The sequence below is a fragment of the Loxodonta africana genome, chromosome 24, assembly GCF_030014295.1.
Source record: "Loxodonta africana isolate mLoxAfr1 chromosome 24, mLoxAfr1.hap2, whole genome shotgun sequence".
NCBI classification, from domain to species: Eukaryota; Metazoa; Chordata; class Mammalia; order Proboscidea; family Elephantidae; genus Loxodonta; species Loxodonta africana.
The window spans coordinates 29,508,612-29,652,790 of record NC_087365.1 but is presented as its reverse complement, the minus strand read 5'-3'; the positions used below and the strand labels follow the sequence as shown (position 1 = coordinate 29,652,790).

Here is a 144,179-nt window from a genome sequence, read left to right as displayed (position 1 = left end):
TGTTTTCATTCTCATTGGATTCTATGAATTTCTTTATTCCATTCTTAATGTCTTCTATAATCCAGTCTTTTTTGAGCAGGGTATTGTTCAGTTTCCAAGTGTTTGATTTCTTTTTCCTGTTATTGATTTCCACTTTTATGGCCTTGTGGTCAGAGAAGATGCTTTGTAATATTTCAATGTTTTGGATTCTGCTAAGGCTTGCTTTATGACCTAATATGTGGTCTATTCTAGAGAATGTTCCATGTGCACTAGAAAAGAAAGTATAGTTGGTTGCTGTTGGGTGGAGTGTTCTGTATATGTCTATGAGGTCAGGTTGGTTGATTGTGGCATTTAGATCTTCCGTGTCTTTATTGAGCTTCTTTCTGGATGTCTTGTCCTTCACTGAAAGTGCTGTGTTGAAGTCTCCTACTATTATTGTGGAGCTGTCTATCTCACTTTTCAATGCCGATAGAGTTTGTTTTATGTATCTTGCAGCCCTGTCATTGGGTGCATAAATATTTAATATGGTTATATCTTCTTGGTGTATTGTCCCTTTAATCATTATATAGTGTCCTTCCTTATCCTTTCTGATGGATTTCACTTTAAAGTCTATTTTGTCAGAAATTAATATTGCCACTCCTGCTCTTTTTTGATTGTTGTTTGCTTGATATATTTTTTTCCATCCTTTGAGTTTTAGTTTTTTTTTTTTTTTTTTAAGTCTAAGGTGTGTCTCTTGAAGGCAGCATATAGACGAATCTTGTTTTTTAATCCATTCTGCCACTCTCTTTACTGGTGCATTTAGTCCATTTACATTCAGGGTAATTATGGATAGGTATGAATTTAGTGCTATCATTTTGATGTCTTTTTTTGTGTGTTGACAGTTTCTTTTTCCCACTTGATTTTATGTCCTGAGTAGATTTTCTTTATGTGTTGTCCTTTCGTCATATTTGTTGTTGTTGATTTTGTTTCTGCTGAGTCTGTATTTTTCCCATGTATTTTATTTTGATGAGTAGGATAGTTTGTCTCCTTTGTGGTTACCTTATTATTTACCCCTATTTTTCTAAATTTAAAACTAACTTTTATTTCTTTGTATCACCGTATCATCCTCTCCATATGGAAGATGTAGGATTACATTTCTTAGTCCCTCTTTATTATTTTAATGTTGTCTTCTTTTATATAATAACATCTCTGTTACCCTGTATTGGGCTTTTTTTTTTTTTTAATCTTGCTTTGTTTTTTTGGATTTCCTTGTCTGGGTTGACTTCTGGTTGCTCTGCCTAGTGTTCTAGTCTTGGGTTGATACCTGATATTATTGATTTTCTAACCAAAGAACTCCCTTTAGTATTTCTTGTAGTTTTGGTTTGGTTTTTATGAATTCCCTCAACTTGTGTTTATTTGGAAATGTCTTAATTTCACCTTCATATTTAAGAGGCAGTTTTGATGGATATATGCTTCTTGGCAGGCAATTCTTTTCCTTCACTTTTTTAAATATGTCATTCCATTGCCTTCTTGCCTGCATGGTTTCTGCCGAGTAGTCCGAGCTTATTCATATTGGCTCTCCCTTGTAGGTGACTTTTCTTTTATCACTCGTTGCTCTTATAATTGTCTCTTTATCTTTGGTTTTGGCAAGCTTGATTATAACATGTCTTGGTGACTTCCTTTTAAGATCTATGTTATGTGGAGTTCAATGAGCATCTTGGATAGATACCTTCTCATCTTTCACGATATCAGGGAAGTTTTCTGCCAACAAATCCTCAACAGTTTTCTCTGTATTTTCTCTTATCCCTCCCTGTTCTGGTACTCCAGTCCCACGTAGGTTATTTCTCTTGATACAGTCCCACATGATTCTTAAGGTTTCTTCATTTTTTTAAATTCTTTTATCTGATTTTTCTTCAAATATATTAGTGCCAAGTGATTTATCTTCAAGTTCAGAAATTCTAGCTTCTACTTGCTCAATTCTGCTCCTCTGACTTCCTATTGAGTTATCTAATTCTGTAATTTTATTGTTAATCTTCTGAATTCCTGATTGCTGCCTGTCTATGGATTTTTCCAGCTTATTAAACTTTTCATTATGTTCCTGAATAATCTTTCTAATTCATCAGTTTCTTTATCTGTGTGTTCCTTGGCTTGTTCTGTGTATTGCTTCATTTCCTTCCTGATGTCTTGAAGGGTTCTGTATATTAAACTTTTGTATTCTGCATCTGGTAATTCCAGGAATGGACTTTCATCTAAAAGATCCCTGGATTCTTTGTTTTGAGAGCCTGTTGAGGTGATCATGGCCTGTTTCTTTATGTGACTTGATATTGACTGTTGTCTCCGAGCCATCTATAAGTTACTGTATTAGTTTATGCTTGCTTACTGTGTCATAGCTGCTTGCTTTGTTTTGTTTTGGTATACCCCTATGGGTTGCTTGAGTGAGATAGCTTGATTATTTTTGCCTTTGGAGCTCTGCTGTCCTGTCCCCAGCTGGCTAGAGCTGTTATCAGGTATATCAGTCTAGGAGTCCATTCAGTTTTCTTGTATGAATTCAGCTCAGGTTTTCAGGTAGCTGATATCAAGTGTGTGGTGCAGGCTCTGTCCTACAGCCTTAGAGGGGCAGGGGTGATTGGTGTACATCTGATTGCAGTATCTGATTGCAGCAGGGGGTCACATTCTGAACAAGGCAGGGGTCTGAGAACCGACCCCCAAGTGTCTCTGAGGAAAACGCGTCTCTGTTCCCTAGAGCGTGCTGGTGGGTGGGTTCTGCAGAGGGACCATGGGCACCCAAAGTTTTTGTTGTAAGGACTGGGAGGTACCAGTTATCTTTGGACCCCTGTTGTAGGTGGCCGGGTGACCTAAGTGGAGCTACCAGTCCTTAGGTCCCTGTTGTGGGTAGGTGAGGACCTTGTTTAATAGGCAAAGCAATGTCAAACATCAAACACCTACCTCTCCACCACACAGCTGAAATGGTTGGCGTTTGTCAACAAGGGCCTATTCTCCTGAAATAGGCCCACACAGGTCCATGCAGAAGGGAAAGGTGCTCAAGGTCCACAGACAGTTTATGCCTGGACAGGAGCCGCTTCTGTCCTGAGCTCCCCCAGTTAATGGAGCTAGCAAATTATCTTTTCCCCCCAGTTGGAAATTTTTTCCTTCCCCAAGGCCGGGAGGAAGGCTCCAGGTGCTCACCAGGGTCTATCTCAGGCCCAGGGATTCAGCCACTGAAGCCGGCTTGGGGGTGAAGGTGGGGGTGCGGTAAAATATACACAAGTACTTAGCTCTTGCTGAGAGCGCTGTTTTCCTCAGGTTCCGGAGGTGTGAGTGGGCTGTGTGGCTGGCTGCTTCCCCCTGAGGAAACTGCGGCTGAACACTAGTACTAGCCCTCTGCCGCTGCCACCGCTGCTCCAGGAATGGTGCCTGAGGGCTCCCCACGATTCAGGTCTGGTAACTCCTCTCTGCTTCTGAAAGGCCTCTTCCTCCCTGTGCCCCTCAGTTCGTTGTCTAAGCTTGCCTTTGATGCTCAGGGCTCCCAGGTTCTCACAGATATACTCGTTTCACTTGTTTTTTTGGGTCTTTGTTGTAAAGAGGGCTCGACAGAAGCGTCTGTCTCTTCCGCCATCTCTGCTCTGCCTCCTTAATATGCATTTTCAGTGTGTAATTTCATTTGTTTTTTATTTCAGGAAAGTTTACTTGAACTATACTTTTTAGTATTATGCTGTTCCTTTGCCTTGATTATCTCTTCGTATGACTCTAATTATCCATATGATGCATCTTCTTTGCCTACAACTATTCATCACTGTCTCACAAATTCTTTTTTTTACTTCTTTTCATTGTTTATTTTTTTTCCTCTTTCCACCTTCTCTTTCTCTTAAAGTATTATTGCTGTGATTATTCACTCTGTTCCTTTTAGTTTAGATTGTTTTCTTAAGTGGTGATTCTTTTATTTCTAAATCTAATTTCTAATTTTTTTCAAATTTTTCACCTAATTTCTGGGCTTTTCTTAGTGTCTTTTAGTTTGCTTTAAAATAGTACATTGCCATTCTATTCTGCTTTATGGACATGTCTCTCCAGAGTTCTTTCATTACCTGTAGAGATGTTATTCTCCTTATTTCTTATAATAATTTTGTATGTGATTTGACCCTGATACTTTTTTTGAGGCTCATTACCTGAAAATTTAAAAGGAGGATGTTTAGAATGAACCTGTATTTCAGAGGAGTATTTCTAAATTCTTAGGGATGCCTCTTTTGTTGTTTTTGTATTGTTAAAAAAAATATGGTGACTTGCTCTCTGTGATATTCTGACCTATTCCCATTTCCCACTTTAATCAGAACCTTCTTTTTCTTTCATATTTATTGTACCTATCCTGCCAAGTTTTTAATATATTTTGGTTGTTTGGGTTTTATCCTATTTTCTGGTCTGCCAGACATGGATTGCTTACCTCTGCTTCTTCAGGCACAGACTTGATATGACAAATTTTGTTTGGCCATCGATGATTTTCCCCACAACTAAATGACAAAACCAAACCCATTGCCGTCCAGTCAATTTTAACCTATAGTGACTCTATAGGACAGAGCAGAGCCACCCCAAATGGTTTCCAAGGAGCAGCTGGTAGTTTTGAACTGCTGACCTTTTGGTTAGCAGCCAGATGGTTAACCACTGTGCCACCAGGGCCCCCACAACTAAATGACAAGGTATCTACTTTAAAGGATACCTTGGTTGTACCATAAATGTTGTCTGTTTTGGTTTTCTATCTATCTGCTCTTTTTTTTTTTTTTTTTAATGTGGGGGTTTAGGAAGATCCAAAAACTGTGCTTCCACCACTGCTGCCATCTTCCCAGAATTTCCCCAAGAAATTTGTAATTTATACTGGGTCAAATTCCAATTTGAGTCTCTAACACTAGGCTATAAGGTAGATGCAGAAATTTGTTGTGGTGGTTGTTGTTGCTGCTGCTGTTATTGTTTTTCGGACAACAGAACATTTAAAATATTTTCAGTTAGTTGTCAACACTTAAAACTAGCAAGGTTTCACATACAAATTCAGATTTTAGACCTTTCTGGTAAAACTGAAAGTTCTGGGTATGCTGGGCCTACATTCCAACACGGCAATGGTAAGCTGGAGCTGCATATCAGTCACTCATTCAGAGGGTGTGTGTGGTCTTCAGCTCACCACAGCCTCCTCCCAGCTGGCCTTACACATTTGTGTTAACTGTCTGACTCTATAGGCTTTTGAGTTTGCAACTGCTGGTCTGTGAGAACTCTGTGTTTCCCTAGTTTCTCTTTGGGAGAGAACCTATAGACCCCATGGGTCTTTGAGGCCCCAGAACAGACTCAAACCCAAGTCCAGATGTCTCCAATCTTTTCCAGGAGAAACATATTCCTATATTATCTGAGTTTCTCTGAGGCAGTTTTGAGGGTATTTAATCATTCTGTTGCTAAATTAGATGAGTAAAAATCTCCAAATGAAACTGTGATTTATTTTCACTTCCTTTTCTCATCCTAATTAAATATTCACATTCATGCCTAAATGTATGTTCATAATTTTCTTTTTTTTAGAGAACATAAACCAAAAAAAACTAAACCTGTTGCTGTTGAGTTGATTCCAACTCATAGCGACCCTATACGGCAGAGTAGAACTGCCCCATAGAGTTACCAAGGAGTGGCTGGTAGAATTGAACTGCCGGCCTTTTGGTTAGCAGCCAAGCTCTAAACCACTTCACCACTAGATTCCTGTATAAGCTTTAGGCCCCACAAAAACTAGACCCAGCCCTGATTTCAGCCTCCACCTTCATCCTGCCATCCCCCCAAGGGAATTTTAGAGTGAAAACAAACAAGGCAGAGGCTGAGTCCCAGCCAGGTCCCTCCTTTCAACACAGTATGGGAACTGAAGAATTCCACAGGAGGCACCTAGGCAGACTCCCACAGGTCAGAGAATACAGGACCTGACCCGAGGGTGGCAGGGATGAAGCATCAAAGCCAACAGTCCTGGCTGGCAGTCAGTGTGAGGAGGGCACAGTATGGATGGATGATGACATGTAGGGCTAGATGCTCCCTCCTATGCTGGGATTATTAAACCCCTCAGGATTCAGACACAACCTGAAGAATCTTAAACTGGTGAGATTTCAAGCTGAATCTCTACTCCTCTGTCTTAGTTATCTAGTGCTGCTATAACAGAAATTCCACAAATGGGTGGCTTTAACAAGCAGAATTTTATTTTCTCACAGCTTAGAAGGCTAGAAGTCCAAATTCAGGGTACTGGATCGGGGGAAACACTTTCTCTCTCTGTTGGTTCTAGGGGAAGGTACTTGTCTCTTCAGGCTCTGTTTCCTGGTTCCTTGGAGATCTCCATGTGGCTTGATATTGATCCTCCCCGCCCCCCCCCCCCAATTTCTGCTGGCTTGTTTAATCTGTTATATCTGAATAGAGAATGACTCAAGAACACCCTACATTGATCCTGCCTCATTAACATAACATGGACAACCCATTCCAAAATGGGATTATAAATACCCACAGGCATAGAGGTTAGGATTTACAACACATATTTTGGTGGTACACAATTTAATCTATAACATCCTCCTCTTCTCTCCCTCCTTTGTCCAACCATATGAGCCTTTCTTCTCTTTCTCCCCTAACGGCCAAGTACTCTTGCCTCAGGGCCTTTGCACTTCCTATTTTTTCACCTAGGTGGATGCTTTTTTCCTGGGTCTTCTCATCTCTGGGTCTTCCAGGTCTCTGCATAAAGGTCACTTCATTGGGACACTTCTTCTGACCAGCCTGTATAAAATAGCACCCCTTTTCCACTGCTACCTCATGTCTCCCCCTGCTTGATTTTTCTTCAGAGCACTTATCATAACTTACGACATCCTATCATACAGTTCCATCACCTGCCTGTCAGTTTGTCATACTGTGGTGGCTTGCATATTGCTATGATGCTGGAAGATATGCCACCAGTATTTCAAATACCAGCAGGATCATCCATGGTAGACTGGCTTCAGTGGAGCTTCCAGACTAAGACAGACTAGGGATTTGCTAATTTTCATAAGAAAGGCCTGAGGATCCACTTCTGAAAACTGTTGTGTCGTTATTAGGTGCCATCCAGTCCGTTCCAACTTATAGCAACGCTATCTATGTGCAACAGAACAAACTACTGCCTGGTCCTGCACCACCCTCATGATCACTGCTATGCTTGAGCCTATTGTTGCGGCCACTGTGTCAACCCATCTCATCGAGGGTCGTCTTCTTTTTCATTGACCCTCTACCAAGCATGATGTCCTTCTCTGGGGACTGATTCCTCCTGATAACACGTCCAAATTATGTGAGATGAAGCACTCTGGCTATACTTCTCCCTAGACAGATTTTTTCATTCTTCTGGCAGTCCATGGCATATACGATATTCTTTGCCAACACCATAATTCAAAGGTATAAATTCTTCTTCAGTCTTCCTTATTCATTGCTCAGCTTTCTCATGCATATGTGGTGATTGAAAACACCATGGCTTGGGTCAGGTGCACCTTAGTCCTCAAAGTGACATCTTTGCTTTGTAACACTTTAAAGAGGTCTTTTGCAGCAGATTTACACAATGCAATGCGTCATTTGATTTCTTGACTACTATTTCCATGGTTGTTGATTGTAGATCCAAATAAATTGAAATCCTTGACAACTTCAATATTTTCTGTTTATCATAATGTTGCTTATTGGCCCAGTTGTGAGGATTTTTGTTTTCTTTATGCTGAGGTGTAATCCATACTGAAGGCTTTAGTCTTTGATCTTCATCAGTAAGTGCTTCAAAATCCTCTTCACTTTCAGCAAAGTGAGTATCACTCAAAAGTGGTTGCAGCAGTACCTCGACAGGGAATTGCCAGAAATTCAAGCCAGATTCAGAAGAGGACACGAAATGAGGAATATCACTGCTGATGTCAGATAGATCCTGGCTGAAAGCAGAGAATATCAGAAAGATGTTTACCTGTGTTTTATTGACTATGCAAAGGCATTCAACTGTGTGGATCATAACAAATTATGGATAACATTGCAAAGAATGGGAATTCCCAAACAATTGTGCTCATGAGGAAACTACATAGATCAAGGGGCAATTGACTGAAAAGAACAAAGGGATACTGAGTGGCTTAAAGTCAGGAATGGTGGGTGTCAAGGGTGTGTGAAGGTATCCTTTCACCATACTTATTCAATCTGTATGCTGAGCAAATAATCTGAGGAGCTGGACTATATAAGAAGAAGGGGGCATCAGGATTGGAGGAAGACTCATTAACAATCTGCATTATGCAGATGACACAATTAAAAAATTAGCTAATAAAAATTCTATGGATCACAACCAATGGCACATTAACCAGTAAATACGGTATGTACTGGCTTACAGTAAACCCAGGTGAAATTGTGCACTATAAATTAGTAAGTAAACACAATTAACCTGGTGGGTAACTTCTGTTGGGTAATCCGTCCCTGACTTCACAACAGAACATTGTTCAACTTGCTTGCTTTGGAGGGATCAATTGCTGGAGGAAGACATCATGTTTTGTAAAGTGAGGGCCAACAAGGGTGTGGAAGACCCTGGGTGAGATGGAATGATACCGTAGCTGCAAAGTGAATTCAAACACGCTGGCGATTGTGAGGATGATGTGGGACCAGGCAACATTTCACTCTTTCATACACAAAGTTGCCATGATTTAGAGTGTCTTCCACCAGAATGCAAATTAAACTTATAGCAGCAGAGATTTTTATCTGACATTTCTATGGTTATATCCCTAACCTCCAAAAAAAAAAAAAAAAAAGCTTGGTATATAGAGGCCCTTGGTAAACATTTGCTGAATTAATAAACTAGTTAATTAGATCTCTGTCATCTGTTAATAAAAAAAAAAATAGAAGCTTATAAAAGTTTGTGTAAGGAGTGTACTAACTGTTTAATGAGAAGCTAGTTTGTTCTATAAACCTTCATCTAAAGTACAATTAAAAAAAAAGTTTGTGTTAGGAAAAATAAAGTTGTATTTACTGGAATTTGTACATTGGTGCTAAGGTGGACTGATTAAGAGTCTTGCCATCTCTAAAATCTGCCCGTGTTTATTTCTAGGTTTCTACAGTATTGCAATTCTCTGTATCTGTGTCAAGGAGCCTGGAAATCCTGGCCTCGGTTCCTCTGGACAGCTCACCCTGAAATCTAAAGCCCATCTTAATGAGTCCAAGATGTACAGGATAAGCCAAGGGCACCCAGCTTGATTTCACACAGCAGTTCCAGCTTAGAAAGATAATTGAAAAGATTATCACCAGGAAATTGTTTACAGGACGAGCAAGCTCCAGACACAGCACTCACCACCCCCAGCCCCCACCTGGTTTTTATTTCACACAAGCAGTTTTCTGAGCCGGGAGAAGGGCGGAACCCCACCTAATCTGGTGGGTTTATGTAGCTCCAGGGACAAAAGGGGGTACTCACAGAGGTCAGGGATGCTGGGGCTGTCAAGGGAAAACAAAAAGTCTTGGGTGATGGGATGGGATGATTCTGCCCAGGGCCAGCACACCCACAGGGGCCAGGCAGGTGGTCCAAACAAGCCAAGAGGCCAGATGGGCCCAAGGCAGAGGGACATCCATTTCCCTCTCAAGGAGACAGCTCTAGCCAATTATTGCCAAATGTGATGGGGGCCCAGGGTGGCCAGATCTTCTGATTTCTCATAAAAGCCAGAAATCCAAATTTATATGTGAAATCTCTCAATTTTAAATGTTAGCAACAGAGTCAAAAATTTTAGAAGCACTATCTTCCAGCTAATATTTCTGTGTAACAAACCACCCCAGATTTCATGACGTAAAACAACAGTTTTATTGTATTCCCGGATTCTCTGGGTCAGAAGTTTAGACAGGGCACAGTGGGCATGGCTTGACTCTGCTCCACCACGTCTGGGACTTCAGCTGGAAAGACTCAGATGATTGGGGTAGAATCATCTGGAGGCTTCTCCACTCCCATATCTGGGGTCTGGGCTGGGATGACTCAAAGGCTGAGCTCAGCTAGACTGTCCACTGGAGCACCTACACATGGCTTCTCCATGTGGCCTGGGCTTCTCACAGTGTGACAGCTGGGTTTTGAGATGGAGTGTCCTGAGAAGCAAATCCAAAAAGTGGACGTGGCAAAAGAACAGGGTGGAAGCTGCATGGCCTTTTGTGGCCTATTGGTCAAAGCAGCAATAAACCCACCCAGATTTAAGGAAAGGGGTTCACAGACCCTACCTCTCAATGGGAAGAGTGTCAAAGAATTTGTAGCCTTTCTAAAAATACCACACACAGTGGGGGCCATACCAAATGGTCTGCAGGCCCGGTTTGGCCAGAACATTGCCAACAGCATCTCTGCAGCACTGATGTGGACAAAGATGCAGACCACACAGTGAGGTGAAGACTAGCAGTGACATCCCCAGAGGACAGATGTGGGTGTGGAGCCAAGAGCAGAGGGCAGGCCTTCCCCTGGAGTACCCGGCCACATGGGCCTCTGATCTAGACCCCATGCCAGGCACCAGCATAATACCTGCTTACAGCTGCCCTGTCCCCTGTCCAGACTTGGATCCAAGCCATAGCCTGACCCCAGAACACATCCTCAGAATGGCTGGGGCATCCCCTTTGTCATAGAGCCCCAACCATGTTCCCTTTCTCTTTTGAAAGATTCTTGCATGGCACAAATGGTTTGTGCTTGAACCCACCCAGCACCATGAAAGAAAGGCCTGGTTATCTGCTTCCATAAAGATTACAGTCCAGAAAACCCTGTGGAGCAGTTCTACTCTGACACACATGGGGTTGCTGTGACTAGGAACCAACTCCATGGCAATAGGTTTGGTTTGGTTTTTCCTTTCTAGGGGGATCTTTCTTTAAGTCCTTGGACATAAAAGGCTGATCCAGTCTTTTTCTAGGTAATCTGGCCAAAGTTCCTCTGGAGGGCCCAAGCACTCTCAAGGGGGAAATGCCTTCCTTACTGACCACTCTCTCAAAGGCGATCCCTGGGGGGCTGTAGAGGTAAGGGTGTGGAGGGGGAAACAAGCACAGCTTATGTGTAGGGAGGAGTGAAAATCGACTTGGTGCCAGACATTGTGCTGGGCTATTTCATATAATACTCACAAGGACCCCATGAAGCAATCATTCCCATTTAAGAGATGAGTGAACTGAGTGGCACAGACAGTATATAACTTCCCCAGGGTCACCCGGGCTGAAAGGAGTGGGACCATGAGATTGACTTTGAAGCACAGCTTTGCAGGACATTGAGAAGACCATCCTGCTTGGAGGGGAGGAGGTGGCTTATGGAGGCATGAAGCGGGCCAGGTGGGCTCATGCAAGCCCCACAAAGAATACTGAACTTGATGAGTCAGGCAGTGGGGGGCCATTCAAGGTTCTTGAGCTGAGGGATGACCCCGCTAATTAAGGCCAGTGATGATGAAAACAATTCCTTACAGAGTGTTTTATTTTGCAGATTTTTTCTCATACATTTTCTTATTTGATTTTCACCGGTGCAGTTAGGCTCTCCATTTGCCGTATAAGCAAAGTAAGAGTTCCAGAAGTTACAATATGCAAAAATTACTAGCGGCAAAACCAAAACTGGGATGCAGTTCTTCTGAATCCACACCCCAATCAGTGAGGGACAGGGAGACTGTGTGATACAGTGGATATCTACTGTTCTGGCCACTTACTATCACTCTCCCATCCTTTCTTTTCCATTTGGGAACTTTGCTTCTTGCCCCTGACTCCAAATGACTCTGGTGGGGCTGTCACTTATGTGGTCCTTTACAGATGTGAGCCCAAGGCCAGGCTGACCAGTCAGAGTCCTTCTCAGGAACTGACATGGATGCTTGGGGTGACAGTCTCAGTTTTTTCTGTAGGGTTGTCAAAGGTAAGAACCATGTAAGACTAGAGCCTCTGGCAGCCATCTTGACTGTCATGTGGGGCACACCTGCTTGAGAATGAAGCCAACAAAGAGGACAGCTGGACTGAGAGATGAAGGGAGGGAGACTGCCCCAATGACGCTGACGAGACCCCAGATCAGCCAAGCCTGGGCTTCTCAGTTTTGAGAGCCACTTTGATTTCATTCTTTATCATTTGCATCTGAAGCAGCCCTAACACAGAGATTTGGGAGTGAGGCAGAGTTGGGTTTTCTCTGAGCCTCAATTTCTTCATCTGTAAAATGAGGGTAATTAAAGTAACAAATTCACCACGTTTCTACAAAATTAAATATATGTCATAAGCTGTAAGATAGCCAGGAAAAGAAAAGTATAAGGAATGGAAAGGAATAAAAATTCCTAGCATTTGCAAATGATACAACTTTTTTCACAGAAATTTTGACTACAGACAATTAGATACTCTTAAGAGAGTTCAGCAAAATTACTGGATGGACAATCAACATTCAGAAATCAAGAGTGTTTCTATATACCAACAATGACAAATTAGAAAATATAATTTTTAAAAACAGACACCCATTCATCCTAACCACAAATCTCTAAGATTCCCAAGAATAAATCCAATAGATCTACAAAACTTCTATGGTGAAACTATAAATCTGTATTGAGGGACATAAAAGAAAGCCTAAATAGATAGGAAGATATACCAAGTCCATGGATGGGAAGCCTCAATATTACAAATGGAGCAATTCTCCTTCCTCCTATCCCAATTTAATCTATAAATATACGCAATTTCAGTAAAAATTCCAACAGGGCTTTTGGTTGAACTTGACATTTTGATCCTAAAATTCACTTTTAAGGATAAAGTATCAGAAATACCAAGTCTAAAGAAGAAGGACTCATTCTACAAATTCTACTCTCTTTAAGGCTGTAGTAATTAAACCACAAAATACCAAGTACAGATTTCTAGTCATGCTCCACTCTAAAGGAATGCCATTCTGAATTAGTGAACAATCCAAATTAGGCAGTGTTTTAAAACAGGGTGGCTACTTTGAAAATGACAGAGTGACCTGTATTTTTTATTCCCAAAGCTCTCTTTCCAGGTACCATTGACATCAGGCCTGGCCATGTGACCAACTTACATAGCTCACATGGATTGAATTGTGTCCCCACAAAATATCTGTCCACTTGGCTAGGTCATGATTCCCTTGTATGATTGTCTACCATTTTATCTTCTGATGTGATTTCCCTATGTGTTGTAAATCCTATCACTATGATGTAATAAGATGGATTGGTGGCAGCTATATTGATGAGGTCTACAAGATTAGATAGTGTCTTAAGCCAATCTCTTTTGAGATATAAAAGACAGAAGTGAACAGAGAGACGTACGGACCTCAAAACCACCATGAAAGCAGCGCCAGGAGCAGAGCATGTCCTTTGGACTTGAGGTTCCTGCACTGAGATGCTTTCAGACCAAGGGAAGACTGATGACAAGGACCTTCCTCTACAGCCGACAGAGAAAGCCTTCCCATGGAGCTAGCACCCTAAATTCAGACCTCTAGCCTACTGGACTGTGAGAGAATAAACTTCTCTTTATTAAAGCCCTCCACTTGTGGTATTTCTGTTATAGCAGCATTAGATGACTAAGACACCATGTAATGCCACTTCTAGGCAGAAGTTTCAAGAGCCATCACGCATTTCCATCGTGGCTTTGATTTCCCTTCCACCAGAGCAGCATAGCCTGGAAAGATCGCTCCTTCAGTTAGAAGTGAGGATGTGGCTACAGCTGCAGCCAGTCCTTGGAGTAGCATGAGCAAGAAATAAACATTTGTTGTTGCAAGCCAGTGAGATTTGGCAGTTGTTTTTTACTTCAGCTTTACTTACGGAAGTTAACTAATACAGAAATATGACCCACGGAATTGATAAAATGCTGCCAATAGATGTCTTTCACTAAAGCTTAAAAGCAATTAAAAAAAAATAGTACATTGATGCTTTACATTGGTATCATTATTCTGTTAAACATGAGCATTCTGCAAGGATTTATATTTTTGTAAAAGCATTTTGTGAGCAAAAGCAAGTCTGGGGAAATCCTGCGTACTATGTCTTCCTCACTAAGATACACATGCTCCTATTACCATATTAAAGACCCTACAAAGCCTTGCAGTAAATAAAACTTTATTAACCCAGTTCTTTTCAAACTCATTTAGTGATGGATCCTTTAGCCTGCTTATTAACATACCGTGAGAGTTTTTTTTCTTTCTTTGCTCTCATGTGTTTGGCACTGGGTGCTTTACATGCATTAGATTATTTAAATCCTGTAAGAGAGGTACTGTTATTCTCATTTAACAGCTAAGAAAATGAAGTCTTGGAGAGAAAAATTGACTTGCTCATAGAAACCATGGGGCGGGGGGGAAAAAAAGTGGAGCCAGAGCTTGAATCCAAGTCTGTCTGGCAACAAAGACTGAACTTTTAACCTACCTGCATTCTTCTTGTCTCCAATATCAACTCCCAGCTTCTGGAGCTAATGTTGAAGGTCCTTTGTCAGCTGATGCCCCAGTATCTAATCAATCCAGTCCTCTCCATCTTATCCCTGACTACACCCCCTCATGCTCCACATACTTTCTTCCTGACTGTTCCTCTCTCACTCAGTGCCTTCCTTCCTGCTACCATCCTTATGCCTCTACTCCATCCTTAAGCCTTTTCTTAAGGTTTAGCTAATGGCCCCTCCTCCAAGAAGCCTTCCTTGGGTTCTCATCCAGAAAAAACTTTCTCTGACTATACACATATAGATAGTGGAGCAGAACATTCCCCAGGAGGGGGTGAGGCATGTGGAGGTGAGAGTAGTCTTAAACCGCCCTTAAAATGAAAATTACTTTCAAAGCCCTTTAAATTGCTCATAAAGTATACTTATTTTTGTATATACTGATAATTGAAACCATCTACACAGCTTACTGTCTACATTAGCCTGATTTCACTATTCTACTGTCTTCATCGACATAATTTGATTATCCCAGAAAATTCTTGCCCAGGAAGATAAAAGTTGCAAATGCTTTTATTGTTCATTTTAGGAACTTTCTGAAGGACCCATCAATTCTTCAATAGAAGCCATCAAACAACAGTTTACACTCCAAAACAAAATCCTGGCCTTGCTGAGTCTACCAATACTGAACTATTATAGTGTGGTCTTTACCCAGTCTTAATCAAGCCACTGCCTGGAAAGATTCATCTTTAATAAGACTTCATAGTCTCAAAAATATCCAAAATTTGCCCTTCCTCCCTTGAGACATTAGTAAGACTCCTTGGATATAGTGTTTTTCTTTACTCAGTAAATCATTAAATCAACTTTACCTAATCAACACGTTGTTAGGTAGTATTTTGGGAGCCAGATTTTGACAACATTATGCACCCTAAAGTTCAGCATCTACTGAGCTAGCCCAAAAGAAAGAGCAAAATAAGATACCCAACAAATCTTAAAAAGAGAAATGTGTGGGAAACTTTTACTTGTTCCATCCTCACTATCAGGGTCTGATTTAGAGTTAAGCATCTTTAACTTTAAAACATGCGTAGCAGACTCCTTGCTTCCCTATTATCATCCACCTCTTCTTCCTTTCTTCCTTGATAGGATCAACAATGGTGGGTCCTTTTTGGCCTAAGCTAGTGGTTCTCAAAATGTGTTCTCCAGACCAGCATCATCAGCATCACCTGCGAATTCGTTACAAATGCGAATTCTTAGACCTAACGTCAGACCTACTGAATCAATAACTCTGAGGATAGGGTCCAGCAATCTTTTAACAAGCGAGCCCTCCAGGTAATATACTGATGCACTTCAACTTTGAGGACCACTGGTCTATGCTGACTATGTTGGTTCTCTTCCTCTGGCCAGGAACTAGCTTAGGAAGAGACACTGGACAAATTTCTGGACAGAGATGTGAGCGGAGTCTGTAGGGAGGAGGGGCTTCTGGAAACGTCCTCACGTTTAATTAGAGACATAGGGAGAAAGGCTTTGTCTGTTAAGATGCTTTTGGTTTCGAGCAATAGAAAATAAAGCTAAAAGGGGCTTAAATGAATACGGGTTTTACTCTTCTCACTTTCAAAAAATCTTACTAGCATTGGTTCAGCAACGTCTGTGGTTCCCTCGGCCCTTCCCTCTGAACACCGGAGGGCTGCCACAGTTCAGGTATCACATTACGTTCCAAGCAGGAGGAGGCAATGAGGAAAGCTGCTGCCAGCAATGTCTGTCCCTCTTATCAGGAAAGTAGAGGTTTACCAGAGGCCCCCAGGAGACTTCCTCTTAAGTCTCATTGGACAGAATAGATCACATGGGCACCTCTGGCAGCAAAGGAGGCTGGGAAAGTGAGTATGTTTCGCTTTTCCAGCCCTCACCATGGAAGAAGGGAAAGGAGAAGAGTTGAGGAGGTGTGACGATAAAATTAGTTCAACGACCTTAAGCAGCGAGCTCAGTGCCTGGCACTGAGGTAGGCGATCCGTGAACCCGTGCCTGTTATAGTCGTTATTATCATTATTTTAGCACAAGTCTGTTGTTGTGGAGATGAGACTACTGACCATTAGCAGGAGAGTTTCTTACTACACCTCCTGAGAGGGATGCTTTAATGAAAGACAAAACTAAATTCTCATTAGCACGTCAGTCACTTCCATGTTAATGAGCGTCATCGTCACCCTGAAAGTGGTACCCATGAGAGGAAGGGTTAGAAAATGGCTTCCCTCTCAACCCGTTTATCAGAAGATGAAGCCAAGTCGGGACAGGGGGAGGTGGGGCGGCGATGCCCTCCTCACCAGGACGGAGGTGGCCAGCATTCCGACCTGCCTTCCGAACTTCCTGACATTTGTGGTTTAATCATTTCCCATTAGTCCCTCCCAGTTTCAAAGCCCAGCATAGGAACCACAAACTCCCACGGCCTCTGATGGGAATTGTGTGGCTGAAGCCAAGGCAAACTCTTTCAAAGGTAATTAGTGTTCTTTTAATCCAGGGCTCTTTGATTTTGTTTCCTGGCTTTAAATGGTCACAGGAGGTTTTGCAGAAAGGGGGAAAAACAAAAGACGGCAGCAAGAGCCCCTTCTTCTGGGCCTTCGGCTCCCTCTCAATTAAGTTGTAGCCTAAGAGAAGATGCTTGGGAAGATGGTCAAGGTGGGTGAGTTGTTGAGGTGTACCAGGGTCCATTCATTCATTCGGGCTCACACACTGTGTGCCAGGCACCACACTAGGCACTGGATGTGCAGTTTGCATTGATTGATTCATTCAATCAATCAATCATTCATTAGTATCTGTGCATCAGACAGGGAGCTAGGCCCCACGGCTATAAACTTATAGTTTCATGAGAGGTAGACAATAAACAAATAAAAATAATTGCTACAAATATTAAAGTACTAGAGAAAAGAGGAGAAAGCTCCTTTACAAAGCATAGCTGCGGAAGCCCTCTCTGAGGAAGGGGCAGTTAGGCTGAGCCCTAAGAGCTTCTACCCCTCTGGGCACTGTTCTTGTCCCTAAAAGTTCATTACTAATTCAAACCGAAGGAAGCTACCTCTAATTCAGTATTTCCCCGAGTAGAAGACATTTCGCGATGATTTGGGATGAGTATATGAATATGTGTATGAGTCCCCAAATCTGATTGGTATTATGGCACCCAAACCAAACCCCGTGCCATCGGGTCAATTCCGACTCATAGCGACCCTATAGGACAGTGTAGAACTGCCCCATAGAGTTTCCTAGGAGTGCCTGGAGGATTCGAACTGCCGACCCTTTGGTTGGCAGCTGTAGCACTTAACCACTACGCCACCAGGGTTTCCGGTATTACGGCATGTTGGTATATTTTGATTCAACAACCAGGCTCTGATTACCTTCAAATAACATGGATAAAGATTTCTGATGATAATAATGAACATTTACCGAGACCTTTATATATATATATATATTTTATATTTGCCAAGTCCCATATAATCACTTTACCTGCTTAATATCATTTTTAATATCATTTAAATCCTACAATTACCCGGCAAGGTAGGGGGTAGTTATTATTCTTCAGTTCATCTTACTCAAGGTCACGTAGCTCATAAGAAGCAGAGTCGCACCAGCTAGCCAAAGGCTGTCCAGTTCCAAAATCCATGCTCCTCACCAGCACACCTTGCTGCCAAGTGCAGTGCTAGGGGCTCAAGATGTAAAGATGAATGATCACGATTCCAGTGGGCACCATGAAGCCAGTTTTAATACAGTGCATTATATATTCATAGAGATGTGCACTGGTTGCCATGACAACCTGTGGCACATGATTAGCTCTGTTTGGGAGGATTAAGGATAGCTACAGGAGAGATGGAAACTCTGGTGGCGTAATGATTAAGTGCTATGGCTGTGAACCAAAAGATTGGCAGTTTGAATCCGCCAGGCGCTCCTTGGAAACTCTATGGGGCAGTTCTACTCTGTCCTATAGGGTTGCTCTCAGTCAGAATCAACTCGACAGCACTGAATTTGGTTTTTGGTTTCCAAGAGAGATATGGCAGTCAGTTCAAGCTAGGTAATGTTGTAACAATAACACTGAAGTTTTAAACCACAAAGATGTATTTTTTCCTCAGCACATCTGATTGGTGTCAGCTGTGGCTCTGCTCACACCATCATCATCCTCACTCCAGGAACAAGTCATTGTGGTAGAAGGAAGAGAGAATTCTGGAGGGTCTCAAACCTGCTGTTAAATGTTCCAGCCTGGAAAGAAACACATTACTTGTACCCACAACTTATTGGCCAGATCTTGTCACATGGCCCCAACTCAACCACAAGGGGACCAAGAAGTACCACCCCACTCATGGCCAGGAGAACCAGACATGTTTGGTGAACAGCGTTAAGGACAGTCTCAATGGGTAACTGTGGACGGAGCCTTAAAATAGAGAAGCAGGAGATATGAATTGCCACCGGAAGGAATAGAATGTGCAAAGGTGCAGAGGAGTGTTGAGGTAGTTAGACTACTGGCAGGGCTGGAAACAGAGCCCGCAGAATAGGACCAACCTCTGTGAGGTGAGTAATATTATTATACACATTTTCAAGATGAGGAAACTGAGGACATAACTGGTGAGTGGTGGTGCTGGTATTTGAACCCATGTGGTCTGATTCTAGTGTCTAAACTCTTAATCTCTATGCCATATTGTCTTTTAGTTAGGCAGGGGCCAGATTATAGAAGCTCTTCAATGCCAGGTTGATGAAGTTGGCCCCCACAGACCAGGCAGTGACATTTACAAAATGAGGTTGTAGTTGTTTAAAATATACAAGCTTTATGTCCTTATTAAATGCACAGGAATATCCTTCCCTCCTAAAAAAAAAAAAGGGTTTCCAGTTGCCATCGAGTCCGTCAAGATTCATGGCAACCCCATGTGTATCAGAGTAGGACTGTGCTCCATAACGTTCTCAATGGCTGATTTTTCAGAAGTAGATTGCCAGGCCTTTCTTCTGAGATGTCTCTGGGTGGGCTTGAACTGCCAGCCTTTCAGTGAGCAGCCTATCACTTAATTGTTTGTACCATCTGAGGACTCCACTTAAAAAAAAAAAAGTTGCCGTTTGCTGTCAAGTCAATTCCAACTCATAATAACCTCATAGACAGAGTAGAACTACCCCATGGGGTTTCCTAGGCTGTAATATTTACAGGGGCAGTTCACCAGATTTTTTCTCCCATGTCAGATTTTTTGGTGGACTCAGACCGCCAACCAGGGCTCCTTAAAAAAAAGTAGTCCCCCTGATTCTTCTTGAAACAAGAGGTCCTCTTAGTATATCTTTTTTTCTTCTTTCTTTTTTGCCCTTTCTTGATATAGATAAGGTTATGGAGAAGTATTGCCTACAGTAAGTAAACAACTCAAAGATTAATGGCCACAGAAGCTTAGTTTCCCTGTCAGGGATGCAATAGGGAATGGTGGGGACTGTGGTAAACTAGAAAAAATCACGTCCCCTGCAAAGAAAGTAGCCGTTGTTCACCTTCATCCTGTTGTTGCATATGGACGTGATAATGTGGATATTTTGTGAAATTTCCTAATTTGAAAACATTAACTTAAAGCATGATGCACACCTAAGAAAAGACATCGGTGGGCCAAAATGCCCATGGGGTCTATGAGTTGCATCCTCCATATTGTAGCCAGCCTCTAAGATGGTCCCCAATGATCCTACCGCCTGGTATTCATGCCCTTGTGTTATCCTTTCTTAGACTGAATCATGGCTGGCCTATGTGACCGATAGAATACAGCAGAAGTGACCATCTAGCTCACAGAAGCATTGAGCCTTGTTCTCTTGAATCGCTCCCTTTGGAGATACCAGCCACCAAGCCATGAGGACACTCAAGCTGTCCTGTGTAGAAGCCCATGTAAAGAGGAACTGAGACCCTCAGCCTACAGCCAGCACCAACCTGCCAGTCACGTAAGTGAGACACCTTAGATGTGGATCCTCCAGCCCCAAGTCATCTGAAGATGACTGCAGCCCAGGCCAACTTCTGACTGCAAACTTATAAAAGACCCTGAGCCAAACCACCCAGCCAAGCTGCTCCCAAATTTCTGATGCATAAAAACTGTGAGAGATAATAAACGATTAGTGTTGTTTTAAGCCAGAGGCCTATAAAGGGCCTGATAGTAAATATTTTAGGCTTTGTGGGCAATACGGTCTGTCATAACTATTCAAATAGACTATACAAAAACAAATTGGCATGGCTCTGTTTCAGTACAACTTTATTTACAAAAACAGGTTGGCAAGCCAGGTTGGCCTGAGGGCTATAGTTTGCCAATCTCTAGTCTAAGCCACACCTTTTTATGATTTGTTATGTAGCAATAGATAGATAACCCACTTCCTGAATTTTTGAGGTGGCCCAAAGAAATCACGTGTCTGACAAAGCACACTGTCAGTGATTCGGAGGCCAGATAAGAAGCTGATGGTAGGATGAGCATCAATGAGCAATGGTCTCAGGAAGAGATGATGGGCCCAGGCTTGGACAAGGAGATATATGGGCCCGGGTGATGGATAAGAATGTTTTTTGTGCTTCCTGCCAATCAACATCACAAGAATGGTGTTCAGGCTGTAATGGAAACGGTTTCCTTTAATTCTCCCTGTACTGTCTGGTGCTGACCTTGAACAATAGTGGTAATGAGTAAACTAGGCAGACAGGGAGAAAGCCTCTCCCACAACTATACTGGAAGAATGCAAAGAGTCAGCATGGGGCAAGCTCCTTCTAAGCTGGTAGGTAGCAAGACCATTGATACCAACTGAGCCATGAGTCCAGAATAAAGAAAGTTCCAGTGCCCAGAAACACTCTCTGTCTCCAAGTCACTTGGCCCCTCTGAGAACCTAGCTTACCCTCCTGCTGTAATTGAAGGAGCACCTGGGCCAGTACACAAGCTGGGACAGACCTGGGCCTGAGACATCTGCACATATGGGGGGTAAGGTAGCAGAGGGAGCAAGATGCTGAGGAGAGGGGGAGGGAGAGAAATAGACAGGAAAGAGAGCCAGAGGAAGGAGAAATAAAGGAGAAGAGGAGAAAAAGGAGGAGAGCAGAGGGAGGAGAGAACATTAGAGTCCAGGAGACAATGGATACAAGGATTCAAACAGTGCCACCAGAATCTGCCCTCTCTCTTGGTTTGTTCCATGTGTGTAGACCCTGTTCTCCAGTAACTTCTCGTGACTGACTACAGCTTTCTAGATTCCAAAGGTACACAAAGCAGTGACAGTCTTCCAGCAATTCTAACATCAGTTTTGAGATTCACTCTGACTGGCTCCCAGGTCACATGCCCATATGCCTGAACCAATCACTGTGGCCCAGGGAATACCTATGTCTGATTGGCTTAAGTCCAATGCTCCATCCCAGCCCTCCTGGACTGACAGACAAAACCAAACCAAACCTGTTGCTTTTGGGTCATTCCAAGGACAGAGTAGGACTGTCATAAGGTTTCCAAGGCTGTAAATCTTTATGGAAGCAGACTGCCACATCTTTCTTCTGCATAGTGGCTGGTGGGTTCAAACCATCAACACTTCAGTTAGCAGCTCAGCACTTTAGCACAGACAGAAAACAGAAGGGAGGGCTTAATCCCCCAAAGAAAACCAGGGCTTTTGCCAGAAAAAAAAAGAAGAATGGGTACTGGGCAGGATGGAGTCGTAAGCCACAGATGCCCTCTTTAGAGCTTACTGGGCTCTGCGCTCCCTGCTAGAACCTCTGGGGGAATGGTTTGTCAAGCAGCTTTGGGCCTGGCTCAACTATTTCAAGCTGTGAATGATTATTGGTCACCCACTGTGAGAGCTGGAATGGCTGATCGAAATTTCCTTTCCAATCTTTTCCTTGTGAAAAAGGGAATGCCACACCCAGAGAAAAGAAGGCTGTGTCTGCAATCGCACAGCTTGCAAGTGGCAGAGCCCAGGTTCGATGCCAGGCTTCTGGATACCAAGTTCAGTACTATGTCACATTTTTCCTCCTCAGGAGCAAGGCTCCAAGGGAGAAGATGGGGTTCTCAGGTTCCCAGAGAATATTAGGGGGACAGCCTTTGAATGAGAGTTTGAAAGGTGGTCAGAGTTTGTACGCATGGAGAGGAGAGAGGAGGACAGGGCTTTCCTCAAAGGGAGCTCTCTCTCTCTCTCTGTCTTTGAGGATCCGTCTGGTGGAAGAATAAGCCAGGTAAACAAACAGCTACCATCATTGCTGAGTGTGATCAAGGCATTATAGAGGGAAACATTATACAGAGGACCTAAGCACAGGCTCCTGTCCAGCTGGGGGAGGTCAAGGAGACTTCCCGATGGCAGTGATGCTTGAGCTGAATTTTGAAAGATGAGCATGAGTTAGCTAGACAGAGGGTAAAGGCCCTCCCAGTGATGGGAACAACATGTACAAAAGCACAGAAGAAAAAAAAGGTCACAATGTGGTTGTAGAACAGTAAATGGCTCCTCATGGCTAGAAGCACCATTGAGAAGTTGGTGATGAGGCTGGGGTGTCAGCAGACCCTGATGACACACCCCTGTGTCTGCAGCTGAGCAGACTCATGACTTTATTCTCCTAGCTCTGAAGGAAGGGGAGGGGACATGGGAAGATTTTAAGATGGGGAGTGACCATTTGTAAATATGCAAGTGGCTTTGATCGTGGAAGGGCTGGAGGTGTGCAGGTATACAGGTGTATGAATCAGGACTCGTGGTTGTAGGGTACAGACACCAACTCAAACCACCTTGGCCCAATGAGAAGTTTGAGAAGGATCCCGGGGTGGCTTACATAATCAGTTGTATGGTTGTGTGACCAGTGGTGTGGAAGAACCAGCCTGTGGAAAAGGGACAATATAATTTAGTATATTCTTTCTGGAAGACCATTGGTCAATATGAGCTAAAGCCTAAAATGTGCATCTTCTTCAATTTAGACATTCCATTTCTAGGAATTTATCCTAGAAAATCAGTACAGATTAGGAGAAGGATTCAGCTTCAACTGCAACATTGTTTGTATAGGAAATAATTGGAAATGATCTGAACATCCAGCAATAGGAGATTGGTCTATCTAATAACTAGAAGTCCTATGACGGACTTGAATCTGCTGCTGTCATAAAGATCAACAATTCCCAGACATTTATCTGTGGACCAAGGCTGGTCTGTGGAAAAGAGTTTTACTAGTGAATAACAAAATCAGAAAAATAAAGTTAATATCAAGATTTTTAAAAACTTGTCTTTTTTTCCCTGTAACATTATCTTTGCCCTACTTCTTTTGCTTGATGACAATAATGATTGCTAATTTTTTTTTCTTTTTGCCAAGCAGCAGATAACAAAAAATCCCGTTAACAGTGGCTTAAACAAATAGAAGGAGCCCTGGTGGTATAGTGGTTAAAGCACTTGGCTGCTAACCGAAAGGTCAGTGGTTTGAACCCACTACCGGCTCTGTAGAAGAAAGATGTGGCAGTCAGCTTCCACAAAAATTTACAGCCTTGGAAACCCTATGGGGCTGTTTCTACTCTGTCCTACAGGGTCTCTGTGAGTCAAAATCAATTTGACAGCAATGGGTCTTGGCTTTTAGAGAAGTAGGGGCTTATTTTTTCACGTAAAAAGAAGTCTGGAGGTTGTGACCGCTGGGGAACTTTCAGCGCTCACCCATGCTGGGGACGTAGGCGTCTCTACAGTTCTCTTGCCCTGTCCCCCATGGTCCCATGATGGTTGCTGCTGCTTTTGGCATCATATTCATGTTCAGGGTAGGATGAAGGGAGGATGAGAGGATCCCAATGACATTTTCCCTTTTACAGGAAAGCAAAAGCTTTTCTGGAAGCACCCAACATACTTTCTCTTTTGTCTCGTTGGATAAATTAGGTCACAGGGCCACCCATTGCTCCAAGGAGGTCTAGGAAACAAAAAATCTAGCAAAACGGAGTGGGATTACCACGTTGGGTTTACTAATCATGACTAATTTCCTGAGACATGATACATGGCCCCCTCAAACGAAAGGAAGAAAGAAGGGAGAAGTGTAGTAGAGAAAATGGCTAACCATCCCTGCCACCTTTGATGGAAAAAAAGTTAGCAACCTTAGATCATTCCCACAAATTTTTTGAAGGTAAAATTTATTGGTTCATAAAATGCTAAAGCCTGGAACCACTGGAATAGATTATTGGTTTTTAAACCAGATTTCTGTGTTGCCCCAGAGTTACATAGGGCTGCTGTTAGGATGAGAAGGCAGGAGGTACTAGCTCCCCATCTTCCTTCAACCCAAGTACCTCCATTTTTATCTGACTATTATATTGGACATCCACATAAAATTCCATTTGACTTGTGTATATGTGTGTGCATGTATGTATATATGTGTGTCTACCTTTACAGATGAATGGACGGATGGATGGACAGACGGGCAGATGGATGGACGGATAGACAGACAGCTAGATAGCTAGATCTAGAAGAATACGTAGCAGGAGTTTCAAACTGGTGACCACTGGAGCTTAAATCAGTATTTAAAATCTTTGAGTTTTGAATGCCTTTACTCCGCAGATTCAGACATTTCTTATATTTATTTTTTTGAATATCACAATATTAATTTTAATAGAAATTAATTCACCCTACTCACACATTTATATTAATTTTAACACCACTCAATTCACACATTAACATTAATTTTAATACCACCCAATTTACCCTAACTGTCTGGCCCCGGTGGGCATTTTGAGTTTGCGACCACTGTTAATACACCCCATGTTAACAATGGCCCTCTCTGGGTCATGGATTGTTTTAAATTTTTTCTGTTTCTTGGTCTTTCCTGTCTAATTTTGCTGAAATAAACAGACATGGCTTTTGTAATAAGGGGAAAAGACGCCATTTTAATTAAAAAAATAATAACAATGTGGTCTGTGATCCTGTGGGCTGTTTGGGCCACGCTCCATCAGCCCCCACTGAGCCTGGCTCTTCTGGGATGCTGCTCCTCCTGCCTTCCCATCCTGCCTCAAATGTGTCTCTGAGGTGTGAGGGAGATGGAGATACCCTGGCGAAAGGGTCCTTCCTGGAAGAGTTTGGAAACTCAGTGGAGTCTGAGGCCCTTTCAAATGCTGAACTCAAGCATGGGGGTCACAGTTCCTGCAAATGCCTAGTGCTTTGCTGTGACTGGGGCTGTCGATAGACATTGCTTCATGCCAGTGTGGTAGTATCACAACATAGCTCTGCTCTGCTACTGCGAGTCCCTAGGACAACATCTGGATTGAATCTTTTCTCATTATGACCTAAAAAAATAAAAGCTGAAATCCAAGCCACTCCTTTTACACTCTCTCTCTTTCTCCTTTTTTCCTCTCGCTTTCTTTTCCCCTTGCACTCCAGAAACTTAAAACCACATGGAAGAGTTTAGAAATTGTCCAGTCTAACTGCTCTTCTCCCTCTTTTACAGATGGGGACACTGAGGCCCAGAGAGGAGCAATAACTTAGTATATCACAAACCTTCTTACTGACCTGTTAGGTAACTCGTCACAAGCACCTTGAATACCTCAGTGTCCTTATCTGCAAGACAGGATGACACTCACCCACCACCTCCCAGGTCCCCTTTTGAGGAGCAGATAGGATAACGGGCAGGAGAGGGCCTGATGATCAATCAATAAGTAGCCCAGGCAAGCATCAGCTATTGTCACTGTCACTCAAGGACATCTAGTTAGTTGATGGCAGAATTAGATCTTCCTAGAAATTGAGTTCCCTGGTTTCTAATTGTAGCATCTTCTACAATCAATGACGTTAACTATTATATCACTATCATCATCACTATTCTCATATAATCCCCACAACAGTAGGTGTTACCATTATACCTGTTTTTGAAAGTAAAATACTTTATTCAAGCATTATATAGAGAAAGGTGCCCAAACCCTAATGTACAGCTTAACATCACAAAGTGAATACAGCATATCACTGCTCTGTCCCAGCCGCTCCCCCTTCCCTCCTACCCAGGGGAACCCCTATCATGACTTCTAACACCATGGATTAGGGTTGCCTGTTTTTCAACTTTACATGCATAGATACATGTCAAATGGATATCAAATGGGTTTTCATTTGTCATGTATCTGCTGTGTTTTGCTTCTTTCACACAAAATTATGACAATGGGATTCATCCATGTCGTTGCATGAAGGAGAAGCTCACTTATTCTCATTGCTCTTTAACATTCTATTGTATGAATACACCACAATTTACTCATCAATTTCACTGGTGATGAGCACTTGAGTTGTTCCAAGTTTGGGGCTATTACAGATCATACTTCTAGGATAATAATTCTCTGTGTAGTATTTTATGTAAAATAATCCTGTGATAATAATAATAATCATACATAATTATTGGACTAATTTCTGTTGGGTATGAACTTAGGAGTGGAGCTGCTGGCCCATAGGGTGTGCATATGTTTGGCTTTAGTAGACACTATCAGTTTTCCAAAGTGGTTGTGCCAATTTAAACCAGAATGTATAAAATTTTCCGTTGTTCCACATCTTCATCTACACATGATATTGTCAGACTTTTTCTTTTTGACCATTCTGGTGAGGGCGTAGTGGTATCTCATCGAGGCTTAAATTTTCATTTTCCTGATAACCAGTGAGGCTGAGTGCTTTTTCATGTGCTTACTGGCCATTTGCATGTTCTTTTTGGTTATATGCTTCCATGTGTTTTGCCCAGTTTTAAGTTATCTTGTTCTTAATGACTGGAGGTGCTCTTTGCATGTTCAGATTACAAGTCCATACATTAAACATCTTCTCTCATGCTATGGCTCACCTTTTCACTCTCCTAGTAGTGTCTTTTGATGAACACAAAGTTCTTAATTTTAATGAAATCCAATTTATCAAACTTTTCCTTTATGGTTAGTGTTTACATGCGCTGTTTAAGAAATCTTTGCCTAAGCCAAGTCATGAAGATATTTACTTATTGTTTTAATTTTCACATATAGATTCATAAACCACTTGGAATTAATTTTTGTGTATGGTGTAAGGTAGGGAATCAAGATTTATTCTTCCCACATGGATATACAATTGGCCTACCACTATTTATTGAAAAGTTTGTTATTTGCTCACTGTGCTCCACTTTCAATTTTGTCATAAATCAAATATCACACATGCATAGGTCTGTTATGGACTGTCCGTCCATTCCATTGGTCTCTTCATCTCTCTTTGTGCCGATACTACATTGTCTAAGTTTCAGGTTTTATGATACATCCTAATACCTGTAAGTCCTCCCAACTTTGTTCTTCTTCAAGATTTTATTGGCTGTTCTTGGATGTTTGAATTTTCAAGTAAATTTTAGAATCAGCTTGTATTTTTCACCCCTCCCCCCATGAAAATTTTCATAGGATTTCGACTGAGATTGCATTGAATTTGTAGGTCAAATCAGCTAGAAGTGATACTATTGCAATATTGGGCAAACATAAACATGGATTATACCCATTTTAAAGATGAGAAAACAGAATTTTGGGTGACCCAGGTGCAACTGAAATAGGACCTGATGGATACACTGTCAGGGTTAGCTCTTCAGAAATCCCTGGAGGGGCTGGGAGCTTGGCAAGATTAGTCCTACACTCAGTCCGTTTGGGAAAAGATACAGAGGAAGGACCAGAGGAAGGACCTCGGAAGGCAGAGGTTCACAGACTTATGTTTCTATGTATCCACAGAGGAGGAACAAGGGGCTCATCACCTGCCCTCACTGAGCCTCAGTTTCCTACTCTGTGGAGGAAATAAACCCAGTCTAACCTCACAGGCTGCCAGCTTTCCGTCAGTTTGTTGTACCGTGGTGGCTTGTGTGTTGCTATTATGTTTGAATTCTCTTGGTTATATACCTAGGTTTGGAATTGCTGGGTCATATGGTAATTCTATGTTTAACTTTTTGAGGAAAAGCCAAACAGTTTTCCGAAGGAGCTGCATCATTTTACATTCCCACCAGCAATCTCTGAAGTTTCCAATTTCTCCACATTCTCACCAACACTTGTTATTGTCTGTCTTTTTGACTACACACATCCTAGTGGGTGTGAAGTGGTATCTCAGTAAGGTTTTAATTTTCACTTCCTTAGTGACTAATGACTTTAAGCATCTTTTCATGTGCTTTGTGGACATTTGTGTATTTTCTTTGGAAAAATGTTGCGATGATTAAGGTTGTGTGTCAACTTGGCTGGGCCGTGATTCTCAGTGGTTTGACAGTTATGATGTAGTGTGGCAGTTATGTAATGATGTAATCTCCTCCATGATGAGATCTACTATGAGCAGCCAATCAGATGAAAGGGATTTTCCTTGAAGTTATGGCCTATATCCAATATATATGGACTTTGTAGTAAAGCTTGCTGGCTCTTGCTCTGTTCTGGATCCTGCATTTGACTCAACATCATCTGAACTTTGGTTCTTAGGACTTCAGACAGCAGCCTGCCATGTGACCTGCCAATCTTGGGTTCATCAGCCCCTGCAACTATGTGAGTCTGGAGAAGCCTCCAGCCTAATGCCTGACCCACGGACTTGGGACTTTCCAGCCTCTACAACTGAGTGAGCCTTTTCTCAATGTGTGTGTGTATATATATATGTACGCACACACACAAATCTCTGTATGTGTGTGTGTATATATATATACATACATATATAGAGAGAAAGATAGGCAAATGTAGATGTGTATATATACATCCTTTTCACTGGTTTTGCTCCTCTAGAGAACCTAGTCTATTCAAATCCTTTGTTCATTTTTTAATCGGGTTATTTGTCTTTCATTGCTGAGTTGTAAAAAGTCTGTATATATTATGGATCCAAGCCCCAAATCAGATAGATGATGATTTGCAAACATTTTCTCCAATCCTGTGGGTTGTCTTTTCATTTTCTGGATAGTGTCCCTTAAAGTACAAAAGTTTTTAATTTTGATGAAATGCAGTTTATCTATTTTTTCTTTGGTTGTTTGTGCTTTTGGTGTCATTTCTAAGAAGCCATTGCCAAATCCAAGGTAAATGAAAATTTACTTCTATGTTTTCTCCTAAGAGTTTTATAGTTTTAACTCATTGTAGGTCTCTGATCCATTTTGAACTAATTTTTGGATACAATGTGAGTTAAGGGTCAACTTCATTTTTTTTTCCCTGTAAATATTCAATTTTCCCAGCACCATTTTCTCAAGAGACTATTCTTTCCCCATTGAATGGAGTTGGCAACCTTGTCAAGAATAATTGACCATAAACGTGAGGATTTATTTCTGCGCTTTCAATTCTATTCCATTGGTCTATATGTCTATCCTTATGCTAATACCACACTGTTTTGATTACTGTAGCTTTTTAGTAAGCTTTAAAATCAGGAAATGTGAGTCCTCCAGTTGTCCTATTTTTCAAGATTACGTTCGTTATTCTACATCCCTTGTATTTACATATGAGTTTTAGATCAGCTTATCTGTTTCTGCAGAAATGACAACCGGGATTTTGATAGGGGTTGCGCTGAATCTTTAGATCAATTTGGGGGATATTGCCCATAGTAAGTCTTACAATTCATGAACACAGAATGTCTTTCCATTTATTTATGTATTCTTTCAATGACGTTTTGTAGTTTTCACTGTGTAAGTCTTGTACTTCTTTTGTTAAATTTATTCCTAGGTATTTTATATTTTTGATGCTATTATAAATGGAATTATTTTCTTAATTTCATCTTCAGATTGTTCATTTCTGATGTATAGAATTACAAGTGATTTTTGTATATTGCACTTGTATCTTGCAACTTGCTCAACTTGTTTTTTACCTCTAATAGTTTTTCTGTGGAATCTTTAGTATTTTCTGTATACAAGATTATATCATCTTATATGTAATATATAGAGATAATTTTACTTTTTCCTTCCTAATTTGGACACCTTTTATTTCCTTATCTTGCCTAACTGCCCTGGCCAGAACTTCCAATACAATGTTGAATAGAAGTAGCAAAAGCAAACTTCTTTATTTCTGATTTTAGGGGGAAAGTTTTCAGTCTTCCACCATAAGTATAACGTTGGCTGTGAGTTTTTCATAGATAAACCCTTTATCAGGTTTTAGGAAGTTCCATTCTCATCCTAGTTTACTGAGTTTTTTTTTATCATGAAAGAGTGTTGAATTTGTCAAATGCTTTTTCTCTGTTGAGAGGATCATGCATTTTTTCCAAGCTTTTATTCTGTTAATATGGTGTATTACATTGATTGATTTTTTGTATGTTGAACTATCCTTGCATTCCTAGGGTAAATCTCTCTTGGTCATGGTATGTAACTTTTTAATATGTTGCTGACTTTTTAGTATTTTGCTGAGGATTTTTACATCAATATAAGGGTTACGGGCCTGTGGTTTTCTCTTCTGTGATGTCTTTATCTGGTTTTGGTATCACTATAAGACTGGCCTCATGATATGAGTTGGGAAGCATTTCTTCTTCTATTTTTTGGAAGAGTTTGTGTTAATTCTTCTTTAAATACCTGGTAGAACTTACCAGTAAAGCCATTGAGCTTTATTTTGTGGGAAGTTTTTATTATTATTACTTCAATCTCTTTACTTGTTATGGGTATATTCATATTTTCTATTTCTTCTTGAGTTGGTTTTGGTAGTTTGTGTCCTTCTAGAAATTTGCCCAATACAAACTAGGTTATCTAGGTTTTGGGGATACAATTGTTTATGGCATTCCTTTATCATCCTTTTTTATTTCTGTAAGGTTGGTAGTAATGTCCCCTTTTTTGTTTTTGCTTTTAGTAATTTGAGTTGTCTCTGTTTATTTTGGTCAGTTAGCTAAACCCATTGCCGTCGAGTCAATTCCGACTCATAGCAACCCCATAGGACAGAGTAGAACTGGGCCATAGGGTTTCCAAGGAGCGGCTAGTAGATTCGAACTGCTGACTTTTTGGTTAGCAGCCAAGCTCTTAACCACTTTGCCTTCAGGGCTCCCAGTTAGCTAAAGTTTTGTCAATTTTGCTGACCTTATCAAAAAAACCAATTTTTGGTTTCACTGATTTTGTCTATTGTTTTTCTATTCTCTATTTCATTGACTTCTGCTCTAATATTTCTTCTGCTTGCTTTGAGTTTAGTTTGTTCTTCTTTTTCAAGTTTCTTAAGGGGTCAGGTTATTGATTTGGTATCTTCTTTTTTTAATTTAGGCATTTACAGCTATGAATTTCTCTCTAAACACTGCTTTCACTGTGTCCCATAAGTTTTGATATGTTGTGCTTTCATTTTTACTCACTTTGAATTATTTTCTAATTTCTATTGTGATTTCTTTTTTAATCTATTGGTTATTTAGCAGTGTGTTGTTTATTTTCCACGTATTTGTGAATTTCCCAAATTTCCTTCTGTTATTGATTTCTAATTTTATTCTGTGTGGTCAGAGAATATATTTGTTTTATACTAAACCTATTCTTTTTAAAGATTTCAAACTAGTTGTATGGCTTAACATATGGTCTATCCTGGAGAGTGCTCCATGTGAACTTGAGAAAAATATCTATTCTACTGTTGGATGGGGTGTTCTATAGATGTCTGTTAGGTATACACGGTTTATAAAATAGTTTTGTTTAAATCTTTTGTTTCCTTTTGATCTTATGTCTAACTGTTCCATCCATTATTGAACATGGGGTATTAAAGCTTACAACTATTATTGTTGAATTGTCTATTTCTTCCTTTAATTCTGACAGTTTTTGTTACTTGCATTTTGGTGCTTTGTTGTTAGGTGCATATACATTTAAAAGTGTTATATCTTCTTGATGAATTGACCCTTTATCAATATAAATGTCCTTCTTAATTCAACATTCAGCCAGGCAGTTGATAACTCTGCCTTAGCCATCACTTCCTACTTGTGAAGAGCCTCAAGGTCAGCCAGAAGTGAGAACATAGGGTATTCTCAAGTCTTTCCTGAGCATGCACATATCCTTGGTCATGCACACAGCTCTACATGTGTGTGCATAGCCTTCTAAATTCCCATAAATATGTTGGAGCTTTGCAAAGCCCCTATGGATATCTAGTTTTTCCTTTTAAGCTTTCTTTTGTTAGGCTACTGTTCACCCTGAAGGTCTCTAGATGGCACAGATGGTTTGCACTCAACTACTGAACTCAAGGTTGGTTTGTTCAAACCCATCCAGTCGCAATGTAGAAGAAAAGTCTGGCAGTTTGCTTCCATAAAGATCACAGCCAAGAAATCCCTATGGAACTCGGTTCTACTCTGCATCACATGGGGTCACCATGAGTCGGAACCAACTGGCAACAGGTATCGTATGCACCAATTGTTATCTATCACCTCAGATAGTCCAGAGTTTAAACAATTTCTTCTAAATGTTTTAACAAATGCCCCCAGGGAACAGGCTTTTCACACTGGGTGAGCTCAGAGTCAGGTCAAATAAAGACAGCTTACAAGTGGGGTCCCCAGAGAACCACGATGCAGATCAAAAAAATGACAATTCTCTTGAAATGAGAATTGAAGGAGCTTCAACCCTGTTCTGCCCCCCCTCTGGTGGCTGCCAGGCTGCTGGTTTTTACTGGGAATGTGAGCTGTTGGTTTTCAAGGCTACCGCAGAGTTGGAGAAACAAGGATGGGGATGAGGCAAGTTAAAATGCTATAAAAAATCACTGTTCTTACTGAAATTTGGCTGCTTTTTTTTTTTTTTTTTTAATACAAACTCTCCTTATTCAACAGAGAATCCCTGATGGAGCAAGAGAACAGCGGAATGCAGACCTCAAATTCTCATAAAAAGACCAGATTTAATGACCTGACTGAAACCAGAGGGACCCCAGAGGTCATGGCCCCCGGACCCTCTGTAAGCCCAAGATTAGAACCATTCCCGAAGCCAACTCTTCAGATAGGGATTGGACTGGACTATTAGACAGAAAATGATACTGGTGAGGAGTGAGCTTCTTGGCTTAAGTGGACACATGAGACTATGTGGGCAGCTCCTGTCTGGAGGCGAGATGAGAAGGCAGAGGGGGACAGGAGCTGTTGAATGGACACTGGGAATACAGGGTGGAGAGGAGGAGTGTGCTGTCACATTAGGGGGAGAGCACCTAGGGCTACATAGCAAGGTGTGTATAAGTTTTTATATGACAGACTGACTTGATTTGTAAACTTTCGTTTAAAGCACAATAAATTAAAAAAATTCTCCTTATGGCTGCAAGCCTTTGGTTAATTTCCAGAATTCAAGATTCTGACAATTTTTGCCAGTTTTCTCATTGTTTTTATGAAGGAGAGAATTTTTGGAAATCCTTATTCCATCATTTCCTCTGACATCCCCTCTATTCTAAACCTTTTACGGATATCACCTTATTTAATCTTCACCACAATTCTATGAGGCAGGCATTATTATTATCATTATCTTGATTTTACAGATGAGGAATCTGAGGCACAGATGGGTGAAGCGACTTGCCCAAGAGCATGCAGCCAGTAAGGGGTGCAGCCATGTTTCAAATGCAGTTTAATTTTTGGACTGTTGTGCTCACTGAGATCTTTTATCTCCACAAGATTGAAGAAGATGCATTGGTTTTGGGGTAAGGAGGTCTGAATTCCAGCTCCAGCTCTGCTGTTGTCTCATCATGTAACCCTGGGCAAACCACTTCCTCTCTCTCTGCCTCAGTTTCCCTGTATATAAAATAAAGCAGTTGGTTGCTATCAAGGGCCCTCCTATTCTCTCACAAGATTCTGGGTTTCCACATTCATAGCTCTTCCTGTGCAGACAGAAGTGGCTGTCCCAAACCACACTGGCCCAGTCCAGTTGCTTGGGGGCATTAGGTGGCTCCAGAGGACGCTGTTTCCTGATGGGGCTGTCGCTGGTGCTGAAGTTCCTTATCATCTGCATCACAAAGCCCAGATTACCAATTCCCCTCTTGGGTCTCTTTTGTCTAGGCCTCCTAACGCCAAGGAGGGCCAGGTTGGAAAGAGGAAACTCTTGCTTCATCTCCCTCTCTCTCTACTCCTCCAGCCACCTCAATTCCCCTTCCATCAAGGTCTTCAGGAACCTGACTCTGTTAGGCCACAAGATAAAGAGCTTTCTTTAAAATATTTATTTTCCAAGTTCTTTGCTTGACCTCTAAGGCCCTAATCATTTGGTTTCCCAGTTACCCCTCTGACCTCATCTTCCACTCCTCTCCTTCTTCCCTGGGATCCGACATACATGCCAGGCACAGTTCACCTCAGGGCCTTTGCACTTGGTCTTCCATCTGCCTAGGACATTCACCTGGCTCACTCCCTCAATTAATCAGGTCTTTTCTCAAATCCTTCTTGTCAGAAGACACCCCCTGGCTTCCCTACTTAAAATGTGCCTGCCTCACTCTTGCCCTTTTTAGCCCTAGTGGCACAGTGGTTAAGTGCTCAGCTGCTTACTGAAAGATCACCAGTTCAACCTTGCCAGGTGCTCTGCGGGAGAAAAAGACCGCTTCCATAAAAATTACAGCCTTGGAAACCCTGTAGGGCAGCTCTACTCTGTCCTATAGGGTCACTATGAAATCAGAATTGACTTGATGGCAATGGGTTTGGTTTTTGTTTGTTTTGTCTTAGGATGGACCATTTAGTTACATACAACAATAAATTGCCTTTTTTGTTCCAATCAGTTTAAGTTACATTTTCCTTCCTTTTCAAACGAAGCATTCCTAACTGGTACAGCCGTTGATGAAGTTTACATAAAGTTGGCTCCACCAAAGGACTTGGTATGGAGCTGGGTGCACTGTGGGCCTTACCAACAGCAGGACAACTTGTCTTGCTGCTGCAGTTGGCACAGGGATGCTCTAAGATGGCAGCTGTGGGCCAGAGGGAGGCTGGACCATGGGGAAGGCAAAGGGAAACACTGATTCAGGTGGACCTGGCCTCTGCCCTATCCTTCTTAACCTTGCTAACTCAGTCAGAGTTTAACCCAACAATTGGGAAACGTGTTTTCATTTCCCCTTGTTAAAGTCCAGCCAGGGCTAGCCCTTTCCACCAGGCCATGTGAACAAGGTAGAAAGTATGGCAGTTCTTGGCAGGCTGAGTTTTGCATGCCAGAGGCTGAACCCTATCCCTGCCACATCTCTGGTAACCAATCGCCCTGACCCTCTATACCCACGTCACCTGCCCACCAGGTCATTCCCAGAGTTGTTCTGGTCTGGCCAGCTCAGCAGCCATAGAGTGTACTACAGAGCAAAGGGAGTCAGAGAAGATGACATCCAGGAAGTCAGCTGATCCAACCAGGCTGCAGAGATGGGGAGACTGAGGCCCAGCCAGGGGAGGAGATGTCCCTAAGGTCACGCAGGAAGCCAATGAAATCACATGGGCTTGAGAAACCAGAGTGGCTTAATCCAGTTTGCACTTACTGCCAGAGTGGCCTTGGATAAGTCTCACCACTGTTGTGAGCCTCAGTTCCTTAATCAAAGGTTATGACAGTCTCCTATATCTGGTTAGAAAAGCGATAAAATGAGGCAACACATACAAACTAGGCACCTGACCCACACCATCCCCAGTACATGATGTCTCCTGTGATTAGTTCTGAAGCCCTAAAAAGACAGAATAGCTTATTATACGCAAATCCCCATTCTAAGCAGTCTACATGTACTAGCTCATTTCATCTTCATAACAACCCAGGAAGGTAATACAATTAGTAACCTCATATGACAGACAAGGAAACTAAACCCAGAAAAATCAAGAAGCTTATCCAAGGACATTCAGTTAGAAATAGCCCCAGGCAGCATGGCTCCAGAGACTGATCTCCTAAGCAATGTGCTACACTTCCCCAGGATGAGAAGCCTGGAATTTCAGGACTGCGATGGGATATAAACCAAAAAAAAAAAAACCAAACCCGTTGCCATCAAGTCAATTCCGACCCTATAGGACAGAGTAGAACTGCCTTGTAGAGTTTTCAAGGAGCACTTGGTGGATTTGAACTGCTGACCTTTTGGTTAGCAGCCATAGCTCTTAACCACTACGCACCAGGGTTTCTGAAAAGGAGTGTAAGAAAAAAAAAAAAAACTGTGTGTATCAGTGGAAAACTATATAGCACACTCTTCCAGGCTGTCTGATTCCAGCCCTGTTCATTGTCTTGGGGCTGTTTTACATCTCTTTGTAAATTGTAGGTAATTGGCAGGTATGCAAACTCTGTCTTGTCAGGTAAAATTGACTCCCCTCCCTGTTGTGAGAAAACCAGGTTTCCCTCCATTTATAGTCCAATTCCTTTATTCCATATAAATTCGTGCTTTTTTGACTTTTCCTTGGAACCAGTTATAATACCTGTCTGGTTCTCTCACTGTTCAGCAAGTAAAATATAATTGCTAACACATTTTTATACCTATATGAAAGTCATGATTTTACCTTTTTTGAAAATTATCTTTTAACAAAGCCTTAGAAAATCAATGCCTGATAGTGCAATAGTCCTGGAAACCACTCCTTCCTGTTCCCCTTGCTCACCTCCAGTGCTCAGGACTCAGCCCTTGCATATGTATTTTCAAGACAATACTCACACAGGATGCTAATTAGCACCCTTCAGCTTACAAATCAGAAAATTAAGGATCAGAGAGGCAATGCAACTTGCACAGCAGGTGGGAACATAAGCATGCACGGCTGCCTTCTGTGGGCATTTGGGTGTGCGCGGGCTCCCTCTTGTGGCGTCCTTCGGTTCTGTATGGACCCTCCAAGTGTCCCTGGGGATAGAGGCTGCCAAGCGTAGACCGTTTCTCTGTCCTCAGCCTGGAACCTGTGCCCTATTCCCAGCCTTTCCTGCCCCCAGCTGCGGCCTGAAGAATTATCCTTAGCCCTACTCTCTCGCCTTTTCCTCCACAGACCTCAGAATACGCACATAGTGGTGAAGGGTGTAGACTCTCAAAGCATAACCATCTCGGTTCAGATCCTGGTTCCATCTCTCAGGAGTAATTGTACAACTCGCTATGCTTCTTTTCTCATTTTTAAAACAAAGAGCATAAGAGTATCTACCTTAAAGAGTTGCGAGAATTAAATGAGATGATACACATTGGCCAATTTGTCGATTGACATTTCAGTACCACCGCTTCTATCCCCTCCAACCACCACCACCCCTGCCACACACGCCCTCTGCGCTCCTCCCCGGTATTCAGGGGTCCCGAAGGCTGAAAACTATATTTCCCAGAATGCTTTGCCAGCAGGGCTCAGGTTGGATTCCGCCAATAGAAGGTAGAGGGAAGTTTCAGGATAGACCAATCCGATACAGCCTCTGCACGTTTTTTCCGCAACCTGCCTTTGGCCAGGGTACAGGTGTACTCATTGCTGGTGCCATGGTGAAACTTCCAGGTTCTCTAAAAGCTGGTGGCCGCTTCTCCTAATCTTTGCATTCCAACACATCCAGTGGTTTTGTAAACACCAAATATTTTAACGTTAAAATCTCTTCTTGCTGATGTGGAACAACCAGGACTCCCATTCCTTGCTGGTGGGTGTGTAAAATGGTCCAATCACTTTAGAAAACAGTTTGGCAGTTGCTTATAAACACACTACTATCATACAACAACCTGGAGCCCTGGTGGCATAGTGGTTAAGATGGTTGGCAGTGGTTGGCAATTCAAATCCACCAGCTGCTCCTTGGAAACCCTATGGGGTAGTTCTACTCTGTCCAATAGGGTCACTATCAGTTAGGATTGACTTGAGGCAATGGGTTTGGATCATACTACCCAGGAATCCCATTCCTAAAACTTTACCCAAGACTAATGAAAATACTGGGCTAGTAATTCACCACTCTGTGCCTCAGTTTCCTCATCTTAAAGTGGAGTAATAATAGCATCTACATGTTAAGATAAGGAACCCTGGTGGTGCAATGGTTAAGCAATAGGCTGCTAACTGAAAGGCCAGTGATTTGAATCCATGCAGCAGCTCCATGGGAGGAAGAGTTGGAAATCTGTTCCTATAAAGATTAAAGCCCAGGAAACCCTATGGGGCAGCTCTACTCTGTCCTACAGGGTTGCTATGAATTGGAATCAACTCAACAGCACATAACACAACAATGAAAACATGTCCACACCAAGATCTCTACATGCATGTTTTAAGTAGCTTTATTCATCATTAGCCTAAACTGGAAACCAAATATCCACCAATAGAGGAAAGGATAAACTGTGGTACATCTGTACAATAAATATTACTCAGAAATTAAGAACGAATACACACAACGTGGTTGAATCTCAGACAAAATGATGAATGAAAAAAGCCAAACACAAAAGAGCACATACTGTATGTGTAAGCCATGGAGAGGTGATGCGAATCCCTCTTCAAGAAAGAACTTGCTGATCAGCTGTGAGGAGTAGTTACCTAAGTCTCCAGCTGTACCACCTTTGGGATAATGCTGAAGACATGCTCTTCATGGGCAGCCTGCCCCATGACTGAGCACAGAGGGAGTACCAAGGCCTGGCCAGGTCTGTGCAGCCAGGGACTCTCTGCAGGAAATCTTTGTAGTGGAGCTTCCATAGGGCTGGGAAGATTTTCTCAGAACTGTGCTGAAGCCCAAGACTCCTCCTGTCCAACCCTTCTTTCTTCTCCTTCTTCTTTCACTGGTGTCAGACCTGCATAGTAGCCTGAAGTTTCTCCTTGCCTACTCCTGCTCCCTCTCCTTGTTTCTTTCACAATCTTTATCTCAATAAATCTCCAGCACCCCACTCTGTTTCCTAGGGCCCCTACCAACATATATATTTATATGAAATTCTGAGAGGCAAAATCAATTCATAGGGACAGAAAGCAGATCAGTGGTTACCTGGGCCAGAGATCAAAGAGATTGACTGCAAAGGGGCATGAGGAAACTTTATGGAGGAACGCAAATGTTCTATCTCTTGATTGTCACAGTGGTTATATGGATTTATACATTTGCCAAAAGTCATTGAAGTATACAATTAAAATTGGTTCATTTTACTGTATGTAAATTATACCTCAATAAAGATGATTTTTTAAAAAATCCCTTCCTTCCGGACATACCTAGAAGGTATGGTGTTGTCTAAGAGTAATAAACACTTACTCTGTTAAAGTAAAGCAAGAAAATTTATTGTAGGTTCAACAACAGTCCAGACTGGGGAAAATGTTTAATTTTACAGAGAGAACAAACACTTCCAAATTAATGAAACTGTGGAGACCTTTCTTTAAAGGGTGAGAACAAAGGAATTAAGCTGGACTATTTTGATTGGACATTACAAACTTAGATTAATACAAGGCAGGTTACTGGAAGTGGGGCTAGAAGAGGGAAAGCTACAGGACGTTTCTTTCTCAGAAACAGCTTGCTCAAGTGAAATTTTTTTTTGTCAGCAGTTGCCTAGGAGACCTAGATAAGAGTCAGCATCATGGTCTTCTTCATAATATATTCTTTCAGGAAGGGTGTTGATGATTCCTGTGAAATAGTTTCTATATATTAAGAGAAAGGCAAGATGGAGTAGGGCCCCAAACTCTAAAGCAGCCGTTATACTTTAGTCAAGTGCCTCAGTTTACTTGCTCTTACTCATTCCCTCCTTTTAATCAAAGATTTCTATGAAGGTCTTTTTATCACGTTTTGAATGAATGTTTCTTTTGCATGGACTTGAAGATTTGTGTTCTTCTTTTGGTGGCTGTTTAATGAGCTTTTACATTGTCCTTGTTAAGTAGCCACTGGTCATGACAAGTCTTTACACTGCTTGCTTTCTTTTAGAAGTCAGCTATCATTGGAGCTCTTCACCATTCTATAGCTTAACATTCAGCTTCTGTGATCTTGTGGAGGTGGGTTAGTAAAGAGCAGGGCCACATTAAAGGAATAACATGACAATTTTGAATGATTAATACAGAGAGTGGGGTCCCTCTATTTTGTTGTAGAGATAGGCTGTTTCTATATACATGAGTGGCATGGCATTCTTATGTTAGATTTTAATGAGGGCTATGAGAGTCAACAGGAGAATACTTAAGGAAAGCCCTATAATGCAAAAGTATCAGTCAAAAATTACATAATAAAGAACCAGAGACTCCACTAGCCTGAGACCAGAAGAACTAGACGGTGCCTGGCTACCACCAGTGACCACTCTGACAGGGAACACAACGGAGTCCTGGACAGAGCAAGAGAAAAATGTAGAACAGAATTCAAATTCATGTAAAAAGACCAAACTTAATTGTCTGACAAAGACTGGAGAAACTCCAAAACTATGGCCCCTGGACATTCTGTTAACCCAGAACTGAAATCATTCACAAAGCCCACTTTTCAGACAAAGATTAGACAAGCCTATAAAACAAAAAATAACACATGCAGGGAATGTGCTTCTTAGTTCAATCGAATGTATGAGACCAAATGGGCATGTCCTGTCCAAAAAGCAGAATGGGAAGGCAGGAAGGGATGGGAACTGGTCATATGGACACAGGGAACCCAGGTGGAAAGGGGGAGTGTGCTGCCACATTGGGGGGATTGCAACCAATGTCACAAAAAAATATGTGCATAAATTTTTGAATAAGGAAAAAAATAGTATAAGACCAGGGTCATAAAAATTGTATCAATTCTAAAATAAATTTCCCTTTCATTTAAAGGCATATATACTATTTTTAACAGGAAAACAGTGGCTATTAGAATTAGTAAAATGATGATTAATGTAATATTATCTAATAATTCTAGCATGAAATCATTTAGTTAAAATTAACAGTTTATGAGTTCTTGTTTATCGAAAATAACTTCAAAGGTTGTAAGTATTAAACAGGGGATAATGACTTCTAGAGAAGACTCCAAAAATTAACGCTATGGAGGGAAATTTCTTGACGTAGTGATTTGTTGGTGTTGTTGTCCGGTGCCATCAAGTCAGTTCCGACTCATAGCAACCCCATGCACAACAGAACGAAACACTGCCTGGTCATGCCTGAGCCATCCTTAAAATCATGGTTATGCTTGAGCTCCTTGTTGCAGCCACTGTGTCAATCCACCTCATTGAGGGTCTTCCTCTTTTCCATTGACCCTGTACTCTGCCAAGCATGATATCCTTCGCCAGAGACTGATCCCTCCGGACAACGTCCAAAGTATGTAAGATGCAGTCTCGCCATCCTTGCCTCTAAGGAGCATTCTGGTTGTACTTCTTACAAGACAGATTTGTTCGTTCTGTTGGCAGTCCATGGTATATTCAATATTCTTCACCGACACCACAATTGAAAGGCATCAATTTTTCTTCGGTCTTCCTTATTCATTGCCCAGCTTTCACTTGCATATGATGCTATCGAAAATACCATGGCTTGGGTCAGGCACACCATAGTCTTCAGGGTGACATCTTTGCTCTTCAACACTTTGAAGAGGTCTTTTGCAGCAGATTTGCCCAATGCAACGCGTCTTTTGATTTCTTGACTGCTGCTTCCATGGCTGTTGATTGTGGATCCAAGTAAAACGAAATCCTTGACAACATCAATCTTTTCCCCGTTTATCATGATGTTGCTCATTGGTCCAGTTGTGAGGATTTTTGTTTTCTTTATGTTGAGGTGTAATCCATACTGAAGGCTGTGGTCTTTGATCTTCATTTAGTAAGTGCTTCAAGTCCTCTTCACTTTCATCAAGCAAGGTTGTGTTATCTGCATAATGCAGGTTGTTAATGAGTCTTCCTCTAATCCTGATGCACCTTTCTTCATATAGTCCAGCTTCTTGCATTATTTGCTCAGCATACAGATTGAATTGGTATGGTGAAAGAATACAACCCTGATGCACACCTTTCCTGACTTTAAACCAATCAGTATCCCCTTGTTCTGTCCGAACAGCTGCCTCTTGATCTATGTAAGGGTTTCTCATGAGCACAATTAAGTGTTCTGGAATTCCCGTTCTTCCCAATGTTATCCATAATTTGTTATGATCCACACAGTCGAATGCCTTTGCATAGTCAATAAAACACAGGGAAACATCCTTCTGGTAGTCTCTGCTTTCAGCCAGGATCCATCTGACATCAGCAATGATATCCCTGGTTCCACGTCCTCTTCTGAAACCGGCCTGAATTTCTGGTAGTTCCCTGTCGATATACTGCTACAGCCATTTTTGAATGATCTTCAGTAAAACTTGGCTTGCATGTGATATTAATGATATTGTTCTATATTTCCATATTCGGTTGGATCGCCTTTCTTGGGAATAGGCATAAATATGGATCTCTTCCAGTCAGTTGATCAGGAAGCTGTCTTCCATATTTCTTGGCATAGGCGAGTGAGCACCTCCAGTGCTGGATCAGTTTGTTGAAACATCTCAATTGATATTCCATCAATTCCTGGAGCCTCGTTTTTTGCCAATGCCTTCAGAGCAGCTTGGACTTCTTCCTTCAGTACCATTGGTTCCTGATCATATGCTACCTCTTGAAATGGTTGAACATTGGCTAATTCTTTTTGGTATAATGATTCTGTGTATTTCTTCCATCTTCTTTTGACATAGGGATAAGGCAATCTAAATGTAATTTCATAAGAACTACTAAAGCTGTTAAAAATAAAATTCTAAGAATTTTAACAGCCTGTACAAGTGAGAAATGAGTAATCAAACAATAGCTTAAATTATTAATTGTTGAAACAAACACATTATTATTCTACAAGTCTAAGTCAATAAAACAAAATTATTTTAAAGGCTATAAGTATTAAGCAGAGAATAATTAGTTTAAGGGTCTCCAGATTAAAGAGTCATTATGAAAGGAGACTAGGTGTAGTACAATTAGCGTTATCAGAAAAACATAAATTATAAGGCACAATCCAATGATTTCAATATAGGGCCACTATGAGTTGGAATCAACTTGACAGCAACAGGTTTTTAAGGGGTATGAGTCTGGGACTTTAGGTGTTGTGCTGGGGTGAATACAGGCCTGGTCTGGAGGTCTCATGATCAGCAGTTTATACCAGGTATCGTCTGTCTCTGATCTTTGTAATATTTAAATTTTAGTTCAAGTCCTTCTGTGGGCTGGTCAGTTCAAACAATAGCCACAGCCTTCTTTAATTGGGAGAAGTATATATAAGTCTTAACTGTCTATAATTTAGTGGCATAAGAATTAGTAAGGAGAATTACATAGACTCTTTCCTAGTGAGACTCCAGGGAATTTTTTTTGTTTTCGCTGATGTCTTTCCTAATATACATGATTCTTTGGAACAATGTCATACAGATTTGGGGATTTTGGTTTTCAATCATCAAAAGCATCTTTAACCCATGAAAACATTTCTCAGAGTATTGAATTAAAGATGGACAATGTTTAACAGTGTTAGAGCTGGTATAGGTAACATAAGGAGAGGGCTGTTTGGTTTCAAGAACTTTTTTCTTATTATATTTATTTCAGAATTCATTTCTTGGAGTCCATAGGTGAAATTATTTTAAACATTCTGAATATACTTAATTATAGCTTTAATCTGTGTTACAACATCTTTTAATCTATAGGATATTCTATAATCAACATAATGTTACTAGTTTCTGAAATAAGCAATTCCTATGGGAAGGAAAAATAAAAATGGTTTCTCACACTTAAAAATGAGAACACCAGACATCAACAATATTCTCGTAAGAACTGTATGGTAAGTCTTTCAGCTCACTCAGTCCTATGTAGCCAGTTTTGGTTCTGTGTTATTCTGGATTACCAATAACCTGAAAAACCTCGTCTGCTTCTATACAGGAGTTCCAAAAATCCTAATACAGCCCTACAGCATCTATGTCTGAAATAGTATAGTCTTTCTCATAGGTTAACACAGTTCATTCTCTGTTATAACATCATATTCAAGTGCTCTCATAAGTCAGCAAAACAAAACTTATCTGTGGATGACAAAATTCAATATGGCCATGATCAACCTATAACAACATCTTTTAAAAGTGAAAGACTTGTTGGAAACCACAAAAGCAGCACAAACCCAAACAAAGTTGATTTAGAGAACGATATTTCTAAAATCTTATTTTTGAAAAGCTTTAGATATAAAAAAAAAAATTTTGAGACACAACACATATCGTCAGACTATATCAAGAATATATTAAGATTATCACATCTCTAAAAACATCTGAAATAATATGAATTTCTCCAGTTAAATCATTGACTTGATGATGCTAGATTTAAAAGAAATTAAGTTGCAGCCAAGTTAGCAACTGAAAGAATAAAATTATGACATAACATCGTGTGCTTGTTTGTTTATTATCATGTAAATATTCCAAACCAAACTTGTTGCCATTGAGTTGATTCTGACTCGTAGCGAACCTAAAGGAAATATTACTGACACACAAATTTTAACTCAAAGAAAATTTGGTGCTTTTTCTGATTTGACAACATGTTTTGTGTAACTCATAACATATTAAATAAATCTTTTATTATTATTATTACTGTTATTTTACAAAACAGAAACAAATCCTTTGCAGCTTTCTGTGAAGTTTTAAAGTTGTCAGGAGTTTATCATAGATTACCAAGGAACATACTTAAATTATCTAAACCAAAGATTTTAAAGGCAAAATCCTTAGTTTTTAAAACCATGTAGTTTGGTTTTAACTTGGGAATTTTATTTTAATGAGAAATTGAGCCCTTGTTTTCAAGGCAGATTACATAAAGAATATATTAACTTTAACTTAGTAATTAAAGAAAAGTTTGTTATTTTAACAGTGAGAAACTCAATTCTTTGTTTATGTGTTATTTAATTTTAAGGGTCTTAAAAATTTTTATGATTTAAGTTATTAAAATTTTAGTTGCAATAAATAAGAAATTTGATTATATCAAATAAAAATCTTTAACAAACTTTCTAAATTCTTTATCTTTGTTGTATACATGTATATTTTTTTTCTTGTGTTCTGGAAACATCAATATATTTGACAGAGCTTGTTATATATATTTTTCATAGCATAATTTTTCAACTGGCAAATATTTACTATTAGACCTAAATATACATATATCTTTTCTCTGTGGCCTAAATTTAGCCTTCTATTCAACTTTCTATATATCTTCAAGTTTAGCTTTTATTATCTTTCATATTCTGGCATAGCCAGACATTGCATTTTAAGACAAAGCTACTCTCTTTTTCCCCTCTAAAAAATTTTAACTGTATCTTCTTATCTTTCTATTTAACTTTTCTCTAACCTTATACAACTTTCCTCTAACCTTCTAAATTCCTTTTCTATGCTTTTTTCTTTCTCATCTTAGAAGGACCAGTCTTTTTTTATTTTAGGATAAAATTATTATCTTTTCTTTTAACAAACATATTCTATATATTTAATTCAGCTTAAGTTATCTAAAAAGATCCTGGAAACTTTTTTAAGTTGACATATCATAAAACATAAAAAATTCATTAAAATGGATTTGCTTTTATTAATCCTGGGAATATTCCAAACCAAACCAAATCCATGGCCATGGAGTGATGCTGATTCCCAGCAATCCTACAGGACAGAGTAGAACTGCCCCATAGGGTTTCCAAGGTGTAAACTTTGTGGGAGCACAATGTCACATCTTCCTCCATCGGAGTGGCTAGCGGGTTTGAACCGCCAACCTTTTGGTTAGCAACCAGGCACTTAACTATTGTACCACCAGGGCACCTTTGGGAATATTACTCAATTCCAACTCATAGCGACCCTATAGGACAGAGTAGAACTGCCCCTAGGGTTTCCAAGGAGCAGCGGGTGGATTTGCACCGCCTACCTTTCAGTTAGCAGCCGAGCTCTTAACCATATTAGAACAATTTATTTGTTTCTTTATTATCCAACTAACTAAAGCAAGTTCTTTGAAGAAATATTATAACTAATTTAATAATATCATCTGGAGGTAAAAAAAATTATGTCTATAGCTTTATTTTCTGTTTAAGTCACAGGATTCATTAAGGAAGTAATTTAGAATAATTTGTTTCTTTTCAAGGCCTTACTGTATCAGTTAAACAACTCTTCCTTTTCTGCCCCCAGTAAAGGACTTGCAGTAGCACTTTTTAAATATATCTATTTTTATCAAAGTTTCTCAGAGCAATTACTAAAAGTCCAGACAAAAAAAAGTAGTGTTTCTTGGAAAAGAAAAGACAGCTTCATGAAAAACAGTAACAGCCAACCATGGTTTTCAACTTGACGAAATACAGAAATTCAAACATAATATTAGAGGCAAGTTCTCAACATGTGCAACAGAATAACGACATAAACCTATCAACTTGTGGGACAACATAAGTAATTTAGTTTCTTCACGCCAAATGAAAGCCCCTCAGAGGAAAAGAAATGACAGTGCAAATTGGAAACTCATTTTCTTAAAATGATCACTGAGATTCTAAATTATGTCTAAGTATATTCAGCTCATAGTTGCTTTAAACATGAACTTTAAATCAGCATCTTGGTAGAGGGGAAATCCAGGCTTATTTTTATTTAAGGATATTTAAAAATTCTTTTTTAGAAGCAATTTATTAAGTTGCCTGATTAAAGATTGTAGAGTTCTGAGTTATTTATAAAGCTATGCATTTATTATCTTACATGCAAGCAGCACAGTGAGCTTTGAGCTTCGTTGCTTGGTAACAGAGGTAGCCACTCCTTTTGCCTATTAATTATATAGACCACCTGGCAGGAATAAGGGAGTTAACAAGGATTTAACCAGCTTTAAGTTGATTACAAATGAACTAGTCAAAATAGGCCTATCTGTAAAAACTATTAACTTGCATGTACAAGCAAAAAAAATAAAAAGAAAAAAGTGGCCACTGATTTTTTTCTAAACTGTCAAATGAACAGAACAAATGTGTTCACAACAAAACCCAAACTTGATTGTTACTTTCAGTTTCCGAGAGTCAACCAATTGTTTACAAGGCTGTAAGATTCCCATGTAACGATCAAGTCACAAACCTGAACAATGTCTCAGTCAGTATACTAACACTCACATGTGAACAAAAAGGAGTTAGACATATAGACAACAATAAATCTCAGAAGGGAGTTCTATGCATGAAGGGCTCCCACCCGAGAGGGATTTACCTTGCTGCATTCCCAAATCCAGGCACTCTTACGTAAGCCCCCGGCTTGTAGCTACTATTGTTCACCAGCACTATAAAACCTCTGCCCTCCCACTGCAGGATGCAGGGGTCTGCTTTGGCCCTACAGCCACCCAGGACTTGTCCCAGTATGCCCTAATAAACTCCTTCGCCACCACACTGGAGTTTCCCTCCTCTTTCTTTGGTCTCTAGGTGCCCTCTATTTTTGGAGGCAAATTTCATGTTACTGGTCCATGCCTGGACAATTGGTGAGCCAGCCAGGAGACTGAGGAAATGACTAGTGGGAGTTAGGCCTCTGCGCGGGAAATCCCAGGTTGGCCAGTTACCTCCACGTGGGTAGGCCTGGCCCCTATGCTTGATGTGTACGGACTCTCCGTGTGAGTACCAGGACACGCTGAAAATGCCAAGTGGCATAGCCCAGTTGTGGGCAGACATGCACCTTCATGAGTGTGGAAAAGAAGCTAGAAGAACAGTAGCAGCTGTCAAATGGCTGCTGCCCTGGGGTGTTTGGCTGGTCACTGAAGCCCAGCTAGCTACTGAAGTGCACATAAGTGCTTTGCAGGAAGAGTTACAGTTAAAAAAAGATGTGTGGTAGTCGTATGTGGCCATGACGGACGTATTGAACAGCCACGACTGTGAACAGGATAAGCAACTAGAAATGCTTGTCTGCAGGTTTGTAAAGATCCACAATTCAAGGGCTAGGGTAACAATCCCCTAGCCATTGCTCAAAGCACTCCAACAATAAGACCAGAAATAGTTGGAGGGGCTAAGCTGGTCCCTGTGACCCTGTAACACCCAGCGCAAAGCAAGAGTTAAAACAGCAGGAAAAAAATAAAAATAAAAAGGAGTAAAAAGCCCTTCAAGATAGTTTGTGTTGAGCAGCCTTGAAGAGACCTTAAAGGCCCTTTCTGGAATTCCCTGCCAAGATAATTCAGCAGCAACCTAGCGGAAGCTGCAACAGTAAGGGGAAAACTAAAAGAAGAGGCCCCACCTCCATGTTACCAGGCAACTGGGCTCCACGAATGACTGAGGGCTCTGCCAACTTTGCCCAGATCTCCTGACTTTCAGAAATAATTAAGACTGAGGATTAAGCTTAGGTCCCTCTGTCACCAGGAAGGACCAAAGGCCTTATGTTACAATTAAAGTTCAATAAGGAAACGAAAAGAATTGTATGCCTTGAGTGTTTAGATACCATTTCATAGGTGACTATGAACTCTGTAACACCTGGCACCAAGATGAGGAAAACTTTTGGGTCTGGGGTCACCATCATTGAGACCTTTGCCCAAACCTGATTATGGATAAGTCCCTTTGGGGCCCCTACAAACCCGTATTATATGTACTGATGATGTTGATGTATTAACGTACGCTTATGTAAGCTTTTGCCTCCAAGTCCTGATGGGAATTGCTGCAGTTAGGGCCATTTAGTGGGGCACACAGAAACTGTGCTGTGGGCTATAGCTAACAGCCTGGTCATTTCATCTGGCCACTGACAACCCTCAGACTGACATATAAAGCAAGCTCCTATGGGGATGAGACATCTGGGCAAAAAAAAAAAAAAAAAAACCAGTTCTGCTCCTGATAACCTTTTGTTACTTGTATATAGATGGTCACCAGAAAGACCCTATTCTGAGAGGGGAAAACAACCAACGAGCAGATCGCTCTTGCCAACTGACTGCAGATGATGAAGCGTCCTCTGCTCCACAGCAAAGAGATGGGCAACTGACAACCTTTCGGATTTAAGAGAGGACAGCCTGTGGAGGTACACACACCTGGACTGGGCCTACACTCATGGACTGCCACTCTCATCAGAAGATGCCAGACAGCATAGAAAAGCTGACCTGCCTCTGATCCCAAGGACAGATTCCCAAGCCAACAGGCCAGGGTGTTCTCGGCAGGTAAATCTTACTGGAGCCTCCTATCCTACGCACAGGCTTCCACTGGATCTTTTTTTTTTTTTTTGTACTTTAGGTGAAAGTTCACAGCTCAAGCTAAACTCTCATACAAAATTTTATACACATATTGTCATGAGACAATAGTTGCAGTCCCCACAATGTGACAGCACACTCACCCTTTCTACCCCAGGTTTCCTGTGTCCATCCAACCAGCTCCTGACCCTTCTTGCCTTCTCATCCTGTCTCCAGGCAGGAGCTGCCAGTTTGGTCTCGTGTATCTGCATGAACTAAGAAGCACACTCTTTACAAGTATTATTTTATGTTTTATAGTCCAGTCTAATGTTTGTCTGAAGAGAGGTCTTAAGCAATGGTTTTAATTCTGGATTAACATGCATCCGGGGGCCATGGCTTCAGGGGTTCTTCCAGTCTCAGTCAGACCATTAAGTCTGGTCTTTTTATGCGAGTTTATGTGAGTTCGAGTTTGAGTTCTGTCCCACACTTTTCTCCAGCTCCATCAGGGACTCTTTGTTGAGTTCCCTGTCAGGGCAGTCATTGGTGGTAGCCAGGCACCATCTGGTTCTGGTCTGGTCTGGTCTCAGGCTAATGGAGTCATCCCTTTTGTGGCCCTTTTGTCTCTTGGGCTAATATTTTCCTTCTGCCTTTGCTGCTCTTCATTCTCCTTTGCTCCAAGTGGGTTGGGACCAATTGCTGTATCTTAGATGGCCACTAACAAGCTTTTAAGACCCCAGATGCCACTCACCAAAGTGGGATGCAGAACATTTTCTTAATAAACTTTGGTATGCCAATTGACCTGAATGTCCCCTGAAACCATGGCCCCTGGACCCCAGCCCCAGCTACCCCATCCCTGGAAGTGTTTGGTTGCATTCTGGAAACTTCTTAGCTTTTGGTTTAGTCCAGTTGTGCTGACTTTCCCTGTATTGTGTGTTATCCTTCCCTTCACCCATGATGATTCTTTTCTACTCTCTAGTTAGTGAATTCCCTTCTCCCTTCCTCCCCACCCTTGTAACCATCAAAGAATGTTTTCTTCTGTGTTTAAACCTTTTCTTGAGTTCTTTTAATAGTGGTCTCATACAATATTTGTCCTTTTGCGACTGACTCATAATAAGGAAGACCGAAGAAGAATTGATGCCTTTGAATCATGACCGTGGCAAAGAATTTTAAATATACCACGGACTGCCAAAAGAACAAATAAGCCTGTCTTGGAAGAAGTATAACCAGAATGCTCCTTAGAAGCAAGGATGGCGAGACTGCGTCTTACATACTTTGGATGTGTTATCTGGAGGGATCAGTCCCTGGAGAAGGACATCATGCTTGGTAAAGTACAGGGTCAGCAGAAAAGAGGAAGACCTTCAACAAGATGGATTGACACAGTGGCTGCAACAATGGGCTTAAGCATAACAACGATTGTGAGCATGACGTAGGACCAGGCAGCATTTCATTCTGTAGTACATAGGTTTACTATGAGTTGGAACCAACTTGATGGCACCTAACAGCAACAACAATTTCACTCAGCATGATGTCTTCCAGATTCAGCCATGTTGTGAGATGTTTCAAGGATTCTTCACTGTTCTTTACCATTATGTATGGTTCCATAGTGTGTATGTGCCATGGGAACCCTGGTGGCATAGTGGTTAAGTACTACGGCTGCTAACCAAAAGGTTGGCAGCTGGAATCCACCAGGTACTGCAGGGAAAGTCTATGTGGCAGTTCTACTCTGTCCTCTAGAGTCGCTATGAGTCGGAATCGACAAAAGGGCAATGGGTTTGGTTTTGGTTGCTTGGTATGTACCATAATTTCTTTATCCTTTTGTCTATTGATGGTCACCTAGGTTGTTTCCATCTTTTTGCTGTTTTGAACAGTGCTGCAATGAACATGGGTGTGTGTACATCTATTCACGTGATGGCTCTTGTTTCTCTGGGATATATTCCAAAGAGTGGGATTGCTGGATCGTATGGCACTTCTATTTCTAGCTTTTTAAGGAGGCACCAAATCAATTTCCAAAGTGGTTATACCATTTTACTCTCCCACCAGCAGTGCATAAGTGTTCCGGTCTCTCTGTAACCTCTCCAACATTTATTATTTTGTGTTTTTTGGATTAGTGCCTGCCTTGTTGGGGTGAGATAGTATCTCATTGTAGTTTTGATTTGCATTTCTCTAATGGTTAATAATTGTGAGCATTTCCTCATATATCTGTCAGCCACCTGAACGTCTTCTTTGGTGAAGTATCTGTTCATATCCTTTGCCCATTTTTTAATTGGGTTGTCTTTTTGTTGTTGAGGTGTTGTAGATTGTATATAAGATCATATCTTGTAGATTTTAGAGATTAAACCCTTGTTGGACATGTGGTAGTCAAAAGTTTTTCCCCAGTCTGTAGGTAGTCTTTTTACTCTTTTGATAAAGTCTTTCGATGAGCATAAGTTTTTTAATTTTAGAAGCTCCTAGTTATCTAGTTTCTCTTTTGGTGTTTGTGCATTGTTACTTATGATTTGTACTCTGTTTATACGCTATATATTAGGGCTCCTAGCATTGTCCCTATTTTTTCTTCCATGATATTTATCATTTTAAGATTTTATATTTAGGTCTTTGATCCATTTTGAGTTAGTTTTTGTACAGTGTGAGGTATGGGTCTCGTTTCATTTTTTTGCAGATGTATATCCCGTTACGCCAGCACCAGTTGTTAAAGAGACTGTCTTTTCCCCATTTAATGAACTTTGGGCCTTTGTCAAATATCAGCTGCTCATAGGTGGATGAATTTATGTCTGGATTCTCGATTCTATTCCATTGGTCTATGTATCTGTTGTTGTACAAGTACCAGCCTGTTTTGACTACCGTGGTGGTATAATAGGTTCTAAAATCAGGCAGTGTGAGGTCTCCCACTTTGTACTTCTTTTTCAGTAATGCTTTACTTATCCAGGGCCTCTTCCCTTTCCATATGAAGTTGGTGATTTGTTTCTCCATCTCATTAAAAACTGTTGTTGGAATTTGGGTCAGGATTGCATTGTATCATAGATTGCTTTGCATATAATTGACATTTTCACAATGTTGGGTCTTCCTATCCATGAGCATGGTATGTTTTTCCACTTATGTAGGTCTCTTTTGGTTTCTTGCAGTAATGCCTTCTAGTTTTCTTTGTATAGGTCTTTTGCATCTCTGGTTAGATTCATTCCTAAGTGTTTTGTCTTCTTGGGGACTATTGTCAATTGTATTGATTTGGTGATTTCCTTTCTGAAGTTCTCTTTGTTGGTGTAGAGGAATCCAACTGATTTTTTATGTTTATCTTGTATCCTGATACTTTGCTGAAATCTTCTATTAGTTCCAGTAGTTTTCTTGTGGATTCTTTAGGGTTTTCTGTATATAAGATCATATCATCTGCAAATAGGGATATTTTTTACTTCTCCCTTACCAATTTGGATGCCCTTTATTTCTTTTTCTTGCCTTATTGCTCTGGTGAGGACCTCCAGCACAATGTTGAATAAGAGTGGCAATAAAGGGCATCCTTTCCTCTCGATCTTGAATGAACTCTTCATGCTCTGTATCACCCCCAAGCCATAGGGGTGATTGAGAACTTAAATAGAGAGGCTTAAATGGCTGATGAGAGGGGACAAGACAATCCCAGCTTGAACTATGCATTTCAGGCAAGCAGCCTGGGGTCTCAATGTGATAGTTCCTTGTAAGGGCATTTCTCATTTGTTCTATATGTTTGATTGCCTATTCTATAAAATGTCTGTCTATTTTATATAACTGTCTATTCTACAAAATATGTTTCTTTTGTGTACAACTGTTCCTGACAAAAGCTCTGGGTTCCCACAGAGATCACTGCCTCAAGACTAGGACAGACAGCCTAGGTGGCTATATCCGGGCAATCCTCACCTCAAGTGCCATGGGAGATGGGAAGGGGAGGAGGGAATTGTTAATGTTGTCTCTCTTTCTTCCCAGATTATCTCACCATGATGGACAAGCCCCTCATCCATGGGCCCCAATCATATAGGATTTTGCTAGAGCTACCAATCAGACCAACCATTGGCTCTGTCAATGTTTGAACTGAGATGACGAGTCATCTCCCCACATTGTTCCAGCTGATTTGTCAACAAGGAGGACACCTCGTGGACCAACTGAACATGTAACCTGGTGTACTGAGGAGATCATGTAGTAAATGAATACGGTTGACTCCACTGCACTACTCATGGAAAACATCTTTTGAAATATGAAAGCTGTCTATGCTGAGTGCTCCAACTTTAGAAGGAAGTTTCTCTGTGTGTTAAAAATGTAAATGGTATGAGACTGGATGGTTTGACTCTGAGAATGATACTTTTAAGCCTGAGTTTGACATTACCCTGGACATGGAGAACTTGCAGAATATGGCCAAGTGGCCCAATGCACATTCATTGACTGACTACACCAAGTCTGAATTAGCCTGATCTGGCAATTATAATACCTTGTTCAATCATGCTGAGAAAGGGAGCTTTTGTATTACTTTTACTGAAATGTGTACTGTTCATATAATGTGCCACTTTGGGAAAAATATGCTGTTTTTACATAAATGAATTAGGACATGTTATACGTATATAAGATTGGACAAATGTGCCCCTTCGATCTATTCATTTGGTTTGGATTAAGCCACAACTGGGTGGGCTGGCTGGAATCTCTCCTCCAAGCAGACCTGATCAATTTGCTGGGGACAGTCCTACTAGTAATCCTTATTAAATGCTGCTTCAGATGATATAACATCCACCGGAGTTATGCACCAAACCACAGGCATGCAACTCAACATCCAAAAAGGGTGATGGGCATACCAGGACTTGGTACTGCTTTGCTTCTTTTTCTGGCACCCTGATGGGAGTTGGGGGTGGATTGTTAGAGGAATGATCTGCCTCTATGCCTCCCCTCCAGGCTGCCTAAGTAAAGGTTTGGGTCCAAGCGTTCTCTAATAGGGAGGCTGGGAATTGGGTCACCTTCTCTCTCCCAGTTCCTTCCCCCTGTTCTGGACACACAGTAACTTTTTCTGTCTCTTGCAATTGCATGGGCACCATACAGCACCTGGCCAGCCACACTTCTATACCTGTCCCTGGTGGGGACAGAACAGGGTCTCTCATACAGAGACACAAGAGGGGGAATGTGTCAGATTGTAAGAACTTGTCTTGAGGGGTGGACTGAAGGGAAAACAGGCTTTGTGAGGCTGAACATGAGTGTCCTCATGTGACCCGCTAGTTTACTACCATTTGCTGAGTCATTCTGATGTAAGCCCCTGCTTGCACCCACTACTATCCACCACCACTATAAAACCTCTGCCCTCCCACTGTGGGGTGCAAAGATTTTCTTTGGTCCTACAGCTGCCCAGAACTTGCCTCGGTATGTAATTCTCCCTAATAAACTCCTTCCCTGCCACACTGGAGTTTCCCACTTCTTTCTTCCATCTCTTGCTGCCCTCCATTTTCGGAGGCAAGTTTCACATTACTGGTCCATGCCTGGTCACTCGCAGAACAGTTTACATGTATTAAAAGAAAAGCAAGATGGACCAGGGCCCCAAACTCTAAAGCAGCCATTTTACTTTAGTCAAATGCCTCAGTTTACTTGCTCTTAGTCAGTGATCACATAACTGTGTGCACATTTGTCAAAACAAATAGAATTGCACACTGAAACTGAGGAGCCATACTATGTGTAAATTATACCTTCATTTTAAAAACGAAAAAAGAATGAATCAGGGAAATAACAATTTTTACTGATTACAGTGTGATTGTTACTGAAAATTTTGTCCTACAGATGAGGAAGGTGTTAAAAAGTTTTCTGTTGCAGGTATCAAATACGCTAGTACCCATCTGACAAGCGGAGTGGGAAGTCTTGGGTATCCGTTAGCCAACTGGCGGTACCAAAGAATATTCTTAGTTGTGGAGGGCTTCCTGAGGGAGGCTAGGTGGCCTGGCTGATGCTAGGCCAAAGGAAAAAAAGGATTCCAGTGGCGAATGACTCCACCTTGGTCCCCATCTGGGCCCTACCCCTCAACTCACCTCTTTACTGTTTCCAGGGAGACAGGGAGCTTGGAATATCCACATTGCAGTCACTTAGCAACCAGGAACTGGTGGCTGTAGCCACCTGCCAAGCTCTTTCCATCATCCTGAGCCCTCATCTTGGGCATGGGTTCTGCACTGCCCAGGTAGCAGGGGCCCAGCAGGGGAGGCACCTTCCACCTGCTTCCCTTCTCAACCACTTGCAAACCCAACAGGGCCAACTGAGACTCTTGCTGAGGGAGGTAAGTCCACAGAAAGTGCTGGGTGGACCAGGGGCAAAACACAGACAACCTCCAGCACCAGGGGAGCCCCCCATTTGCTCCTATCCCTAGAGGACCTTGGGATCCAGGGTGGAGGGAACACAGTCCTGACCCTCAGAGGACTCACAGCCTAGCGCATGAGACAGAGCTTACCTCATTCTCTCAATACACAGGTGCTAATGCTACTCCAGAATGGCTGCTGGGTCACAGACTAGGCTAAGGAATGGCTTATCCTTAGCGGGGGCACACCAGACACCGTGTGCCCCGCTCATCCTTCAGTATTCACCTCTAAGCACCAATGGCTGCTTTCTGTAAACTCTCCAACTCTCTACCTGAGGGATTTCTCTGCTCCCAGAAGCAGTCCTCAACTGGGGGAAGACAGGAAGGGAGTGAAAACACACCCCAGTTTCCTCACCCTCAGTTGGGATACTTCTGAGACTGTTCCATACTGCCTCCCAGAGTTCCCCAGCAGGACTGAGCTTTAGTTGCCCATAATGGTAAGTGGCTTGATTAATACCCTCTATTTTTTTTTTATTGGTTGCCTTCTTTCCTTATCTCACTTCCCTACTCCCCTATTGCTATTTCCAGAAATCTGTTCCCAATAAGCCACTTGCACTCAAATCCTGTCTCAGCATTGGCTTCTGAGGGAATCCAAACTAAGACAGGGATAATGATGTATAATAGGGAACCAAAGTTCTGTGAGGTGCCTGCCCCAACCAATTATATGCAAAGCAGCAGTGGTCCCAGGGATGGGGTTTGGGGGGCTGTCTGCCCACTGCAGGCAATGAGAGGGAGCTTTGTCTGTAAAAAACTTAAAAGCAGTAATAAAGCTGACCAAACGGTCTACTTGTTATTATCACCCTGGGCCAGCAATTCTAAACAATTTTTTGTGATTAAATTCTCCTCCTCACTGAGGCAGATAGCTCTCACTGACCTCTGCCCGCCCCTTAGCACCCACCCCGAGGCAAAGTGTACTCAGCCAGTAATTTGTAGTAGGCAGAGAAGGTAAGGGAAGGCCTCACTAGGAGGCAGCACCGACCTCTAATCTCACCATTCTAGCTGCATTTCACAACTCTAGGCCTTTGCATATGCTATTCTCTCTTACTAGAACACCTTTTGTTCTTCAGTTTACTCCCAGAGCAGGCAATGAAGGGGAGCATTGTCAGTAAAACACGTAAAAGCAGTAATAAAACTGACCAAACGTAGGTCTGCTTTTTGTTGTTGTTAGGCCAAAGGTTCAAGGAAGCCAGGCATCTCTTCCTCCAAGAAGCCCATTCCTCATCCCCAGAAGTTAGATCTCTCCTCTGGGCTTGCACAGACCCCTGTGTGCCCATCTGTCAAGGCAGTTGTCACGCTAGCTACCTTCGTCATTTCTTACCACTAGATCGTCAGCTCCATAGGAGCAGGGACTCTATCTTGTTCATCTTGACCTGGCTCCCAGTAGGCACTCAGGAACAGGGCTGCCACTGGGTGTGTACATTTTTTGCAGTATATAGCCTGCACCACTGTCCATGGCAACCCAGCCTCTGGAGGCTTGTTGACTTAATGAATGAACGAATCTGTGGGAATTTGCCATTTCTGGGGAAGGACACTGCAGGCAGAAGGGAGTGCGCAAAAACAGGGAAGCCTGAGAGTGCAGGGCTTCTTGGTGGAAAGAGCAGATAGCTTTATGCCACAGATAGTACGTATCAGGGAGAGGTTCTGGGACACCACCCTCAGCATTACCCAGAGTGTGGTCAACATACCTGCACCCCACCTCAGAGCTACTTGGCCAGAATCTTTGCAGATGGGGTTTGAGAACCTGGGCATCCCAGGGTAATCTCAGGAACATAAAGTTTGGAGAGGCACAGGGCCAGCTGATTGGTGGACTGTGAAAGGGTGAGACTGGCCTGATTTGGTTGAGCTCAGGATATGAATTCATTCATTCATTATCCACTCATTCATTTAATAAGCATGTATTGAGCCGTATTGAGCCCAGAAGACCCTCAAGTACAGCTGTGAACAAGACAAACATGGTTCCTGCTCCCTTGTCATGGTCTAGTGGGAAGACAGTCACTAAATAAGCAAGCAAATAAATGAATACCTAATAGTGTCAGGTTATGATTAATACTTTGCAGAAAAGAAAACAAGGTAAGGGGTTAAAGAGTAGAGGAAGTTATTTTCAATGAGGTGGTCAGAGAAGATGTCTGAGGCTGGTGGGTGAGGGAAGGAGTCATTTAAATGAAGAAGCAAATCATGCAGATGTTTGGGGGAAAAGCAGTGCAGACAGAGAGAGCAGTACATGCAAAGGCCTAGAGAACCAAACATGTGGAAGAACATACACAGTAGGAAGCTACTGCAACAGTCCAGGTATGAAATGCTGGAGAATCAGACTAGGGTGGAGGCAGTGGAGTTGGTGGGAAGTGGCCAGACTCAGAATATATTTTGAGGGTAGAGATGACTTGCTTCGCTGTTAGATCAGATGTGGGTGTGACAGAAGGGAAGGGAGGCAAGGCTATTGCAGCCAGGAGTGCAGGGGTTGAGGAGATAGTTGAAGGAGATGAGGTCCAAGAGGTAAGTGGCTGGGAGCAGACCATACGTAGGTCCCTGCAGACCATGAGGAGGTCTTTACTTTTCCTTTGAATGTTATGGAACTTTGAGAGGCTTTTGAGCAGAGAGGGGACATGATCTTGAGTTCTAACAGACTCTTTCAGGCTGTGGAGAAGATAACAGACTGTAGGGGGTCAGGGATGGAGGAGGGCACTTCAGAGGCTGATGCAGTCATCCAGTGAGAGATGATGGTGGCTTAGACCAGGGTGCTGACTGGAAGGGAAATCTAAATTTATTTTAATAAAAACTGTAAGAGGATTTCAAGAAAATTATTGAGTAAATAATGGTGGTGAAAATCATGAAGGTGGTAGAGAAATGATTGAAATTTGAGAAGCTCCGGTAGTGAATCAAAGGTCCCTGGGTGGTATAAACTGCTAGCTCGACTGCTAACTGAAAGGCTGGCTGTTGGAACCTACTCAGCGCGGCTGGGAAAGAAAGGTTTGGCGGTCTGCTTCCGTAAAGGTTACAGCCAAGAAAACTCTAAGAAGCAGTTCTACAGTGTAACACATGGGGTCGCCATGAGTAGGTATGACTCCAGCGTAGTCATAGGACAGGTAGTAGTAGCAGCAGGTAGTGGATCAGGATAGAGGTCAGCAGTTGTGCTCTTTGGGGGAAGGGGCTTCAAATCTTTGAGGTAGTTTTGTCATCTGCAAAACGGGGACAATAATGGAACATATCTCATAGAGTTGTTGAGAGGATGACGTAAAGGTTTTTGGCACAGGATCTAGCACACAACATACGCTTACTAAACGCTATCCTAGGAGCCAGACTGCTGTCTCTCCCACTCACTGAAGGGCCGTGTCACCCTAGTCAAATCACCGCTCCGTGGGTATCACTAACACCAATATCGTAGGCTTGGGTCATAAAGATTAAATAAATGAACACAAGTGAGGCATTTAGAATACGGCACGCAGCAAGCACTTCTTAACTGTCAACTATTATCATGACTATATTTTAGCCATATTTCCTAACCTCATTGATTAACAGCTCGGCTGCTAACCAAAAGGTCGGCAGTTAACCCACCGGCCGCAACGCTCCTTGGAGAAACCCTACGAGGTAATTCTACTCTGTCCTATGAGTCGCTATCAGTCAACTCGTCGGCAACAGGTTTGTTTTTTTTGTCAGTTTCTCCCTTTTGCGGATGAAAAGTCTGTGGCTCTTTGTAAAGGATTCTCATCACACGGACCCAACGCCCTGAGAGTAACGATCCAGTCCGCTGCGGGCGAGATGGGGATTCCAGTTTTGAAGGGCCGCGCCCCCAGCCGCCAGCCCAGTGCGGAGGTCGCCGGAGGAACCTTAAAGCGTGGCGCTCTAGTTTCCAGCCGGGACCGCGCAAGGGCGCCCGCGCGACGACGTACTTCCGGCGGCCCCGCCCCTTCCCCGGACAGCTCCATTTTGGCCGTGGGTGGAGATTGAGCTAGAGCGAGCGGAGCAGAGAAGTGTGGAGTCGTCTGTTTTCGGAGGGCTGCTCCGGCTCACCACACTCTCGCCCTTCTTTCTCCCGCCCGCAGAAGCTGCGGGCAACCATGGCGGGCTTGGAGGTGCTGTTCGCGTCGGCGGCGCCGGCCATCACCTGCGCGCAGGACGCGCTCGTCTGCTTCCTGCACTGGGAAGTGGTGACGCACGGCTACTACGGCCTGGGTGCCGGCGACCAGGTACGACGCGGAGCCTGGGGGGAGGGAGGTGCTGTCTTCTTCTCAGACCCAGAGGACCGGAGGCCGGGTCCAGAGCGCCTGCTGTCCCCGCCCTCAAGTCCGAGGCCTGGGGCTCAGGACACCGTTGGCATAGCCTGCGGTTCACGGAAGTGCCCACCTGCCCCAGCCCACCCCGGAGCACCTCACAGCACAGCTGGCACAACATGCTTTGTAAACTCAAGGACAGAAGCTCCCATCAGCACAGCCTGGCAGTCTCCCCAGGCCACGGTTGTGTGGACCTGGCACCGGGACTGGCTGTTGCTCCCTGAGCACAGCTCACCTACCTGAACTTCGCCCAGCTTCTTACCATACAGCTTAGGGGAGCAGAATCTGCACACATACACCCTCATACTGTCCTCGAGCCTCCAACAGACACCCAGATCCGCGCACGGGTATGGAGATCAGAGCTTTGACCTTAACACAGCCCCAGCCCAGAATCTCGTCTTCATTCCTCAGCGTGGGTCCGGGGAGCTCCCCTGCTCTTCACTGAACGGCCTAGTTCAGACCTCACCGCTGAGTGCACACATACACCGTGGGTATGAGGGCCAGGTAATGTTCCCTCCCCAGAGCTGTCCTACAGGGCCGGCCACTCTTGTTGCCCACTGACCCTCTGCCCACCCCAGCGCTAAGTCTGCCTGTCCTCTGGGAGATGGGTGTTTGGATTGCATACCGACTGTAGTGTATTTTTGCTCCGCTCCGTCTCGTGGGATGGTATCTACTTTTTTTTCTTAAGTGGCATGGAGGCTCAGGTTACACTTGTCCTCTACGGACTTCTGATGAGTCTGCTTTCATTCACAGTAGAAGTTACTTGGAGAGGCGTCTCCTCTGTTAGTTTATTTAAGAGGGGGTTTAATTTTCTGGGTTGGGGCCAGCAGACTGCTCAGAGGGCCAGTGTTTGCCAAGCTCAGAGCATGTTTGTGTTCCCTCTTCAGATACCTCCTGCTCCCCACCCTTGTGGGGGCGATAAGAGAGGGGAAGGTCCTGAGAGAGTGTGTGTGACTGTATCATTTCTTGATAATTAAATAAAAAGCTAAGTGGTCTACTTTTTTGTTTGGTTTTGTCTACTCTGGTACAAGTTGTGTACACAAAACTTAATTAGTAGAGCAGCGCAGCCATTGCTTCAACAAAAGTCCAGTATTGGAATTTCTCACTTGAAGTCAGCACCTCATAAGAGCTTTATTAGCAGTGTCAAGTGGTTTAAGTGGCAGGGGATAGAGATTTATAGACTTAAATTAGGGAATTTTATTTTCTGTTATGGGAATGTAAAGATTATGATGAAAGAGGGAAAATGCCTCCATGTGCATTGCTTTGGGTGCATTCGGCCCGGAGGCACTGGACTGAACCCATTGCCACTGATAACTGGTTCCAGCCCCCAGGATTTTGCCAAAGGGGACACTACCTTTACTCTCTTTGGGCCAGCCTGGTGGACCTGGCAGGGAATAGCTCCCCTCCAGACTTAGCCTAGTCAGCCAGAAGCTCTGAATTCCAAAGCCAGATGCACCTCACTTGCTGTGACCTTGGACAATTCTCAACCTTAGATTTTTCATCCCAGGGAGTTAAACTACATGACCATGCACTTTGGCTACTTTCCAACCTTCGCATTCTGGGAGGTCTGATATTTGATGTCAGGGCCTAGAGGGTGGTTAAATGCTGTGTTTGGCTAGATATCTCCAGAGCCATTCCCTCTCAGTTGCACCTGTTTCCCCGTGTTGGGGCAGCCCAGGCCGGAACATGGGTTCCAGTGTAGTGAGAGGTTATCAGCCTCTCCCAGCCTCAGGATTATCTCTTCCTCTGGAAGCCAGAGGTGATGGGGTGGTGAGCAGACCAAATTATCTATATTTCAAGAGAGAGTTCTGGTGGATTGAGTGATGTACGTGTGAAGATGTAATATAAACCAAAGGGCCCTCGACAGAACAAAGACAAACCATGTTATTAAATTTCTGGGTCCCAGAGTAAACCCTGAATCTCCAACAGTAAACATGTTACCGGGGCCCTGGTGGCGCAGTAATTAAGAGCTTGGATGCTAACCAAAAGGTCGGCAGTTCAAATCTACCAGCCACTCCTTGGAAACCCTATGGGGCAATTCTGCTCTGTCCTGTAGGGTCGCTCTGAGTCGGAATCGACACCACCGCAGCTGACAACAACGAACATGTTACAGGAAGTCTGCTGAGGGGGTGGGGCGGGTGTCGACTTTCTCCCTTCGCTGAGGGGTTTGGTAAGTTTCCCTTTGGTTTTGTGGCTCTCATTTCTGTACCTCAGGCCTGCAAGTTTCCTTGTCGTCCAGCCAGATTTTAAACCCTGCCGGCTGTGACTGCCTAATGCTTCGCGCAGTGGGTCCCTGAGCACCAGGGGTGCCCAAGAGGAGAAACTCGAAGTTCGCATTTCCTGCCCTCCCGTGGCCCTTGGCCTGTGGCGTAAGGCCTGGCTTTGCTGGCCCTTGGCTTTTCCCTTCGTCCTTTATCTCTGATGCCACTCTACCCCCCGCCCATGGACACCCGTACATGGACACAGGTCTCCCCAGGTCCACTGCTCCGTGTCTAGCTATATAAATGTCCATCCCTGAAAAAAATACGTAGTCTGTTCCGTGTTTGTTGTTTTATACAGATGATGCTAGGCTGTCAACCTTGATTTTTCTGAACTTGTCTGTAAATTATATATTTTACCTTTACCTACAACGGTACAGATAGATCCAGATCATTCCTTCCGACTGTGATATATCCCACTGTAAACATATTTTGCATTTTACCCCCACCTGGATGCTCCGGGCAGTGCTGTGCATCGGTGCACAGGTTTCTTCCAGGAGTGGAGATTGAAGTGATAATATCAGTCCAGCGGCTCTGACCTGGTATCTCATTGTTATAACTTGGGCTTCTCTGATTGCTGATAAAATTGAACAACGCTTTGTATAGTTATTAGCCACTTAATCTTTTGTTCATATCTTTTGCCAGCTTTTCACATGGGTTCCCAATTTTTTATTGTTTATTTTCCAGGCAGTCTCTTTATGTGCCAGATATTACTTTTTCATTTGTAACCATGGCAAATGTGTCTTCCTAGCCTACGGCCTGCCTGTTGACTTTGTGGTATCTGTTGTTGAACAGAAGCTTTGAATTATGAGCAATCTCAAAGGCTTCATATTTTTTCTTTTGTGGAGCTTGTTTAAGAAATCCCACCTGGAAATCATTCTGTTAGCTTTTACATTTGAGTTTTCCCTGTAGAACTGTTTCTCAAACTTTAGTGTGTAAAAGAAAAGCCTTAGAATTATTTTAAAAAGAGGCAAAAGAAAGCAAGACACTGCAACTGACAATAAAATGCATTTTACACCTACCAGGTTGGCAAAAAAGCAGCAGCTGGCATGAGCAATGTTGCTGACGGTGTACAGCGACAGGGGCTCTTTGACATTGCTGTTTGGGAGTGTAAGTCAGCACTTTTTTGGAAAACAATCTGACTTTATCTAACATTGTCAGGCTGGGGTGTGCCATAAAACCATGACCCTGGCCCTACAAACCGAGGAACCAAATCCCGTGAAGTGTTTGGTTGTACATACACAGCCTCAGCAGCTACTCCTTTTTTGTTGCTGATGTGAGTGTATCTATCACACAACTTTTGTCAGTTCGACTCTTTACAGGTGTAGAACTTGTTGACAGCGCTTACAATAACTGTGCAACCCTACCCTTGATCAGTGAGATTTTTCAATCCCCCTTAGCCCCCCTTTTTCTCCTCCTTCCCACCCCTGGTAACCACTAATAAACTTTGGTCTCTGTGCATTTGCCCTTTCTTATCTTTTTATGTAAGTGAGGTCATACAATATTTGTCCTTTTGTGATTGGCTTTATTTAGCTCAGCCTAATGTCTTCAGGCTCCATGCATGCTGCAGCATGTATCAAGACTTCATTTCTCCTGCTGGCTGAGTAGTATTCCATTGTATGCATGTACCGCATTTTGCTTATCCATTCATCTGTTGATGGGCATTTATGTTTCCACCTTTTGGCTATTGTGAATAGTGCTGCAGTGAACATTAGTGTACAGGTCTTTTTTTCATCCTCTGCTTTCAAGTCTTTTGGGTATATTCCCAGGAGTGGAATTGCTGGGTAATGTGGTAGTTCTGTTTTTCAAGGAACCGCCACACTGTTTTCCACAGCAGCTGTACCATTTTGCATTCCTACCAGCAGTTGATAAGGACTCTAATTTCCCCACATCCTCACCAACATTTGTTATTTTTTTTTGTTGTTTTTTAATCTTAGCCGTCCTGCACCAAAAAAAGCCAAACCCGCTGCTATTGAGTCGATTCCAACTCATAGTGACCCTACAGGACAGAGTAGAACTGCCCCATAGGGTTTCCATGGAGTGGCTGGTGGATTCAAACTGCTGAACTTTTGGCTAACAAAAACTTAACCACTCTGCCACCAGGGCCCAGCTTAGCCATCCTAAAAAAAAAAAAAAAAATTTCCTAGTGGGAGTGAAATGGCACCTCCTTGTGGTTTGGGTTTGCATCTCTCTGATGGCAGTGATGCTGAGCATCTTTTCATGTGTTGGGTGGCCATTTGAATGTCTTCTTTGGGAAAATGTCTACTCAAGTCCTTCGCCCATTTTATAGTTGGGTTATTTGTCTTTTTATTGTGAAACTGAAAGTTTTATATGTATATATATATATATTGGTTATTAGATTCTTATAGGCTATACGGTTTCTGAAGATATTCTCCCAAAAGGTAGCTTTTCAGTTTCTCGGTCAAGCCTTTTGATGAACAAAAGTTTTAATTTTTATGAGATTCCATTTATTTATTTTGTCTTTTGCTGTTTGTACTTTTGTTACTAGACAATCAATTGTTAAAAGGTAGGACTGACAGCATTGCCCCTGCATTTTTTAAAGAATTTTATGGTTTTAGTTTGCACATTTTAGGTCCTTAAATCATTTTAAATTTGCTTTTGCATATGGTGTGAGGCATGGGTCCTGTTTCATTTTTCTGCACATGGATATCAATTTTCCCAGCACCATTTGTTGAAGAGATTCTTCTTTCCTCATTGAATGGACTTAGCACGCTTGTTAAAATCGGTTCACCTAGATGTGTGGTTTCATTTCTGTACTCAATTCAGTTTCACTGGTCTATGTTTCTATTGTTACACAAGTACCAGGCTGTTCTGGTTACTGTAGCTGTATAGTATGTTTTAAAATCAAGAAGTGTTAGCCTTCTTACTTTGTTCTTCTTTTTCAACATTGCTGTAGCTTATTCGGGGCCTCTTGCCATTTCATATAAAGTTGAGGATCGGTTTTCCTATTTCTGTAAAAAAAAAAAAAAAGTGTTGAAATTTTGATCAGGATTGCATTGAATCTATAAATTGCTCTGAGTACTGCTGACATCTTAACAATATTAAGTCTTCCAAGCAGTGAACATGGAACCTCTTTCCATCTATTTAGCTCTTGTTTAATCTTTTCCAGCAGTATTTTATATTTTTCAATTGTTTAGGTCCTTCACATCCCTGGTTAGATTTACTCCTAGATATTTTATTCTCTTAGATGCTATTGTAAATGAAATTATTTCCCTAATTTCCCTTTCAGATTTCTCATTGCTGGTGTATGGGAACCTAACTGATTTTTGTTTGTTGACCTTACACCCTGCAATTTTGTTACATTTCTCTATTAGCTCTAGAAGTTTTCTTGTGGACTCTTTGGAATTTTCTTTAGATAGGATGCATATCATCCATGAATACAGTTAATCTTACGTCTTCTTTTCCAATCTGACCGGTCCTGAGCCATCCTTACAATCGTCGCTATGCTTGAGCCCATCGTTGCAGCCACTGTGTCAATCCACCTCACTGGGGTTCTTCCTCTTTTCCGCTGACCCTGTACTTTGCCAAGCATGATGTCCTTCTCCAGGGCCTGATCCCTCCTGATAGCATGTCCAAAGTATGTAAGACGCAGTCTCACCATCCTTGCGTCTAAGGAGCACTCTGGTTGTACTTCTTACAAGACAGATTTGTTCGTTCTTTTGGCAGTCCATGGTATATTCAGTATTCTTCACCAGCACCACAGTTCAAAGGCGTCAGTTCTTCTTCGGTCTTCCTTATTCATTGTCCAGCTTTCACATGCGTATGATGCTATTGAAAATACCATGGCTTGGGTCAGGCGTGCCTTAGTCTTCAGGGTGCCCCGTTCTTCATATAGTCCAGCTTCAGGGATTATTTGCTCAGCATACAGATTGAATAGGTGTGGTGAAAGGATACAACCCTGAAGCACACCTTTTCTGACTTTAAACCACTCAGTATCCCCTTGTTCTGTGGGAACAACTGCCTCTTGCTCTGTGTAAAGGTTTCTCATGAGTACAATTAAGTGTTCTGGAATTCCCATTCTTTGCAATGTTATCCATAATTCGTTGTGATCCACACAGTCAAATGCCTTTGCATACATAGTCAGTAAAACACAGGTAAACATCCTTCTGGTATTCTCTGCTTTCAGCCAGGATTCATCTGACATCAGCAATGATATCCCTGGTTCCACGTCCTCTTCTGAATCCGGCCTGAATTTCTGGTAGTTCCCTGTCGATATACTGCTGCAGCCCTTTTTGGATGATCCTCAGCAAAATTTTACTTGTGTGTGATATTAATGATGATGTTCTATAATTTCCACATTTGGTTGGATCACCTTTCTTGGGAATAGGCATAAATATGGATCTCTTCCAGTCAGTTGGCCAGGATCTCTTCCAGTCAGTTGGCCAGGAAGCTGTCTTCCATATTTCTTGGCGTAGACAAGTGAGCATCTCCAGCGCTGCATCTGTTTGTTGAAACATCTCAGTTGATATTCCATCAATTCCTGGAGCCTTGTTTTTCGTCAGTGCCTTCAGAGCAGCTTGGACATCTTCCTTCAGTACCGTCGGTTCCTGATCATATGCTACCTCTTGCAATAGTTGAACGTCGACTAATTCTCTTTGGTATAATGACTCTGTGTATTCCTTCCATCTTCTTTTGATGCTTCCTGTTTCATTTAATATTTTCCCCATAGAATCCTTCACTATTGCAACTCGAGGGTTGAATTTTTTCTTCAGTTCTTTCAGCTTGAGAAATGCTGAGCGTGTTCTTCCCTTTCGGTTTTCTATCTCCAGCTCTTTGCACACGTCATTATAATACTTTGTCTTCTCAAGCCACCCTTTGAAATCTTCTGTTCAGTTCTTTTACTTCATCGTTTCTTCCTTTTACTTTAGCCACTCAGTGTTCGCGAGCAAGTCTCAGAGTCTCCTCTTATGTCCATCTTGGTCTTTTCTTTCTTTCCTGTCTTTTCAATGACCTCTTGCTTTGTTCATGTATGATGTCCTTGATGTCATTCCACAACTCCTCTGGGCATCCATCACTAGTGTTCAATGCATCAAATCTACTCTGTAGATGGCTTCTAAATTCAGGTGGATAGACTCAAGGTTGTATTTTGGTTCTAGTGGACTTGCTCTGATTTTCTTCAGTTTCAGCTTGAACTTACATATGAGCAGTTGATGGTCTGTTCCACCATCAGCCCCTGGCCTTGTTCTGACTGATGATATTGAGCTTTTCCACCGTCTCTTTCCACAGATATAGTCAGTTTGATTCCTGTGTGTTCCATCTGGCGAGGTCCATGTCTGTAGTCGCCATTTATGTTGGTGTAAAGGTATTTGCAATGAAGAAATCATTAGTCTTGCAAAATTCTATCATTCGATCTCCGGCATTGTTTCTATCACCAAGGCCATATTTTCCAACTACCAGTTCTTCTTTGTTTCCAACTTTAGCATTCCAGTCACCAGTAATTATCAATGCATCCTGATTGCACATTCAATCAATTTCAGACTGCAGCAGCTTGATAAAAATCTTCAGTTTCTTCATCTTTGGCCTTAGTGGTTGGTGAGTAAATTTTTAACAATAGTCATATTAACTGGTCTTCCTTGTAGGCATATGGATATCATCCTATCACTGACAACGTTGTATTTCAGGATAGATCTTGAAATGTTCTTTCTGACAATGAATGTAACCCCATTTCTCTTCAAGTTATCATTCCCAGCATAGTAGAATATATGATTGTCCAATTTAAAATGGCCAATACCTTTCCATTTCAGCCCATTAATGTCTAGGATATCAATGTTTATGCATTCTATTTCATTTTTAATACTTTTATTTCTTTTTTCTTATTGCTCTGGCTAGGACTTCTAAAGCAGCATTGAATAGAAGTGGAGAGAGCCAGCAACCTTGTCTTGTTCTCTGTTTCCAGGGGAAAGCTGTCAGTCTTTCTCCATTAAGTATAATATTAGCTGTTGGCTTTTCATATATGCCGAGTCATACTGAGGAATTTCCCTTCTATTCCCATTTTCTTTAGAGTTTTCATCAAGAAAGGGTGTTGGATTTTATCAAATGCTTTTTCTGCATCCACAGAGATGATCCCGTTGATTCTCTTCCTTTGTTTTGTCTATGTGGTGTATTATGTTGATTGATAATTTATTCTAGCATTCCTGGAATAAAACCTATGTGGTCATGGTGTATGACTTTTTTAATATGCTGTTAGATTCTCTTTGCTAATATTTTGTTGAGGCTTTTTGCATCTATATTCATAAAAGGTAATGGCTTGTAGTTTTCTTGGGGTGTCTTTGTCTGGTTTTGGTAATAGGGTTATGTTTTGTTCATGGAATGAATTAGGGCGTAGTCCTTCCTTCTCTATCTTTTGTATGAGTTCAGACAGTATTGGTGTGAATTCTTCCCTAAATATTTGGTAAAATTCCCCCTGTGAAGCCGTCTGGCCCAGGACTTTTTTTTGTTTGTTGACCTTGTACCCTGCAGTTTTGCTGAATTCCTCTATTAGCTCTAGAAGTTTTCTCGTGGACTCTTTGGGATTTTCTGTATGTAGGATCACTAATTCAATCTCGTCATCTGTTATGAGTCTGTTGAGTAGAATCTGTATTTTGAAAAAATACTTGGTGATCCTGTCACAGATGGCCCAAAGTCCAAACTTAAAAAGCAATGCCTTAGGATTTCGCAGTATTCCTTGAGATGATTGACTTATTCTTGGCACAGGGACAGAGGGGAGATGATTATAAAACAAAGGCTGCAGATTTTCGAAAGGTTATGGTGTTGTATCATGAAGGCAGTTGGATATGGAGAAGAAAGCAGTATACCAGGAGTCCATGGGCCTGGGTCCCAGACTTCTAACTTGCTGTGTGACCTTGGACAGGTCACATCTTTTGACCTCCATGACCTCATCCTGTGAAGTGAGGAGGTGGGATTAGATTATCTGTAAGGTTCTTTATAGCTCTGTGTTCTGAGATCATGGTCTGCCTCCTCTCAACCCTGGGTTTCTTCTCAGCCAGGTCCCAATGATAAGAAATCAGAACTGCTGCCAGCTGGGTGGAACAACAATAAAGACCTATACGTCCTCCGATATGAGTCTAAGGATAATTCCAGAAAGCTGCTTGTGAAGGCTGTCACTGTAGAGAACAGCGTGATCATCAATGTGCTGGTGAGTCTCCGGAACACGTGGGGCCTGCTGATGGGAGTGGATACTGGGATGGCCCTTTAGGCACCTGTGTCACAGTACAAATCAAGAGCCTTAAATGTTTGCGGACCTTTACCCATGATCCCACTTTTGGAACTTTATCCTGAGGCGAGAATTCCAAAATGCAGAAAAGGTTTGTGCACAAAGATGTTCATCACCTGGTATTATAAAAGCAGAGGCTGTCCCTGGGTGGTGCAAATTGTTAACACCCTTGGCTCCTAACCAAAAGGTTGGAAGTTCAAGTCTACCCAGAGGCATCTTGGAAGAAAGGCCTGGTTATCCACTTCTGAAAAATCAGCCATTGAAAGCCCTATGGCACACAGTTCAACTCTGGTACACAGGTGGGTTTGCCGTGAGCCGGGGGGACTCAGTGGCAGCCAGTGGTGATGGTGTACATCCACAGGGGAATGATCGGGTTAATTCAGGTTAATCATTCAGTGATAGCGTAGAAGAAAGCTGATTGTAGCCCCAGTAGGGAGCACTGCTGGTGCGATGGTTAAGTGCTTGGCTGCTAACGGAAAGATCACTGGTTTGAACCCATCAGCTGCTCTGTGGGAGAAAGAAATGGCAGTCTGCCTCCTTAAAGATGACAGCCTTGGAAACCCTGTGGGGCAGTTCTACTCTGTCCCTGTAGAGCTGCTATGAGTCGGAGTCCACTCAATGGCAATGGTTCATTTTGTGGCCCCAGTGGCCCACTTATAGTTCCTTAGATAAGCCAAGCTCTTTGCTGCCTTAGAGCCTTTGCTTTCCTCTGCCTGGAACGATCTTCTTCCACCATCTGCCACCTCTTCACAGATACACACCCTCCGCCATTCCTTTAGCCTGGCCATTTCCCTATTATTCTTCACTTCCTCAAAAAGTTTAGTCCTGACTACCCACTACCACCCACCAGAAGAAGCTGAATTTTGACTCTTTACACCATCATTTTATTTTCCTCTCTGATACTTATCACAACTTGTAATTCTGCACTTACTTGTGTTTGGTTTAATGTCTGTCTTTTGCCACTGGACTATAAATGCTATGAGGGCAGTGACTTTGTTCTGTCGAGTTTTGTCTCAGTTGTCTGTGTATATTCATTTAGAGTATCATGCTGTATGTGTTTTACTGCACCTTAACTTTTCCCACTCAGTAGGTTTTGGAGGTCTTTACGTGGGACTGCATATAGATGTACCTGATTCATTTTAACTGCTATGTGGTGTTCTGTAATATGAGTATGCTGTAATTTATTTATCCTTCCCCCTTTTAATGAACATTTAGATCTTGTATGAAACAGGGTTCTTAGTTGTAAACAGCAGAATCCCCTCAGGTTAGTGTAAGTAGAAAGCATTTATTAAAAGAACTGGAATAGTTCAATAAATTGTTGGAAGGGCTAGAGAAACAAGTTCAAGTGTAGGTTTCCAGGAACAGTGGCCTAAACCATGCCGTGGAAGCCGCTGCTGCTGTCATCACCCCCAAGCATTACTACTGGCTAACATTGCCAGGCCTGGTGCCTGTTCTTCTCAGCCGCTAATGCTGTGGCCCCTGCCACTCTGCTGCTGCCCTCATTAGCAAGTTGTCTGCCCCTTGCTGGGCCTGTTTCTCCATGTTGCTCGCCTCCAAATTGAGGTTGTGTATCCATTTGACACCTCAGTTAACATACCAGGGTTGAGCTGGGAAGTAGATTTTCTTGCCTCTGCCTTGAAAAGACTGTTCCTACGTCAGAGGTGCCCGAAGCATTAGATAGGGATTTCATTTACTACAGACAGTTCTGTCTGTGTCTCTTCGTGCACCGGTGTATTTCTTTAAGTTGAAAACATAATTGTTGTTCTTCTCTCTCTCCCTCCTTCGCCCACCCATTAGTCCAGAAATGCCCGCAGTCTCATTTTTTTTTTTCCCCATTTTTCCAGGAATGTGGTTCACAGCAGGTGGCAGACTTGACTTTGAACTTGGAGGATTATATCGATGGAGAACACCTGGGTGATTTCCACAGGTACTTCCAAATGCTGTCTTTTCCCTGGGGAAAAGGAGAGGGAGCCAGTGGCAAGATACAGGAAATGGAGCGGAGGTGTCCAGAGAAGTGAGGAAGGCTAGCAGGAGGGTCTTCACCCCTAGGCACAGTCACGTCTCAACTCTTTCCTATTTTTAATGTATTTGAAGAAAAAACTCACATAAGAAATCCTACACAACATAAAATGGTGCAGACGAATCCACAAGAGCTGCAGTGGGTACAGAGTAGAGGTGGGGCTGGGCCAGCGGGTTCAGGCGGGGTGGGCTTCTGGGTTCAGTCGGGGTGGGCTTCTGGAAGGAGGTTTGCCTCCTCAGGTCCCCACTCCACCCTCAGCTTTTTATTTGGAAAACTTCAACTCCACAGAAAAGATGAGTTGCAAGAATAGTACGGTGAACACCCATATACTCATCACCTAGACTCACCAGTTTTTAATATTTTGCCACATTAGCTTCATCTTCCTGTATGTTTTTTTTCTTTTCGAACCATTTCAGAGTTAGTTGTAGACTTTGTGAACCTTCACCCCTAAATATTTTTGCATGTATCACCTTGTTTTTACAAGGGCATCTTCCTACATAACCCTAACCCAGTTATCACACTCAGGAAATTTAGCGTTGATACAGTAATATCATTTCGTACACAGTCCATGTTCAGATTTAAGACTCCAGGTCAGTTGTTTTGCAGAATGTCAGTTGTTTCCTCATGATTGAACTTACCAGATGGTTCCCTCATCGTTTGATTCAGCTTGCACATTTTCCACAAGAACACTGTATAGGTGAGGCTGTGAGATTCTCGGCGTTTTACATCAGGCTTGTGGTGTCTGTCCTTATTGTTGATGTTGTTGGCTAAGACGGTCTTCCAGGTTTCTCTGTAGTAAAGGCACCTGTTTTCCTTTGTGTTTAATAAGTAATCTATGGGGTTATACTTGGAAACTACGTGAATATTCTGTTTCCTAACGGTTTTTCACCCTATAGTTTTAGCGTTTATTGATGATTCTTGCCTGAATCAGTTATTACTGTGGTGGTTAGAAAAGAGTGATTTTCTGTTTTTATCATTCTTTCTATATTTATTAGTTAGCATTCTTTTCTAAAAAAGAGCTTCCTATTCTCGCCTTTCTTCTTTACTTTTAATTTTTTAAATATCTGCATGGGCTGTGGATTCTTCTTTATTCAATGTTAAAATCAATTCCTGTCATTTTGAATGCTCACGCTGTCCCAGAGCTGACCAGTGGGAGCCCCTTGAAGCTGACTCCTGTGTCCTTTTGACATGTCCCGTCATTCTTTGAGCATTTTAGAATTTCCTGGCAGAATAAGATGTTGTCCTTTGGCATGCCCCAGCCCTGGAATCACATTTTGCTTTGCTTGCCCCAGCCCTGGAATCAGTTATTTCTCTAAGGACCTGTGATTTCTGTTAGTGAGGAATAGTATTTAGAAACCCAAATCCAGGCTCTGGGTGACACTAAGGTGTCATTGCTTCTAGGCCCTTTCAGTGGACAGAGCTTGGAAGCTTTTTTCCTTAAATCACGAGTTTCTACTGATACCTCTGATTCTAATTTAACACCACCGAATTCTTCTCTTACATCCCCTTTTTCTTGTGGTGAGAACCTTGATTCCTGAAAGCGTCAATATATTTACTCATTTGCTTCATCCTGAAATACAAGTAGTTTCTGAAACCCTACATTGTATCTTGTACGTACCAAGAACAAACTTATTAAGTAAAGTTCCAGATGTGATTTCTTTCCGGTCCTTTTTGTCTTTTGACTGTGTCCCACTGAGAATGTATGTAAGTTAGAGTGTTATGTTCAAAAGGTGCTTAGCTTAATGCTTGTTTTTTTCAGCAGTGTAGCTAACTTACCTGTTTGATATATAGTTAGATTAATTTATTTCCACTTTATTCCATTCTGGGGGAGGTTGTGCCCATTGTCACTGACCTCCTTAGCTTTTAGAGGAAGCCTGGCATCACCATAAATTCACAGTCACCAACTCAGAACTGCCCAGAAACTTGTTGCATGTCTCTAATCAGCTAGCTTTCCAAAGCAACAGCCATTCCGATCGTACCCACTGTGCTCACACGTTTTCAGACCACCCACCTCCCTCATTCTGCCCACACTTCTTTAACTCCTCCCCCTTCCACACAGCCTGAAATCCTCATCAGGGTTCTTCCCTCACCCCTTACAGATTCTCCCCGGCTGGTGTGCCCGCTTCTGTGGCTTCTGTTAACAGAAGGACTTATTTGGTGAGTTTCCTCCTGGGTATCTCTAGCCCATACTTGTTGTCTGAACTCTAGACCCTAGTGTTAATTCCTGCATGTCATCACGTGGAGGTGTAACAGCCACATCAAACTCGGTATATCCAAAATCCAGCCCTGTTCTTTCCCCCTAAACCCACTCCTTTTCTTGTGTTACAGTCACAGCAAAAGGGTCCACCGTTCCCCAGCTGTTCAGGCCAGAAGCCTGGGTCATCACTGATGTTGCTGTGCTCACCCTCACCCCCATGTTCAGTTCATTGTCAAGTCCTCTTTCTCCCGTCTCCTAAGTTATTTCTCAAGTTTGACATTCCCCATCACCTCCACCCCAGTACAAGCCAGGTCTTCTCGCCTGGAGCAACTGCACCAGCACCGTCTTTGGTCCCCCTGCTTCCACTGCTGCTCACCACCCTCAACTGATTCCCCACATAGTAGTCAGGCCAGTCTTTTTAAAACATGGATCAGTCATGGTTAAAACCTTTCCTTGTTGAAAACCCTTCAGTGAATGTTTTCACTGGTAGGATAAAGAATAGAATTCTTAATGAGGCTTAAAGGTTCCGTTTCCACCCCTCCAACCTAGTCCTAGGGAGTCCTGGTGACACGGTGGTTAAAGTGCTTGACTGCTAACTGAAAGGTCCAGCTCTTAGTAAACACGCAAGAAAAAAAATCTGATTGCCAGGAATCATCCCCGTGGAGACTGAGGCTCTGAGAGCTGGAGTGTGGATCTCCCTCCTGTTCATAAGGCCCACCCTTGCCCCTCTCCCTTACAGCCAGCAGTGCTGGGTCCTCATCACCTTCCTTCCTCTGGCCCTCATGGCATGTCTCACCTGCTCTAGGAATTCTTGCCACTCGGTGAACAAACTGGTTTGCTAAGGAATGCAAGTGTAACCTTGCTTTGTTCCTTTCTGCCATGCATCTTCTGTGTCAGGCAACATGTGACAAGTTGTCTTTTGCCACTACCAAAGTGGCAGTTGCTCTACCAAGGCTTTGAACCTACCTGCAGGCAGTTTTGAAGCAGGTCTGATTTCTACAAGGAAACACTTAGCTAGGGAGATAAGAGATCTTCTGACGCTGTCACGCGCAGCTCATTTGAAAGGACAGAGCAGTTAGACTTATCCTCTCCAACTGGCTTGGCCAGGGAAGCAGCAGGGTCCTCAAAGGTCTATGTTCTAAGTAAGAACCTGATGTGTGTAGGGATGTTTGGGTCACAGGCCCTGAGATCTTCCAAGCCATTGTTGGTGTTAACACTTTGTAATCATGGAACTCTTCTTCAAGCACAGTGTTCTTTAGGGTTGGTATGTTAGTGGAGTTGTCCTGGTGGAAAAGATCAGGCAGGAAGTGGAGGTCCCTGTGCCCTCTCCACTTGGCTTTCTCTCATGCCCTCCATGGGCCCCCTTCTATGCTAGAGAAACCCTGAAACCACTGCTAGTTTAATATTCTGTATTTTATGGTTATAAAATAAATACACTTTTTAATTAAACTTTTTTATTTTGGGATAATTGTAGACTAACATTCACTGTCAAAAGCAATAGATCCTTTGCACCCTTTACATAGTTTACCCCAATGGTAACGTCTTATAAAACTGTACTGCGATATCACAGCCAGGATATTGACATAGGTACAGAGACGATGATACAGAACATCTTCACCACCACAGGGTCCCTCCTGATGCCCTTTTATGTGGTCATGCCCACCTCCCCTGCCCTGTCCCTAAGCCCTGGCAACCACCAATCTGTTCTCTGTTGTACAAATGTTCATTTTAAAAACATTATGTAAGTGGAATCATAATGTATGTTACCTTTTGGGATTGCTTTTTCTCACTCAGCATAATACCCTTGCGATCCATTCAGGTTGCCGTGTACATCAATAGCTGCTCCTCTTTACTGCTGAGTAATATTTCACGGTAAGGGTGTACCACAGTTTGTTTAACCATTCACCCGCTAAAGGACGTCTGGGTTGTTTCCAGCTTTTGTCTGTTACAAATAAAGCTGCTATGAACACTCATGTATAGATTTTTGTGTGAACGTAGCTTTTTGTTTCTCTGGGATCAATGGCCAATGATAATTGCATATTTAGTTTTATAAAAAAATTACGAAGTTTTCCAGAGTGCTTGTACATTTCACATTTCCCCAGCAGTGTCCAAGTAATCCAGGTCCTCCCCATCCTCACCAGCATTTGACGTCGCCACTGTTTCCTATTTTAGTTATTTTTTATTCTGATAGGTGGATAGTGATATCTCATTGTGACTTTAATTTGCATTTCTCTAATGACTATTGACATTGAACATCTTTTTATGTGCTTATTTGCCATCTGTATATCCTCTTTGGCAAAATGTGTGTTCGTGCCTTTTGCCCATTTTCTAATTGTATTATTTGTTTTTTTTTTACTGTTGTGTTTTTGAGAGTTCTTTGTTTATTCTGGGAACAAGTCCTTTGTTGGATATGTGGTTTGCAGATGTTTTCTTCCAACCTTTAGCGTGTCTTCTCATTCTCTCAACAGGAATTCTCACAAAGCAAAAGTTTATCTCTTTTTGCCTTTGTGGGTCATGCTCTCTGTGTCGTTGCCTATCCCTAGATCTCAAAGATTTTCTGTTTTTTTCCTCAAATGTTTTATAGTATTATGGTTTACACTTAAATCTGTGATGTATTTTTAATTTTTATATAAGGTATGAGGTTTAGGTTGAGATTCAGTTTTTTTGTTTGTTTTTGGTTCTGTTGTGCGTAGGGTCACTTTGAGTAAAACCGACTGGACATCACTTAACAACAACAACAACATGGATATCAAGTTGCTGCAACTCCATTTATTCTTCACTCATTGACTTGCTTTTGCAACTTTGTCAAAAACAAGTTATCCATATGCGTGTGGGTCTATTTCTAGATTCTTTATCTTATTCCATTGGTATGTGTGTCTATCCCTCCGCTAGTATCACCCTGTATTGATTATATAGCTTTGTAATAAAACCAAACTCATTGCCATCCAGTTGATTCTGACTCATAGCGACCCTGTAGGACAGAGTAGAACTACCCCACAGGGTTTCCAGGGAGCAGCTCGTGTATTCGAATTGCTGACCTTTTGGTTAGCAGCCGAGCTCTTAACCACTGAGCCACCAGGGCTTCAGCTATATAATAGGCCTTATTATCTAGTACAGTGACTCCTCTCACTTTGTTCTTCTTTGTCCAGATAGTTGTAGCTATTCTTGAATCTGTGCCTTTCCACATAAATTTTAGAATTAACTTGTCTGTGTCTCTACAAACCTTGTTAGGATTTCGATAGGAGGCGCCCTGATGTTGTAGTGGTTAAAGCGCTCGGCTGCTAACTGAAAGGCCGGTGGTTCGAGCCCACCAGCTGCTCCATGGGAGAAAGATGTGGCAGTCTACTTCTGGAAGGATATACAGCCTTGGAAATCCCATGGGACTGTTCTACTCTGTCCTGTGCGATCACTGTTGAGTTGAAATTGACTCAAAGCAGCGAGTTTGGTTTAGTTTTCGGTTTGAGTTAAACGTATAGATCAGCTTGGGCAGTATTGATACCTTTACCGTATTGAGTCTTCTAATCCATGAACACAGTATGCCTTTCCATGTATTTGACTTCTCTCATTATCATTTTATAATTCTCAGTATACAGATATTGCACATGCTTTAAGTTTATACCTAGTATTTCTTTTTTTGTTTTATGGAGTGGTTATAAATGGTACTGTTTTTAGTTTGGGTCTTCAAATGTCCATCGTTAGGATGTAGAAATGCAGTAACTTTTTGTCTGTTGATCTTGTGTCCTGTCACCTTGCCAAACTCAAGATGTTCTAAGAGGGTTTTTTTGTAGATTTCTTGGAAATTTCAAGGTATACAGTCATGCCATCTGCAAATAGGGACAGGTTTATTCCTTCCTTTCCAACCTGTATGCCTATTATCCCCACCCCCTCTTACTGTAGAGGCTGGAACGTCCAGTCTCAGGTTCAGTAAGAATGGTGTGAGAGAACCTCCTTGCCTTATTCATCGCGGAGTATGTTTTAGCTGTAGGTTTCTTGTAGATGCTCTTTATCGATCTGAGGAAATTCCCGTCTACCCTAGTTGACTGAGAGTTTTTATTATGAATGGGTATGGGATTTTGTCAGACGCTTTTTCTTCATCAGTTGATAGGATCATGTGATTTTTCGTTTTAGCTTCTGGATTTGGTGGAGCACGTTGATCTGTGAATGCTGGATTGGCTTTGCATACCCGGAACGAATCCCGCTCGGTCACGGTGTCCAGTTTTCATACGTCGTCACGTTCAGTTTGCTGATATTTTGTTGAGGGTTTTTGTGCCTTAAGTGCATGAGAGACACCGGTCTGTAGTTTGTTTTTGTTTTTTGTACTGTCTGTCTACTTTTGGTATCAGGGCAATACTGGTCTCATAAAGTCCATTGGGAAGTGTGCCCTCCTTTTCTGTTTTCTGGACGTGATTGTGTAAAATTGGTGCCAATTCTTCTTTAAGTGTTTGGTAGAATTCTCCAGGGCCTGGAGACTTCCTTTTTTGGTGTTTAAATATGCATTCAGTTACTTTAATAGGGCTATTCAGATTATCTGTTTCATTTTGGCTGAATTGTGGTAATCTATGATTTTTGAAGAGCAGATCTAAGTTGTTGAATTTATGACTGTAAAGTTGTTTGTAGTGTTCCCTTATTATAGTTTCGAAGACTGGAGAATTTGTTGTAATAATTGCCTGTTTCATTCCCGATACTGATAATTTGTGTCTTCTGTTTATGTTTATCAGTCATGCTAGAGGTTTGTCAATTTTACACATTTTGTGAAAACCCTGGCTTTTAATTTTCTCTGTATTCCTCTTTTGAATTTCATCTCTTACCTTCATGGAACCCTGATGGCAAAGTGGTTATGCATTCAGCTGCTAACCAAAAGGCCAGCGGTTCAGATCCACCAGCCACTCCTTGGATACTCTACAGAGCAGTTCTACTCTGTCCTGTTGGGTTGCTATGAGTTGGAATTGACTCGACAGCAACGGTTTTTTTTTTTTTTAATCTTCAATATTTCCTTACTTCTGCTTGCTTAGAGTTTAATTTGCCCTTCTTTTTCTAGGTACTTATTATCAGACTTTGGATTATTAATTCGAGATCTTTCCTCTTTTCTAAAGTAAGCATTTAGTGCTATAGATTTCCCTTTCAGCACTGCTTTAGCTGCATCCCACATATTTTAATATGTTGTCTTTTCATTTTCATTCAGTTATATATATTTTTTTATTTGAGACTTTCTGTTTTATTCATGTGTTGTTTAATTTCTGTGTGTTTAGAGATTTCCTGTTGTATCTGTTATTGATTTCTAATTTAATTCCATTTGATCAGAGAACATATTCCATCTGATTTCAGTTTTTTAAATTTGAGAAATTTTGTTTTATGGGCGAGGATATGGCTTATTTTGAACCACCAATTGTTTAGGAACCTAGAGGCGTGCCCACTCCCTGTTCCCTCAGCCTGTCTCAGCATCTCAGCTGAAGCTCTCATTGGTTTTCTCTCATAGGCAGAGAAACGAGGCTCTGGCAGGATGGGGTAGGAGGTCGGGGCAGCCTTCTGAGAGCCTCTGAGTTAGTGACAGAACTGGGCCTTGAGTTCCCAGAGCCTTGCCTCCTTGGACCAGGAACCTGGTTTATCCCCCATAATGGACCCTTCCCATGACACGTGATGAACACACAATGAGGCTGAGGGCGGGGTGGGTGGGACGGGGTGGAGACAGATGCTAGCCAGTCCAGGCCCTATGCCCCTGCACCCTCAGCTCTTTCTAATGGGGTGGTAAGTGAGGAGGGGCAACTCAGATGCCTAAGAAGCTTAGGCCTAAACTTCGGAGACAACGCCGGGCTATCGCCCCCCTCACCCAGGTCCGCCGGACGGCCCGTTCGCACCCTTGCCAGCAGGCCAAGCGCATCACCAAGAGCTGTCGGGGTGGCCGCCGCCGGCGGAATACTGTGCATAAGGTTGCCAGCCAGCTGCAAACAGCTGACACCTCATCTGCCTCCTGCAGGACCTACAAGAACAGTGAGGAGCTTCGGTCTCGTATCGTATCTGGAATCATTACACCTATCCATGACTTGTGGGACAAGGCCAGTGTGAGCAGTCCTCACCGGGAGTTCCCCCCTGCCACTGCCAGAGAGGTGGACCCACTTCGGATCCCTCCCCACCACCCGCACACCAGCCGGCAGCCTCCCTGGTAAGTGCAGAGCCCCCAGCAGGCAACCCATGCTTCTGTAGGACCATTTCAGTCATCCCCATGGTGACACTTGACCTCATGTGTCCACAGCCAAGTCGGCAGAGGCAGGTATATGGAGGTAGAAATGAAGACAAGTGGAACAGTGAGTTCTTGCACTGCTGCCAGTCCCCCTAACTACCTTGTATCTTAAGGCTGCCTCCCTCCTTTGTAGGGGCCACACGGGGCCCCTGAGTCTGCCCAGGGTCAGTACCTTTGGAGCTTGTGTAGTAGTCTAGGGTTTCTGTCCAAGTGATTAGTTGTTAATCATTCCAGAGCTCTTTGTGCAGAGAACCATAGATCAAGCTTTTTGGGAAAATGCAAAGATGTGGAAGTATAGTAAAACCTGCGAAAGCTGGAACCCATGTAAGGCAGAAACCTGTCAGAGAAGGAAAACTCAAGTATTTCCCACTAAAATGAGCAATAGAAAATAGGAAAACTGCACCCTTTCAAAGGAGGAAAACTTGCAAGACCCTGAAAAACAAGATGGGCCTGTCGAGTTCTGGCCCATATAGTTTCACTATACTTTCCGGGAGGGGCTGTAGTCCCAGTCTCTTGCCCATCTCTCTGCAGTTTAGTCCCCTGACCTCTCTTGACAACGTCACAGCTTTTCCAAAACAGCATGGTGTGAGTGAGTCACTTCCAAGGTCTTTGCGGATTCTGATGGCAGCATTTAGGACTGAGAATTTGCTCTGAGGGAGGAGACAAGGACCAGGGAGATTTTGTCTATAGCTGAGATAGCACTTAGCTCACAATGTGGTAGTCATGGTGGGCTTGGTGAGATGGAGGTGGGAGGAGGTTCACCAGGACACTGCCTGACACATAGTAATCACTCAAATATTAGCTGCTATTGTTCTTTTCTTCTGGTATACAGTTATATACCTTTGATTAGTTAAAAAACCTACTGCCGTTGAGTCGATTCCGACTCATAGCGACCCTATAGGACAGAGTAGAACTGCCCCAATACACCTTTGATTAGTTAAATGGGAAATCAATTATTAAAAAACCTAGTGAAAAAAACTAGGTGGTAAGTCTATTTTTTTTTAAGTCTATTAGGCAAAACCTTAAAAATAATAGGTCTCAGCGGGAGTGTGGAGAATAATGTTAAGCAGTTGAAAAGACTGTCTGATCTAACCTTATTTTACAGAAGGGAACAGAGGCAGAGGTAAGATGACCTACCTAAGGTCATCAGCCAAAATAGAGGCAGAGCCAGGGATAGGGTCCAGATGTCCTTACTCCCAGCACGGTGTGCTGGCTGTGATCAATCTAGAATCTGGTGGTAAGATTTAAGAGTAAGCCCTGGATAGGAATCGAGCTGGAAGAGATTTTGAGACTTTAAGTACGTAGTAATTCTCAGCTCTCTCAGACTCACTGCCCCCACTTTAAAACAAATAGCCTGTGAAATCTCTTTTACTGTCTTAAAATGGAATTCATAGATAATCTAACTTACCTAATGCACAATTTCAAAAGAAATTGGTATGAAGTCCTGACTATGAGAAAGAGTAATTAATAATAAGACAATACATATTTAAACATGGAAATGCCTGGGCATGGTTACACTGGAAAACATAGTCAGACATTTGTGCCTGTATGTGGAGTTATCTTAGATTCCACAATAACAAAAGCTGGCAGATGCAGGTGTGTTGTATTGGCAACTCAAATACCACAAAACTGTGTTGCTATTACTAACATGATTTTTCTGAAATGGTATACAGCTCTTAGGAATATTGTGAACAGTGTTACTTCAGTTACACCATAGTGCATTCCTGGAAAATTGTGTTTCTATTAAAACAGTATAAAAGATGCTTAGCATTCATACATAAAGGGGCCTTAGACTCAGGTAATTTTCGTAGGCTCATGAATATCTAATAGGACATGTGAAAGTTTTGTGATATACAGGTTGTTTCTTCATCATGTGGGACTCCTGTGAATTGCAGTGTCCAGCATCTCTGGTTTCTGCCTATTAAATGCCAGGAGTCTCCCACCACCACTGTGACAAGCAAAAATGTCCCCAGGGCTTCTAGATTGGCCTGGAGGTGCTGCCACCCTAATTGGGAATCATAGACTTGGAGGTGACAGTAGTGAAGGTAGAAATCCTAGCCTTGGAAGAAGTGAAAGAATCAGAAAATAACCATGTTACAACTCCTGCTGAAATAATGTACTTAGGCGCAAAGTTCAGTGGTTGCTAAAACCATTAGGTAAAAGGTTACTGGGAACTTTATAATGTGTAGATCAGACTGATAACACCTGAACCCACTGATCAGTCAGTCTTAACACTAAAAGTGGGACAATTAGACCTTAAGTGTCTCCTCGTGTGATGCAATAGCATGCTCACAGCAACCTGAATCCAGACCTAACTCAGTTTAAAGGAAGTGTGAGGGCTATAAGAATAAGTTAAACAGATCCATAAAGATACAGTAGTCAAACCTGGAGAACGGAAAAAATTTTACAGGACAAATTGACCTTGTGTTTTTCATTAAATAAGTGGCATAAGATAAAAATGGGAAACGGGTTGTTACAGATTTAAAGAGACTTAAGAGTCACGTTTGCTAAATACCATATTGAATCTTGCTTCACAAAAACTAATTTTTGAAAATGATTTTGAGACATTTGGGGAAATTTGGACACAGACCAGGTATTATATAACATTTGGAATTACTGATAATTTTATTAGGTGAGATAATTGAATTCTGATTATGTTTTTTAAAAAAGCAGCCTTTATCTATTAGATATGTGTTGAAGCATTAAGGATGAAATGATATGTCTGGGATTTTCTTTTAAATAATTTCCTCCCCACGGAAGGGTAGCAAAGTATGAGGGGTAGTGGAAATAGTGAAATAAAAATGGTAGAATATTAATAATCATTGAAGCTGATGGACAGGTACATGGGAGTTCATTATATTTCTCTTCTTACTATTTTTGTGTAATGGGAAATTTCCTTAGTAATGAGTTTTTTGTTAATACCAGTCTTTCACAAACTTTCTCAAAATATGGAAGAGAAATGACCCAATGAGGGCGATATTACTGATATTAAAACCAGAAACATAACAAGAAAACTACAGACCTATATTCCTTAGGAATGTAGATATAAAAATCCTCCACAAAACATAGAAAACTGAATCCAGAAACATATAAAAAGGATTACACACCATGGCCAAGTGAAATTTATACCAGGAATTATTGGTAAAACATCTGAAAATCAATATAGTATACCATACTAAATGAATAAAGGAGAAAAAACACATGATACCTCAGTAGACAAAAAAAAAAAAAGCATTTGACAAAATTCCACACCTTTTCATGATTAAAAATAAAATCAACCATACACAGAAAAGAACTTCTCAACCCAATAAAAAGCATCTACAAAAAAAACCCCCACAGCTCCCCTTGTACTTAATGGAGAAAAACAGAAAACTTTTCCTCTAAGGTTAGATACAACACAAGGGTAATTGTTCTTGCCACTTCTATTCAAATGTATTTTAGGTTCTAGCCAGGGCAGTCAGTCAAGAAAAAGAAATAAAAGGCATCCAAGTTGGAAAGTAAAAGGTAAAACAGTCTGTACTTGTAGATGGCATGAGATTTTGTATATGGAAAATCCTAAGGAATACTCTAAAAAAGTAGAACCAATAAATGAGTTCAGTAACGTGATAGGATACAAGAGCAATAAACAGAAATTAGTTCTGTTTTTATATACTAGCAATGAACGACATGAAAATGAAATTAAGGAAGTGATACCCGTTATAATAACCCCTCCAGATTACTTAGGAATAAATTTAACAAAAGAAACACAAGATTTATACACTGAAGATGGCAAAACATCATTGAAAAAAATTAAAGAATATCTAAATAAATGGAAAAACATCCTGTCTTCATGAATTTTAAGACTTAATATTGGCAATACTTCTCAAATTCATCTACATATTCAGTGCAACCCCTATCAAAATCTCAGCTTTCTTTTATAGATGTTGACAAGCTGATCCTAAAATTCACGTGGAAATGCAAGGGACTTAGAATAGCACAATCTTGAAAAATAACAAAGTTGGGGGACTCCCGCTTCCTGACTGCAAAACTTACTACAAAGTTACAATAATCAAAACAGTGTGGTGCTGATGCTGGCATAAGGATAGACATATAGATTACTGGAATAGAATTAGAGTCCAGAAATAAACGTATACATTTATGGATAATTGCTTTTCAACAGGGGTGCCAAGACAATTAAATGGAAAAACAATAGTCTTGATAAATGGTGCTGGGACAACTGAATAGCCACATGCAAAAGAATTAAATTGGACCCGTACCTCACACTGTATACAAAAACTAGCTCAAAATGGATCATAGACCTAAATGTAAAAGCTAAAGGTATAAAATGCTTAAGAGAAAACTTTGTAAATTTTTGTGACCTTGGGTTAAACAGTGATTTCTTAGATATGACACCAAAAGCGCAGGCAACCAAAGAAAAAAATAGATAAATTGGACTTCATCAAAACTAAAACCTTTGTGCTTCAAACACCGTCAAAGAAAACAACTCACAAAATGGGAGAAAATATTTGCAAATTATGTATCTGATGAGACATGTATCTAGAATAAAGATCTGTTATAACTCAACAATAAGACAAACCAATTAAAAGATGAGTAAAAGATTTGAATAGGCATTTCGCCAAAGAAGATATACAAATCACTAATAAGCTTATGAAAAGATGATCAACGTCATTAGTCACTAAAACCAAAAACTGTTCACTCAAATCACTCCTCTCACAGTATCAGTTATTATAAATGGTTAAACTGGCACTCTCCTTGTGAAGAGGAGTCTGTGTGAAGCTGCCGTGGCATGACTTAAGATCTGAGAGGCAGGTGCACACCTTGGTGTACTGACGGATTCAGTGCCTGATACGATAATTCTGCTTTACCTTTCTCCCATTATAAAAGTGATGTGTGTTCATTATTTCTTTTTTCTACTTTGTTTTTGTTTCTAAAATCACTCATTCCGAACATCCAAAATCAGCTACTACTTACTGGAAGTTTCCTTCCAATCTGTTTTCTACGCATATGGAGATAACATTTAGCAGCTAATTAATTTCCTTTCCATAAGAATGTAGTACAGATTTGCGATACCAACTGACAGAATTCCTAATCAGCTGTGCAGGGAAGGGCTTGGCTGCTTCCTTCATTAAAAAAGAAAAAGAAAAAAACCAAACCTGTTGCCATTGAGTCCATTCCAGCTCATTATTAGAGAAATGCAAATGGAAACCACAATGAGTTAATCCTCATTTGTGCACACATTCACGTGTAAGTTTTGTACATGCACGTTCATTGCAACATTATTCATAGTAGCCAAAAGTGGAAGCCACCTAAATGTCTACCAGCCGACAAATGAATAAACAAAATGTGATGCATGCATGCAATAGAATATTATTTGGCAATAAAGAAAAAGAATAAAGTACTGATGCATGCTATAACATAATGAATCTTGAAAGCATCATGCTAACTAAAAGAAGTCAGGCACCAAAGACACATATGGTATGATTCTATTTATATGAAATGTCCAGAACCCATAGGTACAGAAAGTAGATTAGTGGTTGCCAGGGCCTAGAGTGTACGATTCGGGGAGCAGAAATGGGGAGTGGCTAATGAGTATAGGCTTTCTTTTTGGGGTATTGAAAATGTTCTATAAATAGATCATAATGATTGCACAAATCTGTGAACATTCTAAAAACCACTGAGTTGTGCATGTTAAATTGGTGAATTTTATGATATATGAAATATGTCTTAATAAAATTATTTTTTAAAAAGCTTTTTTTATTTGCTTTGTAAAAAGCCTTAGCCTGACTTAAGTGGGAAGCCACTCAAAGATTCTGGGGGCAGCATTTGGCTAGAGTCTGGTGGGTTGGAGAGGGTGAGCCTGGTCACTGCTCCACACCACTCTTAGTAGCTGGGACTTGGTCTCCTTTCCTCACCTCCTGTGCTGCCTCCCTTACCCCCCATGTCAGGGAGAGAAGAGAGTATTATATGGCAGTTAGGAGCACAGGCCTTGGAGATTGAGCAGCTGAGTTGAAATCCTGGCCCTGCCACTTTAACTACCTCTTAAGTGAGTACATTTAGCCTCTTAGAGCCTCAGTTTCTTGATCTGCAGCTTGGGAATAATTATAACTGTCTCAGAAGTTTCTTAGGATTAAATGTGATGATGGCTGTCATATGTTGAGCTCATTGTTCAGAATACAGTAAATGTCCAAAAAATAGTAGACTCAGTGGATCCTGTTCAGGTAGCAGGCAGAGATGAGAGCAAGACTGAAGGAGTAATGAGTGGAGGGTCCCCAAGAGGGGGAACCTTGTTTTATTTATTCACCAAAAAAGGAATTTGATACAGTGAAGCCACTTAGGTATGTCAGTGAGAGGGTGTCTTGGAGCTCTGCGTTTAAGCCCAGACCTGGGCTCTTCATGGGCATCGTTTGCTTTATCACCATCAGGGACCACCATTTATTGAGGATCTGAGAAGCTGCCATTTCTTGGCCGTCCACCATGTGTTGACTGCTGAGCCAAGTGTCATTTATGGCTGCTCATCTTCCACACAGCCCTACAAGAAGACCAGTGGCCTCCCACTTTACATGGGGAGGAGACAGAAGATCGGGGAGGTAGTGTAACTTTCCAGGGTTATCTAGCAGGGAGGGTGGGTCTGAACTAAGAAGCTTATGCTTCCCCCCTCTGCCCTCTAGCTTTAGCTCAGTTTTGTACAAATTCAGTGTAGTACAGACTGATTATGGAGGAACTCCCTGCTGCTCTCCTCCGTCCATGAGGTCTTCCCCAAGCAGGCCTATCTCCCAGGACTTGGGCATGGAACTGGTTGAGACAGTTGGAAGAGGAGGCAGAATGTTTGGGCTTTTTGTCAACCACCCGCCAGTTGATAGCCTATCAGATCTCCCTCTGTAGTCACCTCACTGCCCTGCGCCCCCACCCCTGCTTACCGCCTTGCGAGCCCCCTCTTTCAGCACAGATGTCTGTGATGACGTTGATTTCTTTATCATAGCCACCACCACCATGTTGCTCAGCAACCAGACGCTCACACTTTTACCTTTTTGTTTCTCCCTCAAATGCCCAATTTGGGGGTGGGGCTGCAGGGCAGGAAGGAGGGAAAGCAGCATAGCAGCTGGCCCATTTGGCTGCTACAGGGTGTTAATTACCCATCACTGAGCAACAGTCACTGAACAGCCCTGGCTGGTACTGTGAGCAAGAAATAGCAGCCCCTGCCTCCTTCCCATACGGCGTAGTCGTCTGCCTCACCCCTCAGCTCCCCTACCCTCATCTTGCCTGCTGCACACCTTGAAACCTACAAATGCAAACCACAGTCTGGCTGTCTGTCCTAGTCCATAAAGAGACCTGCTTCCCTAAGCATATAGTGATGTGTGTCCAGAGCTTGTTAAAGGATACTGTGTCTGCTGGTTTGATACTGTCTGCTTCTAGGCTAGGAGTATAGATGGAAAGGACTTTCCATTGTAATGGAAAATTGGGGGTGGAAAGTAGATCTGTCCTCCTGAGCTCTCTAGAGAAGAAGAACTGAAAACAAGCCATCTGTAAGGGAAGTTTTTTCATGTGAGCCTAATTTTTTTGTTGTTGTCTTTATGGTTTTAAACTATTTCTCGTTGCTCCATCTGTCCACGGCCCATCAGGAGACTTAGCCCAAATTCTGTTCCCTGTTATGAAAAACCAATTTTTCTATGCTTAACCAGCTTCGCTAAAAACAAATGGTTAGATATAAAGCTTTTACTTATGTCATTCTAAATCCTTTTTTTTTTTTTTTGGAGCTCTGGTGGCATAGTGGTTAAGAGCTATGGCTACTAACTAAAACGTCAGCTATTCGAATCCACCAGCTGCTCTTTGGAAACTCTGTGGAGCAGTTCTACGGGGTCACTATGAGTCGGAATCAACTCGGTGGCAACAGATTTTTTAATTCATTTTTAGAGCCCTTGGGTGGTGCAGATGGTTAAGCACTGGGCTACTCTCGGAAAGGTTTGTGGTTCAAACCCACCCGGAGGCACTTTGGAAGACAGACAGGTCGATGTGCTTCTGAAAAGTAACAGCCTTAAAAATTCAATGATGCTGTTCTACTCTACCCACATGGGGTTGCCATGAATTGGAACCGATTCACTGTCAGCTGACAACAACAAATTCATTTTTAATCTTGATCAGTGTATCTTTATGTATGTATTTTAAATGTTCACAATTAGTTTGAGTTCTGCACTTTTTAAAAATATTTCATAATCCATTTGCTAAAGGGATAAACATCTCATTTTTAGTAAGAGGCAGTTGTTTGAACAGAACAAGGGGATACTGAGTGGTTTAAAATCAGGAAAGGTACATCAGTGTTGTATCCTTTCACCATACTTATTCAGTCTGTATGCTGAGCAAATAATCCAAGAAGCTGGACTATGAAGAAGAATGGGGCATCAGGATTGGAGGAAGACTCATTAACAACCTGCATTATGCAGATGACACAACCTTGCTTGCTGAAAGTTCAGAGAACTTGAAGCACTTACTAATAAAGATCAAAGACCATAGCTTTCAGTATGGGTTACGCCTCAACAAAAAGAAAACAAAAATCCTCACAACTGGACCAGTAAGTAACATCATGATAAACGGAGAAAAGATTGAGGTTGTCAGGGATTTCATTTTACTTGGATCCACAATCAGCGCCCATGGAAGCAACGGTCAAGAAACAAAAGACATGTTGCATTGGGCAAATTGGCTGCAAGAGATCTCTTTAAAGTGTTAAAAAGCAAAGATGTCACCTTGAGGACTAAGGTGCACCTGACCCAAGCTGTGGTATTTTCAGTCGCCTTGTATGCATGCAAAAGTTGGACAATGAATAAGGAAGACCAAAGAAGAACTGACGCCTTTGAATTGTGTTGTTGGCTAAGAATATTGAATATATCATGGACTGCCAAAAGAACGAACAAATCTGTCTTGGAAGAAGTACAACCAGAATGCTCCTAAGAAGCAAGGAAGGCGAGACTATGTCTCACATACTTCGGGTATCATCAGGAGGGATCAATCCCTGGAGAAGGACATCATGCTTGGTAAAGTAGAGGGTCAGCAAAAAGAGGAAGACCCTCAATGAGATGGATTGACACAGTGACTGCAACAGTGGGCTCAAGCATTAACAATTGTGAGGATGGTGCAGGACCAGGCAGTGTTTCATTCTGTTGTACATAGGGTCGCTATGAATCAGAACCGATTTGACAGCATCTAACAACAGCAGCAGTATTATTGTACTAGTATACTGTGGTTTGCCTAACCTCAATGGGGGTATTTCAAGCATTTCCAATTTTTTGTTATGAACAATACAGCTATGAACATCTATATAACATTTTTTTCTCTTACTTTCTTGAATTATATTCCCTATGCCAGCAGATCTCAAAATCTTTCGTCTCAGAAACCCTCTTAAAATATTATGGAGGACCCCAAAGAGCTTTTGTTTGTTTGGGTTATACCTATTAATATTTATCATATTAGAAATTACAATTGGAACTTTAAAAATACATATTCTTTCATTAAAAATTTTTATATAAAACTGAGGCACCCAACCCAAAACCAAACCCATTGCCACTCATAGCGACCCTATAGGACCGAGTAGAACTGCCCCATAGGATTTCCAGGGAGCACCTGATAAATTCGAACTGCCGACCTTTTTGGTTAGCAGCCGTAGCTCTTAACCACTACACCACCAGGGTTTCCAACTGAGGTACAGAGAGGCTAACACAGGCATTCAGGCAAGAAATAATGGTGGTCTAGACTGGGTAGATGGACTTGGGGTATATTTGAAGACATATCTGACAGGACTAGATGATGGATTGGCCTAATGAAGGAAAGAAAAAATAAAGGATGATACAAGTTTTTTGTTTTTTTTTTTTTTTTTGCGTAAGTAATTTCTGATTTGAGGCTACCATAGCTAATGCTTCAGTGAACATTCTTCCCATAAAACTCTCAGACCGTATCTCTGAGTATTTCCTTAGCATACATTCCTGAAGGTAGAATTACTGCATTAAGGACTAAGCCTATTTTTTAAAGATTTTGATACATACGTATCATATGCCTGGTTGCCCTCCTTGAACAGTTTTATTAGTTGGCATTCCCACTATATTTCAATGCCATTTCCCTATCCATGCCAGTGTCAGGAGTTAGTCTCATTTTTCTTTTAGATTATTTACTAAAACAACATCCCATAACACCTGTAAGCTAACTGAACCCAAATTATAAGGCAAGTAGACTGAGGAAACTGTTTGCGGCATATGTGTATTAGGTTTTTATTGCTGCATAACAAATGACCATAAACTTAGTGGTTCAAAACTACATCCATTTATCATCTCAAAATTCTGTAGGTCAGGATCATAGATGGACTCAGCTAGACTCTGCTCAGGGTACCATAAGACCAAAGTCAGAGTGTCAGCAGGGCTATATTCCTGTCTGGAAATTCTGGGGAAGAACATGCTTCCAGTCTTACTAAGGTTGTTGGCAGAATTTAGTTCCTCGTAGTTGTAAGATTGAGGTGCCCATTTCTCACTGACTGTCGGCTGGGGGCCTCTCCCAGCTCCTCAGACTGCCCCCATTCCTTCTCACATAGCCTCCTCCATCTTCCAAGCCAGCAGTGGCATGTCAGGTCCTTCTCATGCTCTGAATCTCCCCATCTGCTTTCCTCTTCTGCCGCCAGCCAGAGAAAGGTCTCTGCTTTTTAAGGGCTCGTGTGATTAGATTAGCCCACCCAGATAAGCTCCCCCTTTTAAGGTCAACTGTGCCACGTAATATAAAATAATCACAGGAGTGTTATCCCATTATATTCACAGGTTCTAGGGATGGAACCATTGACATCCAGTTGATTCTGACTCATAACAGCCCTATGGGACACAGTAGAACTGCCCCACAGAGTTTCCAAGGCTATAAATCTGTACAGAAGCAGCCTGCCACATCTTTCTCCCACAGAGCAGCTGGTGGGTTCAAACTGCCAACTTTTTGGTTAGCAACTGAATGCTTACCAACTAAGCTACCAGGGCTAATCTAGAGATTAAAAACAACAAAACCAAACCCACTGCCGTTGAGTCGATTCCGACTTATAGCGACCCTATAGGACAGAGAAGAACTGCCCCATAGAGTTTCCAAGGAGCGCCTGGCGGATTCGAACTGCCGACCTCTTGGTTAGCAGCCGTAGCACTTAACCACTACGCCATCAGGGTTTGCAATCTAGAGATTAGGGAGCATGAAATCCTGGGGGGCATTTCTAGAAATTCTGCTTACCACAGTCCACCTGCTTAACCCCAAGATTCACATCCCTACTGTCACGGATTGAATTATGACCCCCCAAAAAACGTGTGTATCAATTTGGCTGGGCCATGATTCCCAGTATTGTGTAGTTGTCCTCTATTTGGTGATTGTAATTTTATGTTAAAGAGGATTAGGGTGGAATTGTAGCACCCTTACCCAGGTCACATCCCAGATCCAATGTAAAGGAAGTTTCCTTGGGTCTGCACCACCTTTTATCTCTCAAGGAAAGGGAATCAAACAGAGAGGGGGGACGTCATACCACCAAGAAAGCAGAGCACGTCCTTTGGACCCGGGGTCCCTGCAAGGAGAAGCTCCTAGTCCAGGGGAAGGATGATGAGAAGGCGGACAGAGAAAGCCTTCCCAAGGAGCTGCTGATGCCCCGAATTTGGACTTTTAGCCTACTTTACTGTGAGTAAATAAACTTCTCTTTGTTAAAGCCATCCACTTGTGGTATTTCTGTTACAGCAGCACTAGATGACTAAGACACATACCAAATGCGAAATTCCTTCACAACTATCCCTGCGCCCTCCCACACACAAAGTTCCCAGGAGTGTTATCCCGTTACTGCATCAACTCAAAATCCAAAATCCGGTCTAAATCCCATCTGCTTGAAAGATCTAAATCCCCCCAAGTCAGTTGCAGTTGAGCCTCCTGGGCACAACTCCTTTCCGTCTGTGAATTATGTGAATCTAGAGAAACGAGGCATGTGCTCTCAGCACAGCCAGCATACACAGCGGTGGGCATAGGAGAAGTCATCAGTTTCTGACAAAAAAGCCATGTGCATGACAAATACTGATTACAGCATTATTTATAGAAGCAGCATTAATACCCTATAGTAGAAGATTAAGTAAATTTTAAATTTGCTTCACTTGAGTAAATATTAAAATGTTAATAAAATGTTTAATGGGCATTAAAAATGTTAATAGCAAAGATGAACAACTTGGGAAAATGCCAGATATAAGTGGAGAAAACCAGTGGAATCCAAAGTATATTTGTAACATTGTATAAAAACATGCTTAGGAAAGAAGACTTAAAGAGAATAACACAATGACTGTAACATAATAATACAATAATCCTTGTGTTAAAGTCAGATTATGGGTGACTTTTTTTCTGAATGTTTTAAAATTTTTTGGTATAATTTATGCATGTCTTTTTTTTTTTTTTTTTTTAATCCTTATCACCTTAAATGCAGTATTTCCCAACCATCCTCAGTCTCTTGTTCACCTTTGGACTCATAGGATATCCCTCGAGTGGTAAAACGAAAGGCTTATTGCCCTAGTTGCTTAGGACATTCTAACTGGTACCATACTTACACGTGTACACACCCCTGACTGCAGTTACCAGCTTCGTCACTTCATCCTAAATTTTCACATTTGGCAGAACAAGGTAAATAAACTCAGACCACCAAAATTCCCTGGCTAAATATACCTTGACTGGGAAACAACCTAGCCCCATATGGCTGGGAGCTTGTTAAAAATGCAGAATCTCTGGCTCCACCTTTGATCTTCTGAATTAGAACCTGCACTTTAACGAGATCCCCCACTGATCCATGTGCACATTATAGTTTGAGCAGCACTGGCCTAGGTGCTTCTGAAGGAGCCTCTCAGATGCTGTGGAAACCAACCAGGCATGAGGGTCTGAAGTCCTCATGTTATTGCTGCTGGGTGCTCTGTGAAACCACAGCTGGCACTCCTGGAGAAGCCTGGTGTGCGTACTGAAAACTTTGTGTTCTCACTCAGTAATCATCCACACGTGCAGACCAGCAGCTGTGTTGAAGGCAGTCATATATTGGTGTTCTGCCCTGGTTGGGAGCATGGGGTTTGAAGGTTCTGGTTCTGGAGTAAGTACACTCCATCGTGACTTTCCTGTTGAATAACACATAGACAGAATGCATAGAGTAGCTGTTTGAGGGCTCTGAAAAGGTCTGGTAGGCAAATTAGGGAAGAAGGCCAGAATTCGAAGTGACCAGCAGTGAATTTACCATTCCCCCACCCCCCTCTCCTCCTTCAGCACCCTCCATCCTGAACTCAAGGAAACCCAGAATGAGGAAGTGGGCATTAGCATGGACGGAGAGTGCTCCAGAGCCCTCTAGTTCTGACTCAAGTTAGAAACGGGTCTCTTAATGCTCAGAGAGTAAGAAAAATGAACCTTTTCCTTTTCTTCCCATTTCTCCATTCTTTTGCACACCAGTCTGCAGCAGTCTGCAAAAACCTAAAACCGAGGGAGAGAAACCTTCCTTTCCATTAAGAAAGCTTGTGGTATAGCAAAAAAAAAAAAAAGGTGGAAATAACCTAAGTGCCCATCAACAGATGAATGGGTAAACAAAATGTGATACATACATACAATGGAATACTACTCAGCCATAAAGAAAAATGAGTTCCCAAGTCATCTTGCCACATAGATGAACCTGGAGGACATAATGTTGAGTGAAATAAGTCAATCACAAAAGGACAAATTTTGTACGATCTCACTTTTATGAAACAACAATAGATAAATATACAGAGACCAGTGTTCATTGGTGGTTCCTAGGGATGGGGACAGGGAGGAAAGGGGGAAGCATTCCCTAGGTAGTAGTCATTTTTTGTTTATGGTGATGGGAACGGTGGCACCAAATGTGGGTGAAGTTTGCACAGCTTGACTAATGTAACTGATGCTGGTAAGTTGTACATGCAAAAAATAGGATGAATTGGCAAATGCTATGTTATATATATAAAAAAAGGGTCGGCAGTTCGAATCCACCAGGTGCTCCTTGGAAACTGTGGGGCAGTTCTACTCGGTCCTGTAGGGTCACTATGGGTCGGAATCAACTCAACGGCACTGGGTTGGGTTTTTATGTTATATATAATTTTGCAATAACAACCATATATATATATATGTAAAACAAATAGGGACTACAGATGCTAATACTTCTTAGATATAACCATTCACCTCACAGGATTAGTTTTCTTGGTTCAAAGACTTAGGGTCATGGCCTTGTGGGACAGTTCAGTCAGTTGGCATAATATAGTTCTTAAACTTTATGTTCTACCTCCTAGTTTGGTGAGTAGTATCTGGGGTCTTAAAAGCTTACAGGCGGCCATCTAAGATAGAACTGTTTGTCTGTATTTGTCTGGAGCAAAAGAGAAAGAAGGAAACCCAAGAATCAGAGAAGGTACCAGACTACAGAACTAATTATCTCCATGAATCACTGCATCCTCTACCTTGAGACCAAAAGAACTAGATGGGGCCTGGCTACCACTACAGAACATTCTGATCAGGAATACAATGGATGGATCCTGATAGGGAGAAAAACTGTGGAACAGAACTTCAAATTCTTAAAGAATCCAGACTTACAAGACCCACAGAGACTGAGGGAATCCCTGAGATACTCTAAACCTTGAAGCAAAATTGTTCCCTAAAGTCACCTATTAACTAAATAGCAGGTTAGCTCAAAAAGTAATGACTGTCACCCTTGAGTACTGTGTTGTTTTTAAGTAAATTATGAGATCAAATGGACAACAGTTACTCTAAAGCATAGATGAGAAGTTAAGAGGGCAGTGAGACTAAGTGGGAATAAGAATGGGGACACAATGTGGAGAATGTAACCATTGTCACTGATCACTGTGTAGAAATTGTTGAGTGGGAATGTGTTTTGTTATGTGTATTTTGAAACAAAATATTTAAAAAGGGTCTCAAGAGTAATGAGTATTGAGTAAACCTGTTTTTTTCTTCTCTCTGTCCTCCTCATTGGGCTCTGGACACAGGTGCAATCACAGAAAGTACATGGTGACCAAACCAAAAACCACACCCAGTGCCACTGAGTCGATTCCGACTCATCGCAACCCTACAGGGTAAACAAAGCCAGCTTACTAGCAGAGAATAAAAGAGTCCCAGGGATCTAGAAAGTACTGAGGAGATCACAGAGAGGAAAAAGCTCAGAAAGCGAATTCATAAAGTTGTTTATAAACTCCTGGCCTCGTTCCCAAGCTGTACTAAGTAGATCTGATTGTGAATAGCATGCCAAAGACTTTGAGAACAGAACTGCAGGGTACCTGCCATCAAGGTCCCAGACTGGGCACTGGATAATGTGTACATGAGACATCTGAACAGCACTGCAAATACTTTGAAAATAGAATTGACATCGAAATAAGAATTCATAGGAGGCTGGTTGGAACTTGGGCCCTGAACCCAACCAGGTTGGTTACGTACTAAAATAAAAATATCAATATTCTCCTAGAGCCTTGTAACAATGTCCAAAAGGTTCAGGATACAATCCAAAATTAACAAGCATATGAAGAACCAAGAAAATTTCATCTCACAAAAAGGTAATCAACAGAAAAATGTGAAGATGACACAGATGTTGGAGTTGTTTGACACTGACTTTAAAACAGCTGTTATAAAAATGCTCCAGAAAGTGAGGGCATTAGTCTTGAAACTAACGGGAAGATAGAAAGTCTCAGCAAAGAAATAGAAGCTATAAAAGAAGAACCAAATGGGATTTTTGAACTGAAAAATACAGTAACCGAAATAAAAGCCTCATTGGATGAATCAGTAGCAGAATAGAGATGGCAGAGGAGAGTCAGTTATTGTGAACTGAATTAAAGTTCCCCAAAAAGATGTGTTGGAGTCCTAGTCTCTAAATATGACCCTCTTTGGAAATAGGGCTTTTCTTTTGTTAGATTAGTGGAGCAGTGCTGGAGTAGGGTTTGTCCTAAACCTAATTGTGTCTAAGTGGTGTCTTATAAAAAGGGAATAGACACAGAGACACACAGGGGAAAACAGATGATATATGATGATGGAGGCAGATACATCTACAAGCCCAGGAACACCAAGGATTGCCGGCAGCTACTAGAAGCTGAAGGAGACAATGAAGGACCTTCCTCTACACCTGGTATCTGTTTTGGTTTTCTGGCCTACCAAAACTGTGAGACAATAAATTTCCGTTCTTTAAAGCCACCCACTTGTGGTATTTATGTATTGGCAGCACTACGTAACTAACGTATCAGTGAACTTAAAGATAGATCAATAGAAGTTGTCCTATCTGAACAACAGAAAAAAAGATTTTTAAATAAAACAGTCTCAGGGATCTGTTATAAAAGGTCTAACATTGGAGCCATCTGAGCCCTAGAAGGAGAAGAGAAAGACAGCAATGCAGAAAAAATATTTGAAGAAATAATGGCTGAAAACTTTTTCCAAAAATTGGCAAAAGACGTAAAACCATCAGATATAAAAAGCTCAGCAAACCCCAAACAGGATAAACCCAAAGAAATCCATACCCAGACACATCATAAACTAAAGACAGAGATCTTGAAAGCAGCCAGAGAAAAACGGCACATTGCTTACAGAGGAACAACAATTTCGATGAGTGTGGATTTCTCATCAGAAAGAATGGAGGCTAGAAAGAAGTAGAACATTTTTTAAAATAAAGGGGAAAAAGAACTGTCAACCCAGAACTCTTTATCCAATGAATAAGTCACCTTCATTTCTGAAGAATATTAAGAATTTTTAATAAAGGGAAACTAAGAAAAGTCATAGTCAACAGATCTGCTTAAACTGCTAGCAGGTGATATTTGACAAAGGTTCAAAGTCCGTTGAAAGGGGAAAAGACAGTCTCTTTAATAAATGGTGCTGGATATCCATCTGCAAAAAAATGAAACAAGACCCATAGCTCACACCATGCACAAAAACTAACTTAAAATGGATCAAAGACCTAAATATACAATCTGAAACGATAAAGATCATGGAAGAAAAAATAGTGACAATGCTAGGAGCCCTAAGAGATGGCATAAACAGAATACAAACTATTACTAACAATGCACAAACACCAGAAGAGAAACTAGATAACTGGGAGCTCCTAAAAAATCAAATACTTACGCTTATCAAAAGACTTCACCAAAAGAGTAAAAAGACAACCTACAGACTAGGAAAAAAAAAACTTGGCTACTACACATCCAGTCAGGGTCTAATCTCTAAAATCTACAAGATACTGCAAAACTTCAACACAAAGACAAGTAACCCAATTAAAAAATGGGCAAAGAATATGAATAGGCACTTCACCGAAGAAGACATTCAGGTGGCTAACAGATACATGAGAATGCTCACAATCATTAGCCATTAGAGAAATGCAAGTCAAAACTACAATGAGATACTGTCTCACCACAACAATGCTGGCACTAGTCCAAAAAACACAAATAAATGTTGGAGAGGTTGTGGAGAGACTGGAACCACTTACTGCTGGTGAGAATATAAAATGGTACAACCACTTTGGAGATCAATTTGGCGCTTCCTTAAAAAGCTAGAAGTACCATATGATCCAGCAGTCTCACTCCTTGGAATATATCCTAGAGAAATAAGAGCTGTCACGTGAATATGTGCACACCCATGGTTTATTGCAGCACTGTTCACAATAGCAAAAAGATGGAAACAAGCTAGGTGCCCATCAACAGACAAATGGTTAAGTAAATTATGGTATATTCATGCAATGGAATATCACGCAACGATAAAGAACGACGACGAATCCGTGAAACATAACATGGATGAATCTGGAAGGCATTATGCTGAGTGAAATTAGTCAAGTCGCAAAAGGACAAATATTGTATGAGACCACTATTAAAAGAACTCAAGAAAAGGTGTTTAAACACAGAAGAAAACATTCTTTGATGGTTACGGGGGTGGGGAGGGAGGGAGAGGGGAATTCACTAACTAGACAGTAGACAAGAATTATCTTAGATGAAGGGAAGGACAACAGACAATACTGGGGAACTCAGCACCACTAGACTAAACCAAAAGATGAAAAGTTTCAAAACACAACTGAACACTTAGAGGGACAGAGTAGCAGGGGTAGGGGTCTGGGGACCATGGTTTTGGGGGATACCTAGGTCAATTGGCATAACAAAGTTTATTAAGAAAATATTCTGCATCCCACTTTGGAGAGTGGCATCTGGGATCTTAAAAGCTAGCGAGTGGCCATCTAAGATGCATCAATTGGTCCCAACCCACCTGGAGCAAAGGAGAACAAAGAATACCAGAGACACAAAGAAAATATTAGCCCAAGAGACAAAAGGGGCCGCATAAACCACAGACTCCATCAGCCTAAGACCAGAAGAACTAGATTGTGCCCGGCTACCACCAATGACCACCCTGACAGGGAACACAACAGAAAGTCCCTGACAGAGCAGAAGAAAAATGGGGTGCAGAATTCAAATTCTAGTAAAAAGACCAGACTTAATGATCTGACTGAGACTAGAGGAACCCCAGAAGACATGGCCCTCCAGACTCTCTGTTAACCTAAAAGTAAAACCATTCCCGAAGCCACCTCTTCAGACAAAGATTAGACTGGACAGTAAGACATAAAATGATACTCATGAAGAGAGTGCTTCTTAGTTCAAGTAGATAGGAGACTAAATGGGCAGCTCCTGTCTGGAGGTGAGATGAGAAGGCAGAAAGGGACAGGAGCTGGTTGAATGGGCATGGGGAATCTGGGGTAGAAAGGGGGAGTGTGCTGTCACGGTATAGGGATAGCAACTAGGGTCACATAACAATGTGTCTATAAATTTTTGTATGAGAAACTAACTTGAGCTGTAAACTCTCACCCAAAGCATAATTTAAAAGAAAAAGTTTTTTTTTTTTTTTTGGCTAAAGAAATTTCTTCAAACAGAGGGAAAATGATACCAGATGGAAACTTAGAACATCGGGAGTAAAGGAAGAACAAAATAGTAAACATGTAGCTAAGAGGACTGTTCTCTTGAATTCTTGAAAATGTTTGACAATTGAAAACATTGTCTAAAGTATGCAAATGTATTATATGACAACCATAACATGAAGGGGGGAGGGTAAAGGGACCTATGTGGTGGTAAGAGTTCTACACACCACTTGAAGTGGTAAAGTATTGATTCTGTATAGACTGTGAAAAGTTATGTATATTGTAATCCCTCAAAGCAACCACTAAAAAAAACTATACGGAGATATAATAATAAATACAATAAATTAAAATTGAATACTAAAAGGGGAAACAGGAGCAAAAATCAGAGGGAACAATCAGAAAACTAATGCAATGGTAGACCTAAGTCCAAACATTTCAACAATCACATTAAATGTAAGTGATGTCAACACACCAATTAAAAGAGCCTGAGTTTTGGAGATCCCTGGGAGCAAATTGCTTGTGCTGGACTACTAACCGAAGGGTTGGCAGTTTGAACCACCCAGCAGTGCCATGGAAAAAAGGCCTGGCAATCTACCATGAAGATTACAGCCAAGAAAACCCTTTGGAGCTTGGATCTACTCTGTAACAAATGGAGGCTGTGTGTTGGAATCAACTCAATGGCAACAGATTTGGCTTTTGGATTTTTGGCTTTTGAAGTTGGGCAGATCTGGTTTGAATCCTGTCTTTGCCACTTACTACCTGTGTGGCCTTGTGCAAGAAATTTTGCCTCTCTGGGTCTGTTTCCTCATCTGTAAAATAGGAATAATAATAACACCTACCTCAGAAGGCTGCTGCAAAGGTGAAAGAGTGTATGTAAGGAGTTCAGCGCATTTATCTGTTAAAAAGGTAGAGAGATAAATACTTGCTCATATCTGCACAGAATATCTGTGGAAGGACATAAAAGAATCAGGTGACACTGGTTGCCCATGGGAAGACCTGGTGGGCTAGGGGACAGGGACAACAGGGAGGCTTTTGACTGTTACAGGTCCACAATCTCTTATCCAGAATTCCAGAATCAAAAGAACTTTGAAAAACAAAAGCGTTTTTCTTAAGTTTGGTGCTAAAACATGTTTGGTGGCAAAGCCTAAACTGAAGTGGCACGAACCTCTTTATTCTTTTTTTTTGGAGGTTTCATATATTTTTTTAAATAATATTTTATTGTGTTTTTGGTGAAGGTTTACACAGTTTAGGTTCCCATTCAACAATTTCTAGAAAAGTTGTTCAGTGACGTTGGTTACATTCTTCACAATATGTAAACATTCTTATTATTTCCTTTCTGGTTGTTCGTTTCCATTAATGTAGTTTCCCTGCCCCCTTATTCCTCATCTTAGTTTTAAAGTAATTGTTGACCATTTGAAACTCCTTATATCTTCATTTAGCTCAGTTAGGGTGAACAGTCATTCATTTTGCAGCAGAAGTATTAGGGCATTGGTTGCAGGGTGCTGCTTGGAAGTATTACACAATATATGTTGGGTACACCCGTCAGACCTTTCTAAAATATGAAAAATTCTGAATTCCAAAATGCATATAGCCTAAGATTATGCTCCTGTGTCCATTTTTACTCTTTAATTTTGAACCTGGTTAAACATATTACCTATTCAGAAAATGAAATTAAAAAAAAATAACCTTCTCAGAACTAAATTTAGCATAGCTCCTGACACATAGCAAGCTCTCAGTAAATAGTGGCGGCTGCTGTTATTCCGTTCTTCCAGACCTTTACCATCAACAAATCTGTTCACTTCCAATACTATATTTCACCATCACTGCAGACCCTGCGAGTGTTAACTACTTAGATTTTACATCTTAAAAAACTGAGGTGCAGAGGTTTCGTGACAGGTTGCTGCCAACCAGCTAGATAATCCCCAAGCCAGAGTCCAGAGCACACCTTGTAACTCCAGTCCAGAGCCCTTGCTGGTTCTCCAGACCACCTCAGCCAGCAGAAGGGCATCAGCTGGATTTGTGTGCCCAAGACAAGTGTGCTGCTGTTACATAAGGGGGGAGGGGCGCGCAGACAGGAGGATGCTGTGTAGTGTCACAATCCCCCTTAAGTCTCTTAGAGGGGCTCTTGGAGCTGGGACACTGGGGCCCGGCCTACAGGGTTACAGTGGGTCACTCTTGCCTTGAGCTGGTTACCAGATGAAGTGGTAGGGTTTGAGTTCAAAGGCCGTGTATAAAAATTACTTTTTTTTAATCCCTAGAACCGCACTTGGCACAGCCAGGTGCTCATACCTGAGAGATGTGAGGGACTGAGACTTGGCTGAGCGGGCTGTGGAGGGCAAGACAGGCCCCTGTGCTGTTTGTTTTTAAATGGGTTATAATGTATACACAGTGCACGAAAGTGTGCGTGTGTGCCGTGTGGCTGTGCACAGTGTGAGCCTCACAAACACGCTGTGGTGATTTCATGTACACACATTGAGGTGGGCCTTCCCCTCCCCACGCTCTTTGGCCCAACAGAGAAGAGAAGAGATGGCTGCATGTTTCAGGAGCTATCAAGGCTCAGTTCTTCTAGGCATTTTAACAGCCACTGGGTTACTGGTTTAGAAGCTCCCTGTGTTGGCTGCTCCTTGTGGGGGAGTTCATGGAGATGTAAGTTCAAGGGAGATGCTTGCTGCCCTCTGGCACCATCTGGTCTGTCCAGTGAGGAAGAGTGTTGGAGGCTGCCTGAAACTCTGGCCACCAGCTCCATGAGCCATGGCTTGGGCATAGTGACCTAGGTCAGGAAAACTTACTTCCCTTGGAAACCTAGCCACCTCTACCTAAATTGCAAAATCCTTTCCACCCAGTAGGTGGAACTGACTGAAAAGCGTCTACTTTTGGATTCTTTCCCAGTTCTTTAATTAATGGCTTCTTACCTCTAAGCTTAGATCAGCTGCCGTGTACCAGGCTTCCCTGAGGTCTGGCAGGAATCTGCCTGTGCCCTAGAACTGTCAGGTCTGCATGGCTTGCCTGGGTTCCAAGCAGATTCTAAAGCACCTTTTAAAAATCACAAAATCTTTTTGTTTTATTATAAACAAAGCATGCATCCTTTATGGAAAAAAACAGAAAAGTATAAATAAGAAGCTCACCACCCAGCTGTAACCGTCACTGTTTGCACTCTCAGTATGCATCTTACTAGTTTTATTTACATACACACACATTTTTACACAGTTGATTCCCGAGGCTTTTGGAGTCCCCTCTCTCCCACACTTAGCACTAGAGTGTCAGCATCTTCCCCGTCCTTTGTAAACATCTGAAGAACCTCGTTCCTGTTGTCTCTCTGCTGCATTTATGGGCACATCATAATGGGCCTCTGTCCCCATGTAGGCTGATCTTGGCTCCCTTGATTAATGTCTGTGGTGATGCTGAATTCTGTATTCTTTCCTTAGGTTGGACTCCTAGACATAAAGTTACTGAATCAAGGAATATAGAGATGTATAAAGCTTTTAAAAAATAGATATATGTTATTTGATAGATAATATAAAATTGCTATCCAGGAAGCATGCAGTCATTTTGCTCCCAGCTCATGCATTCTCAGTAGTGGGGAGGGAGGTGAAAAAATCTTAGAGATAATGGTTTGTGGTCCTCCAGTGGGCTCCTGTACATAAGTAGGTATCTGTGATATTAATGATCTTTTACATATATATTAAACATTACAAATGTTTTATATATGTTTTTTGTGTGTGTTATTGTTAGGTGCCATTGAGTCAGTTCCGACTCCTAGCAACTCTGTGTACAGCAGAACGACACACTGCCCGGTCAGGTGCCATCCTCCATATATATATAGAAATAGAAATATCTGTGGTATTAAAATGTCACGGCAAGGCATAATGGAAAAAAGATTGAGAAGCACGGTTGTAGCTGTGTACGAGCACCCATCTCATTCCACCCTCGGTAGCTTTTAAATCTTGGCTTTGAGGTTTTAATTTTTGGTTTAGGATAATATATGTCTGATAAAAAATTGTTGCTGCTTTATACAAAGTTTAGAAACTTGAGAAAGGTATGAGTAAAATAAAATTTATCTGGAGACTGTCACTGTCAGTATTTTTATCTGTCTACAGAATTGGGATCCTCCATGTTTTTAGCTTTGTGTTTGGCTCTTTTCACATAATTGCCATTATAATACTATGGTTGTTAATCTGTGCCAAGGACCACTTTGAAATATCCCTTGTGTGATGGTCTCATGCAGGGCTTTCCCTGTCCCCCATACCTGGGAGTGCGTTTGTGACTCGCTGCAGGCGTCAGATACAGGCCCCTGGGAGCCCAGGTGCCCGGCTGCTCTGGGACTTGGCTAATTGTCCCTTGTTTGTTTCAGGCGTGATCCTCTGGGCCCGTTTTCTGTCGGGGGAGAGGACTTGGACCCATTTGGGTGAGTACTGCTGGAGAGGTGACAGCAACATAACTTGCTCTCATGGCTCGTCAGCCCTGGCTCATCTTCTAATTTTAGAGCTCTTCGTCAGTCTTGCATTGGGGTGAAGGAGGCAGGAGGTGAGTGCTCTGCCATGCCCGGAGCTGTGCAGGAGTAATCTGAGCGCTGGGGCAGGGCTGAGTAAGCCCAGCAGGCCGCTCCTCCGTCATTTCCTGGCCTGGGGTGCCCTCGTGGTGGAGTACAGCAGGGGCCCTGGGGTGGCAAACTACCATGAGGATTTATCAGGCACAGGTTGAAGAGCACACTGAAAGGCAGGCTTCAGACTTTGGGCAGTTCAGAGCTCTTCAAAGGTCACCACACTTGGTAAGGGGAGTCTCTGAGCCCCGTAAGACTCTCTGTGCTTCTTGCTGTCACCCTTCAAAGTTATTACAGCCTCTTTATGTGTAATCTTCTCTGAGTGACTCAGACTAGACTTTAGCCTCTGCTGCAGAGTGACCCCAAATTTAATTGACTGCAGCACAACTTGAACCATGACCTCAACATTTGGGGAATGTCAGTTCATTCACCCTAGTTTGAGCACATGGAACTATGCAGGGGGAAAATTTCCTCAGGAGCCAGACGGGCAACTCATAGGCCCCTTCAGGAAATGGCAAAAAAAAGAAAACAAACATCATGAACTGTCTCAATGCTATTATTAGTCCTTAGACCTAAAGTAGTGCCCTGTGGAGCCTTGTGATGGTTCTGCAACAACCCTGGTGAGTTCTGGCTCCTGTTCGTCACCATGTTGGCCCCTCGGGTCTAGGACATGACAGGGATCTTTATGGACTTGGAGAGCCTCTCATGTGGAAAGATGTGCCTTTTGTGTTGTTGTGTCTGCCCGGCTCCTACCCGCACTCAGGCAGACATCCCAGTCGTTCTTGGTCCATTCTCGCCTCCTTTACCTCTTCTCCAAGGGCAGCTCCTTGCCACACCTGCTTACCCATCTTTCCTTCTTACCTCAGGTGTCGGAGAGGTGGGATGATCGTGGATCCCCTGAGATCCGGCTTCCCCAGAGCACGTATTGACCCATCCTCAGGCCTCCCAAACCGGCTTCCTCCAGGCGCTGTGCCCCCAGGAGCTCGCTTTGACCCCTTTGGACCCATTGGAACCAGCCCGTCTGGGTAGGTATTCACTCAGGCACTCTGAGAAGTAGAACCTGATGGCAGCCATAGCTCAGCATGGCAGGAGCGAAGGTGTCTCTGACACCAGGTGGAAAGTTGCCACCTCCTTCGGCCTATTACCTCCATCCCCTCTGCCGAGAGAGAGGAGCCTTCTCCAGGCCTCTGCTTGATGCCTCCCTGGAGCCCTCCAAGAGCTCCCCATTCCTGGGGTCCTCCTTTCCCCCAGCTCCCCTCAGGGGAGGATTCAGAGAAGGAGCTAACACTGACTGAAAATTTAGTGTGTGTCAGAAACTCATTGGAGCCTTATATCAACACTCTCTACTGGTAGATGCTACTATCCATATTTTATAGGTGTAGAAATTGAGGCCCTGAGATATTAAATAACTTATCTAAATTCCTACAGCTAACAAGTAGAAGAGTTAGGATTCACACCCAAGCTGCCTGGCTCTAGAGCACATGCTCTTAAACCCCAAGAACCACCACATCATTCTGGAGGGCAGACTCCGTCAGTTCAAGGCCACGTCTGCCTGTGTGTGCAGGCCCCTCCATCACTTCAACTCACCAGCCCCTCTTTCCATTCCAGACCTAACCCAGACCATCTCCCCCCGCCGGGCTACGATGACATGTACCTGTGAAGGCCTCAAGAATGTAACATCCCAGCCTTCCCTCCGCTCTCCTGGAGCTGCCACCGTTGGCCCTATCAGCAACCGTGTTCCAGCGGGCTGGGGGCGAGGGACTCGGCCCATGTGTTTGCAGGCTGGCCGGGACTGCCTCCCCATCCCCTCCCATTGCCACGGCGCCTGCTGCAGCTCTCCGCCTGGCCGGCTGTAGGTCCCGAGGAGAAGTCTCTCCCCACCAGCTCCTCCCCACCTCCCAGGGGAGACCCCGGCAACACATACCCCTGACCCGATGCAGCGCTATGAGAACAGAACGCGGTTTGGATGTTATTATTGAGAACCAAATGTGAATACAGAAACCATGCTGCCGGTCTCCCGCTCTCCTTTTCCCGTTCACACACGGCTCCTGCCCCTTCACGGGGCTGGAGCATTCGCGTCTTTGGGGATTAAGCCGCCCCTACCCAGGGCCCATTTTTGCTTTTCAGGTGCCTTCCTTTGATAAATTGTGATTGTTCATGACATCACTAAGATGGGTCTCAGTCTGGCTATATAGGTGGAAATGGGTGACTGGAAACCCAGTGGGCCACAAGGACGACTTCCACAGCATAGGCACATTGGGCAAAGGCAGCGTCATTGTGATGGGGGTAAAATCCTCCAGCTCTGCCCATTCTGGGCTGGTCTTCTGGATCTTTCTGGGCCTGGGCATTAGCGGCCCAACAACAAAGGAGCAAACAGACCTGAAGGCTAATCTCATTTTTGCCACTATCTTACTGAGTGACCCTAAGCAAGTCCCTTTGCCTCACAGAGCCTGCGTGACCACCTATAAAATTTGAGGTCCATTTCCTGCTCTAAAACATTCTGGTGTCTCTTTCTGTATATGGCAACCCATAGGAACTGAGGCCAGAGGAAAAGAATGAAGGTTGATGGCTTCGTGTGGCACTTAGCTACAGAGCCTGTAACTCAGTGCCTTTCGTTCCCTCAGGGCACAGATACGCACAGGAGCATGGGCTCCATCTGAGAATGGTGTTGAACTTTGGAAGGAGCAAGGAACCCCAGCGTCTAGAAGCCAGTGGTAGTGAAGCAAGACACAACCCAGGAAAGCGCTTCACCCCCAGGGAGCCCCTGCCACTGGAAGCCTGTGTCTGTGTCCCACCTGACCTTTGGTGTTCTCCGGATCCTTTGCAGCCCGAGACCTGACAGACGTGGTCAGTGATGAACCCGTGTGCTGGAGTGGAAAGAGCACCATAGAGCACCAGGCTAAGAGGCAAGAGACCAAGGCGCTAGTCACTTACGCTCGGCAACTAGCACTTCAGCCATGGGTGGGTCCTCTCATTTCTCAGCACCTTGGGTTCCTCCCCACAAAATAGGATATATTAGTTACCTATAGGCAGGGGGCTACTAGCTTTCTTGAGATTCCAGCTTGTGTTCTGTAGTTTAGGATTGCCTGTCTGCTCAGCCTGCAAATGAGTTAGGGAAACTAAACTGACACATAGGCCCTGGGTCAGTCTCAGATGGAGGCTGGGCGTGGGTGGGGAGGCTAGCATGAGCTCGCTTCCCAGGTATTTCTGGCAGATCATTGCAAGCACCAGTTTAGTAAAAGGCCCCAGAGACAGGAGAGCTGACCAGCTTGAAGCCTTTAGAAATCTCTGCCTTGCACAAAGACCCAGAGGTCAGACAGAGCCACAAACACAATCATCAGTCATAGTCTTCTTCCTCGGGGGCTGGCACATGGGTGGAATGTTAGCTTTTGCTTTGGAATTGGCCTACACCTGCAACCAGAAGAACCTGGGGCAATTTGCTCATAAAGGCATCCTTTATTATAAAAGGAAGCAATTAAAGGACCACCAGACAGAGTAGGGAAGAGAGAGAACTTTTAGGACCCTGATTTTAGTAAAAGACGAAACTTAGTAAGTTTGGCACTTCGATTTTCTAGTAACAGGTCGAAAGGAAAACCCTTTGGGTGGTCATATATATAATCCTGTTTTCTGAACAGAATCAGTGTTTTCCTGAAGCTAAATCCAGGCAGCATTTTCTCTGTGGGTCTCCTTGCATCAAGGACACGGAGGAACAACGTCCTAGACGTTATGTGGGGAAGAAGTGAATGGGGCCTTTAGGAACTTCCTAGTCCAGCTATTAGTGCTTGTTTGGTCTGGGCCACATTCCTCCTTCCAGCTGTGAAATCACCAAGCAGTAATGGGAATACTTTAGGTGTGTGTTTTGTGGAACTTAAAAGCTGGAGGCTTAACAATAAACATCAGCACTTAATGACCTGTTCCTCTTTTTATTTTTTAATAACTTTATTGAGATATAATTCACATACCATTCAGTCCACCCTTCTAAAGCATACCATCCGGTGGTTTTCAGTATATTCACAGTGTTGTGCAGCCATCACCTTATCTGCACCCCAAAACAAGCCCCATCACCATTAGCAGCACTCCTATTTCCCACCCCCCCCAGCCCCTGGCAACCACTAATCTTTCTAAGGATTTGCCTATTCTGGACATCTCTCATAAATGGAATCACACAGTATGTGGCCTTTTATGTCTGGCTTCTTTCACTTAGCATGTTTTCAAGATTCATACATGTTGTACATTTATCAGTACTTCATTCCTTCTTATGGCTGAATAATGTTGTTACAGCACATTTTGTTCATCCAGTCATCAGTTGGTGGACGTTTAGATTATTTCTGGTTTTTTGACATTAATGATGCTGCTGTGAACATCGAGTACGAGTTTTTGTGTGGATATATCTTTTCATTTCTCTGGGAGTAGAATTGCTGGGTGATATAAGTCAATGTTTAACCTTCTAAGGAACTGCCGAACTGCTTTATGCAGAGGATATACCATTTTACATGCCCCCACCAGCAGTGTTGGAGGGTCACAGTTTCTCCACATCCTTGCCAACATTTGTTATCATTTGTCTTCTTGCTTATAGCCACCCTAATGAGTGTGAACTGGTATCTCATTGTGGTTTTGTTGTCTTTTTTTAAAAAAAAAGAAAATTTCGACGTAGGCCAAGCAAGGCAGAGACCAGAGCCAGTCACCCTGGGTGAGCAGACAAGGGCTTTGATAATCACCACCTTGGGCTGACCATGGCTGATGAGCTGCAGGGGAGTTGGCTTTGACTTTTGGAAAAGTTCTGGGCTGGATGTGTGATACAGAACAGGTCCTATCTCTAGGCAAGTTCCCATGACCTTTCCAGGTCTAGTGAGCTCCACGGGCATTACCTTTGGTTGGTTTTAAATTTCTTTGTTCATCGAGTGACTTAACATGTAAAATGAAGGTCTGGTTCCAAATCATTGTCTTTCAGTGCTGAGGTGCCATTAGACCTCTCATACCATCTTTAAGATGCACCAATAGTCCCCACACCCCAACCTTCACTCCCTTGACTTGTCTTCTCCCCAGTTTTTAAGCTAGTATTTCTCCTTTCAGTCATGGACTTCTTCAACCTACACAGTGAAGTCATGAGTCTCGTAAGACACCATCTCCAAGAATGTATTATGCTCAAAATATAGGCTGCCTCTATATTCCTGGATAGATGGTCAGTACCTGTTGACCCTCGAGTAGTTAGAAAAGCCCCACAGAACCTCACTTTTTGGGACCCAGCTTCTTTTGTGGCCTCTCTTTCTACTGTCAATGACATTCTGCTCCTGATCCATGCCCCTCTTCACAGGAGGAAAATTAGGATCCGTGAAGCACTTCATATCCCGTCACCTTTTATTCTTGTCTGCTTTGGTGCACTTCCTGTAAGAAACCAAGGGGAGGAAAGATTCCTCACATGCACAGCCCAGCTTTTTCTGTCATAAAACTTGCATGCTTGCAGCCACTCAACGTTTTGCACCAAAACCCAGAAACCCAGTGCCATCGAGTCGATTGCAACTCATAGCGACCCTCATGGCACCAAAGGAGAGACTCAAAGGCAGGCTTCCAAGCCCCCAGCCCTTGTTTTCCCTTGGGGCACCACAAAGCCTACACACTCCAGCTGTGTTTGGCCTCAAATCTGCCCTGGAGGGTGGATCACAAAGGCAGAGGTGTCAGGCACTGAGCAGTAGTGGCAAGGCCCAGGGGACTGAGGACAGGTCTTAGAATGCAAGGAGCAGCAATGACAAGTTTGACACCCCACTAGTGGCAGGGTCCTGTGGGGGGCGCAAAGTGGAAGGCCCAGTCCCTGTTTGGAGGAACGGTGGGCTGATAAAAAAAAAAAAATTGGGTGTTTTTTCAATCAGCCCACCGTCTAATAGAGGAGGCTGGACATGCCTGAGAGAGGCTGTGTCCAGGTGAGTCGCATAAGGTGAGTGGTGAGAATCAGCGTGATGGGGGATCAGGGGGAGGAGGGAGTGGGCCCTGCTGAGGTGTTAGTCCTTCTGGAGTTCAGCTGCAGGAAACAAGCCATCTTAACTATTTTAAACAAAAAGCTTTAGCCGCAGAGATCGGCAGGATCACAGCCCATTGCCGTGATCTGGGGATCAGGAAATTCCAGAGCCTCACACAGCTGCCTAGACCTGCACCAGGAAATGGATGACCTTCATACTGCCACCTCCACCCCTAATCAGCTCAGTTCCAAATTGAAGGCTCGGCAGAATGCATCTAGTTGTTGGAACTACATCACCTCTTGAACCATAGCTGCAAGGGAGCCTGGGAAAATGTCCTTGCTTCCTTTCCCCATCTTGCTATTCAGGAAGGCACTTTAGGAAGCTGGGACAGAGGTCTGGTGAGCCAATCTCGTGGGCCTTCACCATGTGTCATGATACAGATGGGTCCCACAGCCATGCGTCCCTGGCTTGCCCAAGCCCAACAGTCTGAGATAATTGCTCAAAGCACACATTTGAACATGCTCTGCCCCAGCCCAAACCTGAATCCAAATCTCCAGGCAAGGGCCTGCAAATCCGCTTCTTATGAGCCCCTTGAATGATACATATTATCGGGCAAATGTGAGAACTGAGAAGGGAAAGAAAAACTTTCTATATCCTAGCAATTCAGACTGCAGCAGTAGCATTACTTGGGAGCTTGTTAGAAATGCACGTTCTCAGGCTCTGCCCCAGACCTGCTGAATGAGAATCTGCATTTTAGCAAGCTCCACAGGTGATTCCTGGGCACAGTAAAGAAACTCTGGTCTACAAACTTCAGCTCCTTTTCCTTCACCTGGACCTCAGCTGCAAAGAAGTGAGTCACTCATTCTTGGTTCCTAGTACATTATGTATGATTAATGCATGCAAGAACCCTCTTGTTAAGTTTTCCCCCCACTTACCCTAGTCTCCATTCCCCTGCCCCCATGAGTCACTCAGATGTGTTCCATATATGTCCTTCAGTATATGTGCATCTTTGTAAAATTGTGTGTGTGTGTGTGTATCTTCAAATCATAATGGGGTACTATCCCTTTTTTTAAGACCAGAAAAAGAGTTTAAACAGGTCCAGTAATTTGTTCAAGACCAAGCAGAGGTCTCAGCATCAGGCAGGCATGGGTGTGACTCCCAGCCGCCCTTTGCCAGTGTGTGAACTTCCTCATCTGCAAAACAAGCATCACCCCTACCTGCAGGATTGTTGTAGTAAACCAAAAATGTTTCTTATTAGCAGGTGGTTGGATCGTTCAGTGGTTAAGCTCTTGGCTGCTAACCAAAAGGTCAGCAGTTTGAACCCGGCAGCTGCTCTGCAGGAGAAAGGTGTGGCAGTCTGCTTCTGTAAAGATTACAGCCTTGGGAACTCTAGGGGACAGTTCTGCTTTGTCCTGCAGGGTTGCTATGAATCGGAATCAACTCAGCAGCAATGGGTCTGGTTTGGGTTTTTTCAGTTGGGGCTCAGTGGGTGCCAGCGGTTATTGTTACCGAGGGTGGGTGGGTAGGTAAGGGTGGGTTCAAGGACAAGAGGAGAGGAATGCTGGGCTGCCCCACGATGCAGGAAACAAGCATGTGCCTGGTGCCCACAGTGTTTTGGGCTTTTCCCTCTAATCTCATGTAGTCCTAACAACCCATGAGGCAAACACTATCGGCGGCATTAGGGTGCTGGGCATGCCTCTCTGGGGTGGCAGAACCACAGTTGGAACCTGGGCCAGACTAATCCTAAAGCCAGTGCTCTTTTTAGTAGAACCACTGCACCCAGACTTCACAACCCCTCTCAGGTGAGGAGCATAGGTGCCTGGGCCAAACCCACTCCTGAAGCTGGGAAGCCAAGTCAGGACAAATGTGGGAAAGGAACAAGGCTGTGTAATTTCCAGGACAGCCGAGACTCAGTCTTGTTTGCAAAGTGTGGCTTATGTTTCTGAGCACTTCCACCTACAGTCATGGTGCCCAGGGCACCGAGGTTAGGGGGAGCGTCTGAAACCACCCAGCACAACCTCCACCCTCAAGGGAAGAAATGGGCCCGGAACCCCTCTGTGAGGGTGAGCTTCTGCGAGACTTCACAATGCCCCATGGGTGAGCTCGGGCCCTGTGCAGGGCTTTGTCGCCTGGCCCGAAGTGACGCTCACCTCAGCCTGTGAGTTTAGTAGGATACGAGCTACTCTACATTTAGCAGGTGGGAGAGCCAGTCTACAGCAACTGAGAGGCCACAGGCCACAGAAATCCTGATTCCACGCCCAAGGCTTTCCCATAAACACTGTGTGCAAAACAGTCGGGGGGGGTCCCTAAGTGATAAAAACATGAAGATCCCCTTTCCACCTCCATTTCACCCATCAGCTAGAGTGAATATTAAGAGGATGGTGCCTGACAGGTTCAGCACCCTGGCCAGCGCCCATCCTCTGTGATGCTACCAGAGGCAGCCTTCAGGCCAGATTAGGTTAAATGGTATCTGCAGCTACCCAATGCAGGATGGCCCACTCCTGGGGGCGGGTGGCAGGCATCCCAGGGACCTGGACCTGGGTGTCATGCTTCCCAGACACAGCCCCGCCCTCCTCCTCCCCTTCCTCCAGACTAGAACCACAGGAGCATTTTCCTATAGGCATGTTGGTTCCCAGAGCATAAATTCAAGTGAGAAGCATATGAAGAAGAGGCTTGAGCCATGGTGATCCTGGACAAGTCCTGTCCCCCCTTAGTTTTCCCATCTGCAAAATCGCCTAAGTGGACCTGATTGTCTTTAAGAGCCTACCCAGCTGTGAGGTTCCATGATTCTAAGTGGGCCATGAGCCTGACTGAGTTCAGTACAATCCTTCTTGTCCTCCTCCTTTCCCCAACAGAGCTTCCCAATTTACATCGAGACCACAGCAGTCCACAGCTCAGATCCTTCCACTAACATGCCCTGACTGGCCTGCACAGCATGTTTTTAAATATGAATTATGACTGCTGCTTACCAGCTGTGTGACCTTGGGCAAGTCATGTAACCTGCCTGTGCCTCAGCCTCCTCATCTGTAAAGTGGAGACAATGACAGTGCCCACTCCACAGGGCTGCTGTGAGGTTTAAATCTGCTCAGAGATGTCAAGCACTTAGGAGAGTGCCTGGCACAGAAAGAACACTATATTTTGTTGTTTAAAAACTAGATGATCTAATGGGACAGTTCACTGAAATGTTTAAAGCTGAAATGGTTTCTTTTTACCCAACTGAGCTCTGTTGGATAAAAAAAAAACTCCCTTCTCAACATCTAGGGCCCAAACAATAACTCAGTCCAGTCCAGTTTAAAACTTTGCAACTCACACCCAGTTCCAAGCTCGAGAAGTCTCCTTTGGCCTCTTCGGGGCTCTTGCTCAGGGTGGGGAGGAGGAAGGGAGAAAAGTGTCTCTAGACTGGCCATGGTTATGGGGATGGTGAGGGGTGGGGAGTGGTCTTACTCTAATTCATACTGGGTTTTGTTTTTGTTTTTGCTGGAGTCTCCAATAGACAGCATGTATAATTTTCTTGGGGTGGTGAGAGCTTTGCCCTGGGCCTTCCAAGAGGGGTGGGGGTCTCTGTCCAGTCCACCAGAAGCTCACTGCCCATTCCCTTACGGAGGTAGTGTGCTGGGCTGCACAGCCACCTGTGTCACCCCACAGCTCTCAGCTACCTCTCACCTCGCCACATCAGCACTTGGAGCCCCTGGAATGCCGGGGCCTTCCATCTGCTTCCACGGGCCTCTGCATCAGGCAGGGATGCAGGACGGCCCTTCTTCCTCCTCAGTCCTCAACACCACTGCCCCTTCAAGGCAGCATGGGCTGCTCCCAGGGGCCTCCCACCTTCAGAAATCTCTGGGTCAGAAATAGACTTTGTCTCCATGTTCACAAATGCTCCTGAGCTCCAGAATACTCTCTTTACACTTCCATCTGTCCAGTGCTATATTTCCAAAGCCTAGCACAATGCCTGGCACAGATCCAGTGCCAAGAATGAACGATGGCAACACTGAAGTGGACTGCAGGCCCGCAGCTCAGCAGCCTCCAGCTGGGAGGCAGAGGCCAGTCCCCTTCTTGAAGGCACCCCCACCTTCTCTATGAGTGACTTGTCATGGACCTTACCTCAGGACAAGGAGGGGAGAGAAACAGCCAATGATGACAACCCCTGTAACTCTCCCCTGTCCTCTCCTGATACTGGATGGAGGTGAAGGGCTTAAGGGCCTGTTCTGCCTTGACTTGTTAAGCCTTGGGTGAGGGGGCGGGCCCCAGTCTGGCCCCTGTAGGTGGCATCTCATTGGCTACTCCGTGGTTCTCAGCTTTGGCCTCAGTCAAAATTCTGAGGCAGCAGGATAATCCCATTCAGCATTCTTTTACCCACATAAAGGTCCAGATGTCCAGCTGTTCTTGAAAAACAGGAGCTCTGGCAGCCTGAGCCCAGCCGCCACAGGGCAACAGCCAACCAGAGTGAAGCATGCATCCCTTTAATCCTGCCACAGCTGGCCACAGCCACCTGCTTCATCCATTAGCATCACCTGCCAAGCCCTGCAGGCATTTGCTTTGGGGCCCCTGCTTTAATCTTGATGGGGGAGGACAGGGACACACAGGAGAGTCAGCAGCAGTAACAGCTCACCTGTGGATGTCTAACCCCCAGCACTGGCTTCAGTGAAAGGAGATGAGGACACAGAGGAATCAAAAAGAGCAGGAAGGAGGATAGGGAGAGGCTGGAGGGAGAGAGGTGGCCTTTTCAGAATGCCCTTGGCCCCAAGTCAGAATCTGTCCAGACGCCCTGCCACCTGGGAAGAGGTTGGCATGACAGCCGCCTTCTTCCCCTGCTCCCCTGGGGCCACCTTTCCTGCAGAAGATCCTCCCACTCACTAACCTTCCCCTGGGCCCAGGAGAGCAGTATTCACCACCTTGACCTTGGCAGCTCAAAGGCCCAGGAGGGACAGGCCACTGACACGGAGGGAGGCCGAGAGCTCGAGGTTGTGTCCACTGGCTATAGCTGGAGCCCTGAGAGTAAGGCTGAGGGGCTGGAAACCACAGGCCCGCAGCCTGTCCTCCCCAGCGCGTGTTGCCCCCACAGTGCACCCAACACCAGAAGATGCTGCCTGTCCACACATTTGAAGGCAACGACAGTGGTGAACAGCGAGCTTACAGCATGGACCAGGCACCATGCTGGGCACTCGGAGAATCCTCACAGTGACCCTACGTGTTACTACTGTGGTAGTCCCCATTCTACAGGCAGTGAACACCAAGGTCCACTGTGAGGCCCTGCCCTCCAGTACCCCCTCCCTCCTGCCCCCACTGCACTACACACCAGGCTGTCTTATGCCTCTGAGCTCCTGCATATGCTGTTCCTCTCAGCTCAGAGTGCCTTTCCTTCTCCCCAGTCTCACCCACATCAGACACTGCATCATTGCTGAGATTCCTATTAGACATCACCTCGTCTGGGAAAGCCTTTTCTGACCCTGGCTCAATCAGATGCCGCCTTTGCAGCCCATACTCCCTGCAGCCCACCGTGCACCCCCATCACAACACAGTCACCCCAGGCAGTCTGTGAGCGACCCAAGGGCGGTGTCTGTGTGTCCCCACAGTGCCTAGCCCAGGGCCAAGTGCAGGGCAGGTGTGAATGAACAAATGGATCAGTGAAGAATAAGAACAGGTAACATTCCCTCAGCAGTTATGATGTGCCAGGCCCTGTGCTAAGTGCTTTATAGGCATCGACTCATTTATACCCCCCACACACAGCCTTATAGGGAAAGTGCTGTTTTCAGACCGCTATTTTACAGGTAAGGAAACAGGCTCAGAGATGTTAAGCAACCATTAACTGCTCAGGCAATGAGACTCCTGTGGAGCCAGTGCCTGACACCATGATCTGATGGAGATCCTCAGCGGACCCTGCTTAAGGGACCCTGCCCAACTCCTCTGAGGTTTGAACAGGGTGAAGGCGCAGCACTTGGCCCCAGTGAGGGGGGAGGCGGCCGTCCTTCCACCCTCTGCATCATTCAGGAGTCCTGCCTCTACCCATCTGCTCACGGACAACGTGACGCAGAAAGAGCGATGATGTGGGGAAGAGGGTATTTGGGCCACAGACAAGAAGATACAGCAGGGCCAGAGTTGCTACTGTCTTTAGCCAGGTTCTGGCCTTTGGGACACTGGCTGTCCCCAATGGAGGGGATTTGGAAACCTGGGGGGGGGGCTTTTGGCCAAATCCTACCCAACTCCACTACACTCCATCCCTGAAGATACCCAACACCTGACCAGTGAATGGTAGCATACCTCCAGTGACAAGGAGCTCCCTCCCTACCACTCCATTCTGGGCAAGATCTCAGCAAGCTTCTTCCCTTAGCTGAAATCGACCTCCTGGGGGCCACCAGAGGGGCCCGCTGTGTCGAGGAGGAACTAATGGGCCCAGTCATGTAGAAGATGACATGCTGGAAGTGCTGAAGAGCCTATTAGACTTTGTTAGTGCCACCGACAGTGCCACTGACACTCACCATTCCTCCCTAACAGACTTGGATTTTCCCTACCTCTTGTGGCTTCTTCATCACACCTCCCTTCCTCCCTCCTCCTGTCCCACCAGATACGGGGTACCATGTCTTAACGTTGGAAAGCCCTTCTGCTATGCTTCCTGATTCCCTTAACCCCAGGAGAAGGCAGAATGAGGAGGCTCCCTAATTTTACTCTGAAAAACCAGAGAGGTGGAGTGATTCGCCAAAAGGCCCAGAGGAAAGGGGGTGACCAGGAGGGCCTGGCTTACCTGGTTCCGGCCTGGGACCACCTAGTGCCCTCCCCACATGGCTGGGTGGAAACACTCCCTGCTCCCTTGCAGTGGGGAAGCACGAGGGCCACAGAGGCACCCAGCCAAGCCTGGGAAGGGAAACTTGACTGTTGCTGAGAGTTTACCGTCCTGGGAACTGCAAGGCCTGCGCTTCTAGAGAAAGAGAAGACGTTATCAATAATCCCGAGGATGTCCTGGCTTGGAGCTGCTTCAAAAGAGTATGTGTCCTTGGCTTCTAAGCTGGGTCAGATGACAGAGGAAGAGAGAATGTGCAATGTGTGTATGCCTGCGTGTGCTTGTGTGTACATGTGTGTAGGTGTGTGTACATGCAAGGATGATATTTTAAAGAGAAGCCCAGAGAAGGTAATGCTTAATCCCAAGAAAGGGAACAATAATGGTGGAACCCCAGGCACAAGCGTCGGGGGCTGGGAGGCTCTCAGGATGCCTAAGGTAAGTGAGCAGGTGTGATGACGGACACTGGGATTTCAAAGGTCCGGGTCCAGGCACTCGAGGCCTTTCAGTGGGCAAGACTCAGCCTGGTGTGTCTAATAGCCTCCCAGACACTCGGCAGATGTCTCCCGGGACTAGCTTGGCAAGTTGGCTGGGTTCAGACAAGGCTGGGGGAGAGGGGCCGTTACCCAAAGTAGAACCAAGGCCTGAGAGAGGAAGGCAAATGGGTTCCCAAGCTCCGACTGCAGGGCCCAGTGACAAATCAGCTCTTCAACACTTCCAGCACGTCATAATTCTGCATGGCTGATTCTCACCTCGGGGTTCCAGGAGATGGGGCAGAGATGGTGGGTCTCCCGGGCCCCACCTGTACTGTAGGCATTGGAAATATTTGCAAAATTCATTCACTCAACAACAAATACGTACTATGTGTCAAATACTGTTTTAGGCACTGGGGGTGCAGCATGAACAAGTGAGACCAAGATGCCAGTCCTCATGGAGCTTGCAACCCAGTGGGGAGGTGGTGGGAGGTAGACAATAAATAATGACAAGATACAGCCTGCTGGGTGGTGATTAGAGCTCTGGAGAAAAATAAAGCAGGCTAGGAGAAGAGGGAGTGAGGGTGGGTGGTGGGGTACAGCTTTAAATAGGGTGATCAGCAAAGGCCTTAGTGAAGTGATATTTGGAAAAAGACCCTGAGGAGGTTGAGGGTGTGGGCCTTTCAGATATTGAGGGGAAGTGCCTTCAGGCAGAGGGAGCAGCAAGTGCAAAGGTCCTGGATGCCAGTGTACCTGGCACAGTGGAGGAACAGCAAGGAGGCCACTGTGGCTGGAATGGAGTGAGTGAGGGGCAAAAGGTGGGAAATGAGGTCAGAGACGAACAGGAGTTCAGATGCAGTAGGGCCCTGTGGGCCACTGTGAGGAATGAATCCAGGTTTTGGGTGTCTGAAGCTTATGCAATTTAGGGGGCTAGCCTTAAGAAGAATAAATTAAAGTTACAAATACAAAATTCAATTTAGGGCCTTGAATAAGTCAGGGGCCCAGACACTTAAACTTCACTAGCCTTGTGGTAAATCTACCTCCAGCCACGGTGAGGACGGTGGTTTTTGCTCGGAGTGAGGGTTTTGAGCTGGGCATGACATGACCTGATCACCCTTTAACCGGCTGCCTCTGCTGCCAAGTGGAGGATGAACTGGAAGGGGCAGGGAGCCAGGATGCCACCGAGCAATCTGGACCAGGTACTGGTGCCAAGGAGTGAACAGCGGTTCGATTCCGAAGGTAGAATCTGAACCTACAACATCTGCTGATGGGTTGGATGTGAGATGCGAGTTTCTCCTCATACCGCGCACGTCTTTATCTTATCTCTGATCTGCACCAGCCCCTGTGGCAGAGCTTTCATTAATCCCACTTCACAGATAAACTCAGATTTTAACTGGCCCACGGTCACACAGCCAGTAAATGGCAGAGTCTGGATTCAAACCCATGTCTGACTCCAAAATAGACATCTGTTCTGATACAACAGGAAACGCAAAGTTTGGAGACCTTAATAGCATGTTGGGGTGGAAGAAGCAGTTCCTGCAGGTGAGCCATTTTCAATAACCACAGGGTCCTCTGGGGCCACACCATACCTACCCCCAAAGAAACCTGCAAAGAAAGTTTTTGCAATTCTATCCCAACTCCTTCCTAACCCTCCTTCTGCTCTGCTGACTGGGAGATCTCAGCTGCAATCTCAGGGAAATGTTTTTGGCATCTCTAGGTTTCTTAATTCACTGACAAGGTAATGACTGCCTCGCGCCATTGTACACATTCTCTAAAGGAGGCTTCTCCATTGGGATGCAAAGCAGGCTTCTCAGGCTTGGAGCAAACCTGAGATTTCTGGGATTTAATCTTCTAACAGATTTAGACCTTAAATACAATTCATTGCATTTAAACTCATATGAATTGATGGTCCCAGATGCATCCACTCAACGGGTTTCATCTCCAAATGAGCCCCCCCTCCCCCACTGTCACAATAATCCATCTGGTTTGGATGGATATTTTTATTATTATGGATTTGAAAGACCTTAGCCCATCATTTGGGGTGTCCAGTTCTACTGTAGCTAACCTAGAATGGCTCATGCCACTTCCTGCAGCCATTCCTTGCCTGGAACCTGGAAGAAATTGACCCACCAGTAGAAGCCCACAACCTGTCCAATCTTTCACCATCTTGGGGACTGTGTTCTTTCCAAACCATATTCCTTCAAACTACAAACAGGCCAAGCTAAACAGCCCTTGTCCCCTGCAGCCCTCCCCCAGCCCTCTGCTCCTGGCAAAACCTGCCAGCAGGAGCAGATATTTGATCTGTCGCTGAAGCTGCGACTTTACACTGCCTAGATGTTCAACCCACTGGACTGAAGGTTAGTGTTACAGCTAATCAAGGCCTCTCTGGTCTACAGACCCCAGCCCCACCCCACACTCCAGCTCCCAGGAGACAGGTAGGATCCCACAGCCACACCTACTCAGCAGATTGAGATACAGGCAGGGGGCTCATTGGAATGACTCTTCTAGAGGTCTTTACCCCAGTGGCTTAGAAGGTGTGTATTCTTGAAGTCCCCTAGGGCAGTTCAGGCTGGACGAGGCCTCCCTGCAGACCTCTAACACAGCTGTATCTCCCTGCCTCCTAGGGCCCACTTCCTCTCCTTGTTGGGAGTAAAGAGAGTCTGGAAGAAGCCTGAAAGCACTCCAGAAGACACACAGAGCAAAATGGTGATCAAGGTGACCAGAGTGTCTAGGCCTTCCAAATGAGCCTGATTTCTCCTCCCAAATAAATCGGGGCTGTATTTTACTACAAATGGGGGTGGGGGCAATGTTACAAATTCAGCATTCAATTCTTTTTCTGCTACCAGAATAAGGGTAGGTCCAACAGACATGTTACTGAGGGGACAATGAAGGCCCAAGCCACAGCCGCAGAAACACTAAGAAGTCCTCACCATTTCATGCCTAAGAGACCCCTCTCATCCAGACAGCTGGTGTGGCTTTGTAAAATGTGTGCTAAGAGTTAGTCGTGTCAGGAAATTAGAGCCTAAGACCAAAAGCCAAGCTGTGGGGGACTTTGGATGTAACTGGTTGGAAACCCTGGTGGCGTAGTGGCTAAGTGCTAACCAAAGGGTCGGCAGTTTGAATCCGCCAGGCACTCCTTGGAAACTCTATGGGGCAGTTCTACTCTGTCCTATAGGGTCACTGTGAGTCAGAATTGACTCGACAGCAATGGGTTGGGGGCCTGACCAGGGGCTCGGGGGCCCTTCAGCATAACTGTGAGCAGTCTGAGCACTGCTGGCCACCTAACAATGGTGATCACTAAAGCTGGGCCAGAAAATGGCATGGAGAATGGTTAGTACCTGCTGGGCCCCTGCCTCTCCTGAAGGGACTGCTGCAGGCAGAGATGCTTCTGCCCCAGGGCAAACTTGAGGGGCCTGAGACATCACCCAGTCTAACCCCTCACCTTATAGACAGGGCCGTTGAGGCCCTGAGAGGGAGGGTCACGGTTAAGTCAGTGAGGGTATGTGGGCGGGGGGGCGGTCATGCCAGTGCTGACTTCTCCCCACATCATGAAGCCATCTCCCACCTTAACTGGTCAGGGATAAAAAGGGTCCCTCCAAGGTTACCCAACACCCACGCTTGACCAATGAGGACAGCAGAGGTCCTGGAACTCCCCAAGGCGTGAGGAATGGGATGGGCCACATTTCAAACAGCTCCCAGTCCTCAGAAATGCCAAGAAACCTCATCCTCCAAGCGCAGTGGTTTCCAAACTTTTGTATTTTTAGCAGCAGAAGCCATCTTCCAAGCAAAACCTCAGGCTACAAAACAGACCAGCAGACCGCTCGCCTGAGTGGGGCCTGCATCAGGCCCCAGGCTTCTGCCCCAGCGCCCAAGGCGCCTTCCACAGGATCCTGTGTGGGGCTCAGTTGAAACCCCAGGCCTTCAGAGGCCTTGTCCTGGAGCTACAGCAGCCAGAGAGGGTGGGCTCTTACTTAAGAGCCCTGGAGGGTATGGCTGGTCTCTGAGACCTGGACAACTTCATTCTCCACCAGGGCCTGGCCCCCATCCCCACTGAGCTGTCTCATGCGCAGGTTAATAGAGCCGTAGGTTTTCCTGGGGCCCCTGCCAGGGACGAAGGTCTGCCGGCGGTACAGCTCGCCCTTGCACAGGGAGACCATGAGCAGCACCGACAAGAGCATGCCGCCCACCGTGAGCAGCCCCAGGCCCGCAATGATGCACTTGTCCAGGTGGGAGCCCAGGCGGGCGTAGTACATCTCTAGGCTTTCCATCTCCCGCGCTGTCACTGTGTCCGGGTTGACGCGGGCCTCGCGGGGGATGGCGTACGCTGTCACCACCAGGAGGATCCCACTCACCAGGAAAACCAGGGCAGAGACAAAGCCGTAATCCACTGGGCGGCTCACGGGCTCCAGGCCTGGCCCTTCTTCCGAATGCAGGGACGTATCATCCCGCTGGGATCGGGGCCGTAAGGTGACACCCCCTGGGAGGCTAGGGGAGCTGCCTATTCCCGCTTCTCTGGGGTTCTGGAAATGGGTCTCGTGCTCCTCCGAGGAAAAGCAGGCATTCTCCACACCGTCCCTTGGTGGAGCCACCGGGCCCAGAGCAGCCAGTCTCCTGGAGGCCTGGGGACCATTGCTCAGTGTCTTCAGTTCCAGACCAGGGGGCGATGCCATTGGAAAGGAGGGCCTCAGCTCATCCCTTGGCCCCTGGGCAGCTAGAAGAGACAATGGAAAGTCAGTTGAATTTAGCAAACCTCTGCCAAGTGTCTGCTGGTGCCGGACATCACACTAGGCCTGAGCAATGTGAGCATGAGTCAGACCCAGTTCCCACCTGCGGAAGCCCACTTATGGGGGGAGACAGGAAAATAAGACAATGACAGAGCAGTGCAAGCCTTTCTAGGAACCCAGTCTCTTAGCCTCTCTGAGCCTCAGTTTCCCCATCTATAAAGTGACAATAATACTACTACCCACCCCCTGCTTCATGAGGCTGATGAGAGATTGAGATAATGCATATAAAAGTCCTCACAACAGTACCTGGAACATAGCAAGTGCTCAATAAATATTAACCAAAGCCAGTTGCCACTGAGTCAATTCCAATTTATGCCTACCCTATGTGTGTGTCAGAGTAGAACTGTGTTCCACAGGGTTTTCAGTAGCTGATTTTGGGAGGGGGGGGATACAGGTCACCAGGCCTTTCTTCTGAGGTGCCTCCGGTGGACTCTAGGCTCCAAGCTTTCAGTTAACAGCCAAACGTGTTAAGCATGTGCACCACCTAAGGACTCCTTCAGTGTTAGTGGTGAGCTATTATTATGATTGACATCTCTGGGTGGTACAAACGGTTAAGCCCTAGGATGCTAACTGAAAGGCTGGAGGTGGAGCATCTAGAGGCACCTCGAAAGAAAAGCCTGCAATCTACTTCCAAAAGGTCACAGCCATTGAAAACCCTATGGAGTACAGTTCTTCTCTGACACACATGGGGTCACAATGAGTCGGAACTGACTCAATGGCAACGGGTCTATTTTTTGTTTTTTTTTTCAAACGATGCAGGGATGTAACCCCCCTCACACCCCCATACTCATCTGTAAAGTGGGAACAAGGGAAATGCCTCCCTTGAAGGGTAGTTATGAGGATTTCGTAAAATAATACACATAAGGTCTCAAGCTCACTCAACAAATGGAAACCACTGTGATGAGATGAGAATGATGGGGGTGGGGGCAACAGACAGGATGAAGGTGGTGTGGGAACAAAGAGGAGAAAGTCAGGGAAGCTTCCATGAGTTGATGGCATTTGAAACAGCCCTCAGAGGATGCATCAAAATCCCCCAGCAACAAGAGGGACCAGGGCATTCTGGAGAGGGAAGAGGGGCCTTGGAGGTCAGCTGCTGCCAGATCATAAAGCTCTCTGAAAGCCAGGCCAAGCAGTCAGGGCATCACTCTGGGAGCGACAGGGAGGAGAAAGCTCACCTAGCTGCAGTGTGGGGGACAGGCGAGGTGGGAAGGAGCAGAGTGGAGGCTGGGGGTCCAGCGAGGTCAGCACAGTGAGCGATGGCCTGAATGGTGGCTGAGAGGGCAAACGGGAAGGAGCAGATCTGAGAGCCATGATGGACGGCAAAGCCAAATGTCCTTGTGACCAACTGTATGTAAGAGAGCTGGGGTGGAGTCCAGAGTTGAGGTCAAGGACTTGGATGAGGAATCAGGAGGAGAGCCGGGAAGGGGAGGGGGCAGATCATGAATTCAACTTGGGGGCTATTGAATCTGGGGATCCAAAGGAACAGAGGTGAGAAGGGGCCACTCTCTGTGCTGCAAGGAGAAAAAAGCCCACCCAAGTACCTGGACACACCGGCACAGACAGATAGCACATGGGCATCCCCATCAGAGGATGCCAACTCAGAGCCTGAGGGCCACATTTGGCACATTAAAGTTTTGTTTTGTTTCTGGTCTATTTGTTTTTGGTGGATTGGTTGCCAATAGATGAAAAGCAAAAGATTTTACATTTGAAAATTTGAATTCCTGGCTTCTCTTGCAAAATGGGAGGGTCTGACCACCCTGGGCCCCATTCCCTCACGAGAACACTCAGCTGGAGTTGGCAATGGGGTCTCCCTTAGGCAGATCAAGTGCTCTTCCCCTACAGCTCCTTCCTGGGGACCCCTACCCAACAGGCACGCGTGATTCCTGATCCACCCTGACGTCCTGGGAGTACATCCACCCGAGGCCCCAGGCCCACACACCCAAGTCCCCATGCTGTATAAAGACCCCCAGGTGCAGAGTGGCTCATGCCCTGGTATGTCTACACATGCATAGGTCTCTAGATGTTTCTCTGTATGCCCGTGCCCAAGTTCATTCTCCGGCGTTCTGCTGTTTCTTGTGTGTGTTTGTCTGTGTGTGTGTGTAAGACTGACGGTATGAACAAATGAATCAAGTGTGAATGAATGAAACCCAAAGAGCCTCCGTGCAGGAAGGCGCATTTTCCATCTTTCTGACCCCCCTTCCAACAAAGACTTGCCTCACACACCCCCTTTTAGCACACACAGGGCCTTTCATCTGAGTCTGAAGCTGTTTCCATTTGCAACCTGTTTGTACACCATATTCGTTTTCCCCGAGTTCCAAATTAATAGATTACTGAGCACCTACACTACCTGCTGCGTCCTGCACCAGGCACTTCACTCGGGAATATCTTACAACCCTCACCAGCCCCGCAAACAGGAATTACTATCTCCACCTTGCAAAGCAGGGGCAAGATCCTATGACACGTACGTGAGGGCCAAGAGTTGAACGCAGGTTCCTTCTAAATTATTATCACCCACAAACCTGCAAACCCACATTCCTGTGCTAGTGGCATCACCGCCCCTCCCCCCACCTCCTTGCTCTTCCAACCCCTGCTTCTAGACCCTCCACTTTATCAACTGTTTAACAGCAATGGTGAGCCTCCTGCAGGCAGGGATGTGTCTGAATTACATCTGGGTCTCCAGGCCCCTGCACAGGGGGCTTGGCACATAGTCAGCTGTCAGGAATGACTTGTCAAGCCCCTCCCCAGGGAGATTATCCCTTCCATGCCCTGGGGGGGTACCTACTCAGGGCCAGACCCTCCCCAGATGGCTCCTACTTTCCAGTGAGATAGAGAAATGTCATGGTCGGCTTCTACTCTTAGCACCAAAAGCATTTTTCTGAAGCGCCCAGCCACAAGCAGGGCCTGACAATGGCTGCTCTGCCCAGTGGGTGCCGCAGAAGGCTAAGATGCAGCCCTACCACCCTAGCCAGGCCCTCCGTGCCTTCCACAGCACTCAGCTCCTAGAGCAGCCCGGGAACCCCTTTTCCAGACCAGCGCATTGATGCCTCCTCATCCCAGGGGAAACTGGGGCACCCACACTCTGGGGGCTCATCCCACAGGAGTACAAAACTTCTTCTTAGGGTGCCCAGTGAGAGGAGACAGAGAAAAAGGAGACTTCCTCTCACCCAGAGGTGAGCACTTTTTCTCTCTTTCTCTCAAACACACACACAAGTTCAGAGATACCCCACCAATTACACAAGGGCATTCTCAGTCAACTACCCAAATATCAAAAAAAAAAAAAAAAAAAACCACGAAGCCATCAGTAGGTTCCCACTCATAGACACCCACCAGGACAGAGTAGAACTGCCCCATAGGGTTTCTGGGAGTGGCTGGTGGATTCCAACTGCCGGCCTTTTGGTTAGGAGCTGAGCTCTGAACCACTATGCCAGCACCCAAATATAAGCAGAAACAAAAGGACACACACTCATGCCTGCCACTCACACTCCCACGCCCATGTATCACTTAAACTCCAATTTCATCTGTAGCCCGCTCCGGTCTGAAAGGCACACTCCAGTTCCACACACACATCCCCTGAGGTCGTTTCCACACACAGCACCCAAAGATGTGGGAAGCTACGCACGGATTGGCGGGCCACACTGTACCCACACCCGAGGGGCAGATCTGGTTACATACATACACACAAAGTTAACTACCCCAAGAACTGCTAAGGTCCAAGCCAGATCTTCCAAGGTCCGCCGGGCCCAGCACTACCCCCCTAACGGCACGCACTGACACGCGGGGAGACGGACGCACAGCGGCTGGAAGTGAAGCTTCACAAAACCCAATCTAGACACACGCACGAGTTGTACACAAAGCCTCGGGGCGCGCACATACGCACACCCAGATCCACACTGTTAGACCCAAAGTTCCGCGCAGAGAGCCCCAGTACCCCGGCTGCCCGCCGTGCCCCCCCGCCCGCCCGCCCGCCGCTCACACCCCCTGCTCCTGCCCTTGGCCACGAATGCGGCCGAGCCGGGCCAGGCCGGACCGGGCCGGGCTGCGCCCGCAGCAGGACAGCCAGGCGGCCAGGGAGGCCAGGTTCCGCGGGACCGGCGTTTCCGCAGGTCCCCTCCTCGCCCGGTGTCCTTCGGCCGGGCAGTGAGGTCAGGAGAGCCTCCCCGCCTCGGGCCCTCCGCTCCCGCTGCCCCCTGCAGCGGTCTCTGCGCCTACCTGCGCCGGGCCCCCCGCCTGCCTCCCCACGCGGCGGGGAAGGGCGCGGGCGGCGGGTGGGCGAGGGCGCGTCCTCCCCGGCAGCCCGCCCGCCCACAGGCCCGCCGCCGGGGTATCTCCTGCAGCGCAGCCCGGGGAGGCGCGGGCCCGGCGCCGCGCCTCGCCCTCCCCGGATCCCGCCCCCTGCCCGGCCCGGCCCGAGCCGCTGCCAAGGCGCACGTACCTGCTCGCGCCGGCGGGGCTGTGCGCCGGCGGCGGCCGCTGGGGCTCCGGGAGGGAGGGCCGGGGAAGGGGCGGGGGCCCGGGAGCGCCGAGCGCCGCGATCGAGCTCCGCCCGCGGCCGGCGAGGGCGCCCGGAGAGTTAGCCCCCAGAGGAGCGGGCAGGGGGAGGATGCACTGGGGTGAGGGTAGCGGGGTGCCGCGCCATCCTCCTCCCCATGGCCTTAGCGCGGATCTGTCTCGGCAGCGCCGGGCTTAGGAAACCCGAGCGCAGACCCCGCGGTCCCCGGGCGCAGGGGCGGGGCGAGGGGGGGTGCTGGAGAAGACCCTTCCCCCGCCGCCTGCCTGCCCCCGCCCAACTCTCCTTTCTGCTGGGGACATCTTATTGCGCCAAGGCCAGTGCTCTGTCCCCCTCCTAACTCCCCCGCACCCCATGAAGGACTCAGGGTCCTTCTTTAGGTCCTTAGGTCGGGATAGTCTCCTCCTCGGGCTCGTCCGGCTCTATGACTTAAGGGCGCCACCTGGAGGGAGAAAGAAAGACTCGGACGACCCTCCCCTCTGTTCTCCCCGCTATTTCCTTGTGGGACGGTTGAGTGTAGCCCTAGAGGGGTGTTCCCTTGGGGCACTGCCAATGGTCACACACAACCTCGCCCTCCAAGGCCCAGTGGCAATGCTTCCTCCTCTGGGAAGCCTACCTGGACTTCCCTCACACACACTCCTCGTCCACGGGGCCTTCCCTCTGGACTCCCCCTTTGACTGCATTATTGTCCTTATCTCTAAGGGTTGTGGTTTTCTGTTTAGTGCCAGCCTCACCCGTCAGACTGGCAGCTCCTGGAGGACAGGCCTATGTCTGATCCCCAAGAGCCCAGCATAGTGGGTGTGGGTGAACAGAAATGAATACGGTGACTTTCACTCTTTCTTCCTTGAAAGTGAAGATAGTGAGGTTCTAGAGCACAAAATTTGAGAAGGAACTCCCTTTCTTTGGGGCCCAAGTAGCCCAGAAAGAGATGATTGGAATACTCGGTGGCCAGCGCACTCACTGTGTGGCCTCAAGCAAGTCCTGTCGCCTCTCAGCCTCAGTGTCCATCGGGTTAGTGCAGATTGTAAAAACACAGGCTGTGGGGGCTTTGAGAGACTCAGCAGAGGCTGGCCATTTGGAAGGATGGGCAGATACAGATGCCTGGTTCTAGCTCCTCAGCCACTTCCTCCTGAACTGCTCTCCCTGACAGACCTGTGCAGAAGCCACCCCAGAAGCTGGGTGCCTGGGCCTTCAAGGCTGGCATGGGGGAGCCCTGGGAAGGACCTCCAGGGCTAGGAAGGCCTTAATCTCCTCCTGACCTTCCAGACCTTGGCCTCCAGGTCTGCAGAACTGACTGCTCTTCGGGACTCCAAGGGGAAGCCAAGTCTGGTGCCGAATTCCTGTGAGAATCCCAGCTCCGCCACTCACAGCTGTGTGGCCATGTTCAAAGGGCTTCCCTCTTGGAGTTCAGTTTCCTCATCTGTGAAATGGACTTAGCAAGGGTTACTAGGGTTTAGATGAGATACTCCCTGTAGAGAGCCCAGCACACAGCTCCTTTCCTCAGTCATGCACAGTCCTGCCTCAGAGCCTTTGCATTTTCAGTTCCCTCTGCCTGGGACAGGCTTCTCCCTGATATCCCAAGAGCTTACTTGCTACTTACTTAAAGTCTTTGCTCAAATGTCACCTTTTTAGAGACACCTACCAAGACCACTCTTTTAAAAATAGCCGTGTCCTTCACTCCTTCCCCCTGAGTTTTTCTCCGTGACAGTTAAGAACTCCTATCATTGTTTACTGTTATCCTCACTAAAAAATAAGTGCCAAGAGGGCAAGGGCTTTGCCTGTTTCCCTCCCTACTATATCTCTGGAGACCTAGAAAAAGGCCCAGGACATAGGAGGCCCTTGGTGACTATTTATTGAATAAAGAAAGAAGAAAAGGAACAAATATTTACTGAGCACTTATTACACACTAGTTTAACTAGGTAGGCTCCATTCTTGCTCTGAAGTTCATATTCTAGTGGGAGAGAAGGATGAGTAACATTGTGTCAAGTGCTACAAAGCAAAAGTAGATAGCTCTGTGTGAGCCCAAAGCAGAGGTGCTGACCTAATTTGGGAGGTAGGGAGGATCACGGGGAGGCCTGCCCTGCGGGAACTGGGATAGGAAAGATGAGTAGAAGGCAGTCAGGTAAAGGGGGCAAGGAAGAGAGGCCAGCGACGTCACTAGGAGGGCACAGGGGTGCGGACCACACTGGGAGACACTGTCAGACACCAAAATGACTGTCTATAAAGTTTTTGTGTGGTGTTTCAGTAGAAATATTTTATTTTTTGTAAAAATATCCCTGGATCCACAGTCAACACCCTTGGAAGCAGCAGTCAAGAAATCAAACAATGCAATGCAGTGGGCAAATCTGCTGCAAAAACCTCTTTATAGTGTTAAAAATCAAGGATGTCACCTTAGGCACTATGGTGCACCATGGTATTTTCAGTCACCACCTATGCATGGGAAAGCTGGACAGTGAATACAGAGGACTGAAGAAGAATTGATGCCTTTGAATTATGGCGTTGTCAAAGAATATTGAATATACCATGGACTGCCAGAAGAATGACCAAATCTTGGTCTTGGAAGAAGTACAGCCAGAATGCTCCTTAGAGGTGACAATGGCGAGACTTAGTCTCACGTACTTTGGACATGTTATCAGGAAGAACCAGTCCCTGGAGAAGGACATCATGCTTCGTAAAGTAGAGGTTCAGAGAAAAAGAGGAAGACCCTCGATGAGATGGATTGACACAGTGGCTGCAACAATGGGCTCAAGCATAAGAATTGTGAGGATGGCACAGGACCAAGCAGTGTTTTGTTCTGTGGTACATAGGGTTGCTATGAGTTGGAGCTGACTCAGTGGGCACCTAACAACAACAACAGTTAATTATAGCAACAAAAACATTTTTCATAACCCCAGCTTACATGTATCAATATACCTTCAAGGCTAAACTCTATGCCGATTTACTTTTTTGAACCTTCTAACACGCTTCAGTCAGAATTGTCATTATCACCCAGTTACAAGGATGCTTCGAATCACATGGTTTCATCTGCACACACTACAAACAAGCACAGTTGTTTTCCTTGCTGCCAGTGTGCTTATAGTTGCTGATTTTGTCAAATTTTCTGGCGTTTTAGCTATAACACTGTGATAATTAATATTTGCAAACCTATATCCATAACTTTTTTTGAGAATGAAGTAGTAATTAAAGGAAAAGAAGGAGAAAAATCAAAACAGGCTTCGCTCAGTTACCAATAACATAACTAATAATGTTGTAATTCAGTGTAGAAAGGTTTTATGAAACAATTGTTTGTGTGCGTATAACCTCAGAAATACTACATTTAAGCCATCTACATCACCTGTTATTCTATGATCAAAACTGATAATAAACTACTAAGGATTCTGTATGGTCTGGTATAGGAGGAGGCCCATGGGGGGGTAACACCATGAGTTACAGCAGTGGGTGACACCAACCCTAGTGATGACACTGAGAAAGGTCCAGCAGAGAAACTAGCATGTACAAAGGTCCTGGGATAGAAGGGAGTAGGGTGAGTATGAGGGATGAAGGAGACTAGCGTGGTTGCCATGGAAGTTTCAATAAGGAATGTGGTAGGATCTCAGGCTGGACTTGTCAGCAGGGACAGGCAGCTGCAGAGCCTTACAAGCCAGGGAAAGACATTTGTTCTTTGTCCTTGGAGCAGTGGGGAGCCACTGATAGCTGTCGGTAAAGGATTAACAAAATCTTTTCCACTTTTGCATGCAAATTTGACCTTTGTCTTATGGTCTAGTTCTGTTTCCCTGGAAACAGATAAACCTGTGTCAACTATGTTACTAGGCAACACTGCTTATGATAAAACTGACCCTTGAGGAGGCTAGAACTATCCATGTGTAATGGATTACAGGTGAAGACGTCAGTATGAACTCATGTTTAACTTAATATAGATGAGGGTGATTACATAAAGAAATATTTATAGGTATATGTATATACTCAGGTTATTATACACACATATAGTCGGAATCAACTCGACAGCACGCAGCAACATATTTCTTTGCTCAGTCAACTGACAGGGCCTAGAAGCAACAACACCCCATTAAAAATTAGCACACCTAGCACCCAGATCTTGGTTTCTAATACCAATATCTAATAAAAGGAGCCAGGGCTCCTTGGAGAAATGGTTAATTCTGGAACTGGGTTAGGAAATATACAAGGAGAGCCTGGAGCATCCTGTAGTGCCAAAAAGTAAGGAAGTGCCAAAAAAAAAAAAAAAAAACCCACAATGACGGGAGTGTGTCCAAGGGACACAGGGCCAACTGAAAGGGCTGCCAGTGGTCAAACCTGGAACAATTTGAGCAACAAAATAAATACATAGTGCTGAATTACAGGCTGAACAAACATCCACGAGTCCATACTGATGTAAATAAATGACTGAATAAATAAATCTTTGAGAAGAGTCAAATCTCCATTCAGAATTCTAAATAAATCATATAGGTACTTCACCCTCAAGGAGAAGGTTGTTGTTGTTGTTAGGTGCCATCAAGTCAGTTCCAACTCATAACAACCCTATGTACAACAGAACGAAACACTGCCTGGTCCTGCACCATGCTCACAATCATTGTTATGCCTAAGCCCGTTGTTGCAGCCAGTGTGCCAATCGATCTCATTGAGGGTCTTCCTCTTTTTCACTGACCCTCTGCTTTACAAAGCATGATGTCCTTCTCCAAGGACTGATCCTTTCTGATAACATGTTCAATGTATGTGAGACATAGTCTCACCATCCTTGCCTCTAAGGAGCATCCTGGTTGTACTTCTTCCAAAACAGATTCGTTTGTTCTTTTGGCAGTCCATGGTATACGCAACATTCTTCGCCAACATCACAATTCAAAGGCTTCAATTCTTCTTCGGTCTTCTTTATTTGTTGTCCAGCTTTGCATGCATATGAGGCGACTGAAAGCACCACCGCTTGGGTCAGGTGCACCTGAGTCTTCAAGTTGACATCTTTGCTTTTTAATACTTTAAAGAGGTCTTTGGGAGCAGATTCACCCAATGCAATGCATCTTTTGATTTCTTGACTGCTGCTTCCATGGCTGTTGATTGTGGATCCAAGTAAAGTGAAATCCTGACAACATCAATCTTTTCTCCGTTTATCATGATGTTGCTCATTGGTCCAGTTGTGAGGATTTTTGTTTTCTTTATGTTGAGGTGTAATTCATACTGAAGGCTGTGGTTTTGATCTTCATCGGTAAGTGCTTCAAGTCCTCTTCACTTTTAGCAAGCAAGGTGGTGTCATTTGCATATCGCAGGTTATTAATGAGTCTTCCTCCAATCCTGATGCCCCATTCTTCTTCATATAGCCCAGCTTCTCGAATTATTTGTTCAGCATACAGATTGAATATGTATAGCGAAAGGATACAACTCTGACACACATCTTTCCTGACTTTAAACCACTCAGTATCTGTTCAAATCTCTTGCTCCATGCACAGGTTCCTCAAATCACAATTAAGTGTTCTGGAATTCCCATTCTTCACAAATTATCCATAATTTATTATGATCCACATGGTCAAATCCCTTTGCATAGTCAATAAAATGCAGGTAAACATCTTTCTGGTATTGTCTGCTTTCAGCATAATTCCCACTTCTTAAGTGTGGGCTCTGCATAGTGACTTCTACCTAAAGAGTACAGTATGGGGAAAAAAGGAGCAACTTTGCAACAGAGAAACTTGCCAAACACTACTCTAGTCAGGTGATCAAGGCCAATGTCAACAGTCATAAAACATAGTGGTAGTATGTAACCTTGATACGATATGATGAGCGCGGCACCTTACCTACCTCTGTGTGTGTGTGTGTATGTGTGTTCTAGGACTAGGTATTTAAGTTCCTAGGCAGTGCAAATGGTTAACACACTCAGCTGCTAACCAAAAGGTTGGAGTTCAAATCCATCCAGAGGCACCTTGGAAGAAAGGCCTGGCGATCTGCTTCTGAAAGATCAGCTGCTGAAGACCCTGTGGAGCACAGTTCTGCTCTGATACGCATGGGAGCGCCAGGAGTCAGAGTCAACTCCACGGCAACTGGTATGCATTTATTTTAATGTGTTTTAGAAAAATATACAACTAGCTCATGTAACCGGAGATATTGTGAATACTATTGCTTCAAGTGAGGATAGAGACAAATTTGAATTTCTATAAAAGTGGTGCAGCAGAGTTTGCTGTTTCCTCTATTTGCTCTCTCTTTCCTCCACTGAGATAGAATATTTTTTCGATAGCCACCTAGAATAAAGATTTCATTTCCCAGCCTCCATTGCAGCAAGGTATGGCAAAACGGATGGTAAGTCATTAGGACATCAGAGGAGGTGGTGTGGGCAAGATGCATTGTGTCCTTAAAGGAAGGGGTTGTGCTCTCTTTCCTCTTTGTCCTTTCTGCTGCCAGGATGCAGGCCTGATGGCTGCCTCTTGAGCAGCCATCTTGGACCATGAGGTGGAAAAATGTTAGGATGGGGGAGCAACAAAAGACAAGAAACCTGGATCCCAGGTGACCATGGAAACACCATCCTGGGATGTTTTTCCATGCTTTTATGTGAGAGAGAAATAGACTGTCTTGTATAAACTACTGTTATTTGAGATTTTATGACACTCAGAAGAATTATTCCTAGTTACTACAGTCAATTTAAAGACAAATATAAGTAAATAAAAGTGGAGGTGGTAGGCAAAATTGAGAAGGAAGTATGTGAGTAGCTGAAGTTTGAGAAATAGAGATCGAATCAGGGGAAAAAACTCTGAAACCAACCTGTAGAATGTTCAGGTAGGCGATATGAAAAAAGCAATAACCCAAGTGAGACTGAGGTTTTGTTAGGTGAAGGGGTGTGTGGGGAGCAAGCAAAAGCATTCCTGGAAGACGGAACAGCCTTTTAAAGGCCCAGAGATGAAATAATCGTAATGAATTGCCTGTGTGTTTATTTTATTTGATAAACACATACCAAAAACAAACAAACAAACCACACCCATTGCCCTTGAATCAATTCCAACTCATAGCAACCCTATAGGACAAAGTAGAACTGCCGCATAGGGTTTCTAAGGAGCTGCTGGTAGATTTGAACTGCTGACCTTTTGGTTAGCAGCCAAGCTCTTAACCACTGCCGCCACCAGGGCTCCACATTTCTATAGCCCTCCTCATATTCCAGGCATTGTTCTAAGTGCTTGTATTGGCTCCCTAGGGCTGCCATGACAAAATACCCCAAAGTGGGTGGCTTATAAGAACAGAAATATATTGTCTCCTAGTTCTGGAAGCTGGGAGTTTGAGATCGGGGTGTTGGCCATGTGGATTCCTTCTGAGGCTTTGAAGGAGAGTCTTTTCCATGCCTCTCTCCCGGCTTCTGGTAGCTCAGGCATTTCTAGGCTTGCAGTTACAGTATCATATGGCGTCCTTCCTCTGTCTCCCTGTCTCTGTGTCTCTCCTCTGTTATAAGGACACCGGTCATATGGGATTAGGATCCATGGTTCTCCAGTATGACTCTGTTAACCTAACCAATAACATCTTCACAGACCCTATTTCCAAACAGGATCACATTCACAGGTACAGAGGTTAGGACTTCCACATATCTTTTGGGGGACACGATTCAATCCATACCAGTGCTTTACAAATATTAACTCATTTAATCATCTTTGCCATCTCATCATGTAGGTACTATTATTATCCCCATTTTAAGATGAGAAAACTGAGGCACAGAATGGTTAATAACTTGCCCCAGGTCACACAGCTGGTATATCACAGAGCTGGGATTCAAACCCAGACCCCAGCTCAGCGCTCATAACCATGATGCTGAGTTCCACTGTAATTTCAAAGCACTTGCAAAATTCCTGAGAAGTGGGGACATCTAAGTCAATTGGCATAATAAAATCTATTAAGAAAACATTCTGCATCCCACTTTGTAGAGAGGCATCTGGGGTCTTAAACGCTAGCAAGCAGCCATCTAAGATGCATCAATTGGTCTCAACCCACCTGGATCAAAGGAGAATGAAGAACACCAAGGACACAAGGTAATTACAAGCCCAAGAGACAGAAAGGGCCACATGAACCAGAAACTACATCATCCTGAGACCAGAAGAACTAGATGGTGCCCGGCTACAACCGATGACTGCCCTGACAGGGAACACAACCGGGAACCCCTGAGGGAGCAGGAGAGCAGTGGGATGCAGACCCCAAATTCTCATAAAAAGACCAGACTTGATGGTCTGACTGAGACTGGAAGGACCTTCTGCTGGCCCAGTACAGGAACCATTCCCGAAGCCAACTCTTCAGACAGGGATTGGACTGGACAATGGAATGGAGAGGGATGCTGGTGAGGAGTGAGCTTCTTGAATCAGGTGGACACTTGAGACTATGTTGGCATCTCCTGCCTGGAGGGGAGATGAGAGGGTGGAGGGGGTTAGAAGCTGGCGAAATGGACACGAAAAGAGAGAGTGGAGGGAGAGAGCAGGCTGTCTCATTAGGAGGAGAGTAATTGGGAGCGTGTTTTAGCAAGGTGTATATAAGTTTTTATGTGAGAGACTGACTTGATTTGTAAACTTTCACTTAAAGCACAATAAAAAAATTTTTAAAAATCAGTAGCAAAAATAAACTAGTTTTAACCAAAAAAAAAAATTTTTTTTTCTGAGAACTTGTAAATATTATCCCCAGTTTTACATTTGGGAAAATCGAGTGCCCAAAAGAAGAGAGATTGGCCTATTGATCGCACTGAGGGTTGGTAGTAGAAATGCAATGAGAACCAAGGACCCTGACTTCCAGATTGATTTGGGGGCTGCGGAGTTCAGCTCTGCCTAAAGCCTCGGGACTGACCAGCCACATGCCTGCTTTCCCTAACTCGTTCTGTCTTCATCCGTCCCTGAGCATCCTGCTGAGCTCTGGTGTTTGGGTTTGCTTACTTGCTCCATATTTACCACCTGGCACCAGCTAGCTCATCTGTTTTTCCTGGAGCTCTGAGGCTTTTCCAAAGCGGCCCTGATATCACAGTAATGGAACATGGTTCAGGAACTTGAGGAAAGGAATTGGTGGCCCTGCTCCAGGCCCTGGAGGGAGTGTCCAGAGGCGCTTGCACGTGCATCTTCAGCCAGTGTGGCTGGCATTCCCTCTTCTCCACCTGGTCTGGTCTGGAGTTCCGAGCCTTGGGGAATGAAAAATCTGGGCGCTGTGTTCTCTCCCTGCCCTGACAGAGGAAGGAGGAAAGCAGGGGAAGGAGGGAAATGGATAGCCATACTTCCAGTCTCCACATAAGCAAGTGCCCCCACCTCGAAGGCAACTTGAGAGCAGGGACTGTGTCTCCTCTCTCATCATGTTCCCCTCTGCAGGCCAGCACAGGGCCTGGTGCAGAGGAAGTGCTGGCTTAGTTAGATGGAAAGCCACTCCCCTGATAAGGGTGGGGCCAGGAAGAGAGGAGAAAGAACTTTGATGCAGCACCTCCCGAGTGCTGGGCCCTAATACGGGAAGGGGATAAACAGCTGCAGGAGAAGGGGCGATGGGAGCCCCGTGCTCCCTCTAGTACATGATGATGTGCTTGCATGGTGGGAACGGAGGGTGGGAGAGCTTGAAGACTCCCACAGAGTGGAAGCTAGACTTCTACTTCACTTATATTTCACAAAGTGGGGATGGAGGCAGCCCCAAGCGTGGGAAGATCGCTGGACTCGGAGGTAGACATAGAGGTAGAGGTAAACAGCATCTCTGGGCCCACTTGCCCCATTGTGAGATGGGTAACTCTGCCAGTTCCGTGTGTCTCAGGGCAGATCACCTACACTTCCTGCTTCTCGGTTTTCCTGTCTGCCCAGGGAGGATCATGGAACTCCTGTTTCCGCTATGAACTCTACAGAGCTGGTTTGAGGAGCAGAAAAGTTTCTGGACAAGAGAACACAATAACCAAAAAACCAAACCCCGTGCCATTTAGTGGATTCCAACTTATAGTGACACTATAGGACAGAGTAGAACTGCCCCATACAGTTTCCAAGAATTAGCTGGTGGATTCGAAGAGCTGACCTTTTGGTTAGCAGCCATAGCTCTTTAACCACTGCACCACCAGAGCTCTTTGAACACAATAAAACACTTAAATACCCAGATGGTGCAATTGGGGAAAGAGCTTGAGTGGAAAAATCAGGGGACTTGGATTCTGTTGCTGGCTCTGCTGCTATATTGTTAGGATATTGGTTTGGCTCCTATAATAAAGAGACTGAAAATAATTATGTCTTGGAAACCCTGGTGGCATAGTGGTTAAGTGCTATATCTGTAACCAAAAGGTTGGCAGTTCGAATCCACCAGGCGCTCCTTGGGAATTCTATGGGGCAGTTCTACTCTGTCCTATAGGGTCGCTATGAGTATGAATCAACTCGATGGCAACGGGTTCGGTTTTTTTTGTTTTGTTTTATTTCAATAAGACAGAACTTATTTCCGTCTTATATAAAAGCCTACTTGGCATTCAGACAACCATGTGACTCCACCCATCATAAGAGACCTGGGTTCCTGCTATCTTGTTGCTCTGACATCCTCCACCTTGTGGTCCAACATGGCTGCTCCAGCTTCAGCCCTTTATGACTACATTCCAGTCAGCAGGAAGAGGGTAGGAGGAAGAGGCAGACACCATCCTCCTTTCTCTGAAGGGCACAACCAGGAAATTGTACACATTGCACCCATGGGCCAGGATTCAGTTACACAGCCACGCTTCCCTGCGAAGGAATCTGGGGGAAAAAAATTAGTCTTTTGTTATATGTGAAAGGGATATTGAGACACAACCTGTAATTTTTTTTCCTAAATTTTACTTACTTTGTTGTTGTTGTTGGGAATATACACAGCAAAAAATACAGCAATTCAACAGTTTCTACACGTACAATTTAGTGACATTGATTGAATTCTCTGAGATGTGCGATCATTCTCACCCTCTTTTTCTGAGCTGTTCCTCCCTCATTAACATAAACTCACTGCCCTCTAAGGTCCATATCTAATCTTTCAAGTTCCTGTTGTCAATTTGATTCCATACAGATAGTTCTTAAAAGAGAATAATGCTCAAATGAGGCCTTTTTTTTGCTAGTTAAGCTAAACTATTGTTCGGTTTTAAGATGATTTCAGGAGATATTTTTGGTTTAAGATTTAAAGATTATCTCAGGGCAATAGTTTCAGGGGTTCATCCACCCTCCATTACTTGAGGAAGTCTAGAGTCCATGAGAATTGAAATTCTGTTCTGTACTTCCCCCCACCTTTTGATCAGAATTCTTCTATAGAATCTTTAATCAAAATGTTCAATAATGGTAGCCAGGCTCCATTCAGTTCTTCTGATCTCGTGGCAAAGGAGGCAGTTGCTCATGGAGGCAATTAGCTACGTATTCCATTTCCTCCACCTATTCCTGACTCTCGTTCTTCCTCTGTTGTTCCAGGTGAATAGAGACCAATTGTTGTCCCTTAGATGGCTGCTTGCAAGCTTTTAAGACCTCAGGCACCTACACAATGAGCTAGGAGGCAGAACAGAAGCACGAAACACATCATTAGGCCAGTTAACTGGGATGTCCCATTAAACCATGACCCTCAATCTCCAAAAAAGAACCAAACCCCATGAGGTGTTCAGTTGTCCATAAGCAGCCTCAGCAGCTGCTCTATTTTTTTTTCTTTTTGTCATTGTCATAAATAAATCTATCGCACTTCTTTTTTTATTGTGCTTTAAGTGAAAGTTTACAATTCAAGTCAGTTTCTCATACAAAAACTTATACACACACATTGTTATGTGACCCTAGTTACGCTCCCTATAATGTGAAAGCACACTCCTCTCCACCTTGTATTCCCCATGTCCATTCAGCCAGCTCCTGTCCCCCTCTGCCCTCTCATCTCACCTCCAGACAGGAGCTGCCCACTTAGTCTCAGGTCTACTTTAGCTAAGAAGCACACTCCTCACCAGTATCATTTTATGTCTTATGGGCCAGTCTATTCTTTACCTGAAGAGTTGGCTTCAGGAATGGTTTTACTTCTGAGTTAACAGAGTCTAAGGGCCGTGCCTTCTGGGGCCCCTCCAGTCTCAGTCAGACCATTATGTCTGGTCTTTTTACTAGAATTTGAGCTCTGCACTCCACTTTTCACCTGCTCCATCAGGGACTCTCTGTTGTGTTCCCTGTCAGGGTGGTGGTTGGTGGTCACTGGGCACCATCCAGTTCTTCTGGTCTCAGGCTAATGGAATCTCTGGTTTATCTGGCTGTTTCTGTCTCTTGGGCTCATATTTTCCTTGTGTCTTTGGTGTTCTTTATTCTCCTTTCCTCCAGGTGGATTGGGACCAATTGATGCTTCTTAGATGGCCACGTGCTAGCTTTTAAGACCCCAGATGCCACTCACCAAAGTGGGATGCAGAACATTTTCTTAATTAACTTTGTTATGCCAATTGACCTGGATGTCCCCTGAAACTACGGTCCCCAGACCCCCGCACCTGCTACTTTGTCCCTTGAAGTGTTTGGTTGTGCTCAGGAAACTTCTTAGCTTTTGGTTTAGTCCAATTGTGTTGACTTCCCGTGTATTGTCTATCACACAACTTTTGCCAGTTCGACTTTTTATAGGTGTACAACTTATTGATAGCAATTACAATAATTGGCTGTGCAACCCTACCCTTAATCAATGAAATTTATCCATCACTGTTAACCCTTTTCCCCCCTCTTTCCCACCCCCTGGTAAACACTAATAAACTTTTGTTTCTGTACATTTACCTTTTGTTGTCTTTTTATGTAAGTGAGGTCATACAATATTTGTCCTTTTGTGATTGGCTTATTTCGCTCAGCATAATGTCTTCAAGCTCCATCCATACCTCAGCATGTATCAAGACTTCATTTCTCCTACTGGCTGTGTAGTATTCCATTGTATATATATACCACATTTTGTTTATCCATTCATCTGTTGATGTGCATTGGGGTTGTCACCACCTTTGACTATAGTGCTGCAATGAATATTGGTATACAAGTTTCTTTTTGAGTCTCTGCTTTCAAGTCCTTTGGGTATACACCTAGGAGTGGAATTGTTGGGTCATATGGTAGTTCTATTTTTAGTCTTTTGAGGAACCGCCACACTGTTTCCCACAGAGGCTCTACCATTTTGCATTCCCACCAGCAATGGACAAGGGTTCCAATTTCCCCACATCCTCACCAACATTTTTTATTTTCTTGTTTTTAATCTTAGCCATCCTAGTAGGAGTGAAATGGTATCTTACTGTGGTTTTGGTTTGCATCTCTCTGATGGCTAATAATGCTGAACATCTTCTCATGTGTTTGGTGCCATTTGAATAGCTTGCAGTTTTTGCCGTAGTTGGTATCTTGCTTAGACAACTACATCCCCCTCTGAGCCTTGTTTTCCACATCTGCAAATTTATTCACTCATTCATCCATGTATTCATTCTACATATGTATTTGCCAGACATGACATATAAAGCAAGATTTTGGAACCAGTTGGTTGCTAACAGACCCTCTTTGTAGCTGGACCATCTACCCCATTAGATCAGGGGTGAGATCTTTCTTGCTCAACACAATATCTCCAGGATCCAATGTGGCGTCTGGCACATGGAAGCCATATTATTGGCTGCCTGTGAAGGAATGAATAAATGGCCATTCTGGCTCTTGTATCTGGTGGTGACATTTTTTCTTGTGCAGGGGTTAAGTTCCTTCCTTCACCAGGCCTCCTGGCTCCCTCTCCCTTCCCTCCCATGTGCCAAGCCTTTCTGAGCCTGTGAAGTAAAATGTGCTCTGAGCCAGAATCCTAAGAGTAGGATTAAAAATAAATGAAAGTGAATCAAAATAAGTTAACCACAAGAAATGGCTTTCCAGGGTAATTAGGCACCAGTGCTGGAGGCCAAGGAGAGAGCATCAGACTCAACCAGTGCTGACAATTTGCATTTCTAATAAGTTCCTGTACAAAAAAACCAAACCTGTTGCCTGTCCAGTCAATTTCGACTCATAGAGACCCTGTAGGACAGAGTAGAATAGTCCCATAGGGTTTCCAAGGAGTGGCTGGTGGATTCAAACTGCCGATCTTTTGGTTAGCAGCCACATACTTAACCGCTGGGCCACCAGGGCTCCGAACAAGTTCCCAGAAGAGGCTAATGATTTGGTTAGGGATCATTTCTGAGAACCACTAGTAGAGCAGTGGTTCTCAAAATTTATTATACATAAGAATCACTTGGGGATCGTGTTAAAATGTTGATTCTGATTCTGTATATCTGGGGTGGGATTTCAAATTTTCAGTAGGGGTTCAAACAGGAATGAACCAGTTTGAAGTCCCGGACTCAACTGCCAAGCGCTCACGTCAATACCACTCTGCCTTTGTATGGGGCAGAGACCCCACTGGGCCCGCACATGGGAACAGCAGATGACTGGGCTTGAGCTTCTGCTTGGCCCCCCACCCACTGGAAGACAATGCGCAAGACCCTCCCCACAAAGAAACAACAGGTTCTAATTCCAGATCTGCCACTTACTTTCTGGAGTGACCCTAAGCAAATCTGTGTCTCTCTGAGCCTCAGTTTCCTCATCTGTAAAACCCACCAGTAAAAAGAGGCTAATAATTGGATTTACCTGTAATCATCTATAAAATGCAGATGACAATGGTACCTACCTCATAGGGCAGAGGTTCCCAAACTTCCCCAGTTCACAACACTCTCAGTATCTCAGTAATTTTTTCACAGTGCCCCAGGTGCAAAGAAATACTCAACAGTTCAGTGTATTTAAGTAGTTAGGTTCAAACAACTTAATAGTTGTATTTTGCATGGTATCCAATACACATCATTGCATTTCTTGCAAATTTTAAAAATATTTTGCAGTGCCTCTCTGAGTTTTTTTTTTTTGTGTGTGTGGTGCCTCAGGGTGTCTTAGCACTGAGTTTGGGAACGGCATTCATAAGGTTTTGAGAATGAGATGAGGTTATGTGTGTCCAGGGCTTAGCATCATGCCTGGTTCAGAATAAGAGATCAATAAATGTCGATGGTCCAAAATTATCCTTCAAGTCTTATTCTGAGATCACCTTCTTCCTGTTCTTTCTGTGTCTCCTGCCCCTGCCACCCAGCAATACTTCCTCTCTCCATCTCCTACCGCTTCATGGCTTCTGCTTGCCACCTTCCCTCTGTGCCCCTCTAGGCCTGGGGTCCCAGTTCTAAACTACCTTCCTGGTGTAGAATTGTTGGTCCAAAATCTTTATCCCTCTTTGACTCCACACATTTGCCGTGATCTCTTTGTGGGCAGAGAATGCTTCCTTGACTCTTAATTGTGGGCTTGACCGTGTGACTTTCTTTGCCCAATGGCATGTGGTAAAAGCAACAATGTGCCCATTCTGAGCCTAGGGCTTAAGAGGCCTTGTGTGATTCTGCTTGCTCTCTCATCCTTTGCCATTGCCAAGGGAAGAACATGCCCCAGGAGCTCGATGGCCCCAGGAGCTCGATGACCCCAGGAGGAAGATAGGAGTCACGTGGAGCAGACTCAGACCCACAGATCTGAGGCCGGAAGCAGACCATCCCACCAAGCTACCAACTCATGAACCGGAAGCAACAATTGTTTGAAGGCATGCAGTTTTAGAGAGTCTTGCTATGCCTTTCCGTGACAATCCAACCTCTCCATGGCAAATTCAAATCTTTCATGGAAGATCTGACTCGATCATTCACTCACCACCCAGACACAGCTCCTCTCATGCCAGTTCCCACAAGCCAAGGATCTCCCTTCTCTCCTGTCTGCAGATGGCTGCCTGGGTTGGGGCACCCATCTCTAATCTAGGCAGTTGTCTCCTGATCACAGGGTCATGTGACATAAAGCCTGGTGACCTGCTGGGAAAAAAGCCTTTCTGGCACGTGGCAGTCAGAACGCATCTCCAGCTGCAAACCTCAGGGCACACGAAATGTGACATTCCATACAACTCAATTTAATAACTATTTTGGACCCCATTATGCATAAAGAGAGAGTAGTTGCTGTTCGGTGGTAGAAGTCTCACCTTCCATGCAGGATGCCCAGGTGCGATTCCCAGCCAATGCAGCTCAGACGCAGCTACCACCTGCCTGTCAGCAGAGGCTTCTGTATTGCTGTGATGTTGAACAGTTTTCAGTGGTGCTTCCAGACTAAGATGAGCTAGGAAGAAAGGTGTGGAGAACTACTTCTGAAAATCAGCCAATAAAAACCTTAGGAGTCACAATAGTCCAATCCCGTTGTGCATGGGATGGTCATGAGTTGGGGGCAGACTTGACAGCAGCTAAAAACAACATGCCTAGAGAGGGAAAGGATGAAGTCCAAGGTCACACAGCAAGTTTGGCACATCTGGGTTTAAATCCGGTGTCTTGGCTCCTTATTTTGCACCCCTTTTCCTGTCCAGTTGATCTTGCCCTTGGAAGGAGCCCCAAGTCCCATCTCTGAGGCCATGGACTCTGTTTTCTTGCCTCCCTGATAATCTAGGCTGTGCTTCTACTCTCCACTGACTGAAGGCTGTTTGGAAGAATCCTAAGAATTCTAAGCAACACCTTCCTCCTACTGAGTCAAATTTGTCTCCCACTGGCCCTAGCTCTATCTTCTGGGGCTACGCTAGATGTCTTCTTTTTTAATTTACTATAATTTTTACTGCTATAAATTTTATTTAGTTCTTGTGGTGAAATGAATTTCCTTATGTGGCCTTTTGCCTAGGTTCTTTGGAAAAACGACTTGAGAGATTTTTTCCCCTAAACCCTGAGGATTTACTTTTTGCTCTAGTTTTCTAACTCAGAGGAGTTGTTACTTTTGTCCCTGTTGATTAGCATTTCCTGGGTAAACTGTACCAAGGATGATGTGATACTTTCTGCCTCAACCTGGCCTGCAGCCTGCCCTGTGATTGGTATGCAACTTGCAGGGATTGGTTAATAGACCGAAAATGAGGTGAGTTGTAGCCTAATACGCAAATTAGAGGGGACTGGTAAATTTGTGATGCTGGTGGGAGTACCATGCCTTGAAATTGACAAGGAGTTTGTATATTTAAATAGTCAGCCTCACAGAGATTTTTCAGACAGAAAGAAGCAGGAAGAGAAGCAGCAGGAAGAAGCAGAAAGAAGAAAGAAGAAGCAGACAGAGAGAGAAGGAGAGAGAGAGAGGAGTTAAGGAACCTTCTAAAAGAGTTAAAGAGTTAAGGGATATACCACTGAAGACGGTGACGGGCCCAGAAGGGGTCAAGTGGCAGAGCTGGTGGTAACAGATGGCAAGGCCGAAAAGAATCCTGTCCTGAGGGAGCTGAGAGGAGGCCTGTCCAAATCAGGCAGCTGACAGGAGGCCTGTTCTCAGGCTGCTGGGAGGAGGCCTGTCCTCAGGGGGCTGAAAGGAGGCCTGCACAGTTGAAAGGAGCTAAGATGGCTGCACTGCACTGAAGAAGAGAGACTTTGCCTACATGCTTCCTGACCCTGATCCTGAGTTATAGCCTGTTGATCCTGATCCTAAGTTGTACCCTGTTCCTCAATAAACTACTTAACTGTGAGTTCTGTGTGGCCATTGCAAGGGATGATCAAACCCAGCAGAGAAGTAGAGTGTCGTGGGAGGGACAGCTGGTGTCGGAATTGGTAAAAAGGTTGGAGAATGGAGGTATATCTGACCACTACTTCATAGGAATCAGCTTTCAGCTAATCCTGGTCATTATCCCCCCTGAAGTCATACAGGTTCTGATGTGGCGCAGTGATTAAAGCACTCGGCTGCTAACCAAAAGGTCAGCGGTTCAAACCCACCAGCTGCTCCGCAGGAGAAAGACGTGGTAGTCTGCTTCCTTAAAGACTGTTGTTGTTAGGTGCCATGAAGTTGGACCCTATGTACAATAGAACAAAACACTGCCCGGTTCTGCACCATCCTCACAATCGTTGTTATACTTGAGCCCATTATTGTAGCCACTATGTCAATCCATCTCATTGAGAGTCTTCCTCTTTTTCACTGACGCTCTACTTTACCAAGCATGATATACTTCTCCAGGGACTGATTCCTCCTGATAACATGTCCAAAGTACGTGAGACAAAGTCTCACCATTCTTGCTTCTAAAGAGCATTCTGGCTGTACTTCTTCCAAGACAGATTTGTTCATTCTCCTGGCAGTCCGTGGTATATACAATATTCTTCACCAATACCATAATTCAAAGGCATCAATTATTCTTTGGTCTTTCTTATTCATTGTCCAGCTTTCACATGCATATGAGGCGATTGAAAGTACCATGGCTTGAATAGGTGCATCTTAGTCCTCAAAGTGACATCTTTGTTGTTTAACACTTTAAAGAGATCTTTTACAGCAGATTTGCCCAATGCAATATGTCATTTGATTTCTTGACTGCCTCTTCCATGGGTGTTGATTGTGGATCCAAGTAAAGTGAAATCCTTAACAATTTCGACTTTTTCTGTTTATCATGATGTTGCTCATTGGTCCAGTTGTGAGGATTTTTGTTTTCTTTATGTTGAGGTGCAATCCATACTGAAGGCTGTGGTCTTTGATCTTCTTCGGTAAGCGCTTCAGGGCCTCCTCACTTTGAGCAAGCAAGGTTGTGTCATCTACATATTGCAGGTCGTTAATGAGTTTTCTTCTAATCCTGATGCTGCATTCTTTATATAATCTAAAACCAAAAACCAAACCTGTTGTCGAGTCAATTCCGACTCATAGTGACCCTAAAGGACAGAGGAGAACTGCCCCACAGGGATTCCAAGGAGTGCCTGGTGGATTCAAACTGCCGACCTTTTGATTAGCAGCCATAGCTCTTAACCACTATGCCACCAGCGTTTCTTCATATAGTCCAGCTTCTTA

The 144,179-nt window shown here is 44.0% G+C and overlaps 2 protein-coding genes across 3 annotated transcripts; one reads left to right on the top strand and one right to left on the bottom strand.

Annotated features, from left to right (window-relative positions):
- The first annotated feature begins 59,219 nt into the window (after positions 1 to 59,219).
- PSMF1 (proteasome inhibitor subunit 1) lies at positions 59,220 to 110,411 on the top strand. 2 transcript variants are annotated; one of them, XM_064275904.1, is made up of 7 exons: positions 59,220 to 59,495; positions 68,841 to 68,993; positions 70,916 to 70,998; positions 79,263 to 79,448; positions 102,764 to 102,817; positions 103,819 to 103,977; positions 105,577 to 110,411. In XM_064275904.1, exons 1-7 carry the CDS (start codon positions 59,367 to 59,369, stop codon positions 105,668 to 105,670), a joined length of 858 nt encoding a protein of 285 aa, XP_064131974.1. In that variant the 5' UTR covers positions 59,220 to 59,366; the 3' UTR covers positions 105,671 to 110,411. The 2 variants fall into 2 exon arrangements, with proteins under 2 accessions (XP_064131974.1, XP_003411675.2); XM_003411627.4 differs by lacking the exon at positions 105,577 to 110,411 and adding an exon at positions 104,561 to 104,967 and having other exon boundaries at positions 59,225 to 59,495.
- A 9,711-nt stretch (positions 110,412 to 120,122) lies between these two features.
- On the bottom strand, positions 120,123 to 120,854 carry TMEM74B (transmembrane protein 74B). Its single transcript, XM_023549882.2, has one exon. It carries the CDS (start codon positions 120,819 to 120,821, stop codon positions 120,123 to 120,125), a length of 699 nt encoding a protein of 232 aa, XP_023405650.2. The 5' UTR covers positions 120,822 to 120,854.
- Positions 120,855 to 144,179: the final 23,325 nt, after the last annotated feature.

Coding starts and splice junctions, on each gene's coding strand:
- PSMF1 (XM_064275904.1), top strand. CDS start 59,367: ATGGCGGGCTTGGAGGTGCTGTTCGCGTCGGCGGCGCCGGCCATCACC. Junction 59,496..68,840: donor GCCTGGGTGCCGGCGACCAG/GTACGACGCGGA, acceptor GTTTCTTCTCAG/CCAGGTCCCAATGATAAGAA. Junction 68,994..70,915: donor GCGTGATCATCAATGTGCTG/GTGAGTCTCCGG, acceptor CCATTTTTCCAG/GAATGTGGTTCACAGCAGGT.
- TMEM74B (XM_023549882.2), bottom strand. CDS start 120,821: ATGGCATCGCCCCCTGGTCTGGAACTGAAGACACTGAGCAATGGTCCC.